Source organism: Nelumbo lutea, chromosome 8, assembly GCF_056320005.1.
Source record: "Nelumbo lutea isolate HS-2025 chromosome 8, American lotus-T2T, whole genome shotgun sequence".
NCBI classification, from domain to species: Eukaryota; Viridiplantae; Streptophyta; class Magnoliopsida; order Proteales; family Nelumbonaceae; genus Nelumbo; species Nelumbo lutea.
The window spans coordinates 24870271-24998092 of NC_142691.1; the positions used below are offsets into that span (position 1 = coordinate 24870271).

The 127822-nt window shown below is 37.6% G+C and overlaps 4 protein-coding genes and 2 pseudogenes across 5 annotated transcripts in view; 4 read left to right on the forward strand and 2 right to left on the reverse strand.

Annotated features, from left to right (window-relative positions):
• The window catches only part of LOC148843448 (putative leucine-rich repeat receptor-like serine/threonine-protein kinase At2g24130), a 5522-nt gene extending 838 nt beyond the window's left edge, over positions 1 to 4684 (reverse strand). The window contains exon 1 of the mRNA XM_088959351.1: positions 1887 to 4684. Within this exon, the coding sequence (XP_088815477.1) occupies positions 1887 to 4455 (2569 nt within the window). The 5' untranslated portion in view covers positions 4456 to 4684. The remainder of the gene's footprint in view (positions 1 to 1886) is intronic.
• An 18742-nt stretch (positions 4685 to 23426) lies between these two features.
• Positions 23427 to 24217, forward strand: LOC148843449 (17.3 kDa class I heat shock protein-like). Its single transcript, XM_088958720.1, has one exon. It carries the CDS (start codon positions 23515 to 23517, stop codon positions 24022 to 24024), a length of 510 nt encoding a protein of 169 aa, XP_088814846.1. The 5' UTR covers positions 23427 to 23514; the 3' UTR covers positions 24025 to 24217.
• Positions 24218 to 30830: 6613 nt separating this feature from the next.
• Positions 30831 to 31792, forward strand: LOC148843450 (18.1 kDa class I heat shock protein-like). The gene has a single exon (XM_088956486.1). It carries the CDS (start codon positions 31122 to 31124, stop codon positions 31599 to 31601), a length of 480 nt encoding a protein of 159 aa, XP_088812612.1. The 5' UTR covers positions 30831 to 31121; the 3' UTR covers positions 31602 to 31792.
• Positions 31793 to 42545: 10753 nt separating this feature from the next.
• LOC148843451 (18.2 kDa class I heat shock protein-like) lies at positions 42546 to 43693 on the forward strand (annotated as a pseudogene).
• Positions 43694 to 50596: 6903 nt separating this feature from the next.
• On the forward strand, positions 50597 to 106267 carry LOC148843452 (DNA-directed RNA polymerase 3, chloroplastic-like). The gene is made up of 19 exons (XM_088956868.1): positions 50597 to 51601; positions 52542 to 52751; positions 52859 to 52992; positions 53464 to 53533; positions 53896 to 53954; positions 54506 to 54623; positions 71132 to 71245; positions 71777 to 71908; positions 72524 to 72940; positions 80868 to 80918; positions 81259 to 81329; positions 84969 to 85053; positions 85161 to 85313; positions 102096 to 102170; positions 102280 to 102369; positions 103838 to 103885; positions 103972 to 104086; positions 105192 to 105295; positions 105459 to 106267. Exons 1-19 carry the CDS (start codon positions 50888 to 50890, stop codon positions 105567 to 105569), a joined length of 2871 nt encoding a protein of 956 aa, XP_088812994.1. The 5' UTR covers positions 50597 to 50887; the 3' UTR covers positions 105570 to 106267.
• An 11480-nt stretch (positions 106268 to 117747) lies between these two features.
• Positions 117748 to 119691, reverse strand: LOC148843453 (mitogen-activated protein kinase kinase kinase 20 pseudogene; annotated as a pseudogene). The gene has a single exon (XR_016103118.1). The product of XR_016103118.1 is annotated as a mitogen-activated protein kinase kinase kinase 20 pseudogene (transcript).
• Between the last annotated feature and the right edge of the window lie 8131 nt (positions 119692 to 127822).

Sequence of the window (127822 nt, forward strand, 5' to 3'; positions counted from 1 at the left end):
TTCACCAAGGCTGCATGGTATGTTAAAATCATTCATCAATATGGGTCTAACCCGATTGCCCATTTGACTGTAAACGGATCGAATCGAATATAGGTAGGTCCAATTTTGGATTATATTTATTGAAATTCGAATTGTAATCAGATGTTGAATATTATATAAATAAATATAATTAAACTAAAAATTATCAAAATATTTTAATGTATATATATAATATTAACAAAATAATACAAAAATGACTTTGGTTATATTATCATATATTTTTCATAAATCTAAAGAATATATTAGCATATATTTTTAACTGATTGAATCAAATCAGACTATACTAAATCATATAAGGGTGGATATATATTTGATCCAATTATAAACAGGTGATCAAATTTGTAATTCTGTATCACCCTATATTGGAATAGAATACGTAGAGTTCGGACAATCTGATACTGTTCTAACCCTTGCCCAGCCATTTGATGGAAATCCATCTAATTAATAGACTCCAATTTACATTACACCTTCCAATTAATTTTTCATAAAATGGTGAAGACAATCTGACTACTTAATTACTCAGACATTCCAGACTGCCTGAACAAGTTAATAGAGCTTAGAAATGGCAAATTTTCCTGATCCGGACCCATTTTAAATCGGGTTGGAATTCCCCAAACCCAAATAATTTACTTGGAAGAAATTGGATGGGATCGATTGGCTCTGGTCATGATTTGATACCTCTATAACTCTATTAAGATCCCTTAAAATAAATTAGGGTAAAATATAGAAATCTGCATTGAGATTTCTGACAAGCATAAAAACCTCTCCTATGGTTTCATTTTCACAAAAACTTCCCTTGTAGTATTGGAACAACCTGCAGTTGTCCCCACCCCCTTTTTGTTGTCATGGACAGAAAACGTTGGTTTAATGCATTAGTTTTTCAAAAATATCCATTTTACCTTTACATCTATGAATTTACATGAAAATTTACTAAAATACCTCAAAAGAATTTTTCACTATTAATTAAAACAGATGTCCATGTTAGATTGAAAATAATAAAATAATTTTATTCTAGTGAAGTTTAGAAGGAAAATTACCAGTATTTTAAATTATATTGAAAGATTCCCTAATAAGTTGCAAGGATAATTTCATAACTTTGAAATCTTCATTACTGGAACAATTATAGTTTTTCATAAACTATAGGGGTGGTTTTCAGGAAAGTGAAACCTCAAGGGAGGCTTTTATGATTGTCAAAGGGAAGTTTTTACAGATTTACTTAAACCTACCCTATAGTTTGTATTTTACTAAAATACCCCTTATAACTTGCAGCCTATTTACTTAATCAATCTTTCATTCAGAAACTATTTGTTTTAGAATATGAAAATAGTAACATATGATCACCAAAACTAGGTGGAAAATATTCAAAGGGCATGGACCCATGGTTGTTTATTCCAAAAGTACTCTTAAACTGAGTAGAAAATGTAGATCCATGGTTGTTTATTCCAAAAGTATCCCTAACACTTTTTCGTATGGAAAATAAAATTTACCAAATAGAAAAAAAAAAATAGTGGTTGTCCATATTTTTTTAGGAGAAAAAAAATAGAATTTTTACTTCTAGTTTCTTTTTATTAAATTTATTTGAATGGATGTTAGGGTTAAACTGTCATTTTTCACTTTCATCTAATGGAAATTGATTGCAAACTATAGCGTTGGTTTTTGTAAATAGAATTTTTACTTCTAGTTTCTTTTTATTAAATTTATTTGAATGGATGTTAGGGTTAAACTGTCATTTTTCACTTTCATCTAATGGAAATTGATTGCAAACTATAGCGTTGGTTTTTGTAAATTCATGAGTTTCATAGGGTTGTTTTGACTCAAATTAATATGCAAGGAAACTAACTACTTACCCGGAGCAATATAACCAACCGACCCACATAACAGGCCGGCGGTGGAGTCCATGGTAGACGAATCAATTGTGCGAGTAATGGCCCCCTCCTCGCCACCACCCTTCACCAGTCTGGCTATCCCAAAGTCAGTTACCAAAGCTGTCAGGTCTTCATCCAGAAGTATGTTGCTCGGCTTTATATCACAGTGAACAACCCTAACTGGAGCATGGTGGTGCAAGTAGGCAACCCCTTCGGCTACATCGCTGCATATGCTCACCAACTGAACCAAACTCAGATCAGTCCTTGACCTGTGGCTCGGGTAGAGATGAGTCTCCAAGCTCCCATTCGCCATTAATGGGAAAACAATAGCCTTAAAGTCTGGCCTGCTACAAGTTGTTATAATCCTCATCAGATTCCTGTGTCTAGTCCTCGCTAGTACTTGGCATTCTCTTTTAAAGCTTGAACAGATCTCTACACCCATCCCAGGATCGAAGACTTTCACTGCAATTCTGGTGTTGTCCTGGAGTATGCCCTTGTAAACGTGACCAAACCTACCTGATCCAATTATCCTCGAGGAATTGAACCCGTCAGTGGCTTCTATCAGTTGTTGGTAAGAAATTCTGGGGTACTTCATCTGATTTCTTTCTTCTTCCTCTTTACTCAACTCCCCACCAGCATCACCAAACACTTCTGCTGAGCGTCTTCTTTTTGACTTGTTTACTAATGGGTACCCAAAGAAGCACAGTGTAAGAGTTACAAACAGTGAGAGAAGAATTGGTAAGACCACAAGGTGATGAATCCGTTTCTTCCGACAGTTTTTCATTCCAGAGATGGACCCACAGAGGCCTGAGTTTCCTTTGAAGGAGTCTACTGTCAGTGTCGCAAATGCTCCCTCTTTTGTTATGCTCCCAGAGAAGTTGTTGAAAGATAGATTCAGTTCTGTGAGAGTGGGAGATGCCTGTAGAGATTCTGGGATTTTCCCATCCAGAAAATTCGAAGATACATCAAGCACTTGAAGATAAGGCAGCCTGCCAATGGGGATTGGGAGTGGACCTTGCAGACTATTTTCTGAAAGGCTGAGGTACTCCAGTGCAATGCAGCTCCCAAGTTGAGGTGGGATTACGCCAGAAAAGTTATTGGATGAAAGATCAATGGCCAAAATCATGTCCATTTTACTGAGCTCTAATGGCAGAGGCCCTTGCAAGAGATTGCTTGATAAATTTAAGTACAGTTTCAGGCTACTCAATCCTGCAACTTCACTTGGAATCAACCCAGAAAGTTTGTTATGAGAAAGATCTAAAATCTCTAGGTTGATGCATTTACCTAGACTCGGAGGTATTGGTCCTGACAGATTGTTTTCATAGAGCAGGAGTCTTCTTAGCTGAGAAAGATTTGAGAAACTATCTGGAATTGAACCCGAGAGCTTGTTTCTCGACAAATCTAGAAGACCCAAGTGGGAAATATCACCCAAAGCCGAAGGGATCTCACCAGTCAGAGAGTTGTTCGATAAATAGAACCTCTCCAATCTTCCAGTTCTGCATAACTCAGGTGGAATCGATCCATTCAAGAGATTGCTAGACAAATTCAATAGGGTGAGGTTCACAAGATTGGAAATACTTGGAGGAATGGAGCCAGTTAGAAGATTCTCTTCAAAATGAAGTAGTGTAAAAGTAGTAGAAAGATTACCAATAACAGAAGGTAACTGTCCACCCAGATTATTTCCCGCTAATTCGAGTTCTTGAAAGTTAGAGCAATTAACAAGAGAAGAGAAGAAGGGTTCAAGACTAGTGTTACCATTTTGACTAATTAGGTTGTTGTAAGACAAATACAGGAACTGCAACCGTGGCGTTTTATCCACAATTGCCGCCGGCAACTCTCCGGTTAGAGAGTTCGATTCTAAATCAAGCCATTCAAGCTTCGTCGAGTTTGCAAGGGCCGGAGGAATCTGACCCACTAACCGATTGGACCACAGTAGAAGATACTTCAAATTAATTAGCTTACAGTGATTCCATAGAGGGATCTCCCCGCTAAGAGAATTGTTAGACAAATCTATATATTCCAATAAAGAGGAATCATTGCAGAAAAGTGACTCCGGAATCTGACCCACAAGCCTATTACTAGACAAATCAAGATAAACTAAGTTCCGAAGAAACCCAAATTCAACAGGAATCTTCCCTTCAAGAACATTGTATGACAAGCTGAGCTGTTCGAGCATGGAAAGTGCTCCAAGCTCTACTGGTATCGAACCACGAAAGAAGTTGCCCGATAAATCAAGCACAGACAAGAAAGACAAATTCGAGAGAGCTGCAGAAATAATCCCTCCCAATGATCGACTACTGAGATCAAGCTGCACGACTCGATCTTTCGCAGTGTTACACACAACACCCGTCCAATTGCACATGTTCAGACCCGAAGAATTCCAATTCCCAAGAACCAGCTCGGGATCGGAATCAATACCAGACATGGAAGAGAGAAGCGCAGCTCGGTCATTCAAACTTCGAGCATTGTCTTCTCCAGAAACAACAAGAAATAGAAGGATCAAACAAAGAAAGCTAGACCTTGAAAATGTACAGAAACCCATCATGACCATTATCAAAATGGCTCTTCGCTAAGCTTAAAAATTGACGAAGACAGCCAAAGAATGGACAGAACAGTAGCTTCACCATCTGGTTTTTAAGAAGATAAAGCTCTCTTCTTCCTCTCTCCGCCCACGAACGTGAGGAAGATAAAATAAACAAACAAATCGAGGCTCTGCCTAACTGCCGTTGAAGGACGAAACGTTCGTTTGGCGCCTTAATTCTTTGACTACACAAAGTCAACAAATCAACAGAAGACAATTGTGTCAGTTATTACCGAGATCTTTCTAACACAGAAGCACCGCTATTTAACTAAAATGGGCCGTGTTATAATTGGGTGGTGTCCATGTCAGCCCATTAGCCCAACCTACCTCCATACCTCCTGGTAGTGGTTTTTGCTTAATTATGTATAATTGGTAATGGAGGCATATCTTGTTAGACTTGAGAAAGATTTATTAAAGCTATCAGCTTAAGACTTTAATCAATTAGTGTTGCTTTAGACAGAGCACATGTGGGTCCTCGTGGAGGAAAGGGTGATGACGTGGCAACTGGGTTTTGCTGGTTTTGGTATATTTTTGTTGGATTGGATGATGTAAGAGATCACCAAGTTTTGTTTTGGTAGAGCACCATGACAATTTGATAGTTACAGTGTTACACTAGTGCCTATTGTAGCCTAGGGATGGAGGCTGCTAGTAACGTGGGCGTGGTCTACACCATGCAATTTTTGTCAGACAAGAACTTTGATTCACCTTTTAGAATTTTCTAGGGAATTCAAGATTATTATCACAAGAGTCTTGGTAGGTATGAATTTCCTTAATTAGCACCAATCAGAATTTGACAAGCGAACTCCATAGTCCAGTGGATGAAGTAATTCAGTGGTTGGGTGGATTTGGATGTGTGTTGGGTCCTGATTGGTTTTAACAAAAACTATGGAAAAAGTAGTGTTTGGTAACCAGATATACTCGATTAGAGAAAAACTTATTTTGACAAAAACCTGATGAACATTGGCTAGAGAATTTATATTTTTACAAAAAAAAATGGGTACTTCTATTTATTACGAAATGCTTAGGTTGAACCTAGGTAATAATGGGTTGTTTCTGTTTGTCTTTTCTCTTCCATGAAGAGCTTCTCTATATGTGCAGCTCTGACCTTTTTGGGATAGGTATAGATACACTTAAAGGTTTTCAGAACAAAAACAAAATCATACACTTTGGCAAACAACCCCTTAACATGCTAATTTAGTATATACTTAACCTTACGCAGGATTTTAATGATGATTATCCTAAACATAGTCACCTAGAAAATTTAGATCTGCATTATATATCAGCAGCATGCATACAGCTATAATAGAACTTATGACCAAATTGGGTAAAAAAGAGAAAGAAAAATTGCCAAGTTTTTAAACTAGTTTATCATGGAAATAGAAGAATAAACTATGTTTAGAGACAAGATGTAAAACAAATTTTCGGTAATCTTTTCATAAGCAGTATCGTTTGGTTGGCCATACCTGCTTAGAAGCATTAATTATCAATTTGTGCATTAATATGCCCATTATTCAGAAGATGGGCCACAGTAATTTGTATCCAGAGGAATCAGATAACAAGTTCATGGTTCAAATTAAAGGTCTGTTTGGTATTGGCTTGGAAAAACCCATATTTTCTACATGAAACCAGGAATTGCATCACTTAAAATTTGTCACCACACAGTACCCTATAATGATCCTATTTACTTGTTCATGAAGCATACGTAACTCATAAATACATCAATCGGAAGAAGATGAATTCAATGAAAATTGGGACTTAAATGAAATTACCAATCAGATAACTATCCTTATCTTTCTATACAATTTAAACATGCTTATGTTTTGACCAAGGAGGGGAGACAAGAAAAGTCATACAACTTTAGTTTGATTATTGGAGTTAGAGTGCAGGAAGGAACCAAAAAAGAGTTTAGTCAAATCTTGAAAAGGCAGTTGGGGTGGTGAAAGTAGTTAATATCAAATAAAACTAATGTTAATTTTTTAGGTAAGATACCCTAGATAGGATCTCAAGCTACCACCACCCAAACACTGATTTACTCCAGTAGACTTCTGATTATAAAAACAAAAATCAAAATGGTCTTTGACAGAGATGGAAATAATGAAGGGGTCTGAGGATAGGTGGTCATGAGGAGATAGATTATACATTTTGACAAGCATTAAACTTATAGAGAGTATGAATTAATTCGATGGAAAAGACTTTTAACATAACAGAGTTTAACTTATAAATGCAATCCACAATACGTGAAGAGGCAACAAGTTGTGATCATCAATCAGATCACTTTGGAAAGAATATGATCCAACCTATGTTATATATGTTGTTACTGAAACTTTCAAATCTGTTTCTTTTAAAATTTTGAAAAGTTGCATCTGTTTAGTTGTTAAAAGCATAAATAGGATCAAGGATTGCTTAAAACTCAAAAGAATAAGCTTTAAAGGTTGTAACCCCTCAGTAGGGGTGTCAATTGGACTGGATTTGGTCCAAATCCAATCCAGTCCAATGTGAGTCCATTATAAATGGACCAGGTCCAATCCAATCCAATGAATGTTTGGAAATAATTTGGAAATTCAATGTCTTGACCGTCTAATCTTTTCAAATTCATTTGATTTAGATTGGTTTCAACCTAAACCTGGTCTATTGACACATATTCTTATCTTATATCAATGGATTAGATATTGGCTTAATCCAACCCAATCCAATATAAATTTGTCACGGATGGATCAGGTCTAATCCAATCTAATAAGCATTTTGGACCAGATTGGTCCAATCCAATATGTCTTGTTGGTCCGTCCAATCCATCCAAATTGATTTTGAACTGGACGGGATCCAATCTAAAATCGGGCCATTAACACCCTTACCCCTCAGTATTCATCCCATGCAGGGTATATATACCAGTTATAGAGTATCAAACAAAGATCAAGCATATGATCCTTCTCATTTGCATATTGAGACCTATTTAAATATATAGAAAAGGGGTCTTAACCTATCTGTTCTATTTATTCTCCTAGATGTATCCACTCTGCTATTAACCCAATTAATTGGAAGCTCTTTCCAACTAAATCGCGCATGAATCCTCTACCTCTTGCACATTTTGAGGGTCACAAAATTTAAAACATCACATCTATCACTGACTTGTAGATATTTAGGGTCAGTTTGGCTTACTGTCAAGATTGGAATTGGAATCAGAATTGCATATTCTCAATGCCTGTTTGATTTAGATAGGAATCGGAATTGGATTCCCGTTATTTTTATTTAGTTCATTTGGAGTCAAAATCAACCCAAAATTTTCAATTTTGTATCAGTGCATTAATATTTTGTTATTATTCTTTTATTATTTTATTATCACTTTATACTTTTGTTGTATTATTATTTTATTACTACTCTATTATTGTTTAGTTAGTATTTAATAACCAATATCTTAGTATTTTACTGTGAAGTTATTAATATTTTATGATATATAATTACTATTTTATTAGCACTTTATTATGAAAATTTTATTATAAGTTTATTAATAATTTATTATTTTATTATATATTTATTGTTATTTTATTAATACTATTTAATATTAATTTATTATTATTTAATAATTACTATCTTTGTTTTTTGTTATGATTATTTTATCACTACTTTAATTATTTTATATTGATATTTTTGTACTTAATTATTATTGTTGTTATTACTTTAATAATATTTTAGCATTTTGCTAATATTTTATTAATACTAAGGTTTGGAGGGTTTTTTTGTCAGTAACTATTTACTTAATGAGAATCAGAATCTCATTCTCCCATCCCCCGTATGGAGAATCTCATTCTCCCCCGTATGGGAGAATCCCATTTCACCAAGTATGAGAATCAGAATCTCATTCCAACCAAACAAATGGCTGGAATCCAAATGGGCCTTTCCAATTCTGATTCCAAGCACCTGTTCCAAGGAACCAAATGATCCCTTAATTAGAGTCACAAAAAAATGTGCCCTTTTCATTTATTTGGAAGTATCATACTGGCTGCATTTGGTACAAGTACAAACGCTGAACCAAAGTGAAATTGCATCCATTTGAGCAAGTTTTCATACTGAAAATGACAGTAAATTTACTTTTTCTGACATATTTGCATTCAAAATGGGAGCAAAGTTTGCTCCTAGAAAATGGAAGAAACCTTTGCACTAAAAGTTTATCAATGCAATGAAGGTAGATTCTAGTCTTGAATTCATTTTCATATCCATCATAATCAAATAGTAATTAGAATACAAAATTTATCAATACAAACCAAACCATGCATTTTCATGAACTGTATATATATATGCATTTGCACTCTTACCAAACATAGCCATAATAACAAATTAACCTCTTAGATTTAATACTTAACATCTCATTATTTGTGAATTCTAAGATGTTATTAGGGGATGCAACTTGGGCAGGCTTGGACCAACCCGAATTGCACCCCTAGATGTTATGAGACAATATTTTAGATCTCCTACATTTATGCCTTGCTTTACAGCATAGAAGGTATTATATTGGAAGATTTTTCACCCATCAAAACCCAACGCTGGTGAATTTTGATGAATTTTCATTGGTTAGTATACACCTTATGGAAGTCATATGGATGCCATAAAGGTTGTGGAATGGGTGGACGAATTTCAAAAATTTCCTACCTTATTCCAACTGGGAATCATATTCCCTAAATTTAGAATATAATATTAAAGGATCCTACTTGAACCATAGTCGAACCAGATCTCCCAAAGTTGGTGTCCACGCCCAAAAAGAACACCAAGATCCGCTCTTGCTGAAGATGACACAGTTGTATGTGGAACGGAACCAGCAAAGTGCGTCCTACACACTAAATCCTTCGCAAGAATCCTCTAGAAACTCTGAGCACCAAATCTTTTCAGTTCTTTCTGCAAAATTGATATCAAGAACTGATTTCTTGATTTCTTTCCTTCAAAGATCAAATCTTGTCAGAAAAAATGGCGGCAGCTAGAGGAGAACTCTTGAGATGAATATGGCTGAAATTGATTTTCTTCTCTCTAGAGTGTGTATGAGATCCAATCTCAATTCGCAAGATGATTTCTTGCACACAAACCCTATGTTCGAATTTTGATCTTGTTCTCTTAGGGTTTCTCCTCTTTTCTTCTTAATTAAGAAACCTCCTAAGAAGGAGTTATCCCAATCCAAATCAGTATTTGGATAGAGGATGATCTTAATCCTATTTGTAAATTAAGTTAGCTTACTCCTGATCTTATTAGGAGTTTACTAGATTCAAATCTGATTTGAATTTGGTCTCCCAAAGGGGATAAGGTTAAAGACTCAATCATTTTGCTAACTTTAATTTCAGATCTGCCCCATAAATGGGTGATCATATCAGCCCAGTTCAAAATAGGCTTTTGGCCCATTAAATGTTCAGTGCCTAACTAGTTTCCAATATGCTGCCTAGTTGGGCTTCTTTGTATGGTGTGGGACCCAAGCATTGATCTACACACTAGCCACATGGGTTTGGCCCAGCCTTTATTACAAGGCCTAGCCGAATTCACTGAGAAGCCCAGTGAACCCCTGAGCCCATCACATGGGCTTTTGGCCCATTAAGTGTTTAGTGCTTAACTAGTTTCCAATCTACTGCCCAGTTGGGCTTCTTTGTATGGTGTGGGACCCAAACATTGATCTACACACCAGCCACATGGGTTCAGCCCAGCTTTTATTACAAGGCCTAGCCGAATTCACTGAGAAGCCCAGTGAACCCCTAAGCCCATCATGGACCCTATGGGCCCAACACTTACATTAAGTGGTCCCTGGGCCAAGCCATCTTATAAAAACCTAGGGACTCTGGGCAGGTATAAGATTAGCCCATCAGGTACTATCCTAAATGGCCTTACACTTAACCTCTCAGCCCATAATGATCAGGCACTGCCCGACAAGAGAGGACCTCTCCCTCGGCTGCAAGGAACAGTGTTGCACTCTCTACTCACATGGATCTCATGAATTAAAACCATTTGCAAACATTTCAAAACCGTATGATCACCCACTCAGATGAATTCTCAGACTGCCCCAACATGCCCAGGTTTTGACCCCCTCTAAGGATCTCACTGATTAGCATATCAAAGACAGTTCGATCTAACACATACTGAAGTATTATAATCGAGCCTAGGGGTTAGGTGTAACTTTCCAGTTTTGCCCATCTATCTCCAAGGTTTAGGACAATACTGGAAATCCGGTCCGGTTCAAGGATTCGAGTAATCCCATACTGCATGTGCCTTGGGTCTTACCCTGGTGGCCGAGACAGGCCATCCCAACACTTGGCAACACACCAGTATCAGCCTTGGTTGGATAAATCTTCCCAGACTTATCCAATGGCTGTGAACATTTAAAACTAACACGAGTCTCAATAAGTGTCCAGTTTTAGGGTTTTACACAGAATTATACCGAACAGCATGAATCAAACATGCACTTTATTTATTTACACTAAATATCAAAAGTATATCAAATCAGATTGAAGCTAAGGGTATACAAAACAGTCTAACAAAGGTATTATATCGGAAGATTTTTCACCCATCAAAACCCAACGCTGATAAATTTTGATGAATTTTCATTGGTTAGTATACACCTTATGGAAGTCGTAATTATATGTATAGGAGATCAAGACTTGTCATAAAGAAGCATTCTTCATCAATACCCACTATCAAGCCCATCAATGACTGTCACTAACAAGATGGGAAACTTCATATCTTATATCAGAAATTTATCTCAGTGATATTAAACCTGCAAAGTTCTTAACAAGGTTTTCTAGAACAAAAGGAAATATTCTAAATAAGTGGATATGGCTTTGGAGAGTAAAACCTGCCCCTCTGAAATTTTGCACAAACATGGTAGAAATTTGTCCCAAGTTTCCTAATAATAAAAAAAAAAATTAGTTTTTTTTAATTTCACCAAAAATTAAAAAACGAGTTATATAATTTCTCAATAAAAAGGAAACTGTTTTGTAGGTGAACAGTTACAGCCCATTAAAGATCTATCATAAATCATAACTCACAACTCATAATAAAGTCATTTCAATCACTTAATTTTATGAATTTTATGCAAAAAGAACCAATAAAAACATCAATAAAAAGATAGTAATAAAATATAGGATTAATATATGTAGTGAAATTGAATTAAGATTTGAGATTGAAAATTTTTATGAGATTTTTAAGGGATGAGAAGTTGGGGTGAGCATTTGGTTTATTTGGTTAAAAAACAAACCGAATAAACCAAAATTTTAAAAACTGAAATAATAAACTAAAAATTGAACTAAAATCGAATTACAAGAAAACCGGAATAACTGAAATTGAAATTTTCAGTTTAGTTTTCGGTTATTTCAATTAAAAACCGAATTTAATTAATATATATAAAATATTATATATTATAACCTATAATATATATATTATTATAAAATATATTATGAAATTGAATTTCATTATAATACATTATATATAATAGATTAATATATAAATATATAGCATATTATATATTAAATGTTATATATTGTATATAATATATTACATATTATATAATAAATTTCAGTTAATTTAGTTATTTCGGTTAACCAATTTCTAACTTTGAAAATCGAAACCGAAAAACCGAATTAACTGAACCAAATTACCTAAAAATCAAAAAAATCGAAACCAAATTTTTCAATTTAGTATTTCGGTTTTAACTAAATAATGCTCACCCTTAATCAGAATTGAGAACGGGGCATGCAAAATCCACCCTACCCTTTTTCATTCCTAATCAAATATGGCCACGATATCTTGAGGGTTGGGCAAATCCGCACCCATGATTTGATTTGTTGAGGCTAAAAATCAGCATACTGCATTGATAACCCTGTCCAGAATACAATTGCACAAACGTAACTGGCCTCAAGCCATAATAGTAAGTAGGGGTGTCAATTGTACTCTATTTGGTTCAATCCGATCCATTCCATGCGAGTCCATTATAAATGGACCAGGTCCAATTCAGTCCAATGAATATTTTGAGTCATTTTGGACCTGTTTAATTTAATGTTTGGACCATCCAATCTGTTCAAATTCGTTTTGATTTAGATTGGTTTCAACCCAAACCTGATCCATTGATACATATATTCTTATCTTATATTAATGGACCAGATATTGGTTTAATCCAATCTATATAAATTTATTACAGATAGAACAGGTCCAATCCAATCTAATAAATATTTTGAACCAGATTGGTCCAATCCAATATGTCTTATTGGTCTGTTCAATCCGTCCAAATTGATTTTAGACTGGACGGGGTCCAATCCAAAACCGATCCATTGACACCCTTACTAATAAGTTGTGTAGCTACCGCCCGTGCTCTTTATAGCTTACAATGACTTTGCATCTTACGTGCCAGGGAGAGTGCACAAAACAAATCAAAATTAGATGATAATACAGAAATAGAAAATAGAAAAATTGCCAATTTAGATTTTGTTTGAATAAACTTTTGTTTTTGAGTTTTTGGCTTTATGAAAATCAAAATTGATGAAAAAATTTTTTAAATATGTGGTAATTAAGAATTATTTTTAAAACACAATGGTCTCAAGTCCAAACATATTTATAAGCCCCAATGGACAAAGCCTAAAATGGGCTTTAAAAGCACAAAACCTGAAGCTAATAAAAGGCAACCTTAATTGACAACTTAGAGACTATTGTTGCAAGTTGATCAGGATGACTAAAGAACTAGAAGTCTTGGTAGGTGGAATAATTTCCAAAGTGACCAATCATGATGCGACAAGTTGCTTGATAAACCCATCACTAGGGGTGTTTTGTCAAATCTTGATTTTTCCTTTAAAAATTGTATAATAGTTTTGGATATTAATCTAAAGATTCATTCAATCTAAAAGCTAAGCTGTTAAGTGAGGTCCTTAAATAAGTTTTTATTTTTTAACATGTCCCTCCATACAAAAGCCTGTTCGGCTTGAAGTGTGACTATTACAGCCCCACCCATACCTTGTGTTGAAATTTAATTAATTATAATGGAGTGATAAAGGTCGAACATTAGACCACTTGGTCAAATAAGCTTTGGTATCATCTCAATGATGAATAAGTTTTTAAGTTGAATAGCTCTTTGAGATGGTACCAGAGCCTCTTTAGCCAAATGGTCTAATGTTCAATCATCATTTTCCCATTATAATTAATTGAATTTTAGCATAATATATAGGTGGGTCTGAGCTTGTTCATACTTCAAACCCAACAGACTTTCATGTAAAGAGTGTATCACAGAATAAAAACCTATTCAAAGACCTCACTTAACAGTTTAAACTTTTAGGTCGAACAGTTTCTTAAAAATTAAAACTACCAACAATTTGTTTATTATAGTGCATCTACACGACTACATAGCAGATGTTTAATATGAACACATTATCATGGTTGTCACTCTCGAGTCTTGATATCAAATTGGGTACCATAAAAAAGTCCATTAATATGACATAAAGCTTGGAGAAGTTAGCTATTTTTGAGAAGAATAACATGGAGAAAACATCACGGAAACCTTTTCCTCAAAAGTGCTCAAGCCTGATTGCAAGAAACTGTGCTGAACCATAATTCTGCCCATTCTGAAATCATACAAGACACCACGCTTGAATGGTCGGTTTGGTAATGGCTGTCAGGATCACACGAGACATGGCATGAATTGAAACTTGTCACTGAAAACCTCTTATCTCTTTTACTTGTACCTGAGGTACAAGAAACACATGGACACCAAAGTCTTGCAGAAAATATAAAAAAGTTTTCTAAAGCAAAATCAGGTTGAGCACACGTAAACGTAGTTAACTGGTTGAATGTAAATCCATTGAACATGGGCAATACAATAACCACATCTGATATTGCCTAGAAGGTGACTAACTCCACCTTTCTACCCATTTCAAGCATTAATCTCTCTAAAGGTAACTTGATTTAGATTGATAATTGGGTTGCACAGCAATAACGAGACCAAACAAGGCTTTTGGCAAATCTTGAAAAGGTCAATTGTGGAGAAAGGTAATTATTATTTGTAATATTTATACTAATTTATTTGGATAAGATATCCTGCCTAACAGCACAAGCTACCACCATTCACAATTAGATTCATGAGTAGAGTTGTTTAATAATAAAAAGATAGAAAATAAAAAAGAAAATAAAGAACAAGTTTCTTAATAAAAAGACTACTTAAATAATTAGTTACTATTTAATTCATAACCATCAAAAGATGAGATCAAATCTCCGCCCCATACTACATTCCCGTTGTGTATTGAGAACATCTTCCGATGATAATACCAGAGACATCATCGGGAGATGTTCCCAATACATGGCGGGGATGTGTTGTGGGGCGTTGTGGGGCAGAGATGTGAACTCTCAAAAGATAATTGATGTAGTGCGATCCAGTCACTCTTAATTGGTGCTCACGTGGCTCCTGAAAGATACCTGAGAAGAAGAAAATTCCCGAAGGGAGTTACCCGGAGGGAACACTCCGATGATTAAGTTAGTTCCTGGTAGGAGAAGCAATGAGGAAGATGAAGGCTAAGAGTGGAGATAGCGCGCGTACCGTAGATGAATCTCTCCCCCCCCCCATTGATGCTAAACTCCTTATAGCAAGGTGGGTATAACCGTCACTGCCAACCCGCCGCAGCCGTTATTGGCAGGGCTGAGGTGGCACGCGTGGGGCCGCCACTACTGGGTACGTGTCTGTCAGGTGTAAGACACCTTCTAAAGGTGGCAGGCACGATGCTGCCTGACGAGGGACACGACTGTTGTCACTAGATTTGTCTGGTATTGCGGTCAGGTAGGAGATCTTCCTGCCTTCCCTCATGCGGCTCGCCGAGCTGCCACAAACTGGGGTGCTTCAGGGTAGATGGGTCCCTACCTGGAAGCACCAAGGTGCTCCCTCCCAGGTGGGAAAAAGCTTGGCGTCCCTTAGGGGAGAGCCCGGGCTCTCCGAGCTAGGCGGGGGACTGACTCACCGAGGTATTAGCCCTCAGCGAGTTCACTGTCTTTGACTTGGCGTTTCCTCCACGCCGAGTCGGGATCATGCTGCTAGGCTGGACTGTTCACCAAGCCAGATCATGCACACATGTTCTGGGTTCATGGGGTTGAGCCAAATCGTCCTCCATCAATTGCCCCCACTCCCCGTGCTAGGGACGGGGGGACCCAGTGCGGGGAGTTCATTGTTTGCCGGGCGGATTTGGCTCGGTTACTCACACTGCCATGCTAGGCGGTTCAATGGCTGGATCGGCTGGGCATTTGGTTCTTTACGGGAAAAAACCAACATCTCATGCAACTCATGCGCGGACGTCAGGCACTTTATGTTGTACGGACGCCAAAAAACGTGCTAAATTAAATTCGCGTTGGGAGGCCCACAGCCGGTTTCTTTGAGGTCCGTTGGATTGATCCAATCCTGACCATTGGTCACTGGGCCCCACATCTATAAATAGCGGGGTTCTGGCATTCTCTTTGCTGCTAAGTATCTTTCGCCTTGAGATCGCGTCTAAGGTCTCCAGCTCGGATCTTTTCAGCTCGTTTTCGCCTATTTCAGGTGAGTCTCTGAGTCTTTCCTTTCCTTTTCTTTCTTCTCTTCTTAGCCCGTCCTCCTTATGTCTAGCGAGAGTAGCTTTTTGGATGAGCCCAGGGTGGGCACTTCGAGTCACGGTGACCCTTCCCCGGCCTGACCTGTTTGTGAAGCACGAGTAGCTTCGGGTAAGTTGGCGTCCACCTCCCATCGAGGTCGGGTGCCGAACTAGTTTGGTCCCTCTACCCTGACATCGGAGAGGCTTCGAGACCTCATCCAGCAGTTCAACCTTCCTTCTGAGTACAGCTACAACCTTCCCAGTGGTAATTTCCCCTAGGAGCACGGTCTGGTTGAGGTCATGATTTTCAGGGAACAGCTCGTCAGCGGGCTTCGTCTCCCTCTTCACCCCCTTATCCCCGAGGTGTTAGGGCGTTTCAATATCACGCTGGATCAGCTCCACCCCAACTCCATAAGGAATTTAGTGGGGACCATTTCCCTCTGCCATGAAAAGTGGTTCTCTTTGGACGCGGACATACTCTGCTCCATACTGCTGATAAAAAAGAGCGCCTCTAGCGCTCCCCCTGAGCACAGGTAGGTCTACTACTTATCTCCTTGCCCAGGCTTTAAGCTACTCATAAGTTCCCGAGCAAGTTCCCAGCTTGGAAGCGGGACTGCTTTGTGGTCCATGCTAGCACAAGATGGCCCTTCCTTACTAGCTGGAGGGTGGCTACCCAGGTGACCAACTCAGGCTGAGCTCGATCATCGGGAATACATCACCGAAGAGAAGCTCGCTCAGGCCGGTTTGAGCTCGGGTAGGTTTATTTCTGTCTTTTGGCGCTTTGTTTTTATCTACTAGTCAGTTTTGGATTTACTGACGCCAACTTTGTTGTAGGCCCCATAGACGAAGAAGAGAGAATCACGGCTACCCAGCTCCTTAACCAAATGAAGAGGAGGAAGAAGCGGACTGCCAAGAAGGCTGCCAAAAGGGCTCGTTTGGAGTCACCGAGGGCTCCCTCCCCTGAACCCGATCATTCCCGGGCTCTTGCCCCTGAGACCATGCTCAACAGTGCCCCTCCAGTGATAGATCTGGAGGGTGACTTTCCACCCCAAAGACCTAAGGCTGCAAGGGGGTTGGAGAACGAGCCAGCCAGGGTTACTGCTGAGGCTTTGAGCTCTACTGGGGCAGCTGCTGAGGCTATAGAGGGGTTAGCTCAGCATACTGCAGACGCGGCGGCGTCCAGTATCCCAAGGTCAGCCTCGACCGAAGCAAGAGGGGCATCATCAATGCAGAAGTCATGAGCTGGGCCGAACTCTCCCCAGGTCAGCTCGGAGGTCGCACGGCAACCCACATCATGGTGGTAAGTTCGTTTTTCGTGAGCAAGCAATTTATCTCACCTCTCTGCTTTCTCCTTCTTCTCTCTCCCCCCCCCCCCTGTTTTTTTATTTTTGACTGACTAGTTTCCTTCTGTTAGGCGAACACTGCAGTGCACGCCTTCAATTTCCAATCTGATAAACACCTGAGGTGCGCTTTGGCTGCTGAGGAGTCATCCCGTGTGGCCCATGCTGAGCTGAAGGCAACACAAGACAAGGTCCATCAATTGGAGAGTGTTGCCGCCGCCCAGAAAGGTTTGAACGACACCTTAGCGCTAGAGAGGGAGGAGCTGGCCCGGGAATGAGACAGACTGAAGGTCGGGGTGAACCGGCTCCGAGTTAGTCATGAAGCCCTAAAGCTCGAGGTGGAAAGCCTCAAAATGGCCCAAAAGGCTTCGCAGCTCGAGATGCATGCCCTCAAGGGAATCAAGGAGGCCCTAGAGCGCGAGGTGGAGTCTCTTAAGGCCAATATCGAGGAGAAGACGGAAATCTTTCACGATGCTTTGGAACAGACCAAGGTTCAGTCCGTCATTGACTACGTCAAGTCCTCGAGGTTCGACAACGTAATGTTAAAGGCCTACCGTAGGGGGTTCAAGCTTGGCCAATGGTGCATAAGGCATACCTACCCTGATCTGGATATAAGTGCCTTTACTTCTTTCAACATCACAGATGACATAGCATGCTAGGTCGCGGATGACCCAGACTCTGAAGATGATGGCGGCAACGGGGAGGCTGACGCCACCGATCTGACTGATTCTTCTGAGGAAACCCCTAAGGTGCTCCTTGTATTTTGGGCCTGCAAGCTCGATTTCCCTCTCTTTTGTATTGAATGTATTTATGTAGTGTAGTGGAGCTTATATAATGAAGAACATTTTTTGCCAAATACTTGCGCAATTTTCTTTTAGTTGCCGAAGTGGTTGTCTTACTCTGAACTGTTAGGCTACTAGGCTGATTACCCGGAGTGTGGATTCCTCAACCATCGTGGTCCCGAATTGTATTCTGACACTTAGTAGGGGTAGCCTTGTATACACCGAGGTGAGTGACATAGTAGGGTACATGCCCGACTTGTCTGCACCCGGGTTAAGTTGGCATTGGTTGTCTCTTATAGGTTTAACTTGTTGCATGCCATGGTGGGCTATCCGTCACAGGTTTCCTGGCCAAAGTGCTTGTCCCATAGGTATTGCAAGCATTTAGCATATGTCGATGAGACAACTAGATATTGTATTTTGTCGAGGTCTTTTCATTAGCTCGGCGTTCTAGCCCTTAGGCTGGAGGAGTGGATCGTGGCCCACTCTCAGAGTCTGCCCATGCCATAGAGGCGGTTGGATCTTGTTGTGCCGAGGTCATGTCAGCTCGGCATTCTTTGCCCTTAGGCTCTGGGGGTGACTTATAGTCTATTTTTGACGTTTGCCCGTGCCTCAAAGGCGACTGGGTCTTATTGTGCCGAGGTCATGTTAGCTCGACATTTTTGCCCTTGGGCTTTAGGAACGGCTTGTGGTCTACTCGGTTGCTACAGATAGTATTATCTTAAGTTGACAATATTCCACGCCCGAGGTACTTGTTTCCCTTCGAGGGTCTCGAGATTGTATGTTCCTTCCCTGAGCACTCGCTTCACTCGGTAGGGACCTTCCCAGTTGGACCCGAGCTTGCCAACGCCGGGCTCAAGTACCATAACTTTACGAAGGACCAGGTTGCCAACGCGGAGGTTCCGCCTCTTGACCCTGGCGTTATAGTACCGAGCTACTCTCTACTGGTAGGCTGCGGTCCTGATGTACGCGAGGTCCCTTACTTGGTGGAGTAAATCGAGGTTGGTGCCTAGCTCATCTTCGTTCGTTTGATCATTGTATGCTTCTAGTCGCAGCGTTGGCACTTCGATCTCTGTAGGGATTACTGCTTCAGTGCCGCAGTTCATCTACCCACAATCCTTTAGCCCGGTCCAACCGTGCCTTTAATCCATGGAGGATGGCTCTGTTCGTTACTTCTGCCTAACAGTTTGCTTGAGGGTGTGTGACTGAAGTAAAGTTCTGTCGGATTCCCAAGTCTTGGCACCACTCTTGGAATTTGATGTCTTCGAACTGTTTGCCATTGTCAGAAATCAATACCCGAGGTAATTAGAAGCGGCATACGATGTTTTTCCAAAAGAAGTTTTGAACATTTCGGGTTGTGATCGTTACGAGGGGTTCAGCTTCTACTCACTTGGTAAAATAGTCCACTGTTACCACTAAGAATGTCCTTCCACTCGTTGTTGGCGGGAATGGCCCGAGTAGATCGATGCCCCACTATGCAAAGGGTCATGTCGACAGTGGGTTGGTGGTGAATATTGGCATGTCTCTGCATTTGTCACATTTTCTAACGAGTCCAATGGCATCTGCCTTCATTGTTGGCCAATAATACCCTTGTCGAAGCGCTTTCTAGGCAAGGGCCCTGCCCCCCAAGTGCCCACCGCACAACCCCTCATGAGTGTCACGGAGTACAAGTTTGGCTTCGACAGGCCGCAAGCAACGCAGATAGGAGAGCGTGTAGGATCTCCTGTACAGTCGCTCGTCTATCATGACGTATTTGGCTGCCTGGCGCTGCACCCTTCTGGCTGCATTGCGATCTGCAGGGAGGGTCCCGTGTAGCAAGAAGCTCGAGAGCGGTTCTATCCAGCTCTGCTCTGCTTGAATGACGAGAGCGACCTCCTTTGACCCTCTGAGAATGCTAGGCCGAGACAGGTCCTCTATGTACACAGTTCTCATGGTGATGTCGCTAGTGCTGGCTAACTTCGACAGGGCGTCAGCCTCAACGTTCTCCGACCTAGGGATCTATCTAATGAAGTGTGACTGGAAGTCGAGTAGGGCCTCTCTAACTTTGGTCAAGTAAACAATCATGGTTGGCCCGCGAGCTTCATACTCGTCGGTGACTTGGCTAACCACGAGCTGGGAGTCATTGCAGATAACAATGTGCTTTGCTTTTACTTCTCTGGCTAGGGCTAGTCCAGCTATCAACGCCTTGTACTCTGTTTCATTGTTAGATGCCACGAACTCGAAGCGTAGCGCGTATTCCAGTTTCGTGCCGCTTGGGCCATGTAGAACTATTCTAGCTCCGTTGCCCTGTTGGTTCGAGGAGCCATCTACATGAAGGATCCAGGGCTCCTCATCCCAGCTCGCGGTTGGCCAAGCTAGGAGAGATGCCACACTAGCTGCTACCTCATGGGGTTCGGACTCGACCGGCCTGGGAGCTTCAGGCTCACCCGAGGTGGGAGCCTTGTGCTCAACCGGCCTGGGGACTTCGGAGCTAAATGTGCATTTAGCTATGAAATCTGCTAAGGCTTGGGCCTTAATGGCAGTTCGTGGCTTGTACTGGAGGTCGTACTCCCTGAGCTCAATGGCCCACTTTGTCAACCGACCAGAGACCTCGGGCTTAAGCAATACTTACCTCAGAGGTTTGTCGGTGAGGACGATAACAGTATGAGCTTGGAAGTACAAGCGGAGCTTCCGAGCTGCGATTATTAGTGCTTATGCTAGCTTTTCCATCTCCGAGTATCTCGTTTCTGATCCCTGCAATACTTTACTAACATAATAGATGGGTCGTTGGACCCGATCTAATAAAACAAAGCATTTGCATTCCATATAAATATTAATTAAAATAAAAAATAATAATATCATAAGATTCCTACTTAGGGATAATCATTTATGACTTGGCCCAACCATGCTAGACCTACAAATTTTCAAGCTCAATCAACTATTTTCTTTGAGCAAAGATTAGCTTGGATTTTCACTAATCCCACACATAATGCAAGTAGTAGGGCTATAAACAGATTGGATTCAGATCAAATCCAGTTGCATCTGCAATTAAATCAAATTATGAAATCTCTAAATCTGCCTCTGCATCCAATTATTATGTCAGATTTTAGATTGAACTCGGATTTAATCTACAACCATCTTATTGTACTTAAAATGACCAAAAAATTAAAAAGGTTTTAAAAAATAATTATTTTTAAAGTTTATATGTATAATAAATGTATATAAATGTAAAATATTAAGTTTATCAATTATAAACTTTATATAATTATACATAATATCTATGTGTATACATAATTATACTGCATATATACATAAAATAATAATTTTTATTAGACTTAGATTTTAATCTAACATCAAAATCCAAGATAATTAGATTCAAAGTTGAATTAGGTGTCAGACTTTTGGAGTCCATAGATAGCATTAGCAGGCATGGCCCACGCAAAGCAACTCCTAATTATCTTGGATTTCGATGGACTCCAAAAGTCTAATACCTATCATAGGTCTAAAGAAATATTATTACACTTCAGGTGTGGGATTGGTTGGACCAGGCAAATACACTATCAAAATCTGACATGATATCTTTTATTATTATTATTATTATTATTATTATTATTATTATTATTATTATTATTATTATTATTATTATTGGTTATTATTATTATTATTATTTATGACTAAAAAGTTAATTATTTAAGTATTATAAATATTTAAATAATATTTACAAAACAATTGTAACATTTAATCATTAATAAAGTAAAATAAATAAGATAATATGAAAAAATTATTATATTATTGAGCAACTATCAATAAGATAATATGGAGTGTGACTACCGTAGGACTATAACAGGAATATCATAAAATTTGATTTCCCATTACCTGATGCATGCAACTATGGAATGATGAGAAGTTTTCTATGGTGAAATTTGTAATCCGACATTAAGAGGAGAGAAACTTAGTTTATTTTTTATGGATATTTTTTTCTTTAATTTTAATTTTAAATGTCTATGGATGTCGTTGTTATAAGAAGCACAACAATTACAGGCAGCCACCCTGTACTTAAGAAGCACTTTGCCTATGGATATCTTTTTCATAAGAGGCAGCCACTCTCATAAGAAGCACAACAATTGTCTATGGATATCTTTTTCATAAAAGGGTAAATTACAGGCAGCCACCCTGTACTTAGGGGCTAATTACACTTAGCCCCCCAAGCTTTATTTTGTGACAAAGACCCATCCATTCTTCTGGATTCCGGCACTTTGCCCCCATTCCATCAGTTAAATTCACAGAAGATTCCCATGTGATTGAAATGTGCTTGTTTAAATATTTATAAAACCCCAAACTACCCCTATGTTATTTTATGATATTATTTTGCCCTGTTATCAAGTGTTTTTTTAATAAAATCCTATCTCTTACTTGTTTCTCCCATCTTTCTCTCAGCAGAATTCATCTTGAGAATGATTAACTCTGTTTCTTCATCACTAAGGCATGTCACCCCCGGGTCAAATAACGAGGTACTTAGCCAAAAAAATTTTACATCACAAAACATTGGTACGTTGCCGAAAATGACAACATCAAATATGTCACATATTTTTTATGTATTTTATATAAATATATATTCATTATATATAAATATATACTTATATTGTATTTATAATGATCTATTTACAAATATATTATATATTTTTAAAATATTTATAATATATTATTTATCATTTATTATTTATAATATAATATTATACATATATTTATATAATATATATTATAAATATAAAAAACCAAAGAACTGAACTGGTCAAAAACTAAAACTGGTAGATCGATTAACCGGTGGTACCGGTTCAGTTTTGGTTTGGCAAAATGAAAAAACTGGTACTACTAGTTCGGTTTACAAAAATGGGCCATGATTCAATTAACCAAACCGTGGATACCTCTAGTTTTGTCTATCTAAGTTGGCGGTCTTGACCTAAGATGAAGTGGATGAAGCAGCGGGTGTTGGTGGTCCACTTAGACCATTTTTCTCGTAGTATGGGGAGAGAGATGAAACGTGAGATAGAAACTTGAATCGATGGCCGGAATACAATAACATATCGATGGAGAAAGAGAAGAACCGTGAAACTTGAATCAACAAGGAATGAAACTATCAACAACGTGGTGGGAGGAGAGGGGAGGGGGAAGAAGAGACAAAAAAAAGAGAGAGCAGGTACGAAGGGTGAGTGGGTTAAGCGATTTGATAAAAAATGAAGTCTATATGCTATTTAAAATAATTTTTCATTAATTTCTAATATGCTGGGCGAAAAATACGTATTCAAATAGAATTAGAACAGAGAGGTTTTGTGTGAGGAATACTATGTGAAGAGCAGATCCGGACTCGAATCCATGACAACATCCGAGTTTCTGTTAAATCCAATGGCTCTCATTCCTAGCATCTTCAGCGGACGACGAAGCAACATCTTTGACCCATTTTCTCTGGATATTTGGGACCCTTTCGAGGGCTTCCCTTTTGGCACAAACCTCAGCTCTGTGCCCAGTTCGGCTTGGGAAACCTCTGCCTTCGTCAATGCCCGCATCGATTGGAAGGAAACCCCTGAAGCACATGTGTTCAAGGCTGATCTTCCGGGGCTGAAGAAGGAAGAAGTGAAGGTAGAAGTGGAGGAGGGAGGGGTCCTGCAGATTAGTGGAGAGAGGAGCAGGGAGCATGAAGAAAAGAACGACAAATGGCACCAGGTGGAGAGGAGCAGCGGCAAGTTCTTGAGGCGATTCAGATTGCCGGAAAACGCAAAGGTGGATCAGGTGAAAGCATCCATGGAGAATGGGGTGCTGACTGTTACAGTTCCCAAGGAGGAGACAAAGAAACCCGAGGTGAAAGCCATTGAAATTTCTGGTTAAAGCTTTTGAGAAGCGCAAAATAATGGAGTTGGTTATTGGTTGAGTCTGTGTTCTTCGTGTGCTTTGTCTATGTTTGGGGCTTTTCTGTGTCGTCTCTCCGTCTATGGTCTGTAAAGAAACGAATGAAAGTATGTAGAATAAAGTGATTTTGAGCAATGAAACAGAGATTTGGATTGTGGTTTTCCCCTGTTAAGTGATAAGAGTGTGTTGTTAAGAGAAATTAAAAATCTTTTTTATAGCTTTGTGATGGAGGTTAATGGACAATCAATTGATCCATCAAGAGATGGAAGATAGAAATTTGAACTCGATAAAATGGATAGAAAAGTTCAATGGTTTTGGAAAAACCATTTAGGCAGAAAAAGTTCGATCACTTGAAAGCATTTGATCGAATTGAGTGACTACAAAGACGAAGTTCTAAAAATCAAGTTAGGCAAAATTAGCAACATAACAATCTCGTGGCTGCAATGTGGGCGATTCTTGAGGCCCATAAACTAGATTTGCAGGTTAACTGAGTCCATTGTCGTATAAGGCGATCCCCTGGAAATGTCTTTCTTGAAGATTGCAAGCATCTATCTCAAAGATCTACAGCAAGAATCGCGTACAGGCAAACCCACCGAAAAGGAAACTCTGCAGCGGACCGGATAGATAGGAATCGATTGGATCATGAAGATTTTGTTCTTTTGGAACCCCCTTGGGACTTATGTTTTCTAGTTTTTCTTGATGCTGCTGGCAGGGCTCTCCCTTGTTGGTATGGGTGGCAATTGGGTGGGTTTGGGTTGAGCTATTCCCAAGTAAGTTTAAGTAGTATTTACTACAGTAAGTGTAGTTGTTCTGGTTTTTCTGAGTTTATCCCTTGGGCATGGTTTTTACCTGTCGTTCTGTGGATGTTTTCTTAGTACGTAGTAGGTATTTTTATTGGTGCGGATTTGTTTGTTTATTTGTCTTTTGGTATTTTTGCTTGTTTGTCTCTGTCGTTGCTTCTGCCCTTTCTGCTTTGTCTGTTTTGCTCTACTACTAAGGAAAACTTTCAGGACCTGTATGGAGCTTTTCTGAGATCAAAGGATTTGGGTGTTTGATGTTAGAGGACATCAAGGTCTGGTTCAGTTTGATTCATGGAGATTCTACATTGTTGGCCGTATTTTTCTTATGTTAGCCATTCTGTTTGAAAAAAATTCGAGGGTCTAGCATGCATGCTCTTTGGAAGGTCCCTATTGCACTGCAGTTTTCTTATGTTACCCTACTTTTCTACCAAGAATCATACTGGTGAAGGAACTCTAGGCAACTCTTAGTTGGAGGAAGATGATGGTAATATTTGGGGTGAAGGAACTCTAGGCAACTCTGGTCAAGCTACCAGAAGTTGCCAAACGGCCCCCAAATTTTTTTTCTACGACACAAAATAGGAATAAGATTGATCGGTTCAGGTTAGAATATTACTGATTATACAAAATTTAACCTCTAATTCTGATATTTTTTTTCCTATTATTTCTTGAAGAAGAGAATACGGACTTGGTTAGAGTTCTAGAAGAGAAGGAAATTAAGCAGGCATTTTTCTTGGGCCTGATGGTATCCCTGCAATTGTGTATAAATATTTCTGGGATCAAATGAAAGAGGACATTATGTGGATTATGTGAGGATTTGTTTTGTTAATAGGAAGTTTGTGGTGTTTTAATCATACTTTTATTACATTGCTTCCCAAGAAAGATAATGATTTTTAGCCCAAAGCTTTTGTAATGTGGCTTATTAGATAATTGCTAAATTACTAGCTAAAAAAATTAAGGCCCTTTTGAAGAAATGTGTTTCTCACTTTCTCCTTGCCAAACTGTTGTTGTTTCTAAGGCATAGTTTGGAAAGAGTACAATACAAATACATACAAAATATAACCTTTTGCACTTTACAAATTTGTCCATGTCAGCATGTCTCTCTTTTGAGAGAAGTTATTTATATATTTTTTCCATTTTTTGTATTTTTTATTTTCTTTTTATTTTAAAGTATATAACAATAATCATTGTTTATCTTGATTAAATTAATAAAATTGTACACTAACAGAGAGAGACCTTTAGGCTTTCCAAGGTCTCTTAAAAAAATGTTATAAAAATAAGAAATTTAAATATAAAATATTAATTGATAATTTTAACAAGATTATTAGATAATTTTGTATTAATGCATCTTTAATTAATTAATAATTTGTGTTAGTTGAGATCTTTATTGTGCATAATGAACTCATTAAAAATGATAAAAGTTAATGAAAATTTAAAATGTAGAACATGTTTTATTAATAGTATTTTGCAAAATTACTCATGCAAAAATTATTGAATAATATTGAAAATTACCAAAAATCACTCAAAAATCTAGAAAAATCTAAAAAACCTAAACATAATTAAAATAATTAAAAAATATATTCAAAATTAAAAATATTTTATATTAATAAGGGTGTTTACTGAAAATAATTAAAAAGTATAATTAATAGTATTACATTATTAAAAAATACCAAAAATTATTAAAAAAAATCCCAAGCCAGAAATTATTTACAAATATTGAAAATTAGCTTTATTTTTTATTAAATATAGTATTTATTTACTTATTTAATTTATTTTTACTAAAATTAAATGCAATTTAATTTTGTAGTGACTAATATGCAAAAGTACATGCTGAAAATACTGAAAATTATTGAAAAAATACTGATATGCAAAAATTACTGAATAATAAGGATAACACTAAAAATTAATTAAAAATCTGAAAATTCTGAAAACCTAAAGCTTAATTAAAATACTAAAAATAATTAAAAATTTAAATTTAATGTAATAATGAAAAATAATGCATTTTAATTTTTAATAGTAGTATAATTAACAATAATATTTTTAAGCTATAAATAGTAAAAATTACATTTAGTTAGTTTTAACCAAGAAATTAACAATATTTTTGAAAATATGATAATTTTCAAAAATTACTTTATTTTAATTAAATACAATAATTTAATAATTATTATATTTTAGTAACTAACAATATTTTAATAATTAACAAAAAGTAACAAATCATTTATAACTTGAGCAAATATTAGATCTATAATTTTGCAGGCTCAAGCAACTATTTTCTTTTAAGTTAGGTCTAGCTGAAATAGGCACCATGCCCACACATTATCAAGGATAATCATATTCGAAGTCTAATTGGGTATCAAAGTTTTAGAGTCCAATGTTGACTCTAGTAGATAGGGCTAAGCTAAATGACCCTTAATAAGCTTAACTTGAAAGTTATATGCATACATGGTAAATATTATTATATAATATTTAAATAACAAATTTTATATTAATATATATATAGAAATGTTATATATTTTTTATACTATATAGAAGCCCGAAGCCCGACTTGTACATAAAATGTCTTTTTTTGGTATACTTTTATAAACTAATAATTTATATTTCTTAATAGTAAATTGATATTTGTTAATAATTTAAGAAGCATATATATATAACATAAATACTTTTTTATATATGTAATAGTATCAGGCCAGGCTTATTTGAGAAAGCTCGAGCTCAAGCCCATAGGCTTGAAATTTTGTCCATGCCTGAAAAATAACGAGTCAGGTTAGGCCAGGCCATCGGGCTACTCGACCCATGAATAGGTCTAATTGTATATATAAATAATTATATACATCAAAAATCATATAAAATAGAAATTTAAACATCTTTTTCAATTTTTTTTAAATGGACCTCTCATAATTTGGCCCAATTGGTGGCCTGGCTTGGCCCAAGACTTGGTCCAAGGCTTGGCCTATGGACCAACCCGACCCACGACATAGGCCCGTACGGTCTCGAGCTGTGGATTGTGCTAAACACCCCCCCCCCCCAAGATTATCCCAAGGGAGGGAGGCATAACCTAGGACTCCTTGTGGACCAACACAGCATGGGCCACTGAAAGAATGGTAGGATCCATCTAATGGACGCCATGAAGGGTGCGGAATGGGTGGGCGAATTTCAAAAATTTTCCTACCTTCTTCCAACTAGGAATCATATTCCCTAAATTTAGAATACAATATTCAAGGATTCTACTTGAACCATGATCAAACCAGATCTGAACCAAAAGGAAACAAGAAGAATTATACCTGATCCGGAGAAACAATATCTCCCAGAGTTGGTGTTCACGCCCAAAGAAGAAACCAAGATCCGCTCCTGCTGAAGATGACACAGCTGTGGATGGAACAGAACCAGCAGGGTGCGTCCTACACACTGGATCCTTCGCAAGAATCCTCTGGAAACTTTGAACAGGGAACCTTTTGGTCTTTCTTGCAAGATTGTTGTCAAGAACTGATTTCTTGATTTCCTATTGCTGTAAAGATCCAATCTTGCAACAGGGAATGGCGGCTGCTAGAGGAGAAATCCAAGGACGAAGAGGGCTGAACTGTGTCTCTTCTCTCTGGAGTTTATGTGAGATCAAAAATCTCAATTCGCAGGAGGTATCTCTTGCATACCAACCCTAATTCGAAATCTGATATTTCTGTTAGGGTTTCTTCTCTTTCTTCTTGATTAAGAAACCTCCTAATTTTGGAGTTATCCCAATCCAAATCAGTATTTGGATAGGGGATAATCTTAATCCTATCTGTAGATTAAGTTAGCTGACTCCTGATCTTATCAGGAGGTTACCAGATTCAAATCTAATTTGAATTTGGTCTCTTAGAGTAGATAAGGTTAAAGACCCAATCCTTTTGCTAACATTAATCTCATATTTGCCCCATGAATAGGTGATCATATCAGCCCAATTCTAAATGGGCTTTTGGCCCATTAAGTGTTCAGTGTTTAACTAGTTTCCAATCTGCTGCCCAGTTGGGCTTCTTTGTATGGCGTGAGACCCAAGCATTGATCTACACACCAGCCACATGGGTTCGGCCCAGCCTTTATTACAAGGCCCAGCCGAATTCACTAAAAAACTCAGTGACCCCCTTGAGCCCATCACATGGACCCTATGGGCCCAACACTTACATTAAGTGGTCCCTGGGCCAAGCCATCTTATAAAAACCCAAGGACTATGGGCAGGTGCAAGATTAGCCCATCAGGTATTATCCTAAATGGTCTTATACTTAACCTCTCAGCCATTAATGATCAAGCACTGTCCGACAAGAGAATACCTCTCCCTCAGCTACAAGTAACAGTGTCATACTCTCTACTCACATGGATCCCGGGAATTAAAACATTTTGCAAATCTTTTGAAAACGTACATATATATATATATATATATATATATATATATATTAATTTTGCAAAACAAAATTCCAACGATTGAAATCAACTGCTGGCAGTTTGGTTTCCATCAGAGAGAGTGCATTCCCGATCATTACCATTGTCCGACAAAGGGGCTGATCCTGTCACTATGATCACTCACTCAGATGAATTCTCATACTACCCCAAATATCCAAGTTTTGACCACCACTAAGGATCTCACTGATTGACACATCAAAGACAGCCCAATTCGACACCTAGTGATGTGGCATAATTGAGTCCAGGGGTCAGGTGTAACTTTCCAGTTTTGCCCATCTATCTCCAAGGTTTAGGGCAATACTGGAAATCTGATCTGGTTTAAGGGTTCAAATAATCTCATACTACATGTGCCTTGGGTCTTACCCTAATGGCCGAAACAAGCCATCCCAACACTTGGTGGCACATCAGTATCAGCCTTGGTAGGATAAATCTCCCCAGACTTATCCAATGACTGTGAACATTTAAAACTAACACAAGTTTCTATAAGTGTCCAGTTTTAGAGTCTTACACAGAATTATACCAAACAACATGAATCAAACATGTACTTTATTTATTTACACTAAATGTCAAAAGTACATCAAAATGGATTGAACGTAAGGGCATACAAAACTGTCTAACAGCCACATGGCCTACACTTTGTGCAGGGCCACATACGAATCATGTCGTGCCAACCCAGCACAACCCGATTTATACCTCTACTTGAACTCACCCAATACTGGGGATGGGGCGAGAAAATTTGAAGATTCCCTATCCTTAATAAGGAGTGGGGTGCCTTGCCCCTAAACTCGCTTGACATTGGGGAGTGGTTGCCTTGCTCTAGACCTGCCTAACACTGAGGAGGGGAGGGGTCCACCGGGATGGAGTAGAGTGTCTTGACTATGGGACAAGAACAAGGATGGGGTGCCTTACCCTGAACCCACCTTGTTGTCATTCCTATATAATTATTAATTATTAGTGAAATTAATAAAAATATTAGCTTTTGTAATTATTTTTATTTATTTAAAGTAAATCATAATTTTATTTAAAATAATAAAAAATATTAAAATTACTACAAATTATTAGTAAAACTAAATTTAATAAAAGATATTTATTCATATTAAATTAAAAATAATTATTTTTTATAAATCAATATTAAATAAAAAATACAATTATTAAAATTTTAAATATTAATAATAATTTTGAATACTTTTAGTTAATTAATAACAAATTTTAATTATTAATTTAGTATTAATTAATAGTAAATAAAATTATTAATTTTTTTAAATTTCTCGTACATCGTACGGTCCCCGCTAGTGAATGGCAAGCCCATCTTACCGATTAAGGGGCCTAAATATTTATCTCCCATGGGCCCATGAGATTGGGAATCTGTCCAATCAAAAACAGGCTAGAGCTGTCAATCTACAAACACTTGGTGGGCCTAGATGTTCCCAATGCACGGTGGATGTACCTGTCAGGCGCCCTGCGTAAAGGGCAGATTCCGTCTCCGCCTTGAAGGTTCGTACGCTACTTTCAGCCTACAAATTGAACCGACCCCACCAAACAAAAAGCGGACAGGAAGGTGGGGAAGGAGGTAGAAGATTACAGATTATTCGTTTCCTTTCTCATGGCCTCTTTTCATTTCTAGAGCAACCAAGAGCTTACAGATTGATCAGACACAACAGTCTACAAGCGACGAGAAACACTGAACGTTCCAGTCTTCGAGAGTCCCTTTCCCAATTCCCATGCCTATAAATCTGTACTCCGCCTTCGACGTATGCATCGTCAATTCTCAGTTCTCAATTTTCCATTCGTGGTCTGATATTCTCTGTTCAACATCCGAGTTTCTGTTAAATCCTGCGATTGTAAAGAATGTCTCTCATTCCTAGCATCTTCAGCGGACGACGAAGCAACATCTTCGACCCATTTTCTCTGGATATTTGTGACCCTTTCGAGGGCTTCCCTTTCGGCACAAACCCCAGCTCTGTGCCCAGTTCGGCTTTGGAAACCTCTGCCTTCGTCAATGCCTGCATCGATTGGAAGGAAACCCCTGAAGCACATGTGTTCAAGGCTGATCTTCCGGGGCTGAAGAAGGAAGAAGTGAAGGTAGAAGTGGAGGAGGGAAGGGTCCTGCAGATTAGTGGAGAGAGGAGCAGGGAGCATGAAGAAAAGAACGACAAATGGCACCGGATGGAGAGGAGCAGAGGCAAGTTCTTGAGGCGATTCAGAATGCCGGAAAACGCAAAGATGGATCAGGTGAAGGCATCCATGGAGAATGGAGTGCTGACTGTCACAGTTGCCAAGGAAGAGGTAAAGAAGTCCGAGGTGAAAGCCATTGAAATTTCTGGTTAAATTGCTTTTCAGAAGCGCAAAATGATGGAGTGGGTTTTTGGTTGAGACTTGAGAGTCTGTATTTGTTGTGTGCTTTGTCTATGTTTGGGTTTTCTTGTGTCGTCTCTTCGTCTATGGTCTGTAAAGAACTTTGTGGGATTCTGTGAGTAAATGGGTTGAGCAATGAAACAGAGATTTGGATTGGATTGTAATTTGCCCTGTTAATTCCCATTTGGACATCCATCGTCCGAAAATCAAAGAGGCGAAGGGACCTTGTATTTTGGGGCTAATGTCTCCAAATTTCAAAACGTGCTACTGGGCTCTGAAAATCTAGCGGTGAACCAAGTTCCAAATCTACCATTGTTTACAAATTACACCCATTCATATGTATTTTTTATTGGTAAATACCATTTTCTATGTTAGGAAAACCAACTTCTAATGCAATTAGGAAGACTATTAATAGCTCAATAATTAGAAAATAGCCATGAAAATTTATGACAATAACCTTACTACCCATTCATACGATCGGCTTGAAGATGGTCTCCAGGAAGAAGATGTAGTGATGGAACAAATTGAAGATCATAAGGTACAGCCAAAGAGATTCACCTTTGAGATTATTGATGTATAGGTCAATATATTTTTTTGAAAAATAAAGTACAGAGATGGTCAGCATGATTAAACATCAAACCAAAAATGTCAACTCCTCATCCCCTCCTCAATTCGAGTGTGCACTTGGTTAGATCAATTTGAACAAGGACAAAAAGAAGCTAGCAGGTTTGAATGGATGGAAGAAATTGTCTGAAAAAAGCCTTTTTGGCTTCATTCTCCTCTTAAAGGGAATTCATGGGAAAATTAAAATTTGAATCTACTGCTCAGTTTGGAATGAGTAAAAGATATGTAGAGTGCAAAACCTTGTATTTTGTACTATTTTGTTTGTATTTGTGTTCCTTCCAAACTGTCAAGCTGGGCTTATGGCAGTGTTTGGTTGCAATGTAAATAAATGTCCACTGACGCAAAACTATGACAGTGCAAATGGTTTGATTATAAATTCTGACCGTTTCATTTTTTAACTTATTTTGTTTGATTGCAGTAAAAATGAAATAAACTAAGAGTAGAATAAAGTAAAATCCAAAATAAAATTAAATGGGAATTTGCATTTTCTTCATTTGCAGTCCCATGTATTTGTATTAGTGCAAATGAAATTATATTGCAACCAAACACGGCCTATAAGCTAAACATTTTCTATTTGCATAAAATTTGCATTTGTGTTTTTTCTTAACTGACGTAGTCCATTTGCAACTTCATTGTAGAAATAGTAATGTTAAGTTTTTTTTTTTTCATTTTTCTTAATCAGCAACATTAAATCTGAACTTTTTTAAGTGATAAAGGAAGAGGAAACCCCACTATTGCATATTACTGTAATGGAAAAGGACTAGTACAAACAGCCAAAGTCTGTCACTTACAAGTATAATAATTTAGTGCATAAATATATTACATGTTCAGTGGCTGATCTTGGAATCTATCTGAATGAGCAGTTAATGTTGGATGCTAATAATCTTTTATAACTAAATATCTAAGGGTCCAATGCTTTGGTTATGTGGGCATTTATTGATGTGCCTACTTTTTCACTTTAAACATTTTCTATTTTTGTTGTGTGGTTGGACATTACTTTAAATGTTTTTTTTTTTTTACTTTTTACCTCATCAGCATTGGGGAAAACAAGAATTAGACATTTTGCCAAATAACCATATACAAAAATCAAAGCATTTCAGTTTTATATCATTTATTTGATAAACAGTAAAATTAAACAGTTGTTTCACATTATTTGATATGCAATAAACGCCAACACCTATGTAGCGCTAATGCAGTGGGATTTTTTCAATAAACACCCACATAACCAAATATATGCAATATCTTTTTGGAATTATATTATTCCAACTTGCTGAGTATGCTAAGTCTTTGAAATGGTTTCTTTTCTTTGGTACGTGTTAACTATCATTCTTTTCCATATTTTGAATTATAGACTAATTTTAGTATAACTATAATGAAATGCTTGGTTCAAACTTAAAAAAGCATGGATCAGTCCTTGCATTAGGAAGAGAAAAAGGCTAATTTCACTGATGATATTAGTTCATTTTTCACATAAAAAGTCAATTTTACAACCCTAATATTTTATCATTAATTCAGGTACTCTCTTCTAGAAATTGGTTTTGAAGCAATTTGCTTATTAAGATACTAATTGTGACTGCCCTTGTTTCATTCATTCAGGCTTTGATTAACAGAGAGACAAGCCTATATAGCATTTTTGGAACCTTGATTTTAATTGTTCATTCAATGAAACTTGTAGACAACATATCAAATTGTGGAAGAGGGGGTGGCGGCAGTCATTAGAAGTCTTCCATGTTTACTGCATTGGTATAATTCTTCTTTTTGGTATAATTCTTCTTGAGGAAGATGAAAAGATGATGAAGATGAGGACGAGGATGTTGATTTCAATCCTTTTCCAATCTTTTTATATAGTTTATTTCATTTTTTTAATGTTGGATACATTTAGAGGTGAGAAAAAAAAACCAAAAAACCGAACTGATCGAAAAAATCGACCGAAATCAAATCAAAAAATCTGTTAACTGAACCAATCGGTTCAGTTTCGGTTAAAATCAAATAAAAAAGTAAAAAACCACAGCAATTCTCCCTTTCCCCTTCTTTGTCTCTCTGAAACCTAAACCTAATACCTTTTCAGTCTTTCTTTGTTTCTCACTCTCTTAGTCTCTCTTCGAGTCTTTGTATTCCCCAATCCCAAGTGGCCAGTTCAGTAGTCGGTGCCGCATGCAATTCCCCTAGCTTTCCTCCGGTGTCATCTCCGTCGTGCGGCCTGTGTCAACCACCAAGTTTATTTTAAGTGCCATCTCCGCCTCTGTCTCTATCTCTCTATTTTAGGTTTTTTTTTTTTTAAGTGCATAAAAACCGAAAAACTGAATTAGGTTAACTAGCCCACCGTTTAACCAATTGCATCGGTTTGATTTCGATTCAGATATTTAAAAATTGATCTGATCGATTTGGTTTAAAAAAAATACCCCACGATTCGATTAATCGAACTGTGAGCCCCCCTAGATACATTGGTATAATTCATTTTGGTAGACAAGGTAGGTACTTGATGCATTTGCTATTAGAAAAACTTGTAAGCACTTCATAAGAATTGCATGTTTCTTTAGGAGACATAGACAGTTGGCAGTTCTGAAAGTAATTTGTCAAGGAACTCAGCTAACAGAGACCAATCCAATTTGGGAATTCAATGAACGATCATATGATACGTCTGGTTTTTCATGGTGATCAATATGCTATATATGATAATTTGTAATGTGACATTATCCCTTATAAAATGTCAAAATTAAATAGTGAAAAAAAATAGGGTTAAATTATCCTTATTATTTGTAAAATTGACTAAATATACCTTTACTATTTAACTATTATCTAACGGTACCTCTATTTTTTTTTTACAATTAAATAGTTTTACCTTATAATTGACATCCTTTAATATTGTGTCAAAAATTATACACACGTGCTGTATATTTTTTTAAAACCTAATTTTAACCTTACCCTCTTCTTCCTATCAATAACGACAAACCGAGGTAGCTCGGTGCTTAACCGGCGGCGATATCCCCCCCCCACCCCCCACCTCCTCTCTCTCTTTCTCTCCTTCCAAACACTTGTTCTCATGAGCTGTCGTCCAATCACTCGTCATTATCGTCGGAGGATTTCGACACGACTTGTGGATCTAGGTTGTTTCTTCACTCATTCTTAGGGGGCTTTCATCTATTTTGCACTGGATACCCTCAAATTCCTCATCATCAAAGGTGCCTCTTCAGCTCTAGCCCTCTCTCCAAACGAATCAACGGTTGTGGTGGTGCTTGTTGGGATGGAGAAAGTCATCGTCGCCAATTGCGGCGACTCCAGTGTTGTTCTCTCCCGCAGTGGAGTAGCGGTAACACTCTCCCGTGATTACAAAATTACCATTTCAGCCAATGGTAATTTTGCAAATAGTAGGGATAGTTTGAAGAAATTGCCCAAAAAATACTAGAATTTCATTGTTTGAAATTCCCAATACACACCATTTTGCATATCGAAAAAGCATCCATGTCCTTCATTTTCTTGCTTGGTTTGTTGCTTAGCTTAGGAATGCCTGTTGGATCCAAATTGGGTGGAGCCTTCTGGTACACAATGGCAGAGTCAAGTGTTTATATGTAGAGAGAAAGGGAGGAAAGAGTTAAGGTTTTGACTATAGCTTGAACCATTGGAAAAAAATAATAAGGCCTCATTTGTTTTTTTGGTAAGTTATCTACCTAGGTAAGTGCATTTATACATGTTTTTTTATTTTCAGGTAAATAAGGCAATGACTATTTTAGTTATATAAATCCATTATTAAAAGGGGCATTTTTGTTCTATTCAAGTGTTGGCAACATTCCCCCTATGTGTGAAAGTTGTTTATTCACCTAGGAGATGGGTATCATTTACCTGGGTAAATATCCATGAAAATAAACTTTCCCCGGTCTCTACATAAATTTATGTAGAAACTAAAATCTGAAAAAAAAAAAAAACATGGATTTCTTGGTTAATGGAAACCAAAATCCCATTGACCAACTTTCCTCCTCTGAAAATCCAAAAGAAGAATGTCCCTTAAATGATAATTATACTAATTTTATCTACAAGTTTCAACCAGTTCTAGTAAACATATACACAAGAGAAAACTAAATGGCCAAAAAATTTCCAATAAGTATGAGTTTTTTTTAGAAGTGTCCAATAACTAAAATTAGTAGAAGGGTGTCGGTCGATACATGTCTATTTTCATTTGCATTTCCAAAAAACGCTTCTTCATTCTATATCAAAATTGTTGGCCTAAATATTACAAACAACAATTCTAGTCAATAGGTTTGAAAGTGGAGAAAGCAATGTGCAACACTAAATGGGTCTAAAGCTACAAATTGCCATGATGTCAACCTAGTAGGTAGATTCATTGGACAAAATGGAAACGGGAAATGGTGTTAGAAAGAAGCTTGGGTTGATGGAATCATCCAATTAAGGGTGTCAATGGACCGGTTTTGGATTAGACCCCCACCTAAATCAAAATCAATTTGGATGGACTAATAGGACATATTGAATTGGACCAATCTAGACTTAATGGTCCAAAGTATTTATTGAATTAGATTAGACCTGGTCCATCCATAATCTATTTATATTGGGTTGGGTTGGGTTGGGCTGAGCCAATATCTGATCCATTGATATAAGATAAGAATATAGGTGTCAATGGATCGGGTTTGGGCTGAAACCAATCTAGATGAAAACGAATTTGAACAAATTCGATGGTTCAGACATTGAATTGTGCCAGTACAAGGAGGTCCAAATATTCATTGGATTGAATTGGAATGGTCCATTTATAATGGATTCACATTGGACTGGATTGGATTAGACCAAATCCAGTACAATTAACACCCCTGCATCCTATCAATTAGGTTGGCGTTCAACATATCTATGCACATAGTAGTTAGATGGGAATTTTTTATAAAACTGACTACAAAATGCAAACAGAAGGGGAAAGTGTTGGAATTAGGGGTCAACTTGGGCGGGCCCAACCCGAGCCTAGATTGGCCCAGACCGAAAATTTACATGGGTCGAGCTTAGTTTTCTAGTCTTTGGGCCGGGCCCAATCCCAAAAAATTGGATTTTTTAAAATTTTGGGTTGGGCTCGGGCCTGACCATTGGTGAATTCGAGCCCGAACCGATATCTATCCAAGTCCAAATAACCCATAGGCCTTAGAGAATATCATAGCAGAGTTAAGACGTATTCCCATTTGAGGGTTGTTTTATTCCCATCTTAGGACACTCCTTATCTTTGAAATTTTAACCCTAAAAAATAAGCAACAGATTAAAAAAAGTGGGAAAGACCTTTCAATACATGTTCGTTTGAATGTTGAACTTGAGCCCGCGATAGCCCTCCTTGATCCCTCTTACCTTTCAATATCTGCTCGTTCGGATCCTCTCAATGTTCTGCACCCCCAAGGCTCCAACTCTCCAAGGACATTAACCAATTGAAGAGTGGTACTGGCTACTGAATATTTAACAAAATCGTCAGAGGAGAAAAGGTATGGTTTCTATTGCCTACTTTTCTTTCGTTTTTGTTTATGGATTAAATTTTTTAGTTTCACCCTTTTGTCTTTTATCTTTCTATTATAAAATGATGGAATAAATAAAATAATAGAAAATATAAAATAATCATGCATTAATCAATCACTTTCTCACCCATTAATTCCTCCTCTTTATTTTTTATTTAGTTATTTATTGGACTGTTGGGGAAAAGAAATATGGTTTTCTGGGTTAAAGGGTACACTACGTCACTATTCACTACAGTTGAAACTCCCCTATTGTAACTTTAGCATACCACTGGTTTGTGAGTCTTGAAAGGTCCCCATTAACTAGTCTAGGCTTTGGTCTCTAAATGATCCTCTTAGATCAGAACAGAGCTACATTGGTCAAGTTCCTCCATCTAGTGGGAGTGTGGGACCATGATTGAAGGGTAACGCATAATGTTGATAATGGACAAGCAATCACCCAAAACAGGAAATTTGGCAGACTGATAACACCATAGCTACTGCCTCAGCAACCTTAGCACCCAAATCGATTGCAGTCATTTGTGTATTGAAAATGACATTAAATAATGATTCCAATGCATGTTTGCAATCCAAAGGAGAGCAAAACATGCAATCTAAATGACATTAAACATAAGCAATCCTAAACTTCATAAAATACCAGTTTTCTTTGAATGTAATTTCTATAGGACATAACAAAGTTGAACATTCTCATTAATTTATAATAAGTTTTGGATTGCTTATGTTTTGGTATGATTCTGTCATATAAATAGTAAATAAGAATTTGATGTGATTTATGTTTTAGATTGTTTATGCTTTAGATGGGACCTAACAAAGTTGAACATTTCTCATTAATTTCTGAATTTGATATAATTTATGTTTTATGTTTTATATATCTTAATTATGTGTTCCCTTTTATTTCTTGTGCAGTTGAATATTGGGAATTGATTACAGTCTTCAACTCAAACATGGCATAAACAAATGATTAGCATCAAACAACTAGTAGTACAATTGTTGTCACAACTTCTGGGATCATTTCAAAAAAATCCCCCAACCTGGAGAACTTAAATATGAGCGTGCTACTTGCAATTATTGTGGCAAGGAGCTTGGGTGTGCTAGTGCTAATGGAACTAACACCCTGAAATGCCGCATTGAAAATTGCAAAATGTGTCCTTTAAGTGGAAATGATTCTAAACAATTAGTTCTTTCGTTTGGGTCTGAGGTAACTGCCAATCATGTTATTTGGAAATTTGATCAAGATTATGATTGGCAAGAATTGGAAAAAATGATTATTCTTGATGAATTCCCATTTAATTTTGTGAAAAATGAGGTTTTTAGCGTTTTGTTAGGGCTATTCAGTCTAGATTTCAGTTTGTTTCACCCACCACAATAACAAAAGATTGCATGGATTTATATATGAATGAGAAGAAAAAAAATTGAGAGAATTGTTTGCAAAGCTAAAAAGAGTGTCCATCACCACTAATATTTGGGCACCTATTTAAATTCTAGGATATATGTGTCTTATTGCACATTATATTGATGGTGATTGAAATTTTTAAAATAAAATCATTAGTTTTATTATGAAGATTTGAATGATGATCCAACAGAAATGTTTAAGTTAGAATTTCATGAAGTTTCAAAGAATGATGAGATGTGTGTGAAGTCAGAAATGGATCACTATTTGGAGGAAGCATTGGAAGAAGATTAGTGGAAAACAAATAGTGCAAAATATCACATACTTTCTTATATGGCTTGGGGATATTTTGGTTATTCCCGTTTCTACCATTACAATTAAACCCTCCAACAATTATGGAGGGTTTAATTTGTACTCAAAATTGATTAAGAGAGCATTCGCATGCAATCCAAGATGAAGAGAAATTAGAAGTGTTTGAATAGATGGAGAAAGGTATTTTATGAATTTACTTCTTACTTCTTATTTATCTAATAACATTTTCTTTTAATCTATAAGACATGGTTTTAAAAATGACTCGGAGATCAAACCGGTCAGGGTTTGGTTACCTAGTCGAATGGTCCAACTATTCGAACCGAACAATCGGCCCATTTTGACAAAAAAAATTAAAAACAGTCAAAACCGTTCAAACGGTTACTCGCCCGAGTCAACGGTTTATTGGCCAAAACTAATGATTTTGGGCAAATTTCTGATTTTGGGGAAAACCGAAACAGTTCACTTGACCGATTCCTAGTTTTTTTAGTCCGACCGTCCGATCCGGTTCGGTTTTGAAAACCATGCTATAAGATAACACCACATTAACTCTTCTTTGGCAGCTATAACAAATGAAGCTCCTAGTTAGAAATTTTCAGGTTTGGTATAGAATTTTCAAGTTTGAAATCTATATATGCATTGAAGCTTATATGGTATCATTAGTATTTCTAGTAAAATTGATAATATAAATTACTTTTCAGGTTTGGAATCCTTAAAACATTGAAGCTTAAACATTTTGAACAGACTAAAGAAGCTTATGATTGGATGGTGACAAGATTTTGAAATGAGATATTAATTGGAGATCATGAGAGGTTTTTTTATTAATGAGAAGATGAGGTCTTAGTTGATGATGAGAAGACTTTTTGTGATGGATAAATGTTGATGATGTTATTTTTTGATGAGTTTATGAATCTATTTTTAATGATTTTATGTTTTTTTTTTAATTTAGTTAGATAGCTATTATTTTGTATTTTTTGTTAAGTTGGAAAGAGTATAAATACAAATATATACAATATAATATAAAATAAAAGATTTTGCGCTCTACATATTTGTATTTGTATGGAGCCTTTGTATATTTTGGCATCCAAACTTGAGTAGGCAAAGCAATCTGAGTTAATTTTTGATGGGTTGGCTGGTTTTCTAATTTCTTACTTGTGTATTTATCTAATGAGAGCTGAACTCCTTATTCTTTTCAACCATAAATTTATCCAAGAGTTGAGAAAAGAAGAGCTAAAAAGAAGAAACAACAGCAAAGGAGAGATGGAGGGGAAAGAGAATTCTAATTTCTAACAAGTAGAGAAACATGAGAGAAAAGAAGAAAGAGGTTCATCATGATTTTTCAGACTGTGTTGTAATTTTAGTTGTGATGATTGATGAAGATGGGTTGCAAGGTTATCCAGATGAGAGAATTTGTTCTAAAGCACACACATCAACGCTCGGTTCTCTTGGTGGAGTAGGAGCGTTTTCTGTCCCTGTTTCTCTTTCTCCTCTATGATGCTTTGGTTCTCCAAGTACAACTTCAGGTTCTTTATTTCCATCTCTATCCCCACAACACAATTACTACTACTTTTTGCAAACTTCACCTTCTGCTTCTCGATATTAACATTAACACTTGAGAGAGAGAGGGTAACAAACCTAGACTGGATAACCAATACAAAGGGTTGGGCTACTAGAACAAAAACGAATCGTTTCTATTGGTTTTGAAGCAAATTATATTAGTCAGCAACTAGGACTAAGTAGACTGCAACATCGGCGATTATAATTAGGGGCGAAACTTGGGTGGGCCCAACCCAACTAGAGCCCAGCCCGAGTGTGTTAAATTTAAGCTCGGGCAGTTTTTACTTCGGGCTCGGTTCTATTTGTAGATGATAGGGTCGGGTCTGGGTTTATCCTAAGGCCGACCCAACCCACCCGACTTGTACCCTTAATTGAAATTTAGAAGATTACAAAGGTCTTTATTACAAAAGAAAGCTTGTGGGGGGGGGGGGGGGGCTAACTTTCACTAACCTCTAAGTACAAGGTGTCTGCTCGCAATTTACTTTGGAAGGGCTCGAAATTAATGCTATGTTAATCATTTAATTTGTGTATTCGACGAGCACCCCAGATCATTAAAATCATTATATGAAATACTATGTCACAACTCATATTTTAATATTTTAATTATTTAGAGATTTATAGCAATTGTAAAAGTTAAAGCCCAAATTCGTTGGAGGCATGCATCAAGTACATGTGAATGAAAACAAACATCACAGACATATGTTATAAATCAAGTTTCACTGAGGACACACATCAAACATTCTTGTTACAAGTCAAATTCAGTTTAATGTGTTAAGGTGGGTGGAGGGAATGGATCATCTAGACAACCAGACAGGGGTGGCTTATGGGCGGGTGCATGTGTGCAGGGGCAGGAGCACCTAGGCAAGCGTGTGTGCATGGAGTCGGGGCTCTAGGTGTGCATGCACGAGCATCTGGGGTCCAACAGCAAGCGTGAGCTGGACTTACTAGGCTCATGTCTAGTACTGTTTATAGAAGAAAGCCCATTTTACCATTTAAGGGGCTAAATATTATCTCCTCTCATCCTTTGAGCCATTGAGATTGGAGATCTAGCCCAATCTATGATTAGATAAAGCTGCCAATGGGTCAGGTCTATTAAAAATTAAAAGAACCGAATGAATTTTATTCATTCTGGTTCTGAATTTTAAGGATGTAAACAGATGGGATTTGATTTGAATCAAGGCATATTTGAATCTGATCCAACACTGTTCATGTCGGATCTGATCCAATTGGTTTTAATAGGACTCTATTTGAATTCGAATCCTATTGGTAAGTCGGATTTTCGGATCTGATTGGATCCAAATTGTTTTCTTTAAAAATTAATAAATTATTAAAAGAAAATTGTACTAATTTAAATAAGTAAAAATAAAAAATACAAGTATTTTTAATTATTTTTATCATATATACATTTTTTATAAATAAATAAATAGTATAACAAATTTATAAAAATGTAATATAAAAAATATATTTATAAATAAACAACACATATATATACATATTTTATAAATATATAATACATCGGATGGGATCTTCTCGGATCATATAGGGGTGAATAATCCAAATCCGATCCAAACATCCAACCAAGATTACTCGAATCAAATAGGCTGGATGATCCATCCCATTTGCACCCCTAATTCTGACCCCACAAACACCAGATTAATCAAGAATTGACCTCACCAAAGACCGAGAGATAGATTGGAGAAGGTGGTAGAAGATTATATATTGTTTGTTTCCCTTAGGCTTTTCTTTGGAGCTAAAAGATTACAGAACGATCGAATATCTAGAAACGACGAGAAAGACACTGAACATTCGAGACCTACCTTCTCGATGCCCATAAATACGGAATACGTCCTCTCCTAAATTCGATAATTCATTGTCGATTATCAATCTCAAAAGCCTTCTCAGAATTCCAATCTTGGTTTCATATTCTGTAATCAGCATCCAAGGTTCTGTTAAGTCCAGCATTTCTAAGCTAAAGACAACAACACAAAAGAGAAGAATGTCGCTCATTCCTAGCATCTTCGGAGAACGACGAAGCAACATCTTCGACCCATTTTCTCTCAATATTTGGGACCCCTTCGAGGGCTTCCCTTTCAGCACAATCCTCAGCTCTGTGCCCAATTCGGCTCAAGAAACCTCTGCCTCCGTCAGTGCCCGCATCGATTGAAAAGAAACTCCAGAAGCACATGTATTCAAGGCTGATCTTCCGGGGCTGAAAAAGGAAGAAGTGAAGGTGGAAGTGGAGGAGGGAAGGGTCCTGCAGATTAGTGGAGAGAGGAGCAGGGAGAATGAAGAAAGGAACGACAAATGGCACCGGGTGGAGAGGAGCAGCGGCAAGTTCTTGAGGCGATCCAGATTGCCGGAAAACGCAAAGATGGATCAGGTGAAGGCATCCATAGAGAATGGAGTGCTGACTGTCACAGTACCCAAGGAGGAGGAAAAGAAACCCGAGGTGAAAGCCATTGAAATCTCTGATTAAAAGCATTCAGAAGCGCAAAATAATGGAGTGGGTTATTGGTTGAGAGCCTGCGTTTGTTGTGTGTTTTCTTGTGTCGACTCTCCGTCTATGGTCTATAAAGAATTTTCATTTGTATGTGGGATTCTGTGAATATATGGGCTGAGGAATGAGAATATGTAGAAAAAAAGTAATTTTGATAAATGAAACAGATATTTGGATTGTGATTTTCCTCTGTTAATTCTCACTTGCCATTGCAGGCTCAAAACATAAGACCAAGTTTGGGAATAAGTGATTAGCTTATAAATATGGATCTAACTTTGCTAAAATTGATTAAGTGGTCGAGAAGAGTGTGTTGTTAAGAGAAATTAAAAATCTTTTCATAGCTTTTGATTGAAAATTAACTTCGAAGTGGGGAAACGTTACCAAAAAAAAAAGTTTTAAATTAAATAAGGACTTGGATTACCCTTTTTGTGGCGCTATAGAAGACAGATCATATCTCGTCAAATGCCAGGTAGCTTTGTGGAGGTTAATGGACAATCAGATCCATCAAGAGATGGAAGATAGAAATTGCAAGTAGGAGAATTTTCAATGGTTTTGGGAAAAAATACAACCATTCTGGTTTTTGTGGACGCGAATAGAAATGAAAATATTTAGAAGAATAGATCTTCTAATCCTGAAGAAATTATTTCAAGGGCATGGACCCCTAGGTAGGCAAATTCGATCACTTCAGAGCGTTTAATCGAATTGGGTTAGCTGGATTTCTCCTAGGGTTTGTTCGATTGTTGTCCAATCAGAATCGGAAACGAGTATGTTTTCTAGTTTTGTTCTTCTGGAATGATGATTTTTGTTCTGGAATTTCTTTGGGACTTATGCTTTCTAGTTTTTCTTGATGCTGATCCCTTGTTGGTCTTGGTAGGGGTGGTAATTGGGTGGGTTTGGATTGAGCTTCCATCTAATCCATCTAATATTCTAAACCGTCAATTCATTAATGATCTCATTTAGATAAAATTAAATGAATTGGATTCAACCCAAATTCATTTAGACCTAATCCAATTAATCCAACTCATTAATTCTCCACTTCATTAAATGAGAAACACACAAATTGTAAAACACAAAAAATGCAAAATAGTAAAATTAACAAAAAATTATGATAAAATATATAAATTATAAAAAAATAAAAGAAATTATATAAAAAGTAAAATGAACAGAATTTACCAAAAATGGAAGAAAAAAACAAAACATTACAGAAAAACAGTAGAAATTGCAGAATAGTACAACAAAATTTATAAAAGAACAGAGAAAATGAAGAAAAATGATAGAATTTACAAAATACATAAAAAACAGCAATTAAGGGAAAATAACATAAATTCCAAAAAAAAAAAAAGAAAGATAAAAATTTATAGAAAATAAATGAAATTAGAAGATAATATAACAACAAATAGAAAAGAACAAAAAAATACAGAAAAATCTGGATTAGGGTTGATATTTCTCTTTTTTCTCCCAATCTCTCTCTATATATATAAACGTAAACACCAATATAGACGATTGGAAATAGAGGAACGATGTCTACGATTAACAGGGAAAATAACAGCAAGAGACTGAGACAGTTGTTGAGGTGTAGAAACACAAGTGTAGACAATAGGAAATAGAGGAACCATGTCTACGATTAACAAGAAACACCTATTAATGGAGCTGTAACGGTGAAGGAGCCCCCATCATAGCAAGGGCAATTGACGAGGGCGCGGCGCATATGCAATACCACTGTGTTCAAAACCGGATCGGACTGGACGGTCGGATTGGAAAATCGGGAATTGGTCACTTCATCGGTTTCATTTTCCTTTAAAACCGTTTTTTCTCTCAAAACCATTGATTTTGGTCAGCAAATCGCTAAACCGGCCGGTTAATCATTGGAACCGTTTGGACGGTTTTGACTGTTTTTCAGTTTTTTAATTTTTTTTAATTTTTTTGTCAGAATGGGCCAACCGTTCGGATTGAACGGTTGGACCGTTTGAACCGGTAATGGACCCCTGACCGGTTCGGTCACCGATTTGTTTTAAAAAACCATGTGCAATACTAATCATTTGTACAGCGAGGATAAAAGAATGGAAAAATGGAAACTGGTTTGATTGATTAATTGAGAGAGAGAGAGAGAGTGAACAAAGAAACCCCAATTCTGGGGGGAAGACAAAGGGGACAAATGAATAGTTTGTTTTTGTACCTTTTGGATTCTTTAGGCTGTGCTTCAAAACGACGTAAATATGTAAGGTGTAAAACAGTCCATATAAATTGTAAAGTTGGGTTAATTTTGCACCAACAAATTTACCTTCTTGCAAATAGACTTTTAGCTGTAATGGATGCAAATACAATTCCAATAAAGCATATGACCTTTTTTATCAAAAGCCCACTTAAATGCAAATTTACTTCTTTTTTATTAATGTACTTTTGATTGCGTTTGGAAACGATGCAAATGGAGTATAAATCCCGGTTTAATGTAAATTTGCACTCTGGTTCACATTTGCCTGTATTTGGCAACATTACATTTATACATTGATAAATGACTAGGGTTGCAAGTCGGGCGGGTTGGGCCGGGTTTATAGACAACCCAGGTCCAGCCCTAAAATTTGGGATTAAGGCCCAAGCCCGAGGTTAAGCCCGACTTTCCCAACCTGCCCAATAATTTGATGCACTCAGGTTGGGCTCAGGCCCGGGTCGGGCTCAGGTTGGTCAATGAACCCACTCTAAAATTATACATATATAAATGTATTTATGCAAATATATATACACATATTTATGTATGTATGTAAATATGTATGCAAAATATCTGTACAAATGTTATATATACAAACATGTATGCAACATTTACATATATATGTACAAATGTATATAATTGGGTCAAGCTTGGGCCGGGTTCAGGCTACCTAAGGGCTAGGCCCAAGTTTGGCCCAAAAATAAAAAAGCCCGACTTCTTGGGCCTGAGCCCAGCCCAAGGACCAAAAATCCAAGCTAGCCTGTGTAAAATTTCAGGTTGGGCCGGTTTAGGCTCAGGCTAAATCCACCCAAGTTGCACCCCTATTAATGGCAAACCAATGCATATTTACATTGATAATAAGATGTAAAAGTACACCAATAAAAAAGAAGTAAATTTGCATTCAAGTGGGCTTTTGATAAAAAAATGCATATGCTTTAATGAAATTAATGTTTGCATCCACTACATCTAAAAGTCTATTTTGTAAAAAGGTAAATTTGTTAGTGCAAAACTATCCCAACTTTGCAATTTATATAAATTGTTTTACACTCTACATATTTGCATTCACACTTATTTGCATCATTTTCAAATGCAGCATTTACATCTTATTATCAATGTAAATATGCATTGGAAAATGTGTTTTCTGTCATTTGTCAATGCATAAACGTAGTGTTGCCAAACACAAGCAAAAGTGAACCAGAGTGCAAATTTACCCCGAACCGGGATTTACACTCCATTTGCATTGTTTCCAAGGGCAGCTTTAAGCTCAATTTGCAAAAGAGTACAAATGCAAACATGTATAGGCAAAATACATTCAAAATAATACAATTGTTTTATAATTTTATTTTTTAAATAATTAATAATTATTTATATTATATATTATTTTTAATAAAAAACTAACAATAATTAATTTTAATTAGGGTTGTTCATCAAATCGATGAAACGGTCAAACTAACCAAACCAACTAACTCTACCTGAATTGATCACTTTCTAGTATTACCGGTTAGCTTTGGTTCAACAATTTCCCAACCCAACCAGGTTAGGTTAGCTTCAGTTTGGCTATTTATAAACTGAAGAAAATTGCAATTTTAAAAATTATTTTTTAATAATATCATTATAATTTTTTAAATTTAAGTCTTTTGAATTGACTGACCAAACTAAAAACCAACCCAAATTGATATTGGAGTTTTTAACCCATTGCTGACCTGGCCAATTGAATTGTTCAAACCATTACCTAACCTTGATTTTGGGTTTGGTTCTATTGTAGCCTGCCCTTTGGTCAAAAACCACCCAATTTGGACGCTTCAACCATTGATCCGTTCAATCTAGTCATTGGATTATGGGTTGCACACTTAATGTATATACAAACTTTTAGAGGCCACAACCTTGCACTCTGATGTAGGTGATCTTTTTTGTGGTTTTGTGTAACTTTTTGAGCTCTACAAGTCCTAAGCTACCATGATACACATAAATACTATAAAATTACACAAAACACATAAATACGTAAGTCGAGTTTCCTAAACACTAGAGAAAAACACAACTAAAAATATTCAAACCCCAAAAATTAGAATGTCTCTATCCAATTGGACTTTGAAAGTATGATATCCCATTTGGCTTTGAGTTTGATTATCCTAGACTTGGATGTTAGAATTTTCATTCATTATTAATTAAGTAGGATGTGAATTTAACCATATCTAATCCAACTAAATTTGAAGTCTAATGAATTATTATTTTATGTATATATATAGTATAAGGGAAAATTTCTTATAGGTGTACCTTGTACTTTAGGTGAGTGTCAATTTAGTACCCAAATTTTAAAATGCGGCAATCTAGTACTTGAACTTTCATTTTGTGACAATGTAGTACCTATTGATAATGAACCGTTAGTTATGTATATCACGTGACTTCATATGTGATTTAAGATTTTTGAAAACATGAAAAGAAAATACACTGTTCATCATCTTCTTTCTCAATAAAATGAAACAGAATCCAAAGGACTCACCGCTGGCCACCACCATGGCCAGTGGGAGGATAAAGAGTTAAAGACGTCCATCTAATGGAGCAAAGCAACCATGGAAAATAGGGACACTGACTGCGTTTAAGCCCTTCCGATGGTTGCTTGCTTCATCAGCTCGGTCTGTGGCTGGTATTTGGTGCACCATTTTCAACAGGTTGAATTAAAATGCATCTGATAACCCAACCTGAACTCAGACGATGCAGCAAGAGATGATTCTATTAGTTCTGTTTTGATTTTTTGTCTTCAAATAACGGCTTTCAATGTGTTTGAGGAGTCAATGATGACGGGGAGACCGATGAAGCATTTTGTATGAAGATTTACCCCCATAAAATGATCAGGAGCCACTAGAATGTGGCTAAAAAAAGTAGTTGGATTTCACCGCTGCGAGCTGATTGAGTGTTAGCCGCTGCCTTCGTTGTGTTGAATCGAAGAAGGTGATCAGTGAATTCGGGTTCGAATTAGCAAATTAAAATGGAGTTTTTGATTCTTGCTCGATGGAAGAAAGCAGGAAAACAATGAGGGATGAAGGGATAAGAGGTGTATTGCTAGGAGAAGAGAAGGAGTGTCACCAGATGAACAATGGTGGTGAATAGTAAAAAATTCGAGATTAGAAGAAGAACCCTGAAACCACAAGTGCGTAAACAAGGTCCAAAACTCTTTCCATGCGCTCCTGAGTTCACCTTTCACAGGAGGGGCAGATAATACCCCCATTCGCGAGCAGAGGTGGCTGGACGATGCTTTCTCTGCTCCGTAGTAGTCAGTTAGTTCCCTGTGCTCCTTCGCGAGGGAAGAGAAGATAGCAACTGTAGTCGCCGGGGCAACTTCTGAAGTTGTAACTTGTAGCAAGTGGTAGCAGTGATGGAACATTGGATTTTGAAAAGGTTATCCTTTTTGTTTGGGATTCATTTGATAAAGAAAATTAGATGAAACTTAAGGGGCATCTGTGTCTTTTTCCATGACACTTAACAGTGATTTAACGCCGGATACTTAGATTGTCGCAAAATGAAAGTTTGGGTAATAGATTATTGCATTTTAAAGTTCAGGTACTAAATTGGCACTCGACCTAAAGTATAGGATACCTATCGGTAATTTTCCCATAATATAATTATGTATATAGAGATATCATGTATAATTATATAACACTTATAAATGATAAATTTAATATTTTTTATTATTTCAATAATATTTTAAAATTTTAAATTATTTATGTTTTATATTTTTATTATCCAATATTATTAAGTATATTATAATTATTTTTGTGCTTTTTCCTAAATTTTTAAGTTTTTAAATAATTTTTTATTTAATCTATTTTTAAAATAATATTTAAAATAGGATTTAGTTATTACTTTTTATATTTAAAATATTTAAGAATTATTTATTTAAATAATATCGTTATTTAAAATTTAAAATATTAATTATGCATTGAATTTAATAATCCATAAAATTATAATGTATACTATTATTACATAATTTAGTTATTAAATCTATAAAATATAAATTATTTTTAATTAAAATATAATATATAATATATTCAATTATAATTATTTTTCTACTATTAAAATTTTTTAAAATTTATTATATAATTTCGTTATTTTAACTATTCATAATTTAGTTACATTAAATATTTCATTGCTTAAAATATTTAGTTAATTAAATACTTAAATAACATGTAAAATATTAAAAATGTTTGTTATTTAAATTTGATTTATTTGAAAGATATTACATAATATTAAATATTTTGTTATATATTATTTAGCTATTTTTAATATTTTATTGTTTAAAATATTTAATTATTATAATACTTAAATAGTATTTTATTTTTTTATTATTTGAATATTAAAAAGTGAGGGAGAGGATAAATAGTAATTAGAGATAATTTAGGAGATAAATAGATATTAGAAATAATTTAGGAGAAAGAGGGGGATAGTGGTGACACTTTTGTTAGAGATAATTTAGGAGATAAATAAGGATTAAAGATTAATTATGCTACTTCAACTAAAGATAATTTAAAGATTATTTGAGAGATAAATAGAGATTAAAGATAATTTATAAGAAGTAAATCTCTCTTACTTTATTTAATGGTTGCCTGTAAAAATAATATGAAAAAAAATAAAAAAAAAGATAGACTTCGGGAGATCCCCTGCATTATACAAAACTGATTATAGGAGATCCGCTCTCATCCCTAACTCTATTCTCCTCTACTAACTACTATCGCAAGTTTATGTAAACTTTTAGAAGTCTCAAACTGCCTACTTGAAAACTAACTTTTAGATTCATATAGCATCCAAACAGAACCTAATATTCTAATAAGCCGGAGAGGCCGAGACGGAGACGAAGCCAGACCGGGCGATAAAATATCATAGGTTTGGACAAAAATCAACCGAACCAAAATTACCACCGTCCACAAAATTCAAGCCAGCGGGAGGTTTAAGTGAGGTTTCTTCAGCTCCATCTTCTACTCTGTAACATTTCATTCTCTCTCTCTCTCTCTCTCTTCCTCTTCTTAGATTGCAGAACTGGCTTCGACGGTCTCCTTCACTCCGTATCCTCGCTTTCGAATCCAGAATACATGGAGAAAAGGAGGAAGAAAGCAAGGCCTGAAGGCCCTGAACTCACGGAAAAATCTGGGTTTTGATTTTATTTTTAGCTCCAACATTCGTTTTCACGGAATGGAGCTCAATGAATCGAGTTGTTCTTGCCCTTTCCCTTCTGGGCTTCAATTGCCTTCACTTAATCCGGGGTTATTTGTCAAGTCGTCCCATTCGCGTTCTCTCGAGTTTCCCACCGTGCCGGATTCAGTTGATGATAATTTCATAGAGAGCCTTGAGGAATCAATGAAGTTACAGACAATTACTAATGGGGTTCATCGGCTTTTGAATGGGGAGTCCATTGGAAGAGTCTTTTACGACGACCCACCTTGGATTTCTTCTGTTTTATCGGCTCGTAATTTGAAGGGTCTTGAGGAGGGATTTGGAGATGGTGAGAGAGGAAGACTTCGAGACATGGAGAAAAGGAAGTATAACGCACTTCGCAGAAGACAGATTAAGGTGGAGACTGAGGCGTGGGAGAAGACTGCGGCTGAGTACAGGGAGTTAGAAAGAGAGATGTGTGAGAAGAAATTGGCTCCAAATTTGCCTTATGTGAAGTCTCTATTTCTTGGTTGGTTTGAGCCTCTACGAGAAGCAATCGAGAAAGAGCAGAAGCTGCAGGAATCAAAGAAGCAGAAGGCTGCTTATGCGCCTTACATTGGTTTGTTGCCGGCTGATAAGATGGCGGTAATTGTCATGCATAAGATGATGGGTCTATTGATGACAGGGCAAGAAGAAGGGTATGTTCGGGTTGTTCAAGCTGCCGTTCACATAGGCGAGGCCATTGAGCAGGAGGTTAGTCTTTGACGTTTTTGTTTGTATTAGTTATTGTGTTCAAACTTGCGACGATGAATAGAAAGAACCCAGCAAATTCACCCATTTGAGATAGTGATGAATTATCCCCTGCAATTTATCCTAATAATGAGAAAAAAAAAACAAGGAAACAACAAAAGCTCAGTTGAATAAATGCATGTAATTGTGAATAATATTACATTGTTTATTTCCATTACTTGTGATAGTGTTATGCAAGTCTCATAGTTCATCATCAAGTTGGTGAACCGGATTATTAAGATGGTTGTCCAAGGATATCCCTTTAATCAATAAATGTCACTCCATTGATGTTTGATTTGTTACATATGGAGTGCAGCATGTCTTTGGCAGTTCACTTGGATGTGCCTCTTACGTCCATGATGATTAGTTGCCGTAGATGTAAATTTAGTTGTCAGAAAGAATCGCCATAGGTTCATCTGTGGAAAGCTGATCTAGTGCACTTAGGGGGTGTTTGTCGATATGTACGATTTTGTTTTTCAAAAATAAAAAGAGCATCCGCATCAACAAAACCATGTTTTTTGCTGACGCAGCAGTTTCTTTCTATTGAAAGGCAAAGTCATACATGTTGGTGAACATCCCCTTAGTCACTTGTTTCAGTTAGACTAAGATTGAGGCACTTGCAAGTAGCAACCAAAAACCCTGCTTGTACAAGGACCATAGAAATAGTCAAACTAAGTTGATCAATCAAGTCAGCCGCAGAGTAAAACCCTGTTACCTGGACCAAAATTTTGAAATCTGTCTTTATACTGAATGTTACTTATGTGATGTTATTGAGAAGCACTCAAGCAGCACCAAATGTACATGATTCATAGTAAATGTTGGAAGCATAGTAGATAGTCCAAGCTGAAGAGTTTGTCTTGCTTGCTTGCTTGTCATAATATTGCCTACTTACTTCTTCATGCAGGTTAGAATTCATAATTTCTTGAAGAAAACTAAAAAATACCGAGGTGGAAAAAAGATTGAAGGTCAAGGAGATGACAAAGTAACTAAGGAGCAAGATATTCTCAGGAAACGTGTTAACATTTTGGTGAAAAAGAAAAAGTCGATTGAGGTGCAAAAGCTTGTAAAAAATGAGAATGAGATTAGACCTTGGGGTCGGGATGCCCAGGCAAAGGTTTGCTGCCTTCTGTCTTCTTTTCTTTTCTGAATGTTTAAGAAATTTTCTACTATGCTTTTTATCTACCCTTGATTTTGAAAGACAACTTTTCTGTATGTATGCAGCTGGGAAGTCGTCTAATAGAGTTATTAACTGAAACAGCTTATGTACAACCTCCAGTTAACCAGTTAGGAGATAGTCCACGTGAAATTCGGCCAGCATTTCGGCACACATTTAGAACTCTATCAAAGGAAACAGGGTATGATTTCATTTCTGTCTTCAATAATTCATCCTCAACGATCTTTACCTTATTTGTCCATGAAATAATCAGTCCACTAGGCGACCAATCTGGAGTTCTGGACTATATGATAAGTGCTCCATTTATGAGATTAGCATGGTTTTGAAGTTGTATTGGCTGGATACTTCTAGAAGATTATATGTCAATCATTTTTTCCGTCACTGTTATATCTTACTTGACTGTCATAAAATTTGAACTCTAGTTCTCAAAGAAGATTTTTTAATTGATCTAAGTTTTGGGTGATTCTCAATCAAGAAGTGTGCAACTAGTTAAGATGTTGGGAGTGGACAAATGATCAGCCACATGTACTTTGGTATCGGGTATGGAGCGTTGAGGATGAATTTATCATTAGTTCCATTACATTTTGTCTCGACATTTCATCATGGTTATGATTTTCTTTTTTTTTTTTTTTGTTTTTTTTTCTCCATACAGCCGGAGAGTTGGGAAGAGGTATGGTGTCATTGAATGCGATCCACTAGTTGGTAGAGGACTTGATAGAACTGTAAGTTATCAACTTATTATTCACGGTTGCATTATCCTGATTTGTTTGGGCCACTTGAGATGAAATTGACCATGAAGTTGCTTGCTGTTGCATTATTTGATGGTTGTTTATAAATATGCTTTTTGCATTAATATAGGATCAATATCATAATACACATACTTTGGTAATTGTCAAGGTCTCATGTCTAACTCTGCATGAGTTGATGTTCAGCTTCTAAATGAATATCATATTTTCTATCATATGGAAGAAATGAGCATATTCTGTTGGAAATTTTAAAATATGCATAACCAGCCACTTAAAAAATGTCAGTATCTTGATTTTTCACCCTGTAGCTAATTTCTTGGATGGCTATCTATTTGCAGGCTAGGCATATGGTGATTCCTTATGTGCCGATGTTGATACCACCAAAAAAGTGGAAAGGGTACCATTATCAAGGATGCATATAATGTTGATATACAGTTTCTATTTCCTCCCATCTCAAACCCAACTATTTAATATTCTGGTTTGAAGGATGTATTTGCTGGATGAGAAATTTAATCAGATGCATTTTGTACTATATAGTATCATCCCCTACCCACAACGAATAAAACAAAGAAATACATAAATAGGAAAATACCATTGTCTGGCCCTTCAGAAAGATGTTGACACACTGCTTTTTCAAATTAATGTTATTACCTACATTTAAGCATATGCAATGAGAAGAAAAATATCATAATTTCTTAGCCTAGAATTCAATTATTGGGACAAAGTAGGAAAAATGCTTTAATTGCTTAAGATGAGACTGTATTTCTATTGTCATCATAAGAAAGTAGGGCAAAAAGTAAGTGCAGATCATTTCCAAACTTAAAGGCAGCAATTATCAACATCTTTGTTGTAAGGCGACAGCTGGATAAGTTGAAAAGTGACTATTCTAAGAATAAAAGTCAAGAAATCATACATATCCTGTCCTTATTGATCCTTTTTTTCTATCAGTTATGACAAGGGTGGTCACTTATTCTTACCTTCATATGTTATGCGTACTCATGGGGCAAAGCGACAACAAGATGCGATTAAGAATGTTCCTGGAAAGCAGATGCAAAAAGTATTTGAGGTAATAGTTCCATTTCATTTATTTATCATTAGAATATTCTTGAAGATTAATGATGTCATTACTTTTTCATCTAACTAATAAGGGCTCCACAGGCATTATCTGGCAACATTACTACAGATATCACATCACTGTCCATAAAATAATACTATCTTTCCCCAAATTGTACTGCAGGGTGACCTTTCATCTTTCAATTGATGTGGCCATATACTGTCATATATCATTATGAGCGTGCATTTACAATCCTTGTTTTCAGCATCTTATATCTTATCCACCCATGAACCTGTAACTCTTATTCTTCAATGAAAATACTTGACTTAATTAATCTACTCATACTGAAGCTTCCTGGATATTTGGCTGCAAACATAAAGGGGGATGTTGGAATAATGTTAGAATAACTTAGTTGCAGTTGTTAGGGCCTGTTTGTCCAAATTAAAGTGTTTTTTATTTCGTTTTTTATTTCGGTTATGTCTGTTATTGTACTAAGGGGCACAAGGGTCTTTTCCCTTGTTATTTTTCTGTCGCCCTATATATATTAAATAAACACTGGCGCCGCCAGAATTGTTGCATTGCAAACCCTCTCTTTTCTCCTCTCTTCTCTTCTCTTCTCTTCTCTTCTCTCCTCTTTCACCTATCTCTGGCCGGCTACACTGTCAAGATGGTATCAGAGCAGGAATACTGATTAAAAGAGAGCAGACCGATCAACCCTACTGTCAAGAGAAGATCGATCAACCCAAAGAATAGGTTGAACAGACTAGTAGAAAGGAAATCTGATTCTGGACTACAGAATAGCTACGACTGGTATAGTTCTCCCTCTATTTTTCTCCTCTTTACTCTCCTTGATCATGGGCCGAGTGAAAACCCTATGAATCTGGGGCGGCCGAATGCTATCGAACCTGTGTAACCCTAGTTGTCTTGGATCGTGTGATCCTGTTGGTGTGTTAAGACAACTGTAGGTCAATGCTGACCTGTCTTCTCGATGGTTTGAGTTGACTATAAGCAAGAAGGATCTCTCTTGCTGATTAGTGGCTGTTAGCCATTCTAGAATTCTGATAGGCAGGTCTGAAACTGCCAAATATTACCTCAGTTTTGTCTAGAATTTGGTACGGTTTGTGCACAATCTAGTTGGTAAACCCTAGTATGTGGGTGTGAACTGAATGGAGCATTGCTTTGTGGAGTAAGGAGGGGTCCTAAATCCGGTGTGTGGGACTGAGTAACTGTTTGACCACGTCGACTGAGAATTCTGCTACTTCAGAAATCTCAAGGAGCCACAATGGAGTGAGTGGGGGAATGGATATGAGCTTTCCCATGGCTGTCATTCCCTTTGATGGTCTGAATTACCTTGAGTGGTCTAGGGGGATAAAACTCTACATCACTGCTAGGGGGAGAATATGATACATCAATGGGAGAGTAAAGGAACCGAAGTATGGAAGTGCTGAGCATGATAGGTGGGACCAAGAGAACAGTATGGTGATGTCTTGGCTCTTGGTTTCAATGCTGCCACAAGTAAGGAAGACCTTTATGTGGGCTGAAACTGCTTGTGAGATATGGGAACAAGCGAAGTCCACTTATTCAGAACAGAGACACTATGCCAAGATATATCAACTACAAGTTGAATCTTCTACTTGCAAGCAGGGGGAGAGGAGTCTCTCGATGTACTATTCTGATTTGACATCAATATGGAAAGAACTTGATCACTATCAAAACGTGAATTGGAAGTGTGATGAAGATGCAAAAGCCTATAAGTCATTTGTATCACAGCAACGCGTGTTTGCCTTTCTCCTAGGGCTGAATCAGTCATATGAGTCCATCAGGGTACAAATCTTGGGTAGTAAAGACTTGCCATCAGTCCAGGAGGTGTATGCCTTGGTGCAGTCAGAAGAAAGCAGAAGAAGTGTGATGAATGGTGTAGAAGGGGAGTCAGTTGCCCTAGCAGTCCGGGGAAATTCAGATACAAATGTTGGAGGTGGTTTTAAAAGGGGTGATACTCAGAAAAAAACAGAAGATAAAAGCAAGCTTTGGTGCACTCACTGCCAGAAGACACGACACACTAAAGATACATGCTGAGATCTCCATGGAAAACCTAAATGGGCACATGATTTGGGTAAGAAGTCAGCACCGGATCAGGGCAAGAAACCAACCCAGCAGAATCAAAGAAGGTATAACTCAGCTAATCTGGCATCGACAGAGACTAGTCCTTCCGTAACTCAGGAGAGACATCCCGGTTCTGACCCTAAGGAAGATATTATCAATTCCTTCCGTGAACATTTGGAATTGTATGGTAGGACTCTCCGCCAGGTGGATTCTGGGCCTACTCTTTCTACCTCATTTGCGTCTACATCAGGTAATGCCACGACCTTCCATGTGTCATCTCATACTACTGATTCACCTTGGATTATTGACTCTGGAGCCTCAAATCACATGACCAGTAAGTCAAATTTGTTCCAGACATATAACCTTCTCTCTGGGAGAGATAAGGTAAGACTGGCTGATGGTTCTTTTTCTACCATAGCTGGCCGAGGCACCATATCTCTCCCACTTGGCCTTACTCTTCCAAATGTCCTGCATGTTCCGAAATTACCTATTAATTTGTTGTCCATTAGTAGTATTACTCACTCTTTGAACTGCTCAATCACCTTTTTTCCGTCTTCATGTGTGTTTTAAGATTTGACCTCGGGGAAGACGATTGGTAGAGGAAGCATGGTGGATGGTCTCTACGTGTTGGAGAATAATGCTGGTCTAGTGGCGACTGAGTCCACAAGTTCATCAAGTGAGAGTCATGCCTATTTATGGCATAGTCGTTTAGGTCATCTTTCTTTTGAGTCGTTAAAAGTTATGTTCCCAAAGTTGTTTGAGTCCTTGTCAGTGAGTCAGTTACAGTGTCAAACTTGTCAGTTGAGTAAGCATTGTAGAAGCTCTCTACCTTTAAGAAATAAAAGATCTGAATTTCCCTTTCATATTGTTTATTCTGATGTTTGGGGCCCTGTTACTCTACCTACTGCGGCTGGCTATAAGTATTTTGTTACGCTGATTGATGATTATTCTCGATACACTTGGGTTTATCCTATGCGATCTCGAGATGAAGTGCCACAAATTGTGAAAGATTTCCAACGCGTGGTGTTCACTCAGTTCCAAATGGAAATTCATATTTTCCAGTCGGACAATGCAAAGGAATATTTCCATAGTGATCTCACGAAGTTCTTTAATTCGAGTGGGTCACTTCAGCGAAGCTCTTGTGCCAGGACACCCCAACAAAATGGTGTGGCTGAACGAAAAAATCGTCATCTACTCGAAGTTGCTCGTGGCTTGCTGATTCATATGAATGTGCCAAAACAGTTCTAGATGGATGCAGTATTGTGTGCGACATATATCATCAATCGCATGCCCTCTCGGCTACTAGAGTATAAGGCCCCACATCAGCTCCTGTTCCCTACAGCCCCGTTGTCCACCATTCCGATGCGTGTTTTTGGGTGTCGTTGTTTTGTCCACAACCTCTCACCTACTCGTGGTAAACTTGACCCTCGGGCTATTCCTTGTGTTTTTCTTGGTTACCCCTCATCTCAAAAGGGGTATCGTTGCTATGATCCCATTGCCCGCAAGTACTATGTTTCCATTGATGTCTCATTCTTTGAGAGTCAACCGTTCTTCTCGGTTTCTCCTCAGGGGGAGAGTAGGGTTGAGGAGAAATAGGCGACGACTCAGATTCAACTACCTCCTTTACCTGATCCTCCTCTGTTCCGAGTTTTCCATCGTCGTCATAAGAGCCAACAGAGTTCAAGAGCCGTGGAGCCGGACACTATGCAACCAACATCATCGGATTCACCCGAGGTAGATCCGTCTCATCAGCCAGGTACACTTGCTCCCATTGCTCCTTTAAATGTTGATTCACATGTCCCCAATGATCTTAATATTCCTATTGCTAAGAGAAAGGGTGTTAGATCTTGTACCACTAATCATCCTATCTCTAACTTTGTGTCCTATGAGCATGTTTCACCCTCGTACCGTGCCTTCCTCTCCTCTGTGGATAGTGTTCCCATCCCTAAGACCGTGGTAGAAGCTTTGTCAAAACCTGAATGGACAGATGCAATGCAGGAAGAAATTGATGCCTTACATAAAAATGGTACGTGGGAGTTGGTAGATCTTCCTAAAGGGAAGGAACCAGTGGGGTGCAAGTGGGTGTTCACAGTGAAACACAAAGCTGATGGAACTGTTGAAAGGTACAAGGCTAGACTGGTAACAAGAGGCTTCACACAGGTATATGGAGTGGACTATGCAGAGACTTTTGCCCCTATAGCGAATATGAACTCCATCCAGATTCTCCTTTCCTTGGCAGCAAATCTTGACTGGGATCTTCACCAATTGGACATCAAGAATGCCTTCCTGAATGGTGACTTGGAAGAGGAGGTGTACATGACCCAACCCCCAGGGTTCTGTGCTAGAGGCAGTGAACAAAAGGTGTGCAGGTTGAAAAAGTCCCTATATGGATTGAAACAATCACCTCGGGCTTGGTTTAGTAAGTTCCATGTAGCAGTCCAACAAATGGGATTCAAACAATGCCAGTCAGATCATACCTTGTTTGTAAAAAGAGGTGAAGGTAAAATTGTAGCTCTTATTGTGTATGTGGATGACATAGTGATCACAGGAGATTGGGAGGCTGAAATCCAGAGTAAAAAAATTCATAGCTACTAAATTTGAGGTGAAGGATCTAGGCCCCTTACGATACTTCCTTGGAATTGAAGTTGCCTGCTCTCACAAAGGCATCTTTATTTCCCAACGGAAGTATGTACTAGATCTACTAGAAGATACAGGCAAGTTGGGGGTAAAACCATCTGATTCACCTATTAAACCTAATCACCATCTGGGAGACAGTCAGGGAGAGTTTTTGAAAGATGTAAAGATGTTCCAGAGACTCGTGGGGAGACTTCTGTATTTGTCTATGACCAGGCCTGATATTGCCTATGCAGTGGGTGTCCTTAGTCAATTCATGCACAGCTCGATGACAACTCACTTTGAGGCTGCAGAGAGGATCTTGAGATATCTCAAGAAGTTTTCTGGAGCTGGTTTGCTGTTCCAGAAACACAGTCACTTAAAAGTGGAAGTATATACTGATGCAGATTGGGCAGGAGCAGTCAATGACTGAAAGCCCACCAGTGGTTATTGTGCCTTTGTAGGAGGAAACCTTGTCACATGGAGAAGCAAAAAACAAAGTGTGGTGGCTAGATCTAGTGCTGAAGCAGAGTATAGAGCGATGGTTCATGGGGTTGCGGAAATCATGTGGATAAGAAATCTGTTAGGTGAACTAGGTTTTGCAGTAAACAATCCTACTTCACTCTACTGTGACAATAAAGCAGCCATCAATATTGCTGCTAATCTAGTTTTGCATGAAAGGACGAAACACATTGAAGTGGACAAGCATTTTATCAGAGAGAAACTTGAAAGTGGAGAAGTGTGCACACCATATGTCAACTCGGAAGAGCAACTTGCAGATATCTTCACCAAAGGTCTTCATCATGTGCGGCACAAAGATTTGTGTGACAAGTTGGGCATGATTGACATCTATGCTCCAACTTGAGGGGGAGTGTTGGAATAATGTTAGAATAACTTAGTTGCAGTTGTTAGGGCCTGTTTGTCCAAATTAAAGTGTTTTTTATTTCGTTTTTTATTTCGGTTATGTCTGTTATTGTACTCAGGGGCACAAGGGTCTTTTCCCTTGTTATTTTTCTGTCGCCCTAACAACTGGTGCCACCAGAACTGTTGCATTGCAAACCCTCTCTTTTCTCCTCTCTTCTCTTCTCTTCTCTTCTCTCCTCTTTCACCTATCTCTGGCCGGCTACACTGTCAAGAGGGGACTTTTGCTGAAAGCATATCTATAGGCAACACATGGAAACACACTTTACATTTGAAGGGCCAAAATCGAGTCTGAGGGCACTGGGCAAACACTTTGTGTGAGTAAAAATGTCAAAGGTTAGGCCTGTATCCAGTCTACCCCTCCTAAGGCCCCAGATAGCTGGACCAACATTGGGTAATGGCCTTTTAGAACAACTTTTATATGTTTAAAATAATGAAAAATGGGCAGATCATCTATTCCTTTATTGCCTGGTAGCTAGTGGGGTGTAACAAAATCATTTTGGCAGTCTCTTGGAGCTCGGTTGGTGTTGGACAAAATCACTTGGGAATCATTTAAAGAACTGGCAGTTAGGGGGTCTTTAATTGGAGGGGAAAAATTAGAATGCTATCCAGTAGCTGTAACTTCGTGAATTTGGAAGGAGAGAAATCTCAGGATTTTTGAAGAAAAGAGTTGTTCATGCCAGGAGCTGATTAGGAGCTTATGGGAACACTTAGATCCTGGCTATCAGTACAGGAATAATTGAAAGACATTCTTACCATGCATATTTTAATTCTGAATTGCTGTTTTATTGAAAAATGTTCAGGCTAGAGTAAGCTGACTACCTTACATTTTTTTTATCAGTAATGGAACTTTTTGAATGATAAAGTATATACAAGGATTAGAGCCTGGAGCTGTCAATTGGGAGTGATCTGAGTGTCTGACATTTATTTATTTATTGTTGATTAATGACAGAACTTTGTGAAAATCAATAAATGGATAAAGTGTGTGCAAGGATTAGAGCCTGGAGCTGTCAATTGGTTGGGTCTACCCAATAGAACCAAACTGATAATGCCAATTATGGTTCTGAGTTTTGTGTCCTGATTATAATTTGACCAGGACCTGTTTTTTCTATTTCGAACTGATTAAGACCCAAACTGATTATGTACTCAATATTGTATAAGGGTCTCATGGTTTTCTTGTAAACTTTGTTATATTTTATGTCTAAAGGGGTAAATTTCATACACTATATGAGATAATTTTAGTTAAAGAAATACTTGTTTTATCAACATATAAGCATTTTGGTATTTACTGGCACTTTTATTAAGGTTATATTTATCAAAAATGAAATTCCAAGTTGTCATATTATAGGTAATTATAAATGTCAAGTATAATCTGGTCTAATTGGGTCTGAATCAATTATCCCGATTAATAATTGGTTTAGTTCTGGTTCTGAGTTGTTCCCAATTATAAATGGGTCAGGACCATTCCATGCTGACCCAAACCCAATCTGATCCATCGACAGGTGACAGCTCTATACAGCTCCAATTATAGGTCGGACCAGCTACCTATCCCAAATAAGAAGTATTACAGCTGTACCTGACTTTTTTGTACAGTGACTCAAAGCCATTTTTCTTGAAAAGGATACTGCTTATCCCTTTTTATTGGTAATGATCAGCTTTTTATTTTTTTATTTTTTATTTTTAAAGAAGAAGATAATAAGAATTACAAGGTGAAGCATCATCCTCCCCAATAATAATGAAGATAAAGAGGTAGACCTGTGCTACTCACCCCCATATGATACAATATTCCAGTGTCCCATTCCCAAAACCCTCCTCTAATCTAAGGGATGAAATCCCCGGTACAAGGCCTATCGTCTTATCTGTTTTTTTTTTTTTATGAATGAATATAATTTATTAATTCAGAAAAGGCAGTACAGGGAACTCAAAAGAGGCACGAGCTGTTACCTCTTCAGGGCAGTATTACATCAAATAAAAAACAGAATTAGTCATAAACACAATTACAAAGCAGCCCAAAATAAATGTTCCCTATTTGCCCCCTGCTTAGCTAATCCATCCACTAAGGTGTTTGCTGATCTTCCCTCCCAACAAAAGGTAACTGTCATATTTCTTGCAAACCAGTCGACTTTCATTAATAAATATTTGTGTCGCCACATGGCTGAAGTTGGATCTGTCAGCCATCCCACAACAATTTGAGAGTGTCCTTCAACTACCAAATGTTGAACTCCTAATTGTTCTGCAATCTGAATACCTTGTACCGCCGCCAAAATCTCTCCTAATCCCACAGGACCTGAAAATAAGGCTAATATATTGCTCTCCGTATCTTTTAGCACCCCTGCTATTCCCGATGGGCCTGGGTTTCCTTGGCTGCTGCCATAAAAAATCAGCTTTACCCATCCTTCAGGCGGAGGGGTCCACACTGCAGAAACCCTGTCCTTCCTTGTATGGCTGCTAGCCAACACTAACCAATTTCTCCAAAAATCATCAAAGGAAAAAGTATGAAAGAGATCCATAGTTCTCAGCCAATGAATGGCCCTAGTTAAGATGCAATCCTCAACAGCCTGAGTGCTTCTTTTCTTTCCTTGAATATTCTTGCATTCCTTTCTTCTCAAAATGTCCACAATGCGGCTGCTCTAATACATCTCCACATCATTTTTCCGTTTTTTGTAGGCCACACAAAAAAATAAGGATAGAATAGCTGACTTAAATCCGTGGACACATTTCACCTTCACCCAAACAAAGAAAAAATCCAACTCCAAATGGCTCTAGAAAAGGAACAAGATACAAGTAGATGAGAGCAATCCTCCCCATTAGCTCTGTAAAGTACACACCAGTGATTGGATAAACACATGAAAGGCCTTTTCTTTTGCGAGCAGTCCAAGGTATTAGTCTTTCTATAAAGCACCTCCCAGCAGAAAATAACAATTTTGGTGGAACAGGTCTAAACTAAATCTTGGTCGAAAAACCCCATTGACTTGGGGAGGAGGAAAGGGACTTAAAAAAAGAAGCACAAGAGAAGTGCCCTTTTGGATTAGGGGACCATAATCTCACATCCAAACTAAGAGGGTCCAAAAAGACACTGCCAAGAAAAGACAACAGATCTGAGACACTGTTAAGTTCATCATCCCTCAAACCTCTCTGAAAGCCAAAATCCCAAGTTAAGGATGAAGGTGAAATAGGAGATGGAAGAAAATGAGAAATAACTTTTTCCTTGTAAAGGGAGATAGAAAAAAGAGAAGGGAATTGGTCCTTTAGAGCAGCAGTCCCCACCCAATTGTCTTCCCAAAATAAAACAAGGTTACCGGAATTGACATCATACCTGACAAAGTTGAGAAATTGAGGGAGGATACTTTGGATTGCTTTCCAAGGAGATGCCAACGTTGCTTGTCTTGATACACCTGCATCCCATCCGTTTTTCAGTCTTCCATGTATACTAGCTATCACTTCATGCCACAACCTCTCTCTTTCTCTAGGCCACCTCCACAACCATTTTTCTAATAGGGCTTTATTCTTGAGAGTTAACCTACCTTACCCTAGTCCACCTTTCTCTTTGCTCCTACAAACTATTCCCCAATTAATTAAATGATCTTTCTTTTCCTCCCTTGGCTCCCAAAGAAAATTTCTCATTAACCTCTCCAGCTTCTTAGCCTCCCTATTAGGTATCCTTAAAATGGACAAGAAGTAGACCGGTAGGTTTGCTAGGGTTGCTCTCAATAAAGTCACTCTACCCCCTATAGAGATATAGTTTCTTTTCCAAGCCGCTAACCTTTTCTCAAAATTTTCCAAAACTAGATTCCAAAAACTACTTTCTCTTGGGTTAGCCCCTAGAGGGAGACCTAGGTACTACAAGGGCCAAGAAGAAACAGGACAACCTAGACAATTTGCCACAGACTGAATAATCCCCTCATTCATATTGACACCAACTACACAACTCTTATCCAGATTTATCTTCAAATTGGAGACCTTCTCAAAATGTTGTAACAATGCTCTAAGGTTCCTCACTTTTTGCTTGTCACCTCCTTCACAAAATATTATGATATTTTTTATGAATAATAATAAGTTTATTGATTCAGAAGAAAATTAGAGTGAGTTCATACATCATCCCAGTGAGAGGCGCGAGCTGCAACCCCTCCTTGAAACTTACAAGTAAACTAGGAAAGAAAAACAAGAATCACAACTGCGCCCAAAATAATTCTTCCCTATTTACCCCTTGCTTAGCTAACACATCTAACAAGGTATTTGCTGATCTCCCCACCCATTGTATAGTGACCAACATATTCCTTGTCAACCAACTAAATTTCTTCATTTCATTCTTGTATCGCCACATAGCCTCTTCATAATTTTTCAACCAACCCACCACCACTTTGGAATCCCCCTCGATTATTAGTTGTTGTACCCCCAGCTGGTTTGCAAATTGGACCCCTTGTACAGCAGCTAAAAGTTCTGCCCTGATGGAATTCCCAATTCCCAAAGGACCCGAGTAGAGCAACAAAATCTCTCCCTTCTCATTTCTCAAAGCACCCCCCACTCCGAATAATCCTAGATTACCTATGCTGCTTCCATCAAAGTTCAACTTAATTGAGCCTTCGGGTGGAGGAGACCAGCTTGTAATTGATTTGGCCTTTAAAGATGAACACTTTGCTACTACTGACCAATTTCTCCAAATGTCATTAAAGGAGAATTGATGAAAGATTTTCAAGGTCTTCAGCCAATGTATTGCCCTGTTTAACACACAATCTTTCAAATCTTGGCTGTTCCTTTCCTTATCTTGAAAAATTCTGAGATTCCTCTCTTCCCAAAGAGTCCAAGTCAAGGCAGCACGAGCACATATCCACATAATTCTCCACAGCACGAGCATGTGAACTTCTGCTAGTAGACTCCAACTACCCCCAAACAACGAAAGTAGCCAAGCCCAAAGGTCTGCAGAAAAGGGACAAGATACTAATAGATGGTAACAATCCTCACCGTGAGCTCTACAGAGGATACACCAATTAGGAGAAATACAGAGAAAAGGTCTTCTCTTTTGTAGGTTGTCTAAAGTGTTTACTTTCCCATGGAAAACTTCCCAACAAAAAGCCATAATTTTTGGGGGGACTGGCATACACCAAATTTCTTTTGACGAAAAGGGTTGGTGAGTAGAAAGTTGAGAGATGGACTTGAAAAAAGAAGCACAAGTGAAGGTTCCATTGGGTCTAGGAGTCCAAACCCTCTTATCTGGCTTGGAGGGATCCAAACAAACTTGATTAAGACACCCAAGCAAAAAAGAAAGAAACTCAATTTCAGCATCCCTAAGTCCTCTACGAAAACCAAAATCCCAAGTAGGATCTAAGGGTGTTCCCAAGGGTGAAACAAATTTTGAGACCACCTCTTTTTTGTACAAAGAAATAGAAAAAAGCGAGGGGAACAAATCCTTTAACGGTGAGTCTCCTACCCAAATATCCTCCCAAAAAAGGATAGAGTTGCTAGAACAAACTTCATACCTGATAAAATTGAGGAATTGAGGAAGGGTGTTGTGAATAGCCTTCTAAGGTGTTGCTAGGTTAGCTTGCCTCGATATACCAGCATCCCATCCATTCTCTGACCTCCCATGAATGCTTCCCACCACCTCATGCCACAATCTCTCTCTTTCCAAAGGCCATCTCCACAACCATTTCCCTAATAGAGCTTGATTCTTTCTAGTTACCCTCCCAATTCCCAAACCCCCCTCTTCTTTACTTCTGCACACAATTTCCCAATTAACCAAGTGATCATTTTTCTCTTGTCCCGGCTCCCATAAGAAGTCTCTCATCAACTTCTCTACCTTCCTAGCTTCCCTAACTGGTATCCTAAAGACAAACAAATAATAGGTAGGTAAGTTAGCCATGGTAGCTCTTATTAGGGTAATTCTTCCTCCTAAAGAGATATAGTTCCTCTTCCATGAGACTAATCTCTTCTCAAAATTTTCTAACACTAGGGTCCAAAATCTACTCTCCCTAGGATTTGCCCCTAAAGGAAGCTCTAAATATGACATAGGCCAAGCAGAGGTGGAACACTCAAGACACTCCGCAATAGCCTCGACCTCCCCTACCTCCAAATTTATACCTGCTACGCAACTCTTTTCCAGATTTATTCTCAAATTAGAGACAATTTCAAATCCTTTTATTAGCACCTTTAGGTTTGCTACCTTTTCACTAAGACCTCCTTCACAAAAAATCATTAGGTCATCTACAAACTGAAGGTGGGTGACGGGGACTTGGTGTCTCCCTATTCTCCAACCCCTAATGGCATCTTCGCTGTCAGCCTTAGTAATGATCCTACTAATCACATCAGCTACTAAGGTAAAAAGGAATGGTGAAAGTGGATCCCCTTGCCTGACACCCCTGCAAGCTGGAAAAAAATCCCTCACTGTACCATTTACCAGAATAGAGTAGTGACAAGTACTGATACACCCAAAGATCCAACTACACCACTTGTCCCCAAATCCACCATTTCACATAACCTCTAATAGAAACTCCCAGTCCACCAAATCATAGGCCTTTTCAAGATCCAATTTACAAATGAATCCTTTCCTACTAGACCTTTTCATTTCCTCCACACACTCATTCGCAATTAAGATCTGATTTGTTATTTGTCGCCCTTGGATGAAAGCCCCCTGAGTTTCACTAATGATGGTAGGGAGGACTGTTTTGATCCTCAATGAAAGCACTTTAGCCAAAATTTTATAGATGCTTATCACCAGACTAATAGGCCTATAATCTTTTGGGTGGTTGGCATCATTCTTCTTAGGTATCAAGGCCAAAAATGTGGCATTAATTCTAGGGCTTATAGTGTGATTGTCTACAAATTCCTTAAAGACTTCAGTTAGATCCTCTTTCAACACCTCCCAACAGTCTTGATAAAAACCCATTGTAAAGCCATCTGGACCTGGAGCCTTGGATCTATCCATTAGAAAGACAACTTTCTTAATCTCTTCTTCTTCGAAATCCCTTTCCAGCCACCTTGCCACTCCTTCATCAATTCTTGGCCAATCCACCCTTTCCATGATTGTTCTCTCACTCAAAGGCCTTCTACAAATCGATTTGAAGTGGTCCACAAATTTTCTGGCTATGTCATCCTGGTTGGTAATCACCTCCTCTCCTATCTCTAGCTTGGTCACAAAATTCTTTCTTTGTCTCCCATTTGCCAAATCATGGAAGAATCTAGTGTTCCCATTGCCTTCCTTAATCCACTTGTGTCTATGTTTTTGTCTCCAACTGATTTCTTCCCTCAATAACACTTCTTCCAACTCCTTAACACCGTGTCCTCCTTAGTCAGCCCATTGTGATATTCCTTTACATCCAAATTCTCTATTCGAGAGATTAGGCCCAATTTTTGCTCCTCAATTCTACCAAACTGATATCTATTCCACTCTTTTATTTTGGCTCTCAACCTTTTTAATTTCTTGTGGAACTTGATCCCCTTCCATCTTACCCCCCTCTCCTCCTCACCCCACCACTCCTTCACTTTTTTCACAAAATCTGGATGGGTAAGCCACATATTTTCGAATCTAAAAGGCAAATGGAAGGTCAAACAAATATTATGATATTGTTAGCAAACTGTAGATGGGTTACCCGGACATTGTTCCTTCCAATCCTCCATCCACTCACTTTCTCTTCCCTCTCTGCCTTAGAGATTAATCTGCTGAAAACATCTGCAACTAAGGTGAAAAGGAACGGGGAGAGTGGGTCTCCTTGTCTAAGGCCTCTACAAGCTGGAAAATAGTCTTTGACCACCCCATTAACCAAGACTGAGTAATGGCAAGAACTAATACAGCCCTTTACCTAGTTGCACCATCTATCTACGAAGCCATAACACCCAAGGATCTCTAGTAAAAAACTCCAATCCACAAAATCATAAGCCTTCTCTAGGTCTAACTTACATGCAAAACCTTGATTCCCTGACTTTCTCATGTCCTCCACACACTCATTTGCTATTAAAATCTGATATGTTATTTTCCTGCCTTGCATGAAAGCACCTTGTGCTTGACTAATGATGGATGGTAGTATCACTCAGATTCTCAGAGACAACACTTAAGCCAAAATTTTATAGATGCTAGTCACCGGACTGATCAGCCTAAAATCCTTAGGGTCCTTTGCATCTATCTTCTTTGGGATTAGGGCTAAGAAGGTTGCATTAACTCCAGGGATTACTTTGTTTTTATCTACAAATTCCTGAAACACCCCAACAATCCTGATAAAAAGCCATTGTGAAGCCATCTGGACCAGGAGCTTTGGATCTATCCATTGAAAACACCGCCTATCGTCTTATCTGTTATACTCTCTTCTCCCTCTCTCTCTCTCTATCTTGTGTGAGAGAATCAGCTAGATAATTTGCAAATTGGGCAACACAAAGGACAGAAAAATGAATGCCATGGACCAACTTCCCTAATTTGATGATGATGTTGCTGGGGCCCTGTTGCAGCTTTTATTTGTGCACCCAATTTTGATTTCTGTCTTTTTCTTTTTTTCTTTTTTGGATCAGCAAGAATAAAATTTCTTTATCAAACTTTGAGATCAGATACAAGTGCCCATAATACATCAGATACAGCTTGCCCCCAATGGTTAGTTTTGTTAGCTCCCTGTTTTACCACTAACAGATTACAACATTGCCCAAAATAAAGTAGATCTATCAGTTCCTTGTTTTGCTAGAACATCTGCCATCCCATTTGCTGTCCTTTTAACCCAGCCAAAAACAAGTGTTCAAACTCTTTGCAAGAAAATTTTCCAAGGGGCCGAGTTGATTTTCTTAGCCCAAGAAATAACCAATAAGGAGTCTCCTACTTCCAGCTCTTCTTCCTGTACCACTAGATTCAAGAGATCCAAAGAGCATCCTGACCTTAGGCCTTGAAGTGGAACAAGTATTTCAGTTCAAGCAGAGGCACCAACCCCAATTGGACCTGAATAGACTATTATGATATTACCTTTATCATTTCTAAATACTCCTCCAACTCTGAGCTACCCAGATTGCAGCACTGCATCTATCATACTTCAACTTGTCATCAAGTGAGAGTGGGAGCCAGATTTTATTCCTTATGGTTCTTAGTAGAGGAAAATGCAAAAATTTTCCAACCTCTAAGAATGTACCAGAATTGAAATCCTTGAAAATTTCCAACATTCTTATTCAATGAGACACTCTCAAAGAAGTCGGTTCAATTTTTGCATGCTGTGATTTTTTTCTTGTAATTATTAGCAGGACTTGGAAAACCAAGAGAAGTAGATATAGAGATTTGCAAAAGTGAATGTAATCAAAGGAATTCTATCCCTAAGGGAGATGTAATTTCTCCGCCATCCCAGGTCTAACATCTTTCAAAATCCTCTCTACCACCTAGCTCCAGAAACAACAGGATTTAAAATTACCACCTAGGCACTCTGAGATAGTCCAAAGGCTAAGAAGAAGCCAAACACCCTAGGCTCCTTAGCATTTCATCAAAGCAATCAAGATCACTGTCAACCTGGTTGGTACCTGCTAAACAACTCTTATCCAAATTCTTGGCACAACAAGGGACAAAAATGGAACAATTGTTTTGGGGAGTGTTTCCCTTGGGAAATTAGTTGTAACAAAAAAAAATGTGTATAAGAGATAGCCCACAAAAAAGGGGTTCTTGGCACAACCATTCTTGTATACCATTATTTTTAGCAAATTAATAAAACTTGTGTTGTTAATTAAAAGAGAAGAAAAAAACACTGCTGTCCAAATTTATCCCAAGGTTAAGAGATCCTCTCAAAACATTTGATTAATGCAAGAACATTCTTAATAATTTCCTCACCTCTCTCGTCACGAAAGATGATTATCTCATCACTTAAGTAGCAAACTGTGAGTCACCTGTCGCCCTAAACTCCTTAGAGCCCACTATAGACCCTCTAATCGGCATTAGGTTATCATCTCTAGAGATCAATTGGCTAAAAACCTAAGCCACTAGAGTAAACAAAAAGGCAGTATAGAGGATGTCCTTGATGGAGGCACCTCCTCTAATAAAGGATATCCTTGATGGAAGATGACTCTGAAACAATTTCATCAAAAAAAAAAAAGATGCCTCTGAAACACTTATTTACTATAATCAACTATTCAGTGGAAGAAAAAACAATGCTTAGTCCAATATAACCATTTTTCCGCAAAACCAGTGTTTTAAAAGCGCAAGGCTCAAATAAGATGCAGGGGTCAATTTACGCCTGAGGTGCAAGGCGCAAGGTGAGGCACATGCCTTTTTGAAGCAAGGCACAAAAATAAAAAATGCCAAAAATTCAATAAAATGCAAAAAATACAAATATTAAACATAATATTAATAAAAAAATAAACTTAAGTTTTAAAATAATTGTTTTAGAAAATCTATTATCTAAAATTAAAATACATAAACATAACATGTAAAGCATATTCAAATGAGAATTTAAAAATAAAATCAAACATATAAAACATTTTCAAGCATGTAAAGCCCACAATCTCTTTTTTTTTTCCCTTAATTGCATTACTTCAAGGTCTTTTTCATCCTCACAAAATCTTGAACATATAAGCTTATCCTTTTTTCTGCTGTTATTAGCCAGATAAAGGATATGCTTTTCTCTTGAAATCATCCAAAATAGGACAGAGCTTCCATTGCAATTAAACATTGCCTTAAAACTTTAGATTTTTCATACCAAATTTGTGAATATTGAAGAGCTTGCTTTTGTGCACTAGATCCTTGCAATGTCCCTAGTTTTATGGTGGATATTGTTATCATGACCTTATATCAGTTCATGTTGACTTCTGGACATTTCTCTCCTTTGCTTATTGAAGATAAATATTAAAACAGCACTATGATCTGTTCATTTCCTGCTTGTGAAAAACAAAGTTAATCTGAAACTGCATTATGGTCTAAAACTGCACTTGTTCAGGCCCTGGATACACTTGGAAGAACCAAATGGAGGGTGAATAGAAAAGTACTCGGTGTGGTAGAGAGCATTTGGGCTAGAGGTGGAAACATGGCAGGCCTTGTTGATCGTGAAGATGTGAGCCTGGCTAGAACTTTTTACATATTCATTAGTTTTTCTATTTGAATTCTTTTTCTTTTTTGCCTTCTATTCACATCCTGATTCTCCAATCTCCATGTTCTAAAAAGAAATCTGAGTTCTTGCCTAGACTGTAAGGATGGTCTACCTGTTGCATAACCATGAGTGTATGTTGGGCATATTCAAGGTGGTAATACCCAACAATCCATATCTTTTTATTTATCAAAAAAAGAAAAAAAAAAGTCCCTAGCTGTTTCCATGAACACTTCCTTGGCTAAAATTTGACCTGAAATACCCTCCATATGTTGTGGGGTTCTCTGGAAGAATGATAGTTCAGATACTTAAGAGCTACTGATTGGGTTATATTGGAGCCTGGGAAATGTCCTGGTTAGGTACTTGAAAATGAACTATATCTAACAGATGCAGTAGGTAGGCCATTTATGGAGTCCAGTTGGCAGCCATATTAGTTTTTATTTTTTTAATTTCCTTATCTGTTCTTACACTGAATCTATGTTTTGCAATGGATTTCAGATTCCCATACCAGAGAAACCAGACTCAGAGGATTTAATAGAAATGCAGAAGTGGAAATGGAATATGAGAAAAACAAAGAAGATCAACCGAGAAAGGCATGCACAACGTTGTGACATAGAGCTTAAACTTTCTGTAAGATCTCTTATTTTTTGAAGTTATTAAGTGTACAACAACATAACTTTTTTCTATAATGAACTCAGTTTGCTATAGGACTTAAACTCAGGTAAATTTTCATGATTTCAAAAAATCATGAGTTTTATTTAGACTATGGAATTTCCAGAAAATTTAAAAGGCATGCCATTGCTTTAAAATAAGTTTTTTTTTAGTTGCATTTTTTTTTTAAATTTGTTTGATACGACATTCTTGCAACCCATTCTATGAAGAACTTTGACTCCACCAAATCTGTTGTCACCATGGGCGAGCCACCAAATCATTTAAAATGTTAGAACTTGGTCTTTGGTTTTGCCCACCAATTCTGTTGATGCCATTAGGGTACCTCATTGTGTAGATCTTTTTCTATCACTAATATACTTAATTGCATATTTATAAAAGGAAAAAATCTTAGTAGGTTTTGGCTGCTGGTTATGTTTGGATGTTCTTCAGGGCTAATCAAGTCTCCCTTTTTCTTTTATTTATTTTTTGGGGGTGGGGTTGGTAGTGGTTGTGTTTCACAGTTGTGTTATTGCATTATATTCTTTTTGTTTTCTTTTTATCACCTTTAATGCTGGAATGTCCTTTCTGAAACAGGTAGCTCGGAAAATTAAAGATGAGGACGGCTTTTATTATCCCCATAATTTAGATTTCCGAGGTCGTGCCTATCCCATGCATCCACATTTAAATCATCTCAGTTCAGATCTCTGCCGAGGAGTTCTTGAGTTTGCAGAAGGGCGGCCACTAGGGAAGGCCGGTTTACGCTGGCTGAAGATACATTTAGCTAACCTGTATGCTGGTGGTGTGGATAAGCTTTCTTATGATGACCGTATGGATTTTGTGGAGAACCATTTGGATGATATATTTGATTCAGCTGATAAACCAATTGATGGAAACCACTGGTGGTTAAATGCTGAAGATCCTTTTCAGTGCCTAGCAGCATGCATTAATTTGTCAGAGGCCTTAAAAAGCTCATCACCACATACAGCTATCTCTCATCTGCCAATACATCAGGTATTACTTTTTCTGGAACTTTGGAACGACAGAAGAACTATTCCTGCATATGCAATTGCAATGCTGAAGTGTAGACACACACACACACACACACACACACTTCCATGCTGAAGTGTGGATATCCTACCTTCACAGCAAATTTCAGTACTACCTTGACAGCAAGTCTCAATGCTACATGTTTGGTCTTAACACAAATGGGAACAGGGGTGTGAAAAGATAACTATCTTTCAATTTCATTAATGAAAACCCTAAACGCTTCTTGCTTAAAAAAACAGAAACAGAGATTTAGCTAATAACATAAATCCAACAACGCATAGCCCCTGTATGTCACTTAGATGTTCATATTACTAGATATTTAGTTGGCACAGCCAACTCCAATATATGATGTTTGTTTGACTAAGACAACTGTTGGTTTGGTTTATCAATATTTAATTAAACTCTGTTTTTAGTGTATGCATGTATAGGTAGGTAGATGTCCCTTTGACTATTCTACTCCAATATCCTTTTTTTTGAAAGATGAGATACTGATGCAGGAACTGAAGAATCAAAATTGGAATTTTGTGAAAACTTTATGTATTTCTGTATTTTTTGTCACTGGGAATATTTTTGCCATTGTACAATTTTTCTGTGGGGTCCAATGATAGAGTCTAACTTGTCTATTTATAGTTTATTTACATTTAAATTTTCAGTCATTGTATAAGTAGGATTAGAGTTATTGAGTCTTCTTTGAAGTGAAATAAGATAGTTGTAGTTTTAGTTTGAGTCCTATTATTATTCTTGAATCTAACAGTTTGACTTCTAGGACTATTACAAGTCTAACAGTTTGATGCTTAGCATTATTATGAGTTTAAATCTATAAATATGTATTGACGTTTTACACTAAGAGCAGTGAAGTTTATTGAGTTTTCTTGGGCAACTGGGCTTATGCTAATTATAGTGAGTGATCCCATACCCTAGAGTGATTTAGGGCACCCAATGAGTGATTCCATTTATTTTCTCTCTTATTTGAATGGTCTCTAGTTGACTTGTTTGAGAAGATGGTGGAAGAAAAAAGATCTAATAATGTTGACTATGGGAGCAAGGTTTTTAAACATGTTAAAAGAGAAAGGGAAAAAACAGGTTTCAAAGGAGATGATGATCCAAAAGCATTCTTTGATTGAGTTGTTGAACTAGAAGAATATTTTGATTGACATAATATGTTTGACAAACAAAGGATTAGATTTGCATGCATGAAGCTGACGGGTCATGCTACATTATGGTGGAGAACTCTTGAGCAACAACTAGAAAACAGAGGTGATGATCCTATTAGTATATAGGTATAGATGAAGATGTGTTTGCAAGAAAAGTGCATCCCACTAGACTTCCATGATGATCTATATATGGAGTTGGCTAATTTCAAGCAAGAGAAGCAGCAGGTTACAACAAAGAATTTGAAGTCAAGGGAAGAAGGTACAAATTGAGAAAAAGTAGATGATTCTTTGCATGTCGATGCCTATCTAGAGCTGAAGTTGAGGATGAAGCCAAAGAACCAGAATTGCAAGCTTTTTTTATTAGTAAATTTCAAGCTATAGAAGTTGTAGATGTTTAAAATCAAGAGGGTGCAGGCCCAGAAAAAACAGGAATTACTTATCATAAAAAAAAAAGAAAAAGTAGAAACTGGTGGAGTTTCCAATAAATTTGGATTAGCTGAACGTGATGGCTGTTCAGTAGGCTGTGGAACCAATGTTGAGGTTCCATGCTAGTAATAAATTCATGGGCCCTGATGGCCACGCTCCTCAAGGTCGGGCCACATCTTGACCGTTTGGGCCCACCTACCTCCAAGCATCCTCAAGTATAAATAGGGGGCAACCCTCTCAAGGTAAACATCTAGACTCTAGACTACTAAGAGCTTTATAGTTTCTCATGTGACCTCGTCTAAGCACTCCTTACTCAGGCCTCATCCCACCTCCTACTCCCCACGTACTAACTTGACCGTCAGAGTCCTTGCCTTGGGTTAGCACCCGAGGCCTCTAACGTTCTTTCTCTCTCTTCGCAGGTCTGACCTACCAGCCCTCGAACTCCTCAGCAGCCCTCGACTCAGAAGCAAAATTACCTTGTTGCCTTCAGCTTTAGCACCCGAGGCCTCTGACTTTCTCTCTCTCTCTCTCTTTGTAGGTCTAACCTACCAGCCCTCGGCCATAGTAGACCTCAGACTCTTTAGCCAGCCTTGGCTTAGAAGCAAAATTACCTTGTTTCCCTCAGCCTATTCTAGGTAGAAACAATTGGCGTCGTTTGTGGGAACGTCATTAAGGCTTCCCTCAACTAAATTCACACTCTAAAAAGCATAAGAATTAACTCCTAAGCTCCAGTCGACATGGCAAGAAACACCAGGAACACTTAGAACTTGGTTACGATGGACCAATCCCAAGTGGTCTTCAACAGGCTCGACAACCTCGACAACCTTGCATAGAGGCTGGACGAGGTGGGGCCCCCGGCAGGAGGCCGCCCTCAGGGTAGCCGTGCTGCTGGGAGCCTGGGGCACCGCGGCGAACGTGCGTCCACCACCCCTAGCTTAAGAAGGCTCCAAAATAGCAGTACTTCCACCACCCACCCAACTAGAGAGTAACACACTAACCAAGGAGAACAGCAGTACCTCCACCACCCCTAGCTTAAGAAGGCTCCAAAACAGGTTCAGCTGGACTGTAGGTCGGTAAACCCTAGCCGAAACACTTCAGCTTATAGGAAAAGGAGACAACCAGCTCCTACAGCCCTAAATTGTGACATTCACAGTTGTCATACACTTAAATATGAATGTAACAGTACATACCTGGAGTACAGTAGTAATTCCACGACCTACAGTACATAAAAAACTAGGAGTAAACCCTAGAAATACTGCTTACTGCATTCGGCTGCCACCACAAACCTCTTCTTTGTGCAATGACCAAGAAACATAAGAAGAAAAAAAACGAAGACTGAAAAGCTAGGTCAGTCCGATGGAGTCTTCTCTTCCTCTTCCAATCAAAGAACAAAGTTTCAGATGGAGAACACAATCTGAGAAGGTTACGCCCAGATCAGTGTTCTGATACCATGTAGTCTAGCAAAGGTAAAAAGAATAGAGGAAGGAAAGAGAGAAGGAAGAGAGGAGAAGAAGAAGAGGAGGAGAATAAGTTCTTTCAGAAGAAGGTTGTTGGCACCTAAGTTTGTATTTATACTTGGGCGACAACTTATAACAAAATAAAGGAGGAAAAACTAGAAATACCCCTGTGCTAGTACATAGCATGCTACAACATATTTGAAGAAAGTTTATCAACAGTCCAATATGTCTAGACAGTATCAAATAGAATAAGAGATATTTGCTTACTATCAAGGAGATAGAAGGATACAAGAATACTATGCGGGTTTTCTTGATTTGTGGGCTGAATATGAACTTGTCCATATTGATCCCTTGGACTTAGTAGAATGTGTGAGGTATCTCCAAAAACACTTTGAGAAGAGGAAAGTAAATCAGTTTTTGATGAGGCTTAGACCTGAATATGAGATAATCAGGTCCAATATTCTGAGTAGAGGAACACTTCCAGATTTGGATTTTACTGAGGGAAGAGACTAGGCTCTCACTACAGTTGGCTTTGATGGAAAGATGATTGAAATTGGGGCTGAAACAGCTTTCGTAGCTCATGGAGGTAAGAAGTCAACCTCCAAGGACTTCTCCAAAACCCAGTGTTATGAGTGTAAAGAAAGGCTTTGGACATATTGCCTCTCACTGTAAGAAGAAGAATGTGTGCACCTATTGCAAGCAACATGGTCACATCATTCCAGATTGCCCAGTCCGACCAACTATGGGTTCTCAAAAAAAGACTCAACCTTGGGCTTATCAGATAACAGATGGGCAGGCAACTGACACTATGTCCACTAAGGGTGATTCTTTCGTGAAAAGTGATTCTATTGGACCTATGGATGAGGAAAAGATTCGGTAATTGGTATCCTCTGCCATTTCCTCTGCTTTTCTGCTATTGGCTTGTTTGGTAAGTTCTCTGAATATTGTTCTTCTCCTTCACATGCTTGGATTATAGATTTGAGTGTCACCAATTATATGATAGGAGCCTATCTCAATCAACCAAATCAGTTTACTGAAACTCACCATAAACACATTGTTACCACCAATGGTGAAAAGTTAGACATTATTGGTAGTAATGACTTATCCCTTAAACTGTCACCAACTATGTCCTTCCCTCTTTCAAAAACCCTCTTAGTGCCCAACCTTACTACTAATTTGATTTCTGTTGGCCAACTTGTTGATGAAGGAAATTTTCTCACATTTTCTTATGATGGTTGCTTGATAGGACCGGTACATTGGGAAGGTGAAAGGGAAGGGGCGTAGGTTGGGCCGTTTGTTTGCGCTAGAGTTTGAGAAATCTCAATCACTAGCATCCTCAGCTTATCTTAGTTCCTCTATGTCTAGTTCCTTGTTGAGTCATACAAATAATATTTGGGAATTATGGCACAAACGATTATGTCATCCATATTCTCAAAAATTGAAGTTTTTGTTTGATTTTGGTTTAATTAAGTATAAAATTCCTCCTGTTCATACTTTTGATGTTTCTTGTATTGCCTGTTGCTTGAGTAAAAGTCATGTTTTACCTTTTTTTCACATTTCTGAGCATGCCACTGCACCTTTTGAGATTATACACAGTGATGTTTGGTCTGCTTCTATTACTTCACGATTGGGATACAAATACTTTGTATTGTTTATAGATGACTGTATCAGATACACTTGGATTTATTTTCTATGACACAAATCAGAGGTCTTGGTGGCATTTAAATTATTCCATACTATGGTGCGAGCTCACTTCAAGTGTAATGTGAGCATCCTCTGTTCAGATTCAAGGGGAGAATATAGAGATGGGGCCTTTCAGGCCGACTTGAGGAGTTATGGAATCTAATATCAGTGCAGTTGTCCAGACCTCAACAGAATGGTGTAGCCGAACGTAAGAATGGATATATCCTTAGTGTTGTGTGGACATTACTTTAGGAATCTCACGCTCCGACTTCGTTTTGGGTAGAAGCTACCAGTACAGTTGTGTATTTAATCAACTATCTTCCTTCTTCTGTTATTGGCAACACTTCTCCCTTTCAAAAACTTTTTGGTCGTGCCCCAAACTTCTCCAGTCTTCATGTTTTTGGTTGTCTTTGTTTTGTACATCTTCCTGTTCGTGAGCGTTCTAAATTAACTGCTTAGTCTGCTATGTGTGCCTTTGTGGGATATGGTCCTGACCACAAAGGATTCTTGTGTTATGACCCTGCTATTCGTCGTATTCGGATTTCATAGAATGTTGTGTTTCTTAAACATATTCCTTTCTTTGCTGCAATTGCTAGATTGTCTGCTCCTTCTATCTCTATTTTGCAGGACTTTGATTTAGATAAAATTCCTACTTCCTTTGCTGAGAAAGATCTTTTCGTTTTCACTCGCAAGCGGCCCTGTGTCCCAGATCTTATGCCTGCTACCCCCTTCCACCCGGTCCAGAGCATTCTCCTCCTACACCTCTTGTAAGTGACATTTTGCCCCAAGATCCTCCTGTTTTAGATGGTAGTTCTCCTATTCCACTTTGTCGTTCTACTCATATTTCTCGGCCTCCTGACCGCTATGGTTTCCTTCAAGCCATAGTTCTTTTTTTGTTGTACTTTCTTCTACAGATATTCCTCATTTTTATTAGCAAGCCATTAGGAGTCCTCATTGGAAAGAAGCTATGGATGTTGAGATTCAAACCCTCCATGAGAATGATACTTGGAATCTTGTACCTGCTCCTCCATATGCTTCCATTATTGGGAGTCGTTGGGTCTACACGATCAAATTAAAATCAGATGGTTCCCTTGATCGATATAAGGCTTGGTTAGTTGCCCAAGGATACAGTTAGGATTATGGGATTGATTATGAAGAAACATTTGCCCCAGTTGCTAAGATCACTATAGTTTGTGTTTTTCTAGCCTTGTTTGTTGTCCATTTCTGGACTATTTACCAATTTGACGTAAAGAATGCTTTTCTTCATAGTCAACTGAAGGAGACAATCTACATGAAGCCTCCTCATGGATATTATAGTGATTCTTCATGTGTTTGTCGCCTAAACAAATCCCTATATGGTCTGAAGTAGGCACCCTGGGCTTGGTTTGAGCGTTTTCGAGATGTTGCGGTTGGGTATAGCCAAAGTTCCTCTGGTTATTCTCTCTTTGTTAGGAGAAGGCCCCAAGGACTATTCTATTGTTGTACATTGATGACATGCTTTTAATTGGGGATGACGATGACAGCATTTTTGAGATGAAGTTCTTACTTCATAACTCCTTTCACATGAAGGACTTGAGCCCTCTTACTTATTTCTTGGGTTTGGAAGTCCATCGTAGCAGTCGGGAGTATTTCATTTGTCAGCAGAAATATGCTTCTGATCTCGTCAAATTAGCTAGAATTACTGATGAGAAACACGTTGATACCCATCTGGAGCTTAACGTCAAATTGCCTAAATTTGAAGGCCTAGTTCTTCTTGATGCTACTTTGTATCGTTAGCTTGTTGGATCTCTTATCTATCTCACTATGACTCGGCTTGATATTTCACATGTTGTTCAGGTCGTCAGTTAGTTTGCTTCTGCCCTCAACCTCATATGACTGTTGTTCGTTGCATCATCCGTTATGTTAGAGACACAACTTCTCAGGGACTGTTTTTCTCCTCCTCATCACCCATATAGTTGAGAATTTATGCTGGTGCAGACTGGGCTGGTTGTCTTGACACTCGCCAATCCACTATTAGGTGGTGTGTCTTCATGGGTGATTCTCTCATCTCCCGGAAGTGCAAGAAACATCAAACTGTGTTCAAGTCTTCTACTGAAGCGGAGTATAGAGCCTTGTCTTCTGCCTATAGTGAGATAGTTTGGTTGAAGTCTCTTTTCATGGATCTTGGTACTCAACTTCCTACTCCTACCCCTCTATATGCAGACAACACAAGTGCTATCAAGATTGCATTTAATCTTATCTTCCATGAGAGGATTAGACATATTGAGGTGGACTGTCACTTTATTAGAGATCTTTTCATTGCTGGCTCCATATCCCTTCCTCATGTAGCCTCTGACATGTAGATTGCTGACATTTTCACAAAGGCCATGACTAAGGGTCAATACCTCATTCTTATAAGTTTACGCATCAGTTTGAGGGGGATTGTGGAGATATATCTTGATGTATATTATTAGTATAGTCCCTATTGTATAGTACACATATTGTTTTATTTGTTCTTATTTTATCTTTCAGCCCTATAAGGGCATTCTTGTAACTTTATATATCTTTTAATATGGGCTCTTTGGGGTGGGGGTCGACTATTCAAGACACCCCTGAATCTGCTCTTCTTTGCTCTCAGTTCTGTTCACACATTGCATGTCCTCTTTTAATATTTTCACTTCAGAAATAAAATTAATAGTTTACCCTTACATATCTACTATGAAAATATGTATTGGGTTGCCTATTTAAATAAAATAAATATTTATATGGATGATGTGAGTATTTTGACATTATATTTATGCATCAAGTCTTTGCATCATTATTATTTGGTTCAGTGGTTGTTGATCTGTAAGGCTGTGTTTGGTAAGAGCAAATGCTAAATCACAGCTCAATACCAAACAAAACCAAGTTTGCATTTGAACCAAACATATTTGCACTTGTGCTCTTACCAAATGCAGCCTGAAGGAAATCAAGATTAATTTGAAATCTTTAAATCTTTAATTCCTTTTTCTCAAGGCAGGTGAGTTTAGCACAAAAAAAAAAAAAAAAGAAAAAGAAAAGAAGAAGACAAATAGGGTTACATGGATTCAAATACCTCTGCTCGTGATATATATTTATCTTCTTATTCTGCTTCGTTTGTTGTTGCATGGTTTTTTATGTATATGGAAACTGAAATGAGCATTTCTTTCTTAGGATGGTTCATGCAATGGTTTGCAGCACTATGCAGCTCTTGGAAGATACCAAGTATGCTTTCTAGTTGCCCGTTCTTCCAATCTTTTACTTTATGGCTTTGGTTTGTATGATTTGAAATATGGTGATATTATGGTCCCATTTTCCTAATATCTCTTGTATTCAAGGCAATTCATTTAGGTGTTCTGTCTCATTAACCATTCAAACCTTTCCCAAGAAGCCTTTGATATTTCCAACCTGATTTTTTTTTAAGATGGGGTTCATGTTGTGATGTACATACCTCATAATTTCCTAATTGATCTTTTGTTGGATTTCAATAGAAAGTTTTGACATATGATTGTTTTATTCTTCATTATTTATGTTCAATCCTTCCGTATACTGGATGTTGTCTCAGTTGGAAGCAGCTGCAGTCAACTTGGTTGCTGGAGAGAAGCCTGCAGATGTTTATTCAGAAATAGCAGCTAGGTATGATAACATTTACCATGGATTCCTTGGACAAATTGAAATATTCATTGGTTGTCTACAAATTTAGGTCCCCATGCTTTCTTTTACAATCAATGTTTTGATTGCCATGAATTATTTGTCTAAGCAACATAGCGATGTGTATTGGATGCATGAAAGTACCTACCATCTTTAAGGCAGTACCTAGAAGGTAGCCTTAACCGGAATTTTTCAAATAATGCTTTATTTTATATACATTCAGTCTATGTTTTTTTTTTTTTTTTTTTTTAATTATGACAAAGACCGCTCGAAGTACACAGAAGTTGAAAGGGTGTGTACTGTGTTCACACACCTATTGTACTTAGGGGTCCCAATACACCTGTTTGCAGGTGTTTTGGGACCCCCCCCCCTTTAATAAAAAAATATACATAAAAACCTCCGCAAAAACCATTTTTTGAAAGAAAAAACTAAAATAAAATATAAAAGTGCATGCTTTTTTAGTACTGATACGCCTCTGCTGATATGTAGGGATGTATCAATACTTTGAACCCTGCATGTAAGTACAAATGAGTGAAAGGACAACTATGCCCTTCCCTAAAGCAAATATGAAACTCCCAACCAAGTTAGCCCATAGTATCTCTACACCCCCCCTCAAAGTGATGCCAATGTGATTCAACCAATAAAAAATAGTAGAATATTTTAGATTATAGTAAAAGAAGTAGAGAAGAAGAAGAAGTAAGAATGGAGAAGAAAGGAGAAAGGAGGAGTTCAATAATCTCCTCTTTCCCCCACTCTAATCTTTTTATTAATCTTACTTAAGTTACATAATTTACAAGTCTGCCCTTAAGTGGGCGTCCACCTCATCAGCATACTTAGAAAACATAAACAAGAATTAAAGGCCCATTAAGAACAAAAAACAAGCAAGAACTAAAAAATAAGACACTAATGGGTTAGGGCCCATTCAGCCCAGTCTCTCTACACTTGCATTTCTAGGAAATAAGAGAATCACCCATGAATACACACCAGCCAGTAGTAGATCTTCTAGTGTCAGGGTAGCCAGCCCAGTTTGCATCAACATAGGATGATAGATGTAAAGATGATGATGATGAGAAAAAGAGTCCATTAGAGATTGTACCCCATGTAGCGAATGATTTGGAGGATTGTGGTCATATATGGTTGTCTGGGAGGAGACAAGTTGGTTTGTTGATAACTTGAACTGCATAAGAGATATTGGGTCTTGTCATTGTGAGGTGGATGAGACTACCAACAAGTTGTTGATACAATGTAGCATCATGAAGTAGTTCACCATCATCCTTAGATAAATTGAGGTTCATCTCGAGAGGAGTATCCACTTGCTTATTATCAGTTACGCAAGCAAGGTGGACCATATCCATAGCATACTTTTGCTAATTTAGAAATACCACCACCATCATCACCTGTAATAATTCCTTCAGCCCGCTTCAAGATGAAGAGAGAATAGTTAGAAGGTCTTTGTATAAACCCAGCTTCTGTAATGATAGAATGAAATCTTTCAAATCAAGTTGGATAAAAAAGAGATGCATGTTTTCGTCCATAAAGAGATTTCTTGAGGCAACAAACCATAGTTGGATCATCACAATATCCAAGGGAAGGCTTCATAAACACTATTTCTTTTAGGCGACCATGAAGATAAGCATTCTTGACATCCATTTGATGGATGTCCCACTATTTAATTGTTAAGATAGCCAAAACCAATTGGGCTGTAATCATCTTTGCAACTGGTGCAATGGTCTCCTCATAATCAATCCCATACACCTGTTTGTATCCTTATGCAACTAAGTGAGCTTTGTATCTATCAAGGCTACCATTTGATTTCACCTTGACGGAATATTACCCATTTATTGCCAATGATTGAGGCATCTGAGGGTGTAGGAACAAGATCAGTAGATCACAAGTATCATTTTCTGTGAGGGCCTAAATTTCAACATCAAGAGGAGAGGGGCCATGAGCTAGTGGAGAAGGGAGCAGAGGATCAAGTGCTGAAGCGGCCAAACACTTCCGTACATACCGGTAAAGAGACTCCAAGAGGGTAGAGGTGGAGACTCAAGGAAGACGGCATTTCTAGAAATCTGGATCCTCCAAGCTCGAGGGTCATAGCAAAGAAACCCTTTATGATCCAAACTATATCCCATAAGGTTGAAGATTGCTTTAGATCGGGGGGATTAATTTATGTTTCATCCTCCAGAAGACAAAATGTTTTATGAGGATTGATCATCCCCAAGTGTTGGGTGGAAGAAATTAAATTTTGATGGTAGTTGTTTGCGAAACCTTGGCCCCTCGGGAATTGGAGGGGTAATTATGGATGAGGGCGGAAACATTTTGGCCTTGTATTTGGTCTCAATTCAGCAAGGTGATGTGGTCAGGTCAGAACTATTGGCTGCAGTTTATGGGATAGAGAAAGGTAAAAAATGGGGATTGAGAGGTTGGTCATTAAGGTGACTCAAAAAACAGTTGTGAGTTGGCTGAAAAAGGGGGAAGGGATAACTTGGCAACTAATAAATAAGTCCAGGTGCTTCAAATGACTATCTAAAGACATGATGATCCAAATAAATTGGGTTAGGAGATCTGCAAACAGTATGGCTGACGGTTTAGCAAAGCAAGGGATTCATAGACATACTATGTTTTGGGCTTATTTGTAATACTTAGGATGGTTTAGATCTTTTCGTTTGTTGTTTCTTTTCACAACCTCTTGTTGTATCTCTCTTTTTCTAATTTAATGAATTAATCTTTGTGTTGCTGATAAAAAAAATTCTGTATTAGTTTTCAACTGTTGATTTACTACAATAAGACTTGGAAAGGATTTCAAGGAATGCCAAATTGAATTTGTGTTTTGTAGCTACTTTTTAAAAATCAAAATTGATGTAATACCTTGTAGTATAACCTGAGAATGGAAAATAAATTAACGCTTGATAAAAATTGTGCAGGAGTGAAATATATACCAAAAAAATTACCAACATGCATCTCTTATATACCAAAAAAATTACCAATTGCACAAGAGTGTCTTTCTGGTTGTAATTTGCAACCAAAGATTAAAATTTCATCAGAATTTCTGAAATTCCATAATCCCATTCCAGTTTCAAGCAGACCAGAACCAAATCTGTTTCTATTTTCTATCCTCTTTTTCAGTCCAACATAGATAATAAATGGGAGAAAACCTAGACAACTGAATGAGTTAAGATAAGCAAAGAGATAAAAGTAGGAATTCAAGAAAATAAATCTTATCAAAACAAAATCTTTCAAAATACTAGCTTTTTCCTGAAAATTTGAACTGAATCCAGGATTTTGCCAAAATATCAGAAGATTTTTCGTTCAACTTTCAAGACATTTTGAAACACACCTCAGAACTGAATTTTAAGTCCTTGGCACCTTGCACTGGTCGGGATGAAGGGAACAGACAATTTATGAGACTGTTGGGAGAATTAAATAGAAAAGTTTTGGTTAGTAACCTTTATCTTTAGACATGTATTAGGGTTTAGTTCAAAATATATAAAAAAAAAATTGTAATAGGGTTTGGTTATGTGTGTTTTATTCATTTCTTGTGTGTGTTTGTACCCATTTTGTTTAAACTGTCTTTTTGAATATGAACTAGTTTCCCTTAAAAACTGCTTATTTTCCAACTTGAAGGGTCCATAGCATTATGAAAATGGATGCTGAGAAAGATCCCACCACAGATCCAACTGCCTTGTTAGCCAAAGTCTTAATTGATCAGGTCAATATTCTTCTCCCTCCCAAAATTTGAATTACCAATGAACTAATTGTTGCCACATGACCTTTGAAAATTTCAACTATAGGCTTTGACATCTTGGTAGCTATCAGGTAGACCGGAAATTGGTGAAACAGACAGTGATGACATCTGTATATGGTGTTACTTACGTTGGAGCACGCGAGCAGATTAAAAGAAGATTAGAGGAGAAAGGGCATATTACAAATGATAGGTTGCTGTTCAGTGCTGCTTGCTATGCAGCTAAAGTAAGTAACTTGACACCTAAACAGATGGATGTATTGATTAGCAGAAAGGAACATATTGAACATGCCATAATGAGAATTATAAGGAAAAGAAAGAATAGGGACAAATTCATTTGAATCATAGACAATATCTTGATGTTTATTATAGTGCATCATATTTATAGTAATGTAGAATTGTACTAGGGAAGGCAACTCATTTGGTCATGCTCTCATTATAAAAACCCTCTATAATGTTGCTACATTTCTTCGTCATCAAATTTCTTCCTAAATTCACTTCATAAAATAGCTATAGAAACCTCCATCTATTGTGCATCTTCTAGGTAGAACACTCAATGCTTTCCCAATTGGCATAAATAAAGCTTGAGAAAGCCTTTCCCTCTGATTTATCAAAAAAAAAAAAAAGCCTTTCCCTCTGCTGACATCTTTATAAATGCTTCCTTAGACAGAAGCTTTCACTTCCAAGAGAAAGGTATTGGGCCTCAAGAAGTTCACATTTCAATCATAAAACCATTGGAATCTTTTGCAGTTAAAATCTAAGTTTTCTGCCAGCAATAAAGTATCCAATAGGTTGTAGATCTTTTTATTTTTATTTTTTTGATAGATTACTGTCGATTCATTTTACTTTTAAAGGACAAATGTTAGTACAATTATGTAATTTAGCTCCCCCAAGAAGTGGCTAGCCTTGGCTGACCGTTTCTGTTACATCTCCCCTTGAGGTACTTTTTCTTTTTTTTTTTTTGGTACAATCCTCTTGAGGTACTTGGCCTTGGTACAATTGATCTCTTGCAGCCCCTTGCTTTGCCTCCGAGCTCATGTATTAGTTGTTTTATTTCTCTTGTGGCATGTCTATATGTCCATGATCCCTCCTGATTTCCAATAACCCATCCTGCTATAACATATGAATCACCTTTGACAATTAGATTCCTGAAAGTCAATGACTTTGCTCTTCTAAGCCATTTGATAACTGCCCATGCTTTGTCCCAGTTGAGTCTTGTATCATCAATGGTCGTGAGTAGATAGCCAAAATATTTCAGTAGTAATTAGCAAAAGAATTGAAAAAGAATTAGGAAGAGAGAATAGATAGAAGATGAGAGAGAGAAGAGAAGCCAATCTAATCTGACCGCCTCTGCCATTATCTTTTATGCTTGAGAATAAAAAGAGTACAATGGCAAATATGCCCTTAAAAGGGCGGCTACTGTTAACATAACTAACAGAACTTAAAAAATCACTAAACTAATGGGCCATGGGCCCAGTAACAGCAACTAATAACCAAATAAATAAAAAATAAATAAATCCTTAGCACTCCTCAAGTTGGGAATAAATATCAAACATTCCCAACTTGCGTAGATCATGCTCAAGCTTGTTTTTGGCAACTCCCTTGGTGAAGACATCAACTAGCTGGCATGCATACTTCTCCTACTGTCACCCTCTCTCTTATGAAGTGTCTAACTTCAACAGGCTTCGTCCTATCATACTAAACTGGGTTGTGGGCGATGTCCATTGTGGTTTGATTATTTCAATACAACATCACAGGTTGCTTTGCAACAACCCCAAGCTCACCCAATAGGGACTGAATCCAAAGTAACTTGGGATTCCATGAGCCATGATTCTGTATTCTACCTCGGCACTCAATCTAGCCACTATAGACTAATTCTAACTCTTCCATGAAACCACGTTACCCCCAACAAAGGTACAAAAACCTGATTGAGATCACCTATCATCTAAACATCTTGCCCAAGTTGCATATGTGTAGTCCTCCAATTTCATATGTCCATGATTTGCAAACAATATACATGTTATGGTTGTGCCTTGAATTCTTTATTGTGACCTGCTTCATGACCCACTTCAAATTAAGTTGAGAAAAACATAAGGGAAAATTTTCATAGTGGTTTGTGGTGGAATACGAACCCAATCCATATTCAACTTATGGGTCCAACCTGAACACGAACAGTTATGTAGTTTGGGGGTTTTCCTTTGTATACACTTTTTGTCTTGAAAAGTTGAGTGATTTTGGGTGTATTTGGGGTTTAGGGTTTTTTGCGAGTGAGTTGTGTGCACAGTTCTGTACTCTTCACCATAGTTTTCAAGGTGTCTAGGTGATTCTGGGCGACACTGGGGCGCCTAGTCACCTAGTCACCTAGGTGGGTGCCTAGGCGATAAAAAATTTATAATATGAAAAACTGTTTTTGGCTAGTTTCTTAGTTTTATATACCATTCTACTTGTATGTTAATTGAAAAATAGCAATTCTCTTTATTAAGAACATTAAATTTCCTCTAAAAATGTGGCAAATCATCACATCTAAAAGATAAAAATCTTTTACATATATTAATTTCACTATTTTCAAAAATAATACTACTATAATAAGTATTTAATAGAGCAAATTCATATTAATTAGCAGCTAAAGAAGTTTATTAACTTTATATGATAAATATTCAAGATGGAAAGTAAAAAAGAAAAAAAAACAAGGATGGAGTTTTTGTTTTATTTAATTAGAGAGAGAATAGAAAAAAATAACTTTATTATTCTATTGTTTCTTTCCCCTTTCTTTTCTTTTCTTTTCTTTTCTTTTCTTTCTTTCTTTCTTTTTCTCTTCTCAAAACCCTTTGATCTTTTAAATTTCAATAGTAAAACATTAAAACAAAATATAATTGATACATAGCATATAATAAAATGTATCAACACATACATTAATAAGATGCAGCAATATAAATGATATTATAAAAGGTGCCCGCCTTGTCATTTTTGTCGCCTAGGCGGGCGCTTAATCGCCTAGGTACGTGCCTAGTCGCCTAGAAGGGCGTCTAGTTGCTAAAAGTCAAGGCGTTTGGCCAAGGGCGCCTAGTCAACTATGCTATGCTCTTCACTATTGATGATTCTGTAGTCATTTTTCTACTCTGCCTATGGACATAGGCTATAAGCTGAACCACGTAAATCTGTGTATTTCTCTGTTTACTTCTCTTTATCTGTCTTTCTTTTGGTTGTGTGCCATTCAAATCTGTATTTCTGGGTTTTGCACAATAATACCTTTTCCTAGATGTTTCATCAAGTAGGCAAGGATCTTATCAACAGCTACCTAGTGTTGAGTCTATGGTGCATGCATGTACTAACAACATTGACAACATGGGAGATATCTAGACGTGTCATGCACAAGTACAATAGGTGGCCCACCAACCTCTGATACCTCCCAACATCGTTTACCAACCTCTGAAGCATTAACTCTGTGGTTCTGATTAATCGATTTATCAATAGGCTTGACCCCAATCTTCCCAGTCTCCTCCTATAACAAGTCCAATACATTCTTCCCCTAGGAGATAAAGATCTCATTTTGGACCTTGCCACTTCAGTACCCATAAAAGACCTAAGCTCATTGAAATCCTTTATCTTATATTCCTACTGTAATGACTTCTTAAGGGCTTCAATCTCACTTAGATCATTCCCTATAATCACAATGTCATCAACATATATTATTAGAGTTGACATGAGAGATCCTTTCCTTTTCACAACTAGTATATGATTTGACTGGGTCTAAATGTATCCAGAATGAATCAATTCTCCTTTAAACCTGTCAAACTAGGCTCTGGGAGACTTAAGCCATATAGTGGCTTTTTTAGTCTGCATACCTTCCCTCTTCCTACATCATAAAACCTGGATGGTAGGCCCATATACATATCCTCCTGTAACTCTCCATTGAGGGAGGCATTTTTCACATTAAGCAAGAAGAGTGCTCAAGAGTAAGTGGCCGCTAGAAACAAAAGAACTCATACTAAACTCATTTTTGCAACTGGGGAAAGATTTCTAGATTATCTATTCCATATGTCTTTCTATACTCTTTTCAACCAGCCTCATCTTGTACCTTTCTATAATGCCATTAGCCCTAAACTTCATTGTAAACACCCATCTTCATCCCATTGTCTCCTTATCAGTAAGCAAATCAACAATCCCCCATGTCTAATTTTTAGTCGATACCTTAATTTCTTCTTGCATAATTGTCTTCTACTCAAGTTTAGAAAGAGCCTCGTTAACACTCCTGGGTATAGACACAAAATCAAGAGAAGCAAGAAAAGTATGGTTTGAACAAAATACGGTAAGAAAGACAATGTTGGATACAATGGACTGTAGAATAAGTATACTTCCTCTTCCCCTTGTAGAGAGCTATAAGAAGATCATCAGTAGTGCTAGTAGCAAGAGTATCATTACTAGAGTTAAGAACAATTGTATCATCAATGGGGTTAGAAATACCTGGATCTATGTTAGCTGAACTGAAACCTTAGATGGAGCAATAGGAAGTGGTGTGGGTTCCTAGGTTGGTGCATGAGCTGTGTTTCCTGGAGCATAACCGCATGACAATCAACCCTCCTGTATTGGCACATAAAGAACTGTGGAGCAGGACCTAATGGTGCAAGTAAAGGAACAAGAGTTGAAACAGAAAGAGGAATAGCATGCTAACTCTCTCCCCCAAAACACTCCCCATAAGGAGAAACACCATAAAAAGAAAGGAGAAACACCAGATCATAACAACAATACCGCTTCTAGTTTTGAGCATACTTGAGATGAACACATGTCTTGGCTTTGGGATCAAACTTGGAGCAGTGGGAACCAAGAATATGGACAAAACAAACACGCCAAAAGACCCTCAAAGGAATGTGAAATATCTCCCCTTAGGAAAAATAAGACTAAACGGCATTTGAAACCCAAGAACACGAGAAGACATGATTGATCAATAAGACAATAGTAAAAAACTATAAATGGCTTCACCCCAAAAATGAATTGGAGTAGATCCCAAACCATCGGACTACTTGCCACCTTAACAGTGTGTCTGTTCTTCCTCTTGCCACTCTATTCTGCTAAGGAGTGTATACATAACTTTATGCTCCAATAAGTAAGATGCTTGGTCTTTTTCAAAGTACTCCTTTTTTTATCAATAACAATCAGCTTTATTAAGATAGATGGAAGAAATTACAGATATAGGGCAGGTAAAATACTTTACTCTCCATCAACAAATTATAAAAAGAGAGAAATTAGAAATTAGCCCAAAACGAAGATACCCTTTTCACCCCTTGCTTAGCTAACCCATCAGCAAATGAGTTGACATTTCTTTTCACCTAGCTGTACTTCACCTCAATGTCCCTAGCAAACCATTTGAACCTTTTCCTTTCATTGCTGTAGCTCCATATGTTACTGTTGTCTTCCTTTAGCTATCTAACCACCACCTCTTAATCCCCTTCAAGGACCAATCTTCTAATGTTCAATTGTCTTGCTCTTTGAATTCCTTCTAAAACTGCAAAGATCTTGGCCTTGAGGGAGTCCCCTCCTCCAATTGGTTCTGAATACAAGGCCAGAATAGACCCTTCCTCATTCCTAAAGACTCCCCCAATCCCAGACCGCCCTTGTTTTCCAAAACTACTCCCATCAAAGCTCTCAGCTGTTCTTTCCTTGTCTGAAAATATAAGAGAGTTCGCTTCTCCCATAAGGACCAACAAACTGCTGCCCTGATGCATCTCCACATAATACTCCCTATTTTCTTAGGCCAACTGAAAAAGGACGAAGAGAATAAACTTTGCACATTCAAAGGGGGGGTTCCAATTACACCCAAAAAGAGAGAAAGCCCACTTCCAAATAGATTTAGCAAACAATTGATCAAAAACAAAAAAAAAAAAAAAAGATTTAGCAAACAGGCGGGTAGCCATAAGGTGGTTGCCAGTTTCCCCATTTATACCCTGCAGAGAGCACCGATTCGGGGATAAACAAGAATTGGGTCTCTTTCTTTGAAGCAGGTCAGTTGTGTTGATTCTTTCCAAGAAAGTTTCCCAACAAAAACTACCCTCCCAAGGAGGAATGGGCTTACTCCAAACCTCTTTAACATGAAAGGGCAATCCAAGAGGAGCAGGAGGATGAGTTAAGGTTTCAAAAAAAGAGGCACAAGAGAAGGCACCGAAGGAGGAGGGGGTCCAAATTCTGTATCTTCCTTAATGGGGTCCAGGAAAACATTATTAAGGATGTTTAACAAAGTTAAAATGCAGTCCAAATCTGTATCCCTAATGGTCCTTCTCAGGCCTAGGTTCCACCCAAAGCCAGAAGTTGAGTCTGAAGGAACTAAGAAGGAAGAAATAGGTTCGTTCTTTAGGTTTGACAGAGCAAATAAAGAGGGGAACTGATCCATCAAAGGGGAATCCCCAACCCAAGTTTGTTCCCAAAATTTTATTAGGTTACCTGAGTTCAAGCCATACCTGATCCAAGGAGAGAATGTTGGAAGTATATCATTGGATGACTTTCCACGGAGATGCAACTGTAGCTCTTGCTAGAATTCTAGGATCCTAGCCATTGTCCTCCAGCCCATGAATGCCAGCCACAATCTTCGTCCTCAAATTTCCTCTTTATGCAAAAGATCCTCTCGTTACTTCCTCAAACTCCATTTATTCTCTCTATCTGCCTCTCCAAAAGATCCCCTTTCTTCCTTCGAATCCAAATCCTCAATCTGTTCCATCAAAATTTGCTTTCTTTCCTCTAACCTTCCAATCTCCAAAAGGTTCCACTCTTTAATCTGGATTTTTAGGTATTGAAGCTTCTTGTGGAATCTCATACCCTCCCAATTAACTAAAGGACTAAATTGCCCTCACCACTCTCTAATTTTCTCAATAATGCTAAGGAGTATTTTGAAAAATACTCCTTAGCATTATTTAATCTAAATACCTTAGTTCTCACTCTAAACTATGTAAGAACCGTTTACTGAAACCATTGTACTAAAGAGGGCACCTCATCATAGGAACACATCAAATAATCTTATGAATATCGAGAATAGTCATCCACAAATAGAAGGAAATAATGATAACCACCCATGAAAGGAATGTGATGGGTCTCCAAACATCAGTATAAACAATATTGTTGTAAGGCTTATTTAATTGTTAATTTATAGTTGTTGTTAGTAGGTGGTCCTCTTAAGATACTGTCAGTTAGTTATTTTTCTTTTTTTCTTATTAGTTTGTTTCTAGAGTGTGCCACCAAGGGCATACTTGTAATTTTTATTCTTTTTTTATTAAGTTAATATAAATAGTGAACTGGCAGCAGCCAGAGACTGTTTTCTTTTTCTCTCAATCGTATCTCCCTTTTATTCTCTTTCTCTCTCTCTCGTCTCCCACTCTCCATGAATGATTACATGGTATCAGAGCAATTTTTTTGGGCTGTAAAAGAATTTCGGTCCCTCCTGTTTTGAACCTGCTTTGCCTTTTTTCCCTTCTTTAAATTCTTGGATATGGAAGGCAGAGAAACCCTAGCAGATTACTGGCGGCAACTCCTGTGGGTTCTTCCTTGTTCGTAATATCAAGGAAACCCTAGTCGAAGAAGGGCGATGCTGATAGAGACTCCCTTTCTTCTTTGTTCGATGCTGTGAAGTCGATTTCTGGTTGGCACCTTCGTACAGGTGTTGGACAGGTGTGTTCTTGTTTTTGTCTTTTTTTGGCCAATGGTGTGAAGGCCTTATTCCTTGGTTCTATACATTCGTTTGGATGCTGGATTGTTAAACTGTATGGGTTGTAGTCGGACTAATAGTAACGTCTGCCTTGGCTTTGTTGGACTGATTACCGGGCTGGTTTAATGACTGAACCATCACAGAGTTGATTTCAGTAGGTTCTTGTTTTCTTGAGGGTTGGTCTTCTACTTGTGGCTGTTGTGTAGTTGTGTGGGATTTGGACTGTTTTTAGCAGTATTCTATGGCAAATTATGAATCAACTTCATCGGGGGTTACACCGACCTGCAGCACAGCTGGTATGGGAGGTGAAAACATGATGTTTCCCATGCCAATTACCCCTTTAAATGGTCTGAACTACCTGGAGTGGGCTAAAAGTGTAAAACTCTATGTAACGGCAAGGGGAAAAGTTGGTTACATAAATGGAAGGGTGAAAGAACCCAAGGGTGAGATAGTTGAACATGATAGGTGGGACCAAGAAAACAGTATGGTGATGTCTTGGCTCCTTGCAGTCATGGAAACTGATGTGAAGAAGAACTTTATGTGGGCAAACACCGCTAGTGAGATCTGGGAACAGGCCAAAACTACCTATTGGGAACAGGCCAAAACTATCTATTCTGAGCAAAGGCATTATGCCAAGGTTTACTAGTTACAAGCTGAATCTTCAACCTATAAACAGGGAAATCGTAGTTTGTCTTCATATTATTAAGCCCTTACTTCCATATGGAAAGAATTGGATCATTATCAGGCTATAGAGTGGAAACATGATGATGATGCTAAGGCCTACAGGAAGCTGGTCTCTCAGCAACGTGTGTTTGCCTTCTTGTTGGGACTGAACCCTGCCTATGAACCTTTGAGGGTTCAGATCCTAGGAAGCAAAGAGTTGTCGTCGGTTCACGAGGTATACTCCCTTGTTCAATCGGAAGAAAGTAGGTGGATTGTGATAACTCCACGGGGAAGAACAAGTTGTTTTGGCTGCGGTGAATAATAATTCCATAGGGAAGAAAAGTGACACCAAGAAGACTGATGATAAAGACAAGTTGTTTTGTACCCACTGTCGGCGTTTACGGCATACACATGATACATGTTGGGACATCCACGGGAAACCCAAGTGGGCAATGAAGAACCAAGAACAGGGTAAAAGTCAAGGTCAGAAGAAGATGAACACAACACAAAATGCAGCACATGTTGCAAGCCAAGATACTCAGGTTGTTGGTACTACCCGGGACCACCTTAATAATTATCATCCCAAGGAAGATATAATGAATTCCTTCAGAGAACACTTGGAGTCTTATGGTAGGGCTTTGCGATAGATGGATAGCTCAGTCACTGGTACTCCCTCTACTTCATTTGCATCTACATCAGGTAATACGACTTTTGCAACCCATGTCACTCCCACAGGTTCCCCTTGGATCATTGACTCAGGGGCCTCTAATCACATGACCGGTAAGCTGAACTTGTTTCAGACCTATAGCCTTTTGCCAGGAAGGGAAAAGTGAGGCTTGCAGATGGCTCATTCTCCTCCATTGCAGGCCAGGGATCAATATCTCTTCCCCATGGCCTTAACCTGAATTGTATATTGCATGTCCATCAACTTCTTATAAATTTGCTTTCAATTAGTTGTATCACAAGCTCTTTAAACTATAGTGTAACCTTTTTTCCTGGCTCGTGTTTTTTAGGACCTAACTTCTGGGAAGACGATTGGTAGAGGGACCCTAGTGGATGGTCTCTACATTCTCGACAACAAAGCTGGTCTCTCGATGTCATCCTCATAGTCACATAGTCAATCAAATAAGAGTCAATTTTTTTGTGGCATAGTCGTTTAGGTCATGTTTCTTTTGAAATAGTAAAGTCTTTATTTTCGGTTTTATTTAAGTCATGTTCAGTGTCAGAGTTCCAGTGTCAAAAGTGTCAGTTGAGCAAACAATGTAGAACAACTTTTCATTCAAGTAATAAAAGATCAAGTGTTCCTTTCCATGTTGTGTGTTCTGATGTATGGGGGCCTACTAATGTAATATCTAAGGGCGGATATAAGTACTTTATCACATTGATCGATGATTACTCTCGCTATACATGGGTATTCCCCATGCGTATTAGAGACGAAGTTCCAAAGATTGTGAAAGACTTCCAGAGGATGGTATTTATGCAGTTCCATGTTGAATTACAGATCTTCCAATCCGACAATGCAAAAGAATACTTCCATGGTGAGCTCAATGAGTTATTTGTCTCTCACGGATCTATTCATAGGAGCTCATGCACCAGAACACCACAACAAAATGGTGTTGCAGAAAGAAAAAACAGACACCTCCTTGAGGTAGCTCGCGGGATGATGTTACACATGAATGTTCCAAAAAGATTTTGGGTGGATGCTAGACTTGCGGCTGCTTATGTCATCAATCGCATGCCCTCCAAAGTGCTGAACTACATGGCCCCTCATCAGTTATTGTACCCTCAGTCCCCTTTATTTTCCATTCCCATGAGAGTCTTTGGTTGTCGTGCCTTTGTCCATGATTTGTCTCCATCTCGAGGTAAGTTAGACCCTCGGTCCATTCCTTGTATCTTTCTGGGGTATCCCTCCTCTCAAAAAGGGTATCCGTGCTTTGACCCCGTTAGTCATAAGTTTTTTGTGTCTATGGATGTGTCATTCTTTGAGTCTGAGCCATTCTTCCCTACTTCTCCTCAGGGGGAGAGTAGTAGTGTGGAAGAGGAGAAGCAAGTTCAGGTCCGCAAAGTCTCTCTTCCTTCTATTCCGGACCTTGCTCCCTTTCGTGTCTTCCAACGTACATGTCGTAGAGATCAGCAATGTGATAGAGGTGTGGAGCAGCCAAACATTGAGCAACCGGCACCGTTAGACTCCCAGGAGGTAAGTCCAATCCCTGTTGCACCTATTGATACCCCTGCTCCTACTATGGATGACCTTGACATTCCTAATGCTCAACGAAAGGGAGTCAGGTCATGCACTACCAAACACCCCATTACCCATTTTGTCTCCTATGATCACATTTCCCCCTCATACCAAGCCTTCCTATCTGTAATTGATTGCATCCCTGTTCCCAGAAACGTTGCAGAAACCTTAAAATGCCTCGAATGGACAGATGCCATGAAGGAGGAGATTAATGCTCTTCACAAAAATCAAACTTGGGAATTGGTGGATCTTCCAAAGGGGAAAGACCCCGTGGGGTGCAAATGGGTGTTTACGGTTAAACACAAGGCAGACGGAACAATTGAAAGGTACAAAGCAAGATTAGTAGCCAAAGGGTACACACAAGTGTACAGGGTTGACTATGATGAGACTTTTACTCCAATAGCTAAGATGAACTCAATTAGGGTTCTCCTGTCATTAGCTGCTAATCTTGATTGGGAATTGCATCAATTGGACATAAAGAATGCTTTTCTGAATGGTGACTTAGAGGAGGAAGTATACATGGTTCAACCCCCTGGATTTTGTGCCAAGGGAAGTGAAAATAAGGTGTGCAAGCTGCGAAAGTCTCTTTATGGCTTAAAACAATCTCCCAGAGCTTGTTTCAGTAAGTTTCACATGGCAGTTCAGCAGATGGGCTTCAAACGATGTCAGTCTGATCATACACTCTTTGTGAAGAGATGTTAGGAACATGTTGTTGTATTGATAGTGTATGTGGATGATATCATCATTACAGGAAGTTGGAGTTCAGAAATACAAAAATTGAGACAATTCCTTGCATCAAAATTTGAAGTGAAAGATCTAGGTCCCCTGAAGTATTTCCTTGGAATTGAAGTCGCCTGCTCAGAAAAGGGTATCTTTATCTCTCAAAGGAAATACACCCTTGATCTATTATAGGACACAGGAAAATTAGGTGCAAGGCCAGCAGAGACTCCCATGGATGTTGACCACAAGTTGGGTGACTGTGATGGTGAACCTCTGAAAGATGTGAAACAGTTCCAAAGGTTAGTGGGAAAGCTGATTTATTTGTCCATGACCCGTCCAGACATTGCCTATTCAGTTGGGGTTCTAAGCCAAATTAGGTGCAAGGCCAGCAGATTCCAAAGGTTAGTGGGAAAGCTGATTTATTTGTCCATGACCCGTCCAGACATTGCCTATTCAGTTGGGGTTCTAAGCCAAATTAGGTGCAAGGCCAGCAGAGACTCCCATGGATGTTGACCACAAGTTGGGTGACTGTGATGGTGAACCTCTGAAAGATGTGAAACAATTCCAAAGGTTAGTGGGAAAGCTGATTTATTTGTCCATGACCCGTCCAGACATTGCCTATTCAGTTGGGGTTCTAAGCCAATTCATGCACTCTCCTAAGAAACCACACATGGAGGCAGCAGAGACAGTTCTTAGATACTTGAAAAAATATCCTGGAACAGGTCTACTATTCAGTAAACATAATCGCTTAAAGGTGGAAGTCTTTACAGATGTTGATTGGGCAGGTGTTGTGGATGACAGAAAGTCCACGAGTGGGTATTGCACATTTGTGGGAGGAAACCTAGTGACCTGGAAAAGCAAGAAGAAACAAAGTGTGGTAGCAAGGTCAAGCGTTGAAGCTGAATATAGAGCTATGGCACATGGGGTGGCTGAAGTCTTTTGGCTAAAGAATCTTCTAGGGGAGCTTGGAGTTGTTCATAATCCTATGTCTCTTTACTGTGACAACAAGGCAGCAATAAACATCACCAGCAACCCTGTCCTACATGAGAGGACCAAGCACATTGAGGTGGACAAACACTTCATAAGGGAAAAATTGGAAAAAAGAGAAATTTGCATCCTTTATGTCAACTCCAAGGAACAACTTGCTAATGTCCTCACAAAAGGGCTTCCATACTAGCAGCACAATGAGTTATGTGACAAGCTGGGCATGATAGACATATTTAGCCCAACTTGAGGGGGAGTGTTGTAAGGCTTATTTAATTGTTACTTTATAGTTGTTGTTAGTAGGTGGTCCTCTTAAGATACTGTCAGTTAGTTATTTTTCCTTTTTTCTTATTAGTTTGTTTCTAGGGTGTGTCGCCAGGGGCATACTTGTAATTTCCATTCTTTTTTTTATTAAGTTAATATAAATAATGAACTGTGTTGTGGATGCATTCGTGGGAAGAATTACCGCCGCCGGCAGCAACAGTGAGGGGGGCCCACACAACAGCTTATCTTGCCACGTCAGCTCTTCTTGCCAGCTCGCCAATAGTTTACTTATTCCAGTTCTGTTCTTACTTATCTAGTTCTGTTCATACTTATCTATTAGAGATAGGAACTGAGTTCTGTTAGAAGTTTATTAGAAGTAGGAGTTTTGTTCTTACTTATCTAGTTCTGTTCTTATCTATTAGAGATAAGAACTGAGTTCTGTTAGAAGTCTGTTAGAAATAGGAGTTTGATTTAAAGTTGGATTGTCCTAGCTTAGTCGAATGGAGTAAGGAGTCTCCTCTTGTAATCTCCTATTCAAGGAGCCTATGAATTGGAATAAAGCATTTAGTTTTCTAGTCAAGAGAAGAGTGAGGAGAGTTCGGGTGGTCTCTTGGACAAATCACCCATTTGGTTTTCCACAATAGGGTCTGCACGCAAGGGAAGGCGCAAGGGGAAGCAAGAGGTTCTCCCCGTGGACCGACCCGTGACGAGATCCTACGCCCGGGCCCATAACAAACTGGCGGCAGCCAGAGACAGTTTTCTTTTTCTCTCAATCGTATCTCTCTTTCCTTCTCTTTCTCTCTCTCTCGTCTCCCACTCTCCATGAATGATTACAAATATCAAAAGCAGAACTCTTTTTATTACTTGAAGAAAAAGATTGTCTACAATGCTTTCCAAGTAGACAGCTTTCATACTCTAGACCAAACAACTTAATAGACTTAATAGAAATTCAGGAACAAAAACGTAAAGATTTGAAAGATAAATGACTTAAACGATTATGCCATAGCATAATCTGACTCACAAACTCTAACCCATTACTCCTGTTGTTGACATGATGACTCTGATAACTTGGAAGCTTATCTAGTAGGTAGATTCCATTCACCTCATGACCACTCCCAATCGTCCTCTCTAACCCCAAATCCTAAAAAACACAATGATCAGGAAAAAAAGGTTATTGAACACTTTAGGCTCTTGGTCAAGCTACTAACAGCTAAAAGATTAGTATGTCTAGGAGCATGTAGAGTATAAGGTAAAGTAATGGTGTCAAGTCACTCTAACAAATCCCTTCCATACTATGGAAACATGAAAGCCATATGTAATAGAAACTTTATCTCTACTAAAGCACAATTGATATGAAGAAAACAAGGTAGAAACATTGGTCATATATTTAAAGGCACTTGAGTCTATAATCCAGAGAGGTCCATCCTTGAAGTGGAGGCATGGTTAGTAGTGACATATGAAATACCTATATGAGCAAAGGAAGTGGTCTGTCATGTCATTGAACTGCTTACACTTTGTTCTCCCCCTTGAGATGAATAGGAACTAGCAGTGTCTCGCTAACTCATATATTGCCCATACTTTTCCAATTTGACCTTGATTACTACTGCTGCAATAGACTCCAAGGAAGCTAGAGTGTGAGATATGAATGACTCCCCAATCACTACCATATTGGCATTCCCCTTCTTGTTCTTGATCCAAGCCAGTATAAGGTGAGGGTGGAGCTTTTAACAAGTGTATTCGGTATGCTTGGGTCTCTTACAATAATCACACGCCAAGTCCTTATATTCTCATTTGTTCTCATTGTAACCTTTATCCCCATTGGGTTTAGGCCTGTTAGTGCTAACCATGGCTGACTACTCAATCCCATACTGTCTCATCATAACATTCCTCCTACTCTCCTCTCCAAACACAAAGGCATATGCTTAAAAGAGAGTGACACTCTCATGGGAAAGAATATGTTGTCGGGCAATGTCAAACTCCGCATTACTTCAGCCACAAACTCAAATGCGTTGTTCATTTCTACCGACTTTTGATAGGTAGTACCATCATTCATACTCTCCCATACCACAGCCTCCAAGTGATCTTTCTTATGCCATAAAGTTATCAAAGCAAAAAAAAAAAAAAAAAAAAAACACACTACAAGTGGTTTATCTCCCTGTCTTCTTGATTTCTCATTTGATAGGCTCTAAGAACATTTCTAGTTTTGAGAATAGGTCTTCATTGCTCCATCCCAAATATCTTTAGTAGTGTTTGCCCACAAAGAAAAAAAAAATCTGCTAATAGGAGATAACTTAGAATTAGACAACCAGGTTATTATCATGTAGAGCTCTGTAAACTGGGTCATGCTGCCCACGGGCTGGCACTACCCGGTCACTGTAGCAAATGGGCTGTGCTAGGCCTGGATCAAACCTCTATGTTGTGCTAAGATGGGGTTTTAAGGCCCACAGGTAGCACAGACACTGTCCATACATATAGGGGTGTCAATGGACCAGTTTTGGATTGGACTCCGTCCAAATCAAAATCCATTTGGACGGATTGGATGGACCAATAAGACATTGAATTTGGACGGACTGGACGGACCAATATGACATATTGGATTGGACCTGGTCCGTCCATAACAAATTTATATTGGAATATATTGGACTGAGCTAATATCTGGTCAATGGACCAGGTTTGTGTTGAAACCAATCTAAATTAACAGGAATTTGAACAGATTGAACAGTCTCTGGACCAGTCCAAAATGGTCAAAAATGTTCATTGGACTGGATTGGACCAAGTCCATTTGTAATGGACTCACATTGGACTGGACCGGATTGGACCAAATCCAGTCCAATTGACACCCCTACATACATACATAGATGTGTATATAATTTTTTTTTTCAATTTTATTATACTATTTTTTTCCAAATTTATTGTAATATTTTTCAATTTAATTTTATTATTTCATATATGACCAATTGATCAAATCAATTGTATATATTAAATTCAAATGAAATAAAATTTTTAGATTTTTTTCAATTTGTTGTCTAATTTGTTAATTGTTCGTGTTTTTTGTTTATTTTTATATTTTAGTTCTGTAATTTTCACTTAGCAAGAAAATCAAGAAATTTCAAAAAAAAAGAGACAGGTCCACCCAGGCCTGCAGCCCAACTCGGGCCAATGTTTTGAAAATTGCAATTGTACCATAAATCGTAGAGAAAATTGAATCAAATCATGTCATAAATTGTAAGATTATTTCTCTTTTTATAAACTTGTCAAAAAATAATACATGCCAGTCTATTTACTGGAAAAGCTGAAAATCCCTTTATGTTAAGCAAGTTTATGTTCATAATAGTATCCCATCATTGTCTTCTAAGACTAACACAATCGGTGGATTTGAGGACTTCTTTTATTCAAATGTTTAAAATATGCCAGCCATGTATGCTCTTAAATAACAAGGATGGCTGTTTCAGGAATATGGATTCATGAAATCTAGATAATGTAGGGAGATGAATTCAAAACACAAAAAACATGGAGCAAAAGCAAATATGTCCAAATATAGGAACACAGCTGTGAGAAACTTCTAATATTTTTAGATGATGATGATGATGATATATATATATATATATATATTAATCTATAGATTTTAGGTATGTAAACACACATTCAACAGGCTTCAAATGTCAATATGCATAAGAGACAATTGAACATATGTGAATCAAGCTGTCTGTGTTTTACTATTAAAGATGTATGGAGATGTTTCAGATGCAGTTCCATTCTTTGAACCATGATATTTATTCTTCTTTTATATTTGGATTTTGGGCATACACAAAATTCACAAGCATATAGGGGTGCAAGTCGGGTATCCAATATGAGGAAATTACAGTGTCATGATTCAAATTTTAGCAAATCTTCAACCCGAGCCTGCCCAAATTGCACCCCAAGGTAGGGCTGCATCTTTGTGTGAATGGGTCCAACCCAAGGGCCCAGGTCCAATGCTTTGTTAATTCTCCAAATCTGGTAACTGGTTTTTACCCCTACTACAAGCACAAGAGCATACACATGTATTTGCAAATATGTGTATCAATGTATATCTATGTCTGCATCCATGTTCTAGATCTGGGAGTTGCCATGCTCAGCATGGAGTTAGGCCTCTCTGAATAGATTTTTTTTGGTGTATGCAGGCTGACTGAGTTGTGGGTTTTGTTTCATCGGCCTTGGGAGCTTTCTAATGTCTATGCTTTTATCTGTGTTTTCAATAAAAGCTTTTGAGTTCCTTTGGGAGTTTTCTAATACTGCACTTCTATCTGTTTTCAATAAAAAATCTTGATCTCTATTATCAGCTGGGAAAAAAATCAACATGGGTTCATGCCTTAGGTGCACAAGGAATTACATGTATAGAGATGTCGTAGATCATAGTTATTTTTCACTTTTGTTATTAATCATCAGTCCGGAACATCTTGTTCATAGGTAACATTGACTGCTCTTGAAGAGATGTTTCAAGCTGCACGTAGTATAATGGGATGGCTTAGTGACTGTGCAAAGGTATGCCTCTTACCATGTGTATTGACTAATGACTGTTGATAGCATCAATAATTTCATTACCATGAAAGATTTGGATATGTTTTTTGTAACCACTGGATGATTGCAACAGGTTATTGCATCAGAGAACCAGCCTGTGAGGTGGACAACTCCTCTGGGGCTCCCAGTTGTGCAACCTTATCTTAAACCTCAAAGGCATCTTGTGAGTGTTTCAGATTAATGGAATCTCATCAAAATAGATGTCCATAAAAATCCTGGAGTCTGAGATGCTAACCATGTAAAATTTTCAATTGGAAAATAACTGGACAAGGGGCATATTCTTAGTGAAAAAGAGGGAAATGGTCCTACAAATAAAATTTATGGAAGGATTTAAAGTTCAAGTGATCATGAATTTTTACTCTTGATATCTGGTCTGGGATCCTCCCCCTCCCCCAACCCCCCGCCCCCCCCTCAAAAAAAAAAAAAAAATTTCAGGTTTCCTGATATTTTCTTTCTTCATAGTGATTTACTTTTTATTAATGCCCAAACTAATAACTACATTTTTCTCCTTGAATCTTCCAACTAAAGCAATTTATACCTAAACTGTTTATCGTCTTTGTTCATGCCTCTCATATTATTGAAAAGAAAATCTTTTACTTTCATTTCTCTTTTGAGAAAGAGAGGTGCCGAGGTGGCAAGGGATTTGCAGTGGCTCCTATTTTTGAAGTCTTTTGTACCATCTATTGTAAAATGTAGATGATACATTTGTTCTGAGAAGTACATCTTTTGGAAGGTGTTGCGTAATGCACTCCCAAACTGACTCCCCGTAGCCAAAAAACTTGAGTGCCCTCATGGTGCTGTAACTTTTACCTGAATAGAAGTTCTTGTCATACCACAAAAAAAAAAAAAAAAAAAAACAAAGCTCCTTTGATTTTTCCTGCACATTGTGTAACCCAAGGTTTGAAATTTCGCAACATATCGGGCCGTATTGGCTGATACATATCATTCCGACAAGAGCCCAATATACGGAATGTGTAGAAATCATCCGTTCCGTTTCTTTTTGTATGTATCGCATCGATACACTTGATTTTTTTTTGGGTGCCCTTCATTCATTAATCTCTTTAATTAATTCTATATTTAATTCTAACTTTTCTTTCATTAATTAGTCAATTACTCCTACTTTAAATTTAAATTTGAATTTTAGCGAATTCTCTTATTAATTCCACTAATTAATGATACTCCCTCATTAATTTCGCTAATTAATGATCCTGTCTCATTAATTTCGTTTTGGTAGTATAAAAACTATAGACTTTAAACAATGGCAAGATTCGAACCTTACTTGCTAGGTTTTAACAACCATAAGACACCACTAGTTCATGCCCATTTGTTTGTTATGGTTGTATGCATTATTATTTTTAAGTAAATTTTCTCTTTTCTTAATGGATATTTATTAATAAATGCTAGAATTAATTATTAAAATTTATATACTAATAAATATATATTTTTTAGGATATATTTGAATTTCCTAACATATTTATAGGTATCTTAATTTTTAGTCTGTATCTATTTGTATCCAAAGCGTATCCCGATACGTCTCTTAAAATTGTCTTTCCGATACACCTTGCGTTTCCGATACTTTGAACCTTTTAAATGTTAACCATGTTTTACTTATGTGCCTGTTGTGGTTGCAGGTTAGAACTTCCCTTCAGGTTTTGGCTTTGCAGCGGGAGGGTGATTTGGTATCTCAATCTTCTTTCTGTATTTTTGTTCCCTTTCTTTAGGTGGTAAGCATTTTCTGAAACTTGGCTCTTGTCTCCAACGTCAGGTTGAGGTTAAAAGACAGAGAACAGCATTTCCACCCAATTTTGTACACTCTCTTGACGGGTCACACATGATGATGACTGCTGTTGCCTGCAGGGATGCTGGCTTACATTTTGCAGGTTTGTCTTGCTAATTTGTGTCAGCAGTAGATTGGAACTCTGTAATGAGAACGTTTGGTTAGAAAAAAATCACTGAAATGATCATGTATGGCTTTTAGAGAGAGGAAAAAAGAGAGGTGAAACAACTATTTTTGTATTCTAAAACTAAGATTATTCAATTAAAGTATAATTTTCCTTTTATTTTGCTGCAACCATTTAGATTGAAATCCCATTCAAATCTTCCACTATTTTGTGGAACAACTGCTTTGTGTCATCAATTCTCGTATGCACAGTTCATAGAAGAAACAGAGAATTGGCTTTGGTTTCCTCTTGATCTGAAAATGTTCGAAATCTTCAATTTAGTTAGCTGAGACAACTTATGGTATTATCTTGGTTAGGTTGAAAAATAATAGGTGAAATTTTTATAAAAATGGTACTTGGATTCTTCAATGGAAGAGGAGTTGGCAAGAAACATGGGGATAGGCAGGGTGCAACAGGGAAAAGCAATAGGGAATACTGTATTTTTGAGTGAATAATCGATCATTGATTCAAATAAGTTTTGATGATCATTAATCACTGAGTGAATGAGCCAGACAACCATACACAGTATTTAGTGGGTAGTGCAATACTGTCACAGAACTCTTATGTTCAAGACAAATGCTGGAATCTACCTGGTGACACAGAGGTGCCTTAACTTCTTTTTATTATTTTTTAATCTATATGCACTGATTCTATGGAGAAAAATGTTTGGACATGATTCTTGCAACTGATTTCAAATGATTGGGATTAAGACTGAGTTGGGTTGTATATGCATTGATTCTGGATTTTAACTTGGATCATGAATCTGAGGCTAGAGCATGTTTAGGTTTGAATATCTAGATGTCTTTATTTTCATTTTTATTTATTTAGCTACAGTAAAGATCCTCATTTTAAGTCAGCAATACTACGAATTAATGTCCTATGAGTAAACCCATAAGGAAACTAAAAATATTTGTAATTTCTGATAGGCTTTTGAACCTGGTCTCACTCTCTATTTCCTGTATCTGAACTATATATAATCTGCCAAATCAGCATTTTCAATTCTGTATGTAAATTCTCAACTTACTAAAAAATAAATGTTTTGCAGGAGTGCATGACTCCTTCTGGACACATGCATGTGATGTTGATAGAATGAACCAGATTCTTAGGGAGAAATTTGTGGAGCTTTACAACATGCCAATACTTGAGAGAGTAAGCATATTTAATCTAGTATTCTATTTTTATTAAGGGTCTAGATGTGAAACAATGGGTTCCTTATGTACTAACTATGCCATCCAAGAAATGACAGATTAATGTGATGCTTTTGTTTCAGTTATTTCTTCATTGTCCTAATTCTGGTTCTGGTTGTGCCCAGTTGCTAGAGAGCTTCCAGGTATCCTTTCCATTGTTGACATTTCCTCCACTTCCTGATAGAGGCGACTTTGACTTGAAAGAAGTTCTTGAATCTCCATACTTCTTCAACTGAACACTACTGTGAGCATTTGCAAAATGCTGGCCCATAGAAGGATCAGATACACTATAAAGACTAAGCAGAATGGAGTGCAGTTATTTAATTGGTTGTGTACTTCTATGGAGGGGTAGCTTCCACGAGCTTAGAGTTATTTGAAAGAAAATAATGCAAAATAGAGAAAAAAAAATGAGAGGGCGAGAAAAGGCACCTCCATATCAAGACGACATCTCCAATGGGATGCTTGTGATATTCCCTTTGAAGATATATTCCTGCAAGGATTATCTAAGAGCTTCCCCTAAAGGTGCTAAGGTTGGTCAGCTATTTTACTTAACCACATGCTGAAGGAAACAAACAGCCCTGACATCATACTTCTGTGAAATATCATAATCTTGGGAAATTTCATGAAGCCAGAACTGGGGATGTCGAGCTGACAGAATGACAAAATTGACTGAAATTCTGGGTGCTCTGCCTGATGTTTTTCCATTGAAGCTGATTTTATTGTTCTCATGGTCAATTCTTGATTTGTTGCTTTGTTGGGCCCTTGTACTGGGCTTGTTATTTATGCTCTCAAGTTCTGTTTATATTATCCAGTGTATATTACATAGGTCAAAGGTTCAGTTGCTGTAATTTTACCAGCCATATGGCAAACTGCACCATGTATATTTATTATTTCAATATAATGTCATAAAAATATAAAGTTTGATTCTGCTGTATCTGAATTCTCGTTTGTCAACATAGACTGAATTATTGCTATCTACTGGAGTGTCCTTTGCATTGGCCCAAGTTATAATGCCAATCAGATAGACATCACACTAATGAAGCATATCATAATCTCAAAGCTTACCAATTGCAGCTATGTACCCACATACTGCAACTCTGCCAGTCCCGGTTTACAAATGTTTAGTTAGCGTTATGTAACATAATCCAATATGAAGAATATATGAGGATTCAATTGTTCTAATACGTCCTGCTATACTTGGGATCAATTGGACTGTGTAATGCTTCTAATATTTTTACAAACATACAATGAAATCTAAGGGGTGCATAGACAAAAACGACAATGTAATGAAACCTGATTTTGAATTCTACGAAATTCTTGTTTAAACATAGTTTTACTTCACAAAATTTGGTTTAATTGTCATCATGTATACTCGTAATCTGATAAAGACATTCAACTCTAAAGTGATGGATGCCATTACTGAATTTCATGCTGTCATGGCTTCAATATCCATTAATTTTCAACTTCTATTTCAGGAAATGATTCAAAGCGATGTTGGTAAACCTCATATGAGCAGTCTCTACTGATGCTGTATTTACCATGGTTTTCAAAACTGTACCAGACCAGACGGTCGGACCGGAAAACCCGGGAACCAGTCAGGTGACCAGTTCCATTTTTTCCCAAAACCGGATTTTTGCAAAAAAAAAAAAAAAACTGTTGATTTGGTCAGCAAATTGCTGACCCAGGCAGTTGAACCGTTTGAACTATTCAACGGTTTTAATCGTTTTTTATTTTTTTATTTTTTGTCAGAACGGGCCGATTGTTCGGTTCGAATGGTCGGACCATTCGACCCGAGAACCAGACCCCTGACTGGTTTGGTTTCCGGGTCAGTTTTAAAAACCTTGGTATTTAATTTGTAGCAAGGTACAAAATTTTACAATATAGTACTATGTATCTTATGATATGTATTGGTTTTTGAACAAACTGATACACCATATATAAGGATTTAGGAGGTGTCTTAAGTGTAATTAGAGTCCTACCACAGTGTAGAAACGAATATTTGTGATACTTTGAATTTTGATGTCAACCAATCATATAAAAGATATCATGTGGTGTATTTACTTTTCATCTGTTATGAGGTGTATTTACCAATTAAATTAAACTTTATAGCATTAAAATTGTCAACTGTGATATCTCACCAACTGATTTGAGTTTGAAAAGCGGTCATTTGATGCAAAAAATGCTACAGGTTAGAACTATATCCAGCCCTTCCAAGACCCCATGTATGGACCAACAGCTTTAAAATGTGTAAAATGCAATTTTTTGCATTTTAGTTTATTGATACTGAGAACCTTGTTTTTGTAGGAAATTTGGTGATAAAGAAAATATTTCTTGTCGGTTTTCATGTTGTTTGAAGCAATTTAGGAAAGAGTTCATATCTGCGCTCCACAATGTCCCACAGCACATCCCCACTATGCATTGGGAACATCTCTTGATGATAGTACCAGTTCTGATGATGTCATCATCAGGAGATGTTCCCAATACAGGGCGGGGATGTGGGGTGGGATGTGGGGCATCCCCTTGTGGGGCGCAGATCTGAACTCTGGATATGGATAAAGTGAATAATAGACAAAAATTATTCAAGGAAAATATTTCTTATTAGGGAGTGTAAAGCTCACCAAATAGAGTACCTACCCCCTCAAACTTCGATGGGATCCACAATTCAACAATCCCACTAAAATGTTAATTGGGTTCATTAGATATTGAAACTATTTTGGCTGTAAATGGTATCTATTTATCTGAATTTTGAATTCAAATTTGATCCAGTTAAGGGTGATATGAATTTGATTAATTTATAATTGGATTTAACATGGATCCACCCATCTAATCTAATAAAATCCAATTGTATTTGATTTAAACGTATATGATTAATTAATTAAATTCTATCTACTAATAAGGTTTGTTTGGGTCTTCAAAAAAAAAAGTTTGAGCAAGGCATTGCTTGCTGTATAGAATGCCAAAGTTTAGGACAGTCCTTCCGAAGACCCCAGATAGCTTGGACCAGCATTGGATAATTGCCTTTTATTGAAGTTGGTTTGAATGCTGCCTTTTTACTAAATAATTATTAATTCAAGTTTCATAAAATTTATTTTTAATATATTTCGTTAATGATATGCAATATCGATCATTTTTAGATTATTATATTAACAATTTATAATGTTTTCACCATTAATAATTTATAGCATATAAGGCTCCATTTTGGAAGAGTATAAATATAAATATGTAGAATACAAAATCTTGTATTTTGTATTATTTTGTATGTACATATTCGTATTTATATTCTTTCCAAACTAAATCTTAGGCTCTATTTGGGAAGAGTGAAAATATAAATATGTAATGAACAAAAAATTGTATTTTGTATATATTTACACTTTATACATATTCGTAATCGGAATTAACTTCAAATCCAATATAAATCCAATGTTGAATAAGATAAGATTCAATTCAAATGTTAATATGAACGAATAAAATTTGGATTTACCTTATATTCGGAGGTAATCAATGTTTAGAACCTTAATATAACTGACGAGGAGGCTGAGCTGTTTTTCACTCCGGGTCTAAAGTGTTGGGCCCAAGCCCCACCCAGAATTTTGTGGGCTTGTTGCGGGCCTAGGTCTGGCCTGTACACAGAAACCTGGGCTCAGGCTGGGTTGTAGCAACTACACAGCACAAAGTCCCAAGTGGCATCTAAACAATTTAAGGTTAGAAACAACTCAAACCTCACTCCTTTTTTTATAGACAGAAGGGGCTACACAAGAGGGGGTAGCACGTCCCCAACTCAAACCTGAACCTCATTCTATCCGCCGAGATCCCTATCAACTGACATTCAAACACAACAGTTATTCGTGAATCACGAGTCCGTCCCAACACGGTCCCAACTGCCATTACAGCCATACATTGGGAACATCTCTATGTACTCATTTTTTGCAAGGTGGCAAATGGCTGGTTGGTAAGATCTCTATTGGTTTTGGTGGAGACTTGGGATTGAATCCCTCCTAGGTTTTAGTGGGTTCTCTGTCACAAAACAAAGTTCAGGAAGTTAAGTGTCACCACCCCATGAGTGCAGGGTGGCAGTCTGTAATTTATCTTTAAGGGGATGCTTTTTTTTTTTTTTTTTTTTGAGAGGAGGGAAATTTTATCAATGGTAATTATGGGATTTTAATTCCCATTGACCAGGAAACCTATCTTCTTTTTTCAGATTTATGTGGGGTCCAAGGAAAGTTCTCCTAGGTTGGTAAATAACTTTCCCATCTAGGAGGAAAGTCACTAGCACTTGAATGGGACAAAACTGCCCCTTTTAATAATGAACTTTTATGGCTAAAATGGGCATTGCCTTATTTACCTGGAAAATAAAAGAACATGGGTAAATACACTCACTCGGGTAAGTCATTCCTGAGAAACACTTACCCAATTAAGTGCATTTACCTGGGTAAACTTACCAAAAAGCGAGGCCTAAAAATAAAAAAGAAATAGTAACATATCCAAATAAGTAACAGTAACATATACATCTTTTGCTCTTTGCCACCTTGTTTCAAAAGCATTACACGTCTCTCACTCTTACTCTTTTTCTTCTTCCTTTTTTTGGGGGGTGGGATGGTGTAATTAGGGGTCATATTGAACCAATTGATTATTATCTATTTTGGATTCAAGCTGCACAAACCAAATTTATTATTTTAATTGATAAGACTGTAAAATAAAGAGAATACAAGTACCGCATTGAGAGATTGTATAGATATTCCACAGGTCTTCAGCTCTTGAACTTCACTTACATCCCCATGCTCACAAGTTGCAACTTGAAAAAATTGTAACATGTGTTTCATTTTGTGTGTGCATGGTTTGTATGACCATTAATAAAACATTGAATGTTAGAGAGAGAGAGAGGGGTAGAGACAAGTCCATCAATCAAACTCAGTAAATGGTATACATCCCTGTTCTTCAAGAACAATCTGGAAAGCTTAACAAGGTTGAAGAGCTCAACACCTAAGGTTGCTAATAGTAAGATATGTGCTAGAATACACTTGGGAATTCATGGATACAAAAGAATGATTAGAACATGCATGGTTATGCTATGATAATTCGTATATAAGCCACAAAATGTATTAATAACACTTAAATCTAATGCTCAAATGACTATAAATCAAGTGTAAACACATATTAGTCTATGTAAAGTATTTAGTACTGGGATACCTTGTGAAACATTGGAAAAATGCCAAAAGAATGTTACATATATATGTGGTTTATGAGATAATAGAGGAACGTGCAAATGCAATTTAATAGGAGTTGAATACATCAATTAAGTGAGTTTATAGAGTACCACTTTCCACCCATGTCGTGTGCCCATGAGTCATAACCCTCAAATTATATATATATATATATATAAGTAATGGCAACAGGGTGGTCGGGGAGGGACCATATTCCCCATTCATGACCCCGACTTTGAAACAAATCCCCATCCCCGACCTTGATCCCACCAAGGATAAAAATGACCCTCCATCCCTGACCCTCATGGAGACGGATGGGTTCCCTATCGAAGACCCGAAACCCCGAAATTTTTAAATTCAAACTATTTTTAAAAATAGATTTACTTAAAATAAGGGAAATTTTTTAAAATATAAAAATATTTTAAATATATTTTGATATAAATAATATTATATATGTATATATTTAATATATATAAATGGGGTCAGGGCAAGACAGGGAATTCACTCCCCATCCTGTCCCTGTCCCCATTCAGGTATCACTATCAATCCCCGTCTCCACCCCGGTTCCCATCCCTGTCCCTACACGAGGAAAATTGCCATCTCTAGTCAGGACCATATTGTATTGATACTGCAAACCTTGTCAACACCTCTCATGCAGCTATAACCCAAAATTCACAATTCAGATGACTCTAGCACACCAATCAAGTGTTTTCAAACACAGATAGAAAAACTAGATTTTTTTATCATGGACAACATAAAAAGTTTGTTAATCAGAAATTAAGAAATCAAATATTGCATAATCATGTAGTTCAAACTTGAAAATACACATGATTCATCTTAACTCCCCATGGAAATTGATGACCACTATGCTTATCCTGGTTTAGCAGGCATGGGATAATTAGATGATGTAATAGCAGTAAGAAATATTTTACTTTCCACACTTTGGATGTTAAAGAAGAGGTCTTTATACTCATTCTTTTGAATTTAAAATCAGCAGGACATATGACAGGTACTACTAATACCATTTGAACAAAACCAGGAGGACCAATTTCTGTGTAATTACCTTTTCTTTTTTCAGTTATTTTTCTTTTTTATCTTTTTAGTTCTAGTAGTTGGCACAAAAAATTTCTACATATTATATTTAATGCATATCATCACCCAAAAAATTTGGGCATTTATTATCTTCTTTTGCTATCAAGTATTTCTCGCCTAATATATGTAAGCACTTCAGTTTCTTGAAGTATGAAAAGAAAATCATTTCTTAAGGTAAATGGTTTTTTTTTATTTTTAGCATAATCAGCATTTATTTTCAGTTATCTAATAACAGAGATGCCAACAATTAAGGATATCAATATATCATCATGTCATAATGGGGAATTCATACCAATGGAGGGGAATGTAAGCTCATAACTGCTGTACCATTAACTATTCCAATTTTTGGTATCCTTTAGCTTTTTTCTCAACTTGCAAATCTTTTTTTTTTTTGATAAATAATACAAGATTTGTTAAAGATCAATAGAAGAGTTACACAGTGAAGGTTTCCTACAAAGAGGTGCGAGATGCATATTGTTCTTTAGCTATATATATTTAGTTTATAAAATCCTCATTCACAGAAGCAGTGGTATTCTACTATTCTGCATTCAAGGGGGTCCCAAATAGGTGCAAAAATACTACAGGCCATCAACAGAGAACCCATTAATGTAGGGGGAGGGAGGGAAAGAGATCACCAAATTGAATGTAATTTAAATCCAGCAGAGTTGATGACATCATCATGTGCACATTGGGCTGCCAGATGTCAGTAATCTGCTAATCATTTTCAGCCAGATATAGAATTATATATGAAATGACCTGCCTATTTTAATACATACATACATGTGTGTGTGTACGTAGATAGGGAGATACATATATACATACATGGCATGACCAAAGTTAGTTGGGACAATGATGCAGATCTGAACTTGGCATGACCAAAACCCTCTAACAATGATACAAATAATTGACTTTGCAGTGTATTCTTCAGAAGGTAAGAGTTCATAGCAGAGTACCTCAAGAGTGTAATCTGCTAATAATTTCCCTATCAGGACAAACATCAGAGCAAGTGCTTCTGTTGCACTACAAAAACGTGTGAGGCTACCGAAAACATTGCATACAGATAAATGATTTTATCTTAATGTCCATGTTAATGCCATGCGTTTTTTTCTTAAAGAGCACACCCACTTTTATCAATTGGAGTCTACTATATGCATGATACAAAGGATCATCAATCCAAACTGTCCCATCAACAGGTATAAGTTATAGACTTCTTAAATCATCTGACCCTATTTTAAGAGAAGTACTGATGCCTTTGATTCATCCTATTATATAGAGAGTATTGGTCGATAATGTCAGGAACCACTCTGATATAGTCTTATACAATACAACACTCATCGTGTGCCATGTAAAATGAAATTGCTTCATTTGATTTTGCATTTCATCCTAGAGCACAAGTAGAGCATCTAAAATGGAAGTATTCCAATTTGCTAATAAAATATTGCAATGAGGTCACTTCAGCATTTTAAGAAATGAACTCATTCAGTTTTTCTGAATAACAGAAAATGAGTCCATTTCAGATGACAACATTATTGGGTCAAATGCAATTTAAAACCCTTATAAAAAGAGAGACTATTCCATTTCATGTGGGATCCAAACAGGCTATTAGATATGAAATAGAAGAGAGTATTTCTTTTCTTTCTTTGTCAGCAATTCAGCATTTAAAAGTTTGCACATTTCCATGATGAAACTGGTGGCTGAGGCCTTGGAGAAGAAAACATTTTAGTGGGAATGGATCCAATGATGAGAAGAAAGTCCATTTGGTTGATGTCTTTTTAAGATAAACAAAAATGAAAATTCATTTAAGAAAAAGATACATCACCCGGTGATGAGAGATCACCTAAAAAAGTAAATACAACAATCTAAACAAACGCCCAAAAAACTCAAAGATTCCCACTGATCCTCTCTGAAAAACAAAATAAAAAACCCACTTCTACTTAATCCAAAAAGCCTCGAAAACCTAACCGAATATCAAACCGTTCATCCCAAAAAAGGGAGAGAATCTTATTTCCTTCTTAATCTCTTCAGCCATCAAGTTTACTGGCCTTATCTTTCACTCCCATCTCCAAGTTCATGAAAGTTTTTCTTGAGAATTCTTCCCCACCCAAGAAGAGACCCATTAATTACTTGAACTTCCATACCTACCATTTCTTCCAGCCCAATTTTCTTCTCAACTTCTCTTACCTAATCCAAAATCTGTTCATTGTCACTCTCCTGCAACTCCAACCCTTCCTCCAAATCTGAGCCAGCCTTGTTATGATCTAGATCGAAACCTCAGGAAGTAATTCATTAAGAACTGAGGTCCCCAGTTCCAGAGACGTTTGAACCTTCTTAGGTGTTAAACCTTCATCCTCCCTATTTTTAACTCTGTCCTTGTCTTTCAACCTCTTCCTCCTATACCTTCTCTTGAATTTGTTACAAGGACCTGCTCCAAAGAGATCCTCTTTCAACCAAGAGAAAACCTTTGTTACATGAACCAATTGACCATTACTTGGTCCCTCTAAATTTTTTGACTTCAGAGAAAAATTGCTTTTGGCATTAACACCTTTTACCACTCTTTCCATGCTTAAAGCCATTTTCTTCCTCCCCAAATCCCTGCCCAGTTTCCCATTTGGTTGAATGGGAAAAAATATTCTCTTCGAATGGAAAGGTGGGACTGACCTCCAACCTCAGAGACAGATGAATAAAATCCTATCATGCAAAGTATGGTATTTTGGAGAATGGTTGGGGCTTTCTTCCACTTAGAGATACCCCTGGATCATGTGTATAGAAGGGGATTCTGAACAATGTTCCATTAGAAGAGGAGCAATATTTGATCACCACTATCAACTTCTGTCGGATGTTTTAAGTCCTTTTGTCCTTGCATCCAATTGCTCAAATCAAGTCACTAGAAAATACTCAGTATCATTATCAAGTTATATACATTTTTTGGAAAAAAGATATAGTATAGTATTATTACCAAACAGAAAATCCTATATAGGAGCTGTAAATAGGGAATATCAATGATTAGAGAACCGGGTTCAACATAGAACCAGAAAAGGAAGAGGTTCATGGGGCAGAAACCAGACCAGTTCATTTGTTTTTTGGTTAAACCAGTTGGTCAGCTGGTTTTGGGCAGTTTTCTACCTATTCCAGTTTTAAGTTATGACCAAACCAGATATATGCCTGGGTCGCAGTTCAACCAATCTGACAGGCTAGTCCAGTCCAGTTTCCTAAACACTGGGGAATATACAAAAAGATACTTCTATGAACAAACTAAACAAGTGGTACAACTTCATCGGATCAGATGTTTAAGTCTGTTAGCAGTCTCTGGTTCTCCACCAGGGTTGGGGGGTGGGGGGTTAAGGGGATGGGGGACGGGTTACCCCCTGTTGTATGGCCCCATGAAGCAAAAACATTAAAAATAAAATAAAAAAAAAAAGAAGTTCTCTGGTTCTCCATAATAGAAAGTCTTTAAAGGTTTACCAAAACATTGTAATTTAGAATCTTTGATCCCATGAGAATTTCTTTTCTTATTTTCTTTGCATGACTTTCTTGTTGTATTTAGTGTTTTCATTTTCTGTGATTTGTTAACTGTTTCAAAATTCACTCTATAAATTAGTCTTTTAAATTCCTTTAGATGGCTTATTAACTGAATATTTAATTTTTTTTATTAAGAAAATAATGTTTCTATTGAAACAAAACAGAAGAAGTGCATGAGGTGATGTACACAAAATACCATAAACAGATCCAACCTTAGAAATTATGGAGAGATAGAGCTATTTCTGTATAAAAGGATCATTTCCACTCCCCCACTAGCTAAATAATCAGTCATGGTATTTTTTTCCCAGGGGATCCATCTCAAAAAGGAAGGAAATGAATGCCCAAATCTGCATTCACAAGATAAATAAATATGTATATAATTACTACTGTGATGGTTTTGTGACTTAAATAAATGCCAAAGGAAGAAATTTTACATTTTCATACAATTCTAAAAGAATTTTATTATAAAGGGCAATTTCTATGACAAAAGAATTGCAAGAAGGTTTTCAAATAAACATTAATGCACTTAAATATAGTTTTCTGCTTGCAATTACTTTAGCACCCTTCACCACCACCACCACCAAGAAAACTTCAATTTCCACCGACATGGTGTTTCACTTTGGCACTAGGGATATGTTTGATCCTTGTTGTTTGCCTCTTCACCAACCAGGCTTATTACTGACCATTGTCATAGCCTTATGGGGTTGGAACCGAGGGCCACCGTGCTGTCTTCATAACCATGTAATCACTCCTCTTATCCTTTTACTTCCCTCAAATCATTGTCAAACGACTGATTTTACATGCTATAAATGGTTACACATTATTTACATTTATAGAAGCCTTGCCAATCCTCATACAGGTGGCAACTTGTATAAAAATCAGTCTTATAAATTTCCTGCTTAAAATTGATAGACCCTACTGCTCAACATTGAGGTCAAATGCTTTCCCATCAAGGTCCCAAACCATCAAACAAGCCAAGCATTTTGCACTTTGAAATTACTCTACTAGCTGTTTGTGAGTAATAAATTGACTGAGGAATCTACATGAATACACAGTTTAGCAAATGAAAACTCTTGTGGTAATTTTGTCATTAATAGTCTTGACCAAACTCCTTAAGTCTTGTTCCACCATCCCACTCTCCACAAGAACAACTGAAAATAAACAAAAGAAGCAATATTCTGCTTCTTGGCCTGTTCATGTTATTTTAGTGCACTTTTTTCTTGTTCATTTCAGCCACTAGAAGAAAAATAGATTGCATAGGTTCATTTGCTTTTGTCTTGATAGTAGGAGTTCCAAATAAAAGGCTTAAGAGAATGAAAAGCAACTGAGTAGAATTACTAAGATAACAAAGCCCAACACTTGAATTTGGTTCATATGGATGAGTAGAAATGAACAGGTCTTCAACAACAAAATAGTGAACCCATACTTTGTATTTGAAAATGTGGGTTTTGTAGTGAGTGAGTACAATGAAAAGCTCAAAGTTGATCAAAGTTGGATGATAAAGTAAAAGAAAAAATCGTAAATGGAACCATCCCCAATTTACTTTACTTGAAATTAATTTTGATGCTTAGATTCTACAAGGGCAGAAATACTAGCTGCTGTACAAGGGGGATCCAGATTGCCAACCAGCTTGGGGTGGAACATCTCCTAATTGAAGGGGATTCTCAGGTGGTAATAGGGTGGCTTTTAAACCCAGATGCTGTCATTTGGGGCTACAGAGACCTCCTCAAAAAAGTAAAGTGGTTAACTAGTAATATGAGAGCTGATGTTAAATGGGTAAGCAGGTCAATGCTATGGCTGATGCTTTGGTCAAACAGGGGGTTTCCAGGGAGGGTCTTTTTTGTGCTACCTTGTAACTTGTTCTAGTAAATTGGAAAGCTGTATTTAACTAGTATGGAGAGATTGCATCTCGTGCCTCTCCTTGGGAAGCTTGTACTTTCTTATCTTTGGTGATTAATAAAATTCATTCATTTATCAAAAAAAAAATAATTTTGATGCTTTGATTAAATAACAGGTGAAGCAACTATAGGATGTATTTGCAAGGAATCATGCTGGGATTCCAATTCAAGGAAGATTCAAATATTTGGGAAAAGTCCCAATATTGTTGCCTGAAGCCTGGGCATCTAGGGTGATAGCATCCTACTTGCTTGAGGACCTGCAGATCACTAAGGTGGTTCTTTAAGGAGACTCACAAGTAGTCATGCATAGTCTCAATCAACATATCCACTCATCATGGCAGGTTAACTCCACCATCACGGGCATGTTTCCAATAGAGGAAGAGTCTCTTAAGTTGATTTTTTGCACTCTCAACTTCTCCAGGAAGGAAATTCTGCAGCAGGTTGGCTCACTAATGAAGCAATAGTAAAGAGACACGATCTTAGATGAACTTCCGGTTATTCTTTTGTGTTGCATAATATTCTATTAGTTGACTGTGTAAGTCTTCCTTTTGTTAGACTATAGCTCCATCAATCCTAGTAATTTATCAAAAGAAAAAAGCCTAAAACTTGGAGCCATTGTATTTAATATTCATGTTCATCATCATATATATTTAATATTCATTAATGCTTAACAAGTAAACATAAGTATAATCCAACAAAAATGATTGACAAAAACAAGGAATTTCATTAAGTCAATCAAATTGTAATTCCGTATCCAAGATTTACAATGAATGAGTTGATTTAACCAATTTTGAAAGAATGGAAAGAGAATGTCAAAGACCTCGTACGGATGCTGACCTATCAAAACCTACCACTTATGAAAATAGACTCATCAATTATCCTCTTATATATGCATAATTCAACACTAAATGTCTGCAGGGATGGCAAGAATAGACTCGGGTGATGCTGCAAGGTTCCGATTGGACCACTGCTGCTGGCCTGTACTTGATGAAGACTGAGGTGATGCCTTAAATGCATCACTAGACGTGTTATACTTCCTTCTCTTCCTATATACTTCAATCTCTTCTTCTGCAGTTTTCCCAACAGCATGAACCTTCAATGACTCAACATCTTCTGGCCAAGAAGAAACAGGGGAATCTGCTTCACCTAGAAGGTTCCAGTCATTTATGGAAGAGGAGGAACTGGATTGTGCTCTTGCCTCTTCTTGTTGGATGTAGTAATCAGTCAAAGAACACGACCACAAAGACGAAACCACGCTTGTTGATGGCTCAGAACACAGAACCTCCCCTACTTCTTGAACACCCTCTCCTGCAATGAAGGGGTGAAGCAAGAGCATATCAGCCGTCCACCTATACTTCGCCGTCCTCACAAAACATCTCTTCAGAAAATCTTTCCCCTCTTTCGACATCTCACTTGGTATCCTCGGCAACTCACGGCCCAAACATATCTGTGAGAGAAAATCATCGACGTCCACGTCTGGTTCAGAATCCCATACCGGCTTCCCACTTACCATCTCTACCACAAGGCACCCAAGAGCCCATATATCCGATGGAGGCTCCTGTATATTATCGATAATGGATTCTGGCGACATGTATAAAGGAGTTCCTCTCCAGCAGGGCTCCAACAACTTCCTCTTGTTCTGGTACACCTTCTTTGCCAATCCAAAATCCCCAATCTTCACAACGTAGTCACCACCTCGGCTTTTTCTCTTCCTCTTCCTCGAAGAACAACAAGGAGATGCAGGAGGAGACATGAGAAGGATATTTTCAGGCTTGATATCGCAATGAACGTAACCCCGAGCATGAATGTGATTAAGCCCCTCAAGAATCAACCTGGTATAACGCTTGACGTCGGATTCCGGCAACCCACCACTCGCTTTCGCCTTCTTTATCTGATCGGCTAGGGTACCTCCTGACCCATACTCCAACAACATGTTATAGATCATCTCACCATTCTCGGTGGTGATTTCATCTCCAAAGCAATGAAGAATGTGAGGGCATCTACCGAGGTTGGCAAGAACCTCTCTCTCCTTCTGAAGCGAACACGAGCGAGAGACCTCGGCCCACTTCACGGCCATTACAGGCGGGAAATAGCTTTGACGCGTATTCCGTCTCTTCGCCCTTGCCAAGGAAACCGTACTAAAGCTTCCTCTTCCAATCGTTTCGCCTTTCGTCCATTTCCTTCCGTGATGACTCTCCATATCATCCACCTCCTGAAGCTCCTCTTCCCGCCTTCTTTTCATCGATTCCCTTCTTGGGGTCGTAACCTCTATAGTTTGTTCTTCTACCACCAACACTTAAACCAGAAAACACACTTCAGGTTTGAGTTTTGAATAAAATGCAAGCAAAGATAAGAAGCCCAGATGGAGAAAGCATGGAAAGAGCGGTTTGGAGCAAAAAAAAACAACAACAACAAAATTCTGGGTTTTGAGCAGAGAAACGATGGAACACATAAAAGAACCAACTGGTTTTAGGTTTGGAGACGGTCAGGACTCAGGAAAGGATTGAAACAGGTAGACAACCAGTTGATGATTAGGGCTTTGAAGAGAAAACGGGTTGGAATTTCTAAAAACACGTTGGAAGGTAGTCGCGAGTAATATCAAGGCAGAAGAATTGAGTGTCCAAAACGGCGGCAATTGCTCTCTTCGTTCGAACCTTCCAGGTTGCGTGTAACGTTCGTTCATTGTATGTCAAAATTTGAAAGCGTCGACGGACCCTCATCTTCACTTGAAATTACGTTAATGCCCTTGAATTTCCGTTTGCTTTTCCCTTTTCCTTTTCTTGAAATCGTCAACGGTATTGAGTGCTATACACCTAAGTCCTACCATCCCACTTGGGGCCGGGCCCTAGCGCAGACCCTTCCATGCATGAACTCGCTAGGGTTTGGATGAAGTGAAAGTGCAACTTGGGCGGACCCAATCTGGCCCGAATTTTCACATGATTCGTGTGTGTGTGTGTGCGGGGGGGGGGTGAAGGTGGTCATTTCCAGTCAGGCCCAACCTAGCCCAGCCCGCAAATTTTCAGGCTTGGGCCTGGTCGGGCCCAAAATTGCCTTACATACATAAATATTATATTCAAGGTTGGAGATTTGGCCCGGAGCTACCACATAAATTCTAAATCCGGACTGCCGGTCCAATTGAATGTATGGACCATCTAATCTGTTTAAACTCATTTTCATTTAGATTTGTTCAAAACAAACCTAGTCCATTGACACATAAATTCTTATCTTATATCAATGGACTAGATATTGCCTTAACCCAATTCAATCCAATATAAATTTGTTACAGACGGACCAGGTCCAATCTAATCTAATAAATATTTTGGACTGGATTGGTCCAATCCAACATGTCTTGTTGGTCCATCCAATCCATCCAATCTGATTTTGGACTGGATGGAGTCCAATCCAAAACCGGTCCATTGACACCCTTAATTATAAGCCCTTAAATCATTTCTTACTACCTCGATCAACCAACAGACTTTCTTTTATCCCTAGTTCTTCTACTGTTTTAGTCCTTTCAACTTGGTCTACCTTCCCTTATTTTAGCATATATTGGAGCTACTCTTAGGTTCTTTAATGAATTCATTTTTTACCTATCCTTTTTAGTATTTTCGTTCATCCATTTTAATATTTGCATTTTGGTTATACTCGTTTTTTTTTTCGATTGTTATGTTGTTTATTGACTACCCAACACTCTATATGACACTCCCACCTTAAAAAAAACCATTTTATAGAATTTTCCATTTAGTTTACATGGTGTTAGCCTATCCTATACGACTGAATGCACCCCTCCATTTTGTCCGTCCTATTCTTATTATAAGAGACATCCTCAGCCTCTCCATTGTTTTGGATTATTAAACCATGGTAACAAAAGATGTCACATTGAGTTTTATCTTAACCTCCAATCCTAAGTGCACCTTGATTTGCACTTCTATTATTATTAAATTTGCATTGCATATATTCTACTTTAGTTCCACTTATTTTGAAACCTATTTTTTCTATAGTGTTTATCCATAAGCCTTTACATACACATATATTGTAGGTTGGGCCAAGTCTAAATACAAAACATAGATCCAAGCAAAGAATTTATGGGTTGAGCCAAAGTAGATTTCCAAGCTAAGCTAGAAATGATCATTTCTACCTTGGCTTAGCTTGATAATCCAAACTTGGTCCTTGTTTGATTAGGATTGAAGATTCTTTTTTTCTTAGGGAAAAGAAAACATTATGAAGGATACATCATATGATAGTCAGCCTCAAGGGCATTATAAATTCATGTAGGGAGTCCTAGGCCAACACAAAAAGAACCACAAGGTGAATGCCTTGGAGAGAGGGTGGGCAAATTGGTTGGCTGAATAAGGAACATGTAAGATTCCACTTCGAAAGAAATTATTCCTGAAGTTAGAAATGTTTGATATGATTCAGCAGTAGGGGAGAATGGGTTGTCATTCAAAGAAGCCATCATCTAGACCACCTGGAGGGCATAGGTTTCAATTAACACTTGAGGGCATGCAAGCTTTGAAGCTTCCATACAACCAAAAAGTACTCTACATTCTACATCTATGGCAGAGAGAAATTGTTTGTGGGCACTTGATGCCATGATCAAGGCACCCCTATGGTCGTGAATAAACAAGCTATTATTGTCAAAGCTAATGAGATGGTAAAATATACATCACAACTACATTTGATCCAACCTATGCATAGGAAGGAGCTTGTTGCAGTAAATTGGCTCAATATTGTTCTATAAGAATTTTTCATTTAAGAGGTTAACAATAGAGGTATATGGAGAGGTTTATGATCCACATATCGGAAAACCAAATTGTTCTAAAACTTCCAAAGCTCTTAGTAGTCTATATATAGTGTGGAAAGCAGCCCATTTTTCTTCTTCACTTGGCAACCAACATTTGAAAGAAACCAACCAAAGACCCACTCTAAGAAGTTATTAACATTAATGTAGAGGGGATTGGAAAGCTAGACCATAGAAGAACATGCTTTATGGATTCAATGCCAAATTTACAATGAGGGCAGAAGTCATCAAGAATATTCTTTTTCTTGCCTAGTATTTCTTTCTTTCTTTTGATCTTTCTCCCTTTCATGTTGCCCAGGTAGCCAAACCCAAGAGGGGGCAAATTGGGTTCTATGAGGTTTCTTCCCCAACTAATGTCTTCTTCAAACTAATAATACAATAAAAGATAGAGAGCAATAATATATCGTGTAGTATATTAAAGATAACAATGTAGAGAATTAATATCAACAAGAAATGTCAAGAACAGGCACAAAAAAGCAAAAGGCACACATAAAATTTATAGAGGTTCAACCAAACTAGGCCTACATTCTCTTCCCATGTACACTAGCAAAACCTTTACACCAATTAGATTTTCAAGTGCTAATAAGATGTTTATAATAGTTGAACATATAGGTGCCAACAAGACCTTTCTACTAGATAGATTTATGGGTGCTATCCCAACCTTATGGTGCTCAACCTTAGAATGCTTAACAACATTCAATTAGAAACTATTAGCTAATCAAATACAACAATAATGACATGGTATACAAAAAGCACCTCTACAAGGTTGATATGCAAATAAAAATCAAAATTACTCGAACCCCATTTGGTATCACTTAAAATAAATACTTAAAATAAGTGGTGGGACCACACAATAAGTGGAAAATAAATGCTTATTTATGTTTAGCAAAAAATCTCATAATAAATACTTATTTTAAAAATAGGTGCTTAAAAAATATGTAACCTAGGGCCGAGTTATTTTAAATACTTATAGAATAAGTGCTTATTTCATTTCATTGGGACAAAATTATCCTAAAAAATTTCAAAATGACCACCTATGCCCCTGAAAAATAAAGAAAACGGCTAACCCATATTGTCTTCTCCATTTGTGTAGGGAGCTTGTAGCGGCAACAGCAACAGGGAGCTTACAATGGATGATCGACGACTTTCCAACCATTTATTGTGTCCAAATATGTGAAACCTCACTTCATATATTTTTTGTTCTTGCATTGTTTTTTGAGATTCTTTAGTTTTTTTATTGAAAACTAATTAATTTTATTGTTGTTTCTCGCCATATTTGAGTTTAGGACGACACCCAACAATCTAGCTGGCAGTAATTCCAAGTTGGGTGACTTCTAAACCATTTTTTAACGTTCCTATCCATTTATGATTTTTTCGTCATTTTTATATGATATTGTAATTTCCTTTATGACTAATTAGACAAAAAACAATGGTGAGATTTTATTCTTCATGAATAGAATGATAGTTTGATTTCATTGTCTTTTTTACTGTGATATTAGTATTTATACAATATTATTATTGTTAGTTTATTACTAATATAAAATTTATTATTATTATTATTATTATTATAATTTGTTATTGTTGTTATTAGTGTTGTTTGTTAGTATTATTGTTGTTGTTGTTGTTAACTTTAATATTATTATTTTTTTATTGTCAATATTTTTATTAGTATTATTATTTTTTGTTGTTAATAAAAATGATATTCGAATGAATTGCTTTCTTGTTTGTTATAATAATTATTATTTTATTATTGTTGTTTTTGAAAGTAGTTTTATAAAATTACCTTCAAAAGTGATTCTTTTAAAGTACATTATGAAAGTACTTTTTTGAATGCACTTATCCTGCTATCTCTCTAACATGGGGGTTATTCATCAAAGTTCCTGTGTTAGGACCCCAGAACAGAATGGAGTCGTTGAAAGAAAAAATAGGCATATTGTTGAAGTTGCAAGAAGTATTTTGTTTGCCTCACATGTTCCTACAAGGTTTTGGGGTGATGTTGTTCTCACTGCTACGTACCTTATAAACCGTATGCCATCCAAGGTTTTAGGGTTTAAGTCTCCCTTCAATCTCCTTCATCCGGACAAGGAACTTTTTCATATTCCTCTTCGTGTTTTTAGCTGCACCTACTATGTATATGTTCCAAGTGTCAAAAAGCATAAATTTGAACCAAAAGCCCACAATTGAATATTCCTTGGTTATTCCCCCACATAGAAGGGTTACTATTGTTTTGATCCAAAGAGTAGCACTCGGTATGTCTCAATGGATGTCACCTTTGATGAGCTTTCTCCCTTTTATTGTTCCTCTCTAGAAGGGCATTGTCCATAGGGGGAGGATTTGTCACAGGTGTTTGCTCTTCTTCTTCTTGTCTCAGTTGAGCCTTTTGATGAATCTACTTCTCTTTCAAATGAATCAAGGAAATATTAGTCGTTCTATTCTCATTGTCCCAGTGTTCTTCCTCCTTTACCTCCTCGTCCTATCCTCAATTCCAAGGTGTATCAAAGGAAAAGATCCAGAAATGAGCAGGTTGTTTCCCCTACAACACATGAACCTCATGCACTTCCAGTCAGAGATGAGACAATATGTACTATTTCAGTTCCCTTGGAGCCATCTTTCCTTGACCTTGATATTCCCATTGCTGTTAGGAAAGGAAAATGGAAGTGTACTGCACATTGCATTTCCAAACACCTTTCTTACAGTCTACTTTCTCCTTCATACTTTGCATATCTCTCTTCTGTTGCCTTTAACCATATTCTCATGTCTATGTCAAAATCTCTTAATATTCCATAATGGAGGGATGATATGAGATTTGAAATTGATGCCCTACACAAGAATGACACTTGGGAAGTGGTTGATTTGCCTAAAGGGAATGATCTAGTTGGTTGCAAGTGGATCTTTACCATCAAATATTAGGTTGATGGCACCATTGAGAGGTACAAGGCTAGACTGGTTGCAAAAGGCTATATACACACATATGGGATTGATTATCTAAAGACCTTTGCACCTGTTCCCAAGATGACATCTGTGAGGGTTCTTCTATCTCTTGCTGCTCATTTTGATTGGCCCCTTTATCAATTGGATGTAAAGAATGCATTTTTGAATGGTAAATTACATGAGGAGGTTTATATGTCTCTTCCTCCAGGGATGTATGGAACAGATATAAAAGGAAATGTATGTAGGCTGAAAAAATCTCTTTATGGAATAAAATAGTCCCCTAGAGCATAGTTTGAGAGATTTAGAACAACACTTGTTAACTTTAGCTATGTATAGACACGGTCTGATCACACTCTTTTTGTGAAGAGAAGTGGACATTTGGCAATATACCTCATTGTGTATGTAGATGATATTGTTGTGACTAGTGATGATGTTTCAGGAATTCAGGATCTCAAATCTTTCCTCCATACAGAGTTTGAGGTTAAAGATTTGGGGGAATTGAGATACTTCCTTGGCATAAAAGTTGCTAGATCCAATGATGGGATTCTTATCTCCCAAAGGAAGTATGTTCTTGACTTGCTCTCTAAAACTGGGAAGATGGGTGCTAGACCAGTTGCTACTCCTATTGATATGAGCCATAAACTCTCTACTTCAGATGGAACATTGTTAGAAGACAAAGGAGTCTTCTAGAGACTTCTGGGAAACTTCTATACCTATGCATGACTGAGCCAGATATTGCATATGTTGTCGGTTGCATTAGCCAATTCATGTATGCTCCCCGAGATACTCATATGGCAACAGCAAGGCGATTCCTGTGTTATTTGAATGGCTCCCCAAGAAAGGGAATTCTATTTGCCAAGTATGGTCATACGAAACTTGAAGCCTATACTGATGTTGATTTGGTTGGAAACATTGATGACAAAAGATCTACTTCTGGGTATTGTAGCTTGGTGGCTGATAATGTTGTTTCTTGGAGAAACAAGAAACAATCGGTTGTTGCTCGAACTATTGTGACTAAAATCATTGATGGAGGAACTAGGGATTGAGTATGACAAGCCAATGATGTTGTACTGTGATAATCAAGCCGCCATCAACATTACTCACAACCCAGTGCAACATGATAGAACTAAGCATATTGAAGTCGATAGACACTTTATTCGAGAAATGGTCTCTTTGGGTGAAGTATGTCTTCCTTTCATCACATCTGAAGGACAATTAGCAAATTTTCTCACCAAGGGCATTCCTAAGGCAAAACTTCAGCATATACTGGCAAGCTTGGCATGATTGACATCTATGCTCAACTTGAGGGGGAGTGTAGAAAAGATGGGCCAAATGGCCCATAGGTTGTTTATCATTTCTTACTGTTTATGTTCATTTCTGTAATGGGCCTCATTCTGGGCCCATCCTTTCTATGTTATGTTCTTTGTAATTTCTTGTCTAATTAAGGGCCTCTTTGTAATTATTCAAAATTAACTTAATAAAATAGTGTTAGGGTGTTAGAGAGAGAGTAAGGTTCGAAATTCTCATACTCTAAACCCTTATTGCCACCATCTCCTTCTTCACGTTCTACTCCATAGAAAGTGTATTTTCTGTTGTTTTTTCAATTTATTTTGATTCATGCATCTATTCTAAACAATCCCACACTCTCAAGGACTATTTTTCTTATGTAGGAAACTCCTAAGGTTTGGAAGTTGATTCCTTAGTCTTTCATACTTATATTTTTCTTAGTAACTCAGGTTTTAAGTCTAGGAAGAGCATAAAAATCTTTTATAACTTAACCATTAGGATTTAAGGATGTGGTAAAACTAAGGCAAGTTTGAGTTTAGCCCATGTAGTGCATTCTTATCATTTAGTTACACCAAGCCCTGACAAATAACATAACTTTAAGATTCTAGAACTTGTTTTCTTCATTTTTTTTTTCTTCTTGTTCATAAGAATATTCTTGCACTCCTTACATAGTTCTTCTAAGAGAATCATTTGATATAGTTGCTCATTTGTAACTCATAACATTAGTATTCTCAATGAGTTTGTTATTATCAAAAGATATAGGGTCAACACAATATGGGGTAGCCCTTCCCCAAACCCCTAGATCCCCCAACTCGGGTGAAAGTAGGGCTTAGTTGCAAGTCTCCACTACAACCATCTGGACTTTTTTAATAGGCAAGTTGGCAACTTTGCATAGTCTTTAATTCACAACAAGGGCATATCTACAACATCTCCAAATAAAATATTGAATTTTTTGGGAGAACACGTAGCTTTCATATCCTCTTTTATATCTTTCAAAATGTATAATCATTAAATAAGGATACAAAAGGTCTACTTTTATTCAAATTTAAATCTAAATTTGTTAACACATTATCTAAATTTGATTTGCAAGTATGGTGGTGAGGCAGTATGGGATGGTATCCTTGAAAGATGAAGATGGAACAGGGGTTTAGGTTAAGGTTCCAAGTTGAGGTTTCAAGTGAGATTTGGTTTCCAATGAGGCTTGGGAAGTCTCAAGTGATGATAGAGAGAGATCGTGTTCTGTCCCCCTTTTGATAGATAAGATCTCATAGTTATAAGGAGAAGAATTAAAAAAAAAAAGACATTTTTTCTATTAGGAAATGAGATCTTTGTCCTTATATCAGCTATTAAGGAAGTACCATTAGGGTTTCTCCACGTAATTAGTGTGATCCTTTAATGACAAAGTTTCTTTTCTCCTAAGGATTCTTGTGTAGCATGTTTTGGCTACGTCCCTTTATGGGTTTCCATGTGGCCACGTATCAAGGACGAGATCTAGGTCTGATTGACGTGTTCAGTCGTCTGTTCAATCACTTTCGAGGTGCATTGTCACAACTCGTTGTGACCAGAAGGAATGCCAATCACCCCCATAGGTGGATGTTTCTAATCTCGGACTCTATCCTCAATTTGTTACGGCATGAGTTGTCATTTTCATGCTTGTTGCAAGGTACTAGTAGTGTATTGAGTTTGTCTCACTCGTGATGTCATTTTGTGCCCATTGCAAGGTAAGGAAAGAAAGAAAAAAAAATAAAAAGCTATGTGAC

Excerpts from the sequence above, each read along its gene's own strand:
- LOC148843449 (XM_088958720.1), top strand. The coding sequence starts at position 23,515 with ATGACAACATCCGAGTTTCTGTTAAATCCAATGGCTCTCATTCCTAGC.
- LOC148843450 (XM_088956486.1), top strand. The coding sequence starts at position 31,122 with ATGTCTCTCATTCCTAGCATCTTCAGCGGACGACGAAGCAACATCTTC.
- LOC148843452 (XM_088956868.1), top strand. The coding sequence starts at position 50,888 with ATGGAGCTCAATGAATCGAGTTGTTCTTGCCCTTTCCCTTCTGGGCTT. Across the intron at positions 80,919-81,258 it reads CAGCTCTTGGAAGATACCAA|TTGGAAGCAGCTGCAGTCAA; the intron begins GTATGCTTTCTA and ends ATGTTGTCTCAG. Across the intron at positions 105,296-105,458 it reads ACATGCCAATACTTGAGAGA|TTGCTAGAGAGCTTCCAGGT; the intron begins GTAAGCATATTT and ends GGTTGTGCCCAG.